Genomic DNA, 120078 nt, shown 5'->3' on the forward strand with positions numbered 1-120078 from the left:
TGTTGTTCCATGTCCAGTTCTAACTGTTGCTTTCTGACCTGCATACAGGTTTCTTAAGAGGCAGGTCAGGTGGTCTGGTATATCCATCTATTTCAGAATTTTCCACAGTTTATTGTGTTCCACACAGTCAAAGGCTTTGGCATAGTCAACAAAGCAGAAATAGATGTTTTTCTGGAACTCTATTGCTTTTTCGATGATCCAGTGGATGTTTGGCAATTTGATCTCTGGTTCCTCTGCCTTTTCTAAAACCAGCTTGAACATCTGGAAGTTCACGGTTCACGTATTGCTGAAGCCTGGCTTGGAGAGTTTTGAGCATTAATTTGCTAGCATGTGAGATGAGTGAAACTGTGTGGTAGTTTGAGCATTCTTTGGGATTTGGGGATTGGAATGAAAACCATGTTAGTTCATCTAATAAAAAGAGAAACTTTGAAGTAAAATTCAGGTTTGCAATTGCTCATTTAAAGGAGGTGTCTTAAGCAGTGAAGAAAGAATTTGAGGAGGAAATTTATCAGATCATACGTGTAGTTTCCAAGGATTCGAAATTATAGGGTAGAAAACAAACAGTATCTGTCCCAAGTAGTCCCAGAAGTGTGGCAGTTTGTTCACGACTCCACTCACACACTTCTGACTAGAGAGAGAATCAGAAGATTTAGAAGGGCTCAATATAGTTACTCAGAAATCCACACAGTTTTTCCTGAAACCTCAATGGAGGAGCCATCAGGTCATGCCATTTGTCCCAGGCCAAGACAAGAATTCTTGTCCTCATTGTGAATGTGAAATAATCACTGGAGAGAAATACATAAATGATAAAAAAGAATCAAGAATGGGTCGAGAGATGACCTTCTATGACAGTGACAGAAATAAACCAAGACTAACCCAAAGTCACTTCCGTTGAAGCAGATCGTCGCAAACCACACGACAAAGTATTGCTTCCTCCATGATTCTCGTCCTTTTCATCTGAGTCATCTGCTCCACCCACTGCCATGTGTCTGGGTGTGCTGCTGGTTTGCCCACTTTGCTTACAGTTCAGGAATCCTTCGCTTGATCCTGAAAGGCGACCAGGTCCAGCTTAGAGAACACAAGACGTGTTCATCAGAAAAAGGAGTATGTGTTGTGGTGGTGATTCATCTGTTTCCAATCCAGTATGTGTTAAGGTAAGAAGAGAAAACAAGGTAGAAAGTTGAAAGAGCAAAAAAAAAAAAAAAAAAAAAAAAGGATTTCCCCAAGACACTATTGAAAGCACCTTTAAAATACAAATGCATAAAAGTAAGATTCTGATATTGTACTCAAGCTCTACTGAGGATAAAACAGGTAGAGGGAATCTGATTTTAAGTGGAGGTTACCATTATTTTATGCCAAAGAATTTATAGAATCACCGCTAGACCAGAATGAAGGATATGCAGGTCATGGAGCAACAGTTAGAACAAAAGACGGCCAAATGGACTGGTTTCAAACAGGGAAGGAGGACCTCAGAGCTGTATATTATCACCCTGCTTATTTAACATCCATGCAGAGTACATTATGCAAATGCCATGCTAGATGAAGTAGAACCTGGAATCAGGATTGCCAGGAGAAATATCAACGATCTCAGATATGCACATGATACCACACTAGTGGCAGAAAGCGAAAAGGAACTATAGAGGCTCTTAATGGGGATGAAACGGAGAGTGAAAGAAGCTGGCAGAAAACTCAACATTCAGAAAACTAAGATCATGGCATTTAGCCCCATCACGTAATTAAAATAGATGTGGAAAACAGAACCAGTGACAGACTTTAGAAGGGCTCCAAAATCACTGCGGATGGTGATTTCAGCCATGAAATTCAAAGACAGTTACTCCTTGGAAGAAAAGCTATGACCAATCTAGACAGCGTATTCAAAAGCAGGATATCACTCTGGACACAAACGTCCATATGGTCAAAGCTATGGTTTTTCTAGTAGTCACATATGGATATGATAGTTGGACGATAAAGGAGGCTGAGCGCCGAAGAATTGAGAGCTCGAATGGTGGTGCAGGAGAAGGCTTCTTTTCTTTTCTTTTCTTTCTTTCTTTTTTTTTTTTTTTTTTTTTTTTTGAGAAGGCTCTTAAAAGTCCTTTGGACTCAAGAAGCTGAAACAAGTCAACTGTGAGGAAATCAATCCTGAATATTCATAGGAAGGACTGATGCTGAGGCTGAAGCTGCAATACTTTGGTCTCTTTGTCTGCTAAACCAACTCATTGGCAAGATTCTGATGCTGAGAAAGATTGAAAGCAAAAGGAGAAGGTAGTGACACAGGGTGAGATGGTTGAATATCTTTGCTGACTCAGTGGAGATGAACTTGAGCAAATTCCAGGCATTGACGAAGGATAGGGAAGCCTGGCTTGCTGCATTCCATGGGATCCAAGAGTTCCATACAACTTAGCCACTGAATAGCAAACAAGAAGAATGAAGGCAAAAGAAGTAGTGGTACATATACACAATGGAATATTACTCAGCCATAAAGAGGACCGTATTTGAGTCAATTCTAACGAGGTGGATGAACCTAGAGCCTGCTATACAGAGTGAAGTAAGTCAGAAAGAGAAATAGAAATATCATATACTAATGCATATATACAGAATTCAGAAAAATGGTACGGAAGAATGTACTTGCAGAACAGCACTGGAGAAACATAGATAATAGACTTATGGAAATGGGGAGGGGAGGAGAGGGTGAGCTGTATGGAGAGAGTAACATGAAAACTCACATTACCATATGTAAAAATAGAAATCCAAAGGGAAATTGCTGTGTGTGTCAGGAAACTCAAACAGCACAAGGAGTGGGGTGGGGGGGGGGGGGTGGGGAAGGGAGGGATATTCAAAAGGGAGGGGATATATGTATACCTATGGCTGTTTCACGTTGAGGTGTGACAGAAAACAAGAAAATTCTGTAAAGCAATTATCCTTCAATTAAGAAGTAAACAAACAAAGAAGAATGAAGGCAACAGATTACATCAAGGAAGAAGTAGTTTAGAATCATAATGACTCATGAAAACTGTCTTTCAAATATGACACATACCCATTTTCCCCTAGAAAGCAAGGACCTGAAATTATTGGAAGAAGATAAAGTCTAGGCATTCACACTCCTCTCGAGTAAAATCTATGGCCACATCCCAGAATGTCAGCTGTCCCTGAAATACAAAGGACAGATGCCGTGTGGCCGTGGGAAGAGTTCCTCATGTGACCCAGGATGAAAACAGCAAGTTCAGAGACCTGGTTGGGATTAGTGGTTTGGCTGATATTACAGAATGATAACATTTTTACATAGTAATATTTTCCACCACATTTATACCCCCAAGAAAAGAGGATGAGATATGATCCACAAAACATTACACAAACTACTGTGATCTGGAAGAGAAATTATAAAATGATCGGATCAACACTGGCATATTAAGTTTTGAGTGTCATAAGCCTGTGATACAGGATAAATTGTCTATCAAGAACACAGGAGACATTTTTAAAAAGCATACTCTGATTCAAGAGTTTTGGAGTGGTACCAGTGCTCCACATTTTAAACAAGCTTATTTTAACTAGTAATGTGAAGAAATCTGCTCCATAAATAGTCATTTTGAGCTACATGAGCTGCAAAGAAATAGAATAGTAAAGATTAATACTTAAACAATGAACTTTCAGTATTTTGCAAATTTGAGAGGTCTGATAGAATAGTACCCAGGGCAGCTACAATTCTTTGAATTATTTAGTATATATTATGTCTTTCTAACAGCTTTTACTGTTGAATGCACCACATTAATAATATAAAATCAACACCATTGGGCGGTTCCACCTTTTTGCAAATATTTTATCAATTAGAGGAACTTTTGTGGTGGTCCATTGTTGGGGTCCTTTAATGGACCGGAACCTGCTGGTCCAGAGTCGACGATAAGAAAGTGAAAGAATGAAAGAGGCTAAAATTCCTGGGTTATGCATCAGGCCTCCGTGCTCAAGAGAATCAGCCAGAAAGAGAGAGAGAGAGAGAGAGAGAGAGAGAGAGAGAGAGAGAGAGAGAGAGAGAAGGACACGGGGACCCAAGTCTCTGGTGGAACAAGGATACTTTATTGAATTCTGTCTGAGTATATATACCATATTACAAGGTAGCTTCTTCAGATGAAGATCAAAAGAGCAGAATTTACAAGTTACCAAGGAAACAAGAAGCAATAGGGGCCACAAGGCCAAAACGCAATCCATATCAAAAGAGGGTGGAAAAAACCCCTTTCACCAAATGGAAAAGCTAATGAAGGAAATCCTACGCAAGCATCCCATCTCTAGGATTTCAGTCCTGGGAGTGGCTTGGAACTGACAGTCCTGACAGGAACTGATCAGGAACGGAGGGCTCAAGAGACACAGGAAGCAGCACACAGGAATCCTCCTGTGAAACATTCCCTGACAGCCCATGACTCAAGACTCTCAGCTCCCAAGGCAGGGGGATGGGTTCAATGCCTGCTTAGAGAAATAGATCCCACACCCCACAGCTAAAGTTTCCCAGTGTCAACAAAATCTCCCACGTGGCTCTGAGATTCTGCCTGCGACAACTAAGACACAACTGAGCCTAACAAATAAATCCACGTATTTTTCAAAAGAACTTTGTATAACTTGGGAGAATACCAAAAGAAGAAAAAAAAATCAATCAAATAATTAACATTTTTCTGCACACAGGGATACATTAAAATGAGATTATACTTACTAAGAATATGTCAATAAAATCAAGATTATTTTTAAAGGGTTAATATATATACATCTACTTGTGGATGATATTCTTTGTACATTTTAGATACATTTAGGGTGGAAACATACACAGCAGTATAAGATAAATTAGGACTCCTGGTTCTGAAGCTTTTCTTTCTTGAAAAACTGTATCATTTGTGTTGAGCTTTATCTTTCAACACAGTGGAAAACAGATTAGCACCATTATGACTGTTGTAAACATTTTGAAAAAATACAAAAATGTGGTAGAAAGACTGTATCTGTGATTTGAGCATGGAGTGTTCTGGAAACATCACACCTGAGTTGGATGATCAATATGCCTACCTGAACACCCAGTATTTATAATCCACACAATGAGTGTTCATTCTCAGAAGCAAAGAGAAACCAGGATGGGGGAGTTTCTCCATTAACTATGAGCATTTCCACACATTCCTTATTCCCTTCTTCCACAATCTTCTTTAAAGACAGAGGAAAGAAGTATGAACTTCATAGCTTCATGATGTCAGAGAGACGTCTCCAGAACCAGTGGGCATCATTACATCATTACACCAGATGTCATGGTGTAAATGGATCACATGAAAGATGCACTATCACTGCCTGGGCATTCTGGAATTAACAAGGAAATTGTAATTTGAATCTAACATTTTAAAATGTTAATTTTACACAAATTTCATTTCACCTATACTTCCCCTGTTTAGTATCCTCATAATGCATTTAACTAGTAAGTCTTAGCAATGCAAAGACAGTATCTCCCAGTTTTCTTCTTATTTCTGAACATTTTCTGAAAAACTCTGGACCACTGAGTCGAGTCACTGGGCTTCCCAGCTGGCTCAGTGGTAAAGAACCTGCCTGCTAATGCAGGAGATGCGGCTTTAGTCTCATGATGGAGAGAAGCCCCGGGACGAGAAAATGGCAACCCACTGCAGAATTCTTGCCTGGAAAATCCCATGGACAGAAGAGAACTGGTTCTATGTATAATGGCATTTTCAAACTCGGTTTTAAATATCTAAACTGCATCCAGGTGCTAAGTCTTCACTGCATTTCCCAACATCCCTAAAATCCCAACATCAAACCTCATCCCAGTGGGAGTGAGGATAGGAGTGACTCCCCATGCTGATCTCTCACAAAAAGAATATTTTGAACATTTCAAAGTCGCTGATTCATGTTGAGAATTCATCATGCTCCATAGAAAGCGAGGATGCAGACAACGGAGAAAAGGCTCTGGTGCATAAGGAAGTAGTCTAAAGGGCAGCTCTTTGCTATTATAAGAGGAAACGGGGAAAAATAAAATGATAACAAATGCCTGGGAAGAAAAATTAGGAGTAGAGAACTAAAGGCTTGCATATTCTCATTAGGGCATTTCAGGAGGAAAAGCAGACACAGCCGGAGACCCAGGATAGGACATTTACCTGAGAAGCTGCCGTTTCCTCTTCTTCCTCATCCTGTTCTGTCTTCTCTGGGGAGGTTACGTGGCAAACGCACTTCTGAGTTTGGAGAAAATACCTTGGAGGGCATCAACAGAGCTCTTTAACCTGCAACCACCACTCCTACTGAAAGGTTGTTGCTGAATCACGCAAAGACGCCGGGGTTCTTGGCCTCTGGAGGAGAATAATGCAACCCGGGGCCAGAGACGAGGCTTGATCGCTCAGAGCTTTTGTGGAATAAAGTTTTATTAAAGTATAAAGGAGATAGAGAAAGCTTCTGACATAGACATCAGAAGGGGGCAGAAAGAGTACCCACTTGCGAGTGTTAGCCATGGAGTTACATACTCCCCAGTGAATCCAAAAAATGTCTGGAGGTTGTAGAGACCTCACCAGATGTACTCCCATAAATTACATTTTAAGATACCAGGATTAGCCAGAAGGTTTAATCCAGAGACTGTCCTCAGTCATGATTCATTATTATTATATAATCCTAAGGAATGTAGAGGGAAAAAAGTAAAAAGTTTGTCCTTTCTCCCTCCTTGAGTATTCCAGACCTCTATCTCCTTGGGGACCCCTGGACTTCTTATCAATCTACCTAGGAATCGACTCTCTCATTCCCCCCTTTTTCTTTTAGGAGAATTGTGTTGCCAAGGGAAAGGGGCATCATTTTCGTTCCATAACTACTTCTGCTGTTGTAGTTGTACGGACCACTGGGGCGTGGTCCCTAAATTGTTGAGGCAACCTATTCTTCTAACCCTCATATTGAGGGTCTCTGATTCAGGGGCCCCAAGTAATAGCTGGAGGAGGCTGTGGCACTCATAGGAGCTTAGACAACCATTTGTAAACTAACAGCTTTTAGACAGAATATCTCATTATACAGTTACAGGCAAAAGAGTCATTAAACCAAGTTAAAATCAAAATGAGAAGTCACATTATGTCTACGGTTATATCAGTTCATTTTAAGGTTGTTAGATGTCATCAGTTTAAGATGAGGCATCACATGTGATTGTTGTTGACGGAACTTGCAGACTTGGAGAGTCTTTTCCTTGAACTGGAGATGTCCACCACAGGAGGCCTTCCACTGATGAAGAGGGGAGCACTCCACAGACCCAGCAGTTGGACTGACTGTGGAATTCAGCGTAGGAATGAGCCCAGGACAGGAGGGCACTGTCTTGAGGATCAAACGGCAGACTCAGGATTTTTAGAGTCAGCAGAAGTAGGCTCACATAGATTATCTGGTCCATCCTTTGGCTCGTCCAGACAGTCCCATTACAGAAGCGGATTGGGAAGATAGTGGGCCAGGGGCTTCAGAACGCAGAGAGTAAGTTGCCCCAGTATCTAAAAGGAAATCGACGGATTGGCCTCCCACAGTTATTAATACCTGGGGTTCGACTCCTGGGCACCTTCAGTCCTGATTGTCTTGAGAGTCCGACCCCTGAGACCTACGCCTCTGGGGGCAGTCTCTCTTCCAGTGTGGTCCTTTGCAGACCGGACATGGAGCCGGGGGCAGCTTAGATGCCTGAGGGCAATCCCGCTTGAGGTGCCCCGCCTTTCCGCAGTAATAGCAACTTCATCCCTTTTCACCTGGGTCCCTCTGGGCATTTTTCTCAGGCTGTTTAAGAACGGTTTTCATTGCCATTGTGAAGGCTTCCACCTGTTCCTTTGTCTTTTTCTGTCTTTCTTTCTTTTCCTCATAATCGCTACCATATAGACTGTCTGAGCCAGTTGGAACAGATTATCTAAAGACTGATTTGGTCCATATGACCGTTTTAATAGCTTATGGCTGATATCTAGACTGAGTGAGAAATCTATCCTTTAAGATCACTTTTCCCTCTTCACTTTTGGGATCAATCTCAGTGAATCTGCTTCTCTCCGGCTATCTAGGAATTTACCAGCAGCTTCCTTCTCCCCCTGTTCTATGTCTGCCAATTTGCCATAGTTTAAAGCCTTAGTTTAAAGGGCTTCCTGGTGGCTCAGATGGTAAAGCATCTGTCTGCAATGCTGAACACCCAGGTTCAATCCCTGGGTCGGGAAGATCCCCTGGAGAAGGAAATGGCAACCCACTCCAGGAGTCTTGCCTGGAAAATCCCATGGACAGAGGAGCCTGGTAGGCTACATTCCATGGGGTCGCAAAGAGTCAGACACGACTAAGCGACTTTACCTTAAAGGTTTAGCGCACCCTTGCCTGAGTCCTTCAGGAATATATCTGACAAAATGACTCTGATCCCATCTTCCTTTAGCTGTGTTGTAGTCCCACTCTGGTTCTATAATTGGGACCACCTGATTCCCAGTGGGGAGGGCGGTTATCTCCCTCTTCCCTACTGATTCATTACCAAGCCATTCATGTCCATAAGCAACCACTTTTCCCAAAACTTTTTTGACTCTGGAGCCAGCATTTGTCCCAAGATATATATCACATCCTTCCAAGTAAGGTCATAAAGCAGATTAACACCTTTAAAAGCTCTAACATATTTTTCAGGGTCCTCTAAATAGTCTCCCAGATCCTCCTTGATTTCTTATATTTCTTGATAAGAAAAAGGCTTATTAATTCTCATAGACTGATTATTTCTCCCAGTAGGTGCTTCATGAAGAGGCAACAGCCTCTTCATGTGTGGCTGTTCCTCAGTCTCTCTGGCTGCTCTGCGTATATGATCCCAGGGACAGATTGGAGAAACCTGCTTTTCTTTACCTCTTTGTCTCCTGTCCTCTATCTCATCTAGCAAAGTAGGAGGACAGGAGGGAGCTGAAGGTTTCACACCCAAATCTATACCCTTAGAACATAAGTCTGGCATGTTTTGCCGAGGGTAAAAGAGCAGCACATATGCTACTTCTACCCACTTCCCTTGTTTTCTACAGAACCAATCTAATTGCAAAACAGTTATTATACTTAAGAGACCCTCCAACCAGCCACCGTTCGCCACCCTCCAGTGGGTACCGTGGCCATGCAGTATCACATAGGAAGACCAGGTGTGTCTTCTTTAAGCCCTGGGGATCAAATCTATCCCAGCTTTTCAGGATACAGTTCAAAGGAGTGAGGCTGCAATTGTTAGCTCCCATCTGTAAGAGAGAAAAGAAGCGAACAGCGCCATCTTTCTACCGGAGGCGTCCCTCCCTGCTCTAGATGGGGGTGTAGACAGAGTTTACACCACAGCGTCCCTTCCCTGGTCGGACTTAGTCTGTCCCTTACCGACCCAGGGGCCGTACTTGTCCCTCCCGGTTCTACCACCAAGACGGGGTGGAGATGCACCGGGGGTAGACTTGATCGCTTCCCTGAGGGACGTCCAGCTCCTCACCATTAAAACCTTGCTTGCCTCTGATGCCACTGGGGGTGCAATCAGAGTAAGCTTCCGGAACACCTCCCAGGCTAAACCGCAGGGAGAAACAGTGATCACCTGAGTGTCTGTGCACGACCCTGAGTATACTCCTGACCACAATAAAACCGATATGAACATAAAACTGAGATGTTACTTCCAAGCATCACCTCACCAGTATAAGAGCCTCCTCTGGTCCACCAAGAGCCCGCGTTATCAAAGGGTAAAAAGAAACCCATTGCAGTTCCAATCTGAGTGACCTTTAACCTCAGAGATGCTCTCGTAGCTAGAGCTCCATCTAACTTCCAATCTTTTGATTCCTATCGCGGCTAAGTGCTTCCTGACTACCAATCCAAGTGTGAGATCTAAGTCACAGTAACAACACAGATCACAAGTCCCTTGAAAATCTATGATGCGACGGATTAGGTTAGTACTTCTAATTTCCAAGGAGTTATGAAATGGCCAACGAGACCAAAAGTTTGACTGAGAAAGGAGAGTTCAGTCCACATGCTTTGCCCATCTCTGGTCAGTCCCTGAAGGAGACGCTGGGTGCCTCTTGGCATTGGCAGGTTGGTATAAATCCCCGACAGGTTTCTGCCATCAGCCCTATGAGGTCACCACAGAGCAGTTCACTTGCTTCATGCAGGGCATTTCATTCATTCATGCAAGCACACCAAAGAGTTAGTCAAGTACAGCAGAAAACGTGTTCGCTAGGAGAACTAGAGCTCCAAGCATCCTTACCTTGTCCTGAAGACTCCCGGATGAGCCCCCAAGATGAAAGGTTGTTGCTGAATCACGCAAAGAGGCTGGGGTTCTTGGTCTCTGAAGAATTCAATCGGGGGCCAGAGACAAGGCTTGATTGCTCAGAGCCTTTGTGTAGTAGTTTTATTAAAGTATAAAGGAGATAGAGAACGTTTCTGACATAGACATCAGAAGGGGGCAGAAAGAGTACCCGCTTGCTAGTGTTAGCCATGGAGTTACATACTCTCCAATGAATCCAAAGAATGTCTGGAGGTTGTAAAGACCTCACCAGATCTACTCCTATAATTTACATTTTAAAATAACAGGTTTAGCCAGAAAGTTTAATCCAGAGACTGTCCTCAAGCAGGATACTTTTTTTTTTTTTTTCAGGATACATTATTGTTATATAATCCTAAGGAATGTAGAAGAAAGAAAAAAAGTTTGTCCTTTCTTCTTTCTTGAGAATTCCAGGCGCCTCTTTCCTTGGGGACCCCCAAGCTTCTTCTCAACCTGCCTAGGAAACGACTCTCTCACTACAGACAGAAGGACCTTGAAAAGCTGAGAAGAACGACCTCTCCTGTCCTCTGTCTCAGGAGAGATTCAGGAACAATTAATTCCTACCTGGAGACCAGCCTGTGAGCTAATTTATTGATTGTTTTCTCCCCAGAGATAGCTGCTAACACTCTGCTCACACAGACGGTGTGAGCTGACTGACTCCCCCGGTCCAAATCCAGCTAGACCAACCCTGCGGCCTCTCCTTGGACTGAAGCTGGGCCTCAGCTCTCACAAGTGGACCAGGAGCCAAGTCCTTATCCCGGGCCTCCCCTTAGAATCCCCTGGAGCACATCCTACACACCACACTGATGCTCCCACAGGACCAAAATAGAACTCAGTTGGGAGGGCATCAGTGAGGTCATTTCCTGACACTGGTCACATGATCCTGATGGGAAACCAGATGGAAACCTCTTGGCTAAAGATTCTTTCTGAACCATTTCAATGAAGACAGATCCCTGGTGCCCAGGTCCCCACTCCAAGAAGTTATAAATCTGCAGGTCTACAGTGGGGCCATGAAAGGAGTCATCAGCAAATCCCATTTTGTTCTGATGTTTCTTCCCCAAAACCAACGTTCAGGAGTCCTGAGCTCAAAGCCTCACACTCACCACACCTAAGACCTCTCTGTAGGGGAGGATTTAGGGCAGGAGTTTCTGAGAGAGGTCAAAGCTGGAATCAGCCAGAGAAAACAGGAGTACTTGCACTTTAGCTTTTATAAGTTACCCTGAGTAAAGTGCCTCGGACTCCCTAGGCTGAGTGTGGATTCATCCATTCAAACCAAGACAAGGATTCTGGTGAGCACTGTACGGATTATTTGAATGCTGAATTACATTCACTTGAAATAATCTCAAATCATGTCATTATTAACAAGCATACATACACTGTTAAGAATTGTAACTTTCTAACCATAAACCTTCATCTCACGATTCATGCTAATATATGCATTTTCTATGTGTTTTAACTATGGAGTACTCCCTACAGTCATTCTCCTTCAGAGAAACTTCTGAAAACAAAACTGATGAAATGCCTTCTAGTATGCAATGTCTGATATTTACTTTGATTTAACTTTTGATTAACAACCTTTCTACATATTTGTTACATCATTTCCACAGGTTTCTTATATAAACTCTTGTGTTTTCAGATGCATGTTCAGGGCAAACCTCTTCCATCACTTGTTCCATTACTAGGGTTTCTTTCCAGTGTGTGTTCTCAGATGTTTAGTGAGATTACTACTATGACTAAAGGCTTTGCCACATTCTATACATTTATAAGGTTTCTCTCCAGTATGAACTCGCAAATGTGTAGTAAGAATTGAGCTCCGATTAAAGGTTTTGCCACATTCTGTACATTTATACGGTCTCTCCCCAGTGTGGATTCGCTGATGTTTAGTAAGATTAGAACCCTTAATGAAGGCCTTGCCACATTCTGTACATTTATAACATCTATCCCCGGTATGAATTCGGAGATGTTGAGAAAGGGCCGAACTCGTAGTAAAGGCTTTGTCACATTCTTTACATCTATAAGGTCTCTCTCCAGTATGAATTTGCTGATGTTGGGTAAGATGTGAGCAACGCATAAAGGCTTTGTTACATTCTTTACATTTATAAGGCTTCTCTCCAGTATGAATTCGCTCATGTTGAGTAAGTTGCGAGCACTGAATAAAGGCTTTGTTACATTCTTTACATTTATAAGGTCTCTCTGCAGTATGAATTTCCTGATGTCTGGTAAGACGTGAGCATTCAATAAAGGCTTTGTTAGATTCTCTACATTTATAAGACTTCTCTCCAGTATGAATTCGCTGATGTCGAGTAAGATGTGAGTATTGAATAAAGGTTTTGTTACATTCTTTACATTTATAAGGTCTCTCCCCAGAATGAATTCTCTGATGTTGAGCAAGATGTGAACACTGAATAAAGGCTTTGCTACATTCTTTACATTTATAAGGTCTCTCCCCAGAATGAATTCGCTGATGTCGTGTAAGAACTGAGCAATGATGAAAGGATTTGTTACATTCTTTACATTTATAAGGCTTCTCTCCAGTATGAATTCGCTGATGCCTAGTAAGATTTGAGCACTGAATAAATGCTTTGTTACATTCTTTACATTTATAAGGTCTCTCCCCAGAATGAATTCGCTCATGTCCAGTAAGAAGTGAGAGACGATGAAAGGCTTTGTTACATTCTTTACATTTATAAGGCTTCTCTCCAGTATGAATTCGCTGATGATAGGTTAGCTGTGAGTAACAGATAAAGGCTTTGCTACATTCTGTACATTTATAAGGTCTCTCTCCAGTATGAATTTGCTGATGATAGGTTAGATGTGAGTAACAGATAAAGGCTTTGCCACATTCTGTACATTTATAAGGTTTCTCTCCAGTGTGAATTCGCCGGTGTTCAATAAGATGTGAGTTGTAAGTAAAGGCTTTGCCACATTCTGCACACTTATAAGGTTTATCTCCAGTGTGAATTCGCTGATGTTTAGTAAGAAGTGAGCGATGCTTAAACACTTTGTTACATTGTATACATTGGAACGGTTTCTTTCTTGTATGAATTTTCTTATGTCTACTTAGATGGCATGATTTACGAAACAGTTTCCCACATATCTTACACTTGTTTTCTTTATGCGAATTCTGAACAGTCTGCGGTTGAATAAGTTCTGAAGACTGATTAGAAACCTTACCATATTCAGTACAACTACCCTCTTCAGTACAAGTACTCTTATCGAGAGAAAAACCTGACATTTGATCAAAGGCATTTCTACATGTATTACTTTTAGAATCCTTGTTTGTAGATTCAGGTCCCTGATGTTTCTTAAGGTTGGAGTCTCCTTCAACCGTATACCCAGGCTCATTACCTGAATACCTTCTCAGTCCACCATTAATACTCTTGTAATTATTGGAGCTGGAGCTCTTACTTAAGGTCTGACTCATTTTATTACACACAGAAAGTTGTTTTGTACTGACCATATCACAATACGTATTGAACAATGATGGTTGGATTCCATCTCTTCCAGTATCAACATTATACATCTTGGAATGGAGAGATAGTATCTGCTGGGGGAAGAAAAAGCCCCTGCTCACGGATCCCTCAAACTGATTAGACTGTGAGTTTTCCCACTCACTGTTAAATTGTAGGTGTTCAGACATGCTTGAATGTATGTTGAGTCGAATCCTATGTTCAGAATTGTTTGAATGAGGATTTGCAGTAGAGACTAGATTACTCCCCAGATTTCCCATGTTTCCATTTAGAGAACATGTATGTTTCAAAAAAGGATGGAAATCTTTTCTTAAACACTTACACATCTTGGCAAATGTTGAAGACTGAAGTGGGTGTTTTTCCCAACGTGACTCAGGTTGCTCAGTTCTTTTTCCAGTAATGTTAGCAATCTGTGTAACTGTCTCCATTTCTTTAAGTCCATATAAACATCCTCTCTGTCTTTCATATACCCATGTATATTCCCAGTCTTTTCTTAAATTTAAGTTTTTGAGGTGAAATATTTGATATGTTCCTAGGTTTGCTTTTGGGAATACATCTTCTAATGCTGGATTTTTCGGCATCAAATCCTGGGTGTCTTGTGGAGACAAGGCTGAAAGATATCAAATAACAAGTAATTTCCTCTGCTATTCTCAGTGAAAATCTTTAAACATTTAGAGAAAATTGATGACTACAGCTAGTTTAAAGCTAAAATAGAGATTAAAAAATAAGATAAAATGGAGATGGAAGCATCAAGATATCAGAGGACTAGGCAGATGTGGAGACCATCTCTCTCTCCACAAACGAATGAGAAATGGAACAATTCTCACAGAGCCCAGCTGAACAATAGCAGAGACCCCTCGAAATCTAAAGAAACAAGAAAGATTCCTGCTGAGCCAGGTAGGACACGAGAAAGAAGAAGGAAAAGGAAGAGGAGAGGAAGTGGGATGGGGCCTGCAAACCTGCAGGGAGATGAAAGTGAGACGTGGTCTCCACATCCAGGGAAGCCCCTCATCGGGGACTCAGTTTGGACAGGAGGAGAGCCTCATTCTCTGCGGGAGAGAACACGGCAACCAGCCTGTGGCAGCAGGACAGAGACCTGCACACGGGGTCCTGACCCCGGCCCTGCCCACCCAGCCTGAGAGGGCTGCAGACACCACTGCAGACAAGGGCTGGGTGCTGAGGTGTGGGGCTCGGAGACCAGACCCAGCTGAGGACTGCAGTTGGCTATGAGGAAACATCCTGAAGGGATGGGACTGTGGGAGGAGCTCTGCAAATGGGATGCTTGTGGTGGAAGCCTGAACCACCAGAGAGCGGAGTGGCACTGGTGAGTGATGCCCAAAGAAGAAGCCCATTGAATCCCTGGTCCCTTGTGCCAGACCCTCCTCACCAAGGACCATGAAGAACTATACCCATGTAGTCTTTGAGCCCCTAGCCACAGCCTCCCCCATCGACCTCCTCCACAATCAGCAGACTCCTGTGCTCTGGGGCAGCTCAGGAGCAGACACCTGTGAGTTGCCCACACGCTCAGATGGAGCTGAAAGCACAGCTGAGCCCCAGGGATGAAGAAGAAAAGCTGACACCTCTCCCTGCAGCAACAGAAGCCACGGTCTTACACCCACGACCAGCTGTGCAACCTCAGCCCCTACAGAGCATCTGAATCACCTACCAGCGCTCTCTCAGTCAAGGCAGGGGCAGCTCTAGCTGCTGTAGACTCTGTGGGCTCCCACACAAGGGGGCTGGGCCAGGACAGAGCCTGAGCTGCCCCAGAGCACCACAGCAGGTCCAGCTCCACGCTGAATGCAACCCCAGGACCTGACTTCACTGAATCTATGCTGGTGACCTTGTGAAAACAACATCTGCGAACATCCAGGGCCATGTGCCATACTGCCCGTGGTTAAGGTGGGGCCAAGAGCAGTGCCTACACTACATCACATGAGAGCCTGCAGAACGCATGAGAGGGGGAACCAGAGCACATCCTGAGTGAACATCCCCAGAGGAGTAATACTCAGCGACTTTTCTCCATGTGCGGGTGCTCCAGTCCCACCTGCCTCGCACCACAGATCAGAATCACAACTAAGATTCAGGTCTGGGGGCTCTATTCCAACATACAGGGAGCAGGCACCACCAGAGAGAGGGCAGTAACAACCACAGAACAATGGGGAAACAGCCCTGAATATCCACAGCAGGCTCTGGTCACGGTTAACAGCAATCAAAGCCCAGATCAAGAGGATGAGGGCACAAACCTCGGGACCAACCTCACCCACCAAGGTGCAGACACCAGAAGGAAGACTAACTAGGTTGCTGTAGTCTTCAAAAGAGAGACTATAAACAGAACGCTAGACAAAATGAGATGGTAAAGACATAGGTTATAGGGGAAGAAACAAGATAAAAACCTCCAAGCACCACTGAATTCAGAGGTGATAGGCAATCTAATGATTACTTCCTGCTTTTAGTCATCTTAAGTTGAGACAGCAAACACTTTCACAAATTCTATGTACCTAATAATTCTTAAGTCCACTTCTTGCCACACAAGTTTCTGAGAATGGTCTATTAGATGTTTCAATCTAAAAATCATAAATGATAGTGATAGAGAACTAATCAGAAACTGAGGACACATAAGACAGTGCCCAAGGAAGCTGAATACAAATAAGATAAACTTAAGAAAGTACTAGTTTTAAGAAATTAAGTAAGAAGAGAGACTTTAAAACTATGACTGAAACAGGGAACTCTACTCATTGCTCTGTGGAGACCTAAATGGGAAGGAAATCAATAGAACGGTAAAGACCAGCGATCTCTTTAAGAAAATTAGAGGCACCAGGAATATTTCAAGCAAAGATGGGGACAGTAAAGGACAGAAACGGGATGGACCTAAAAGCAGCAGAAGATATTAAGACAAGTTTGCAAGAATACATGGAAGAATTATACAAAAAAGATCTTAATGACTGAGATAACCACGATGGTGTGATCACTCACCTAGTAACAGACATCCTGGCGTCCAAAGTCAAGTCAGCCTTAGAAGGCATGACTACCAACAAAGCCAGTGCAGGGGATGGAACTCCAGCTGAGTTATTTCAAATCCTAAAAGAGGATAATGCTAAAGTTCTGCACTAGATAAGCCAGAAAATTTTGAAAACTCAGCAGTGGCCTCAGGATGGGAAAAGGTCAGTTTTCATTCCAATCACAAAGAAAGGCAATGCCAAAGAACACTCAAACTGCTACACAATTTCTCTCATTTTAAACAATTGCAAAGGCTCAAAATTCTCCAAGCGAGCCTTTAACAGTACATGAACCGAGAGCTTCCAGATGTTCAAGCTGGATTTAGAAACGGCAGAGGAACCAGAGAGCAAATTGCCAACATCCCTTGGATCACATAAAAAGCAAGAGAGTTCTGGAAAAACAACCACATCCGCTGTATTGACTACACCACAGGCTTTGATTATGTGGCTCACAAGAAACTGTGGAAAATTCTTCAAGAGATGGGAACACCAGACTACCTTGCCTGCCTCCTGAGAAATCTGTATGCATGTCAAGAAGCAACAGTGAGAACTGGACATGTGACAACGGAAGGACTCCAAATTGGGAAAGGCGCTCGTCAGGGCTGTACACTGTCACCCTGCTCATTTATCTTATATGTACAGCACATCATGCAACATACCGGGTTGGATGAAGCACAAATTGGAATCAGGATTTCAGGGAGAAATATCCATAATCTCAGATGTACAGATGACACCACCCTTAGAGCAGAAAGCGAAGAGGAACTGAGGAGTCTCTTGATGAAACTGAAAGAAGAGGGTGCAAACGCTGGCTTCAAACACAACCTTCAAAAACCAAATATCATGGCACCAGTCATACCCTTTCATGCAAACAGTGGGAGAAACAATGGAAACAGTGACAGACTTTAGTTTTTTGGATTCCAAAATCACTGCAGATGGTGACTACAGTCATGAAAGTAAAAGACGCTTGCTCCTTGGAAGAAAAGCTATGACCAACCTAGGGAGCATATTAAAAAGCAGAAACATTACTTTGCTGAAAAAGGTCCATGTTGTCAAAGCTATGGTTTTTCTAGTAGTCATGTATGGATGTGAGAGTTGGACCATGAAGAAAACTGAGTGCAGAAGAATTGATGCTTTTGAACTGTGTTGTTGGAGAAGACTCGTGAGAGTCCCTTGGACTGCAAGAAGATCACACCACTCCATCCTAAAGGAAATCAGTCCTGGATATTCATTGGAACCACATGGTAAAGCTGAAGCTCCGATACTTTGGCCACCTGATGCGAAGAACTGACCCACTGAGAAAGACCCTGATGCTGGGAAAGATTGACGATGAGAGAAGAAGGGGACAATAGAGGATGATATAGTTGAATGGCATCACTGACTCAATGGCCTGGAGTTGGAGCAGGCTCTGGGACTTGGTGATGGACACGGAACCCTGGCTTGCTGCAGACAATGGATCGCACACTCAGACTCGACTGAGTAAGGGAACTGAACTGACTGATAGGTATAATTGATTCTCTTTGCTGTATAGGACCACACAAATGGAAAACAGCTATATTCCATTTAGAACTTTTAATAAAGATTTCTTTATATAACCTAAAAATTGTCATAGTTTGAATCAACCATTAATAGTATAGTGGAAAATGTGCTAAGAGTTTATGTCAATTTACTTGAAAATTCTAGGAGGTAACAATATAATAAAGTATTTTAGCAAGTTATAATTAGATCAAATACACTAAAGATATTTAATATGAGATCATAAAAGTAAAAGAGAAACTTTGAAGTCAACCTCAGATGTGCATTCTTTCATTTTCACAAGGTTTTGCTTTCTGCAGTGACAAATTACTTGAATTTGAAATTTACTTAGAAGGTCCTATGTGTCGCTCTCAGTGGATAGGAAATTATAAACCAGAGGACAAAAACCCGTTCCCAGTATTCCTACAAGTTTGACAGTTTGTCTACCACTCCACTCACACATTTCTGTCTAGAGGTAGAGGAAAACTTGAAAAGGACTGTCATATAGTTACTCAGAAATGGGCAGAGTTTTCCTAGGGCCCCCAAGAAATTGAAGAGCAATGAATGAATGCAGTTTGTCACAAGCCAAAAGGAGACTTTTAGTTCACACTGTGATGGAGAAAAGTAATCACTGGAGATAAATTCATGAGTGATTTAAGAGACAGAATGGGGCAAGTGATACATTTCTATGACAGTAGCAGACACAAACCCAGGTTTTCAAAAACCATTTCCATTGAAGCAAATCTCCCAAAGTCATGTGACGAAGGATGAGTTCCTCGTTGCTCCTTGGACCAGCCATCTGAGTATTCATCTCCATCCATTCATACCTACCTGGGTAACTGGTTGTTGTCTCCATTCTCCTTATATTCCTGGGATCCTTCAATTGCTCCAGAAAGGTGACCAAGTCCAGCTTAGAGACAAGCCCTGTTGATCAGAGAAAGAAAAATTTGTGTTGTTAGAGATTCATCAGTATTGAATCCAATATGTATTCAGGTGAAATGAGAATGCATTTTGTTCTAGAAAATGATATCCAGAAATACTTTATTCAAAGCTGCTATACAATACTAACAAACACCTAACAATCAGATCCTGAGATTCTGGTCAAGTAGTACTAAGGCAAATGTAAGTAGTATCGTTGTGAAATTAAGAGAGGGTGCAACTATTTAATGCCACAGAACTTACACAATTACCACTAACCTAGAATGAAGGAGGGAGAGTACCTCAAGGAAGAAAATCGTCACCAGCATAACGAATCATCATGAATCATCACTTTTCTTCCTAAACTCACAAATACCCATTTTCCCCTAGAAAGCAGAGATCTGGAACTACTTTGGGAAGCAGAAAATGTCAGAAAACATTCTTGGAATGACAGAACAAAAACCCAGTGGGTGGATAAGGGATTCTGGAAGGCAGTTATCCTCACCCAAGGAGGCCAGGTTCCCGTAATTCTCTAACAACACGTCCCTGTACAATTCCCGCTGACCGAGGTCCAGGCATTCCCACTCCTCTTGAGTGAAGTCTATGGCCACATCCTGGAACGTCAGCCGTTCCTGAAAAACAAAGTACAGATGCCATGTGGCCGTGGGAAGTCTTCCTAATGTGACCCAAGGTGAAAGCAGCAAGTTCAGAGACCTGGTCGTGAAGCAGTGGCTTGGCTGGTATTACAAAATATATTTTTTACAGAGTAATCCTTTCTGCCCAATTTCTAATGTGAAGAAAAGAGGATGAGTTATGATCCACAAGCCATTAGAGAAAGTATTCTCATCTGGAAGAGCAATTATAAAATCATATTGCAACATTAGCATATTTATTTTTCAGTATTCTACTCCTGTGACATAGGATAAATTGTTTACCAAAGAAACAGGAATTTTTTTTTTTTTTTTTAAGTGTATTCTGAGCCAAGAGTTCTGAAGTGGGACCAAAGTGCCACATTTTTAGCAAGTTTATTTGAGTTAGTAATGTTGAAAATTCTGCTCGACGGATGACGATTTTGAACCGCAATGAAACAGAATAGTAAGGTAAGAATTCATACTTAAGTTGGAACTTTAATTGTTTTACAGATTTTAGTAAGTCGAATAGGATCGTATATTAAAAGACGCTTAGTTCTGGAAGGAAAGTTATGACCATCCTAGATAGCATATTAAAAAGCAGAGACATTACTTTGCCAACAAAGGTCCGTCTAGTCAAGGCTATGATTTTTCCATTGGTTATGTATGGATGTGAGAGTTGCACTGTGAAAAAAGCTGAGCACTGAAAAATTGATGCATTTGAACTGTGGTGTTGAAGAAGACTCTTGAGAGTCCGTTGGACTGCAAGGATATCTAACCAGTCTATCCTAAAGCAGATCAGTCCTGGGTGTTCACTGGAAGGACTGATGCTGAAGCTGAAACTGCAATACTTTGGCCACCTCATGCTAAGAGCTGACTAATTGGAAAAGATCCTGATGCTGGGAGGGACTGGGGGCAGGAGGAGAAGGGGACGACAGAGGATGAGATGGCTGGATGGCATCACCGACTCGATGGACATGAGTTTGAGTAAGCTCCGGGAGTTGGTCATGGACAGGGAGGCCTGGGGTGCTGTGATTCATAGGGTCACAGAGAGTCGAACACACCTGAGTGACTGAACTGAACTGAAATGAACTGAAGAGGATAGTAACCTTTCTTGTGGTCTGGGCTAGGTTGGAAAAGAATTTCCAAACATGAGACAAAATGAGAGGGAAATAAAGTTTATTAGAATGGGGGATGCTGTTAGAACAGCAGGCCAGCTCAAATGAGAACGGATGTTGAACAGGGGTCCTCAGTCCACTTTCATAGCCAGGGTACAAGGAGTGGGATAGGGGTCTTGTGGATCATTTGCTGAATGGATGAGGCACATATACTAGGTGGGGGGCAGAATAAGAAAAATACATTCTCCTTATGGGGTAGGAGGGGAGACAGTTTATGCTGCTCAGGAGGACCTGAAATCCATCAATAGCTACAACATGGGGGAGGGAAAATGCTAAGGGGTCTTGTTTTTCCATTCCTGCATTCCAAGACCCTCCTTGGTTTTACCTACTCTTTTGTCCCTGGGTCGCCACATACCTCCCGCTCTTTATTTTTAGGGCCAATTCTTTGGCCCTTGTTGATACCCTGTTCATGTCTAACTATCTACCCATTTCCCTTCTCACACATTTGGGATTCCAGTTTCAAGGAGAAAGGGGCAATGACCGCTCGGGCTTTCTCAGGCTGAGCAGGGGTGTCATGGGAATCTGAGTTCCCTTTGCCTACTCTGTCAGGGTGCATTCATGGAGGGCGATGAGAGTCCATGGAATGATAAAGTGACTTGTTTCTGCATTGTCTAGGTGTTGGTCTGGGAATATTCTTGCACGACCACTTGGACACTTGTGGTATTTTAGAAGAAACAAACTTTACAAGCAAGTTAAAGGTACATGACCCAAAGATGAAAAGAAGTAGAAAAGCTGTTCATGGGTTAGCCAGGAGAACCAGGAGTGGACATTGGTTCATGACGTTAGTGTTTCTCTAGGTACAAGAAGAAGCAAGAATTTGGGCTCATAAAGTTGTTACCTGAAAGTATCTGACTATTAGAAGGCCAGTTCTTCTGGGTTTTTCCCAGACCACAAAGTGCCTTATTTCTGATCTCTACTCTGAACTCCTTTTGGGGGGTGTTGAAAGTCAGGAGCTTGCAGTGGTCATGATGTCCTCTTTGTAGAGACAGTGGCAGAGTCCAGTCAGCAGGGTCCCTTTGTAGCCACATATTTGACCATGCTCTGGGGGCATTTCTTGGTCATTGTGTCCCGCAGCACTGGGAAGGCTCATTCCCAGGTCTAGGGAAGGTTCCATTGATAGGCCACTCAATGTGCTGTTTCTAGAGCAGGCCTTGTGAGTAGCAAAAGTCTTTGGATCATACCTGTCTTACTAGCCTCTTGGTCCCAGAAAATACTCCCTCTTATTGCTTCTTCCCATATCTAGAGTTACATTATTACAACAACTAATAGCATATGGAACTGCATATCAACATTTTATCGCAGGCTCAGTCACAGATTTAGTAACCTAAGAAACAATCTTCTGAAACAAGCAACATAGAAAATAATATAGCTATAGCTAGCAGTTAGTAGTCAGGTCATAAGTAAGAATGGTAAGTCAAGAACTTTCATTAGGTAGAGCAGTATACCCCAGGTCATCTGACTTCATTTCTTAAATGACTATAGCCAGGTGTTAATCTCCTGGTTGTATATCATGGAGCGTCTAATCTTTATCTGAAGACTGCTTACTGAGATTAGCTTTAGAAACAAACTTATAGTGTCCTTTTTAATCACTTAATTAAATCTTTTAGAAATATAACATAACAAGGAACTATCTCAGAAGTGAGTCTTAGTAAACACTAGACTTTAATTAACAAAACTAGAAATTTAGTTTAACAATGAACAAAACTTAATATTCAGTGAAACAAGTTTTTTCCTTATGAGGGCATTAACCCTGTAGCCAGGGAAGGCTTTAACCCATCAAATAAAAATGAGTTTTGTCAGGGAGCTGGGAAAAGCCAGGCAGCCATCTTGGATTTCCCATAGCACTGACTCTTTCATTTACATCTATTATTCACCCATTTTTAATTCCCCAATTCAGGAGCAGACTATGGCCATGTTTTTCGGACATCAGGATGACAAAAGTCTAACCATGAGGGGTTATTTTTTTACAAGAAGAATGAGCTTTGTCTACATGTACCATAATCTTAAGTAATGCTTATTTACTTTACCAAAGTAACAAAAGATTTTAAAAATGAATATAAATCACTTAAAGGCAAAGAAATTCATAATGTCTTCTTGAAAGCTGCATTCTAAGAAAACTCTGTTCTATTAGCATAGAGAGTAGACTAAATTCCAGTCTGGTACCAGCTTACCAGATAGCAAACAAAACTTGTTCATTGGTTAACCTTAGAAAAATCTTTTCCATAAATCATGAAGTAGCAGTATTCTTACAAAGGCATCAGAGTCAAACCATAGAAGGCATGTTTAAATCTGATTAAACTGCAATTGACAAGGTAGCTTGGTCATTGCTATGACTTGTAACACCTGTAACACAGGATAACTAGAATTATAGTTGACCACATTTTATTAGGGCATATCAGATCTATATGAACTCCACATAATTTTAGGATATCTATATTAGTAACATCCACCATATCATATAATCTGAGAAGATTTATCACCCCTTCAACAGTACTTCCCATGTAATTTAACATGTCCAATGAACCCAGGTAGTTTAATAGCTCCCTGGGATGTCTCAGGGGCCCTCTGAAGCATTCCAAAGTCAGCAAGGAGTCAAATTATTTAGGAAGTTTTGTTGACAAATATCAAAAGGGGTTATAACACTCAGTCAGATAAAATCATATAGATCACTCGGAAACATTATATTCACTTAGCCAAAGTAACAAAGAAGATTTCAAAAGTAAACATAGAACAGATCACTTCAGAGGTAAAGAAACTTAAAATCCATCTTCAAAGGCAGCCCAACATCTCAAGAAAACTTGTATTTATGAACAAAACTCTTCCCTTGGGGTCCACTTTCCATGAAACCTTCTTATCATTTTCTGTACCCATTACTTTGTTCTCCCACCCTGAAACAGCCACCTGTAAGTCAGACCTACTTCCTTTTCCCTTCATAAAATGTAATTTCATTCCTCATACCTTCTTTACTGAAAATATACATCCTACTTTCCCTATGCAACCAAGAACTTAAGCATTCTATACATTGGTGAACATAAATACCAGTGATAATTTCTAAAAAAAAAAATTCTAGAGAACATCTCAGGATGACTCAAGCATTATTCATGAATAGTTCAAAATCTCTAGTTTCTCTGTAAGAGGAAGTTAGTCCTTAGTAATGAATGTTTCAGAATCTTCTTTTATTTGGAAATGACTTAGCTATTCAATAAATTTCCATCACTTAGTTTAGCACAGCATTAGAAATTCAGGTTACCACAATCTAGAGAATGTTTTAGACAGACATTTCTAAAGTATAATTATTCTTAAGAGTTTCTCTGAAAGCTCATATTTCTTTTACATTTTCTTTGAAGTTTTTTTTTTTTTTTTCCTCTCCTAGAGGTACTTTCCTGGTTGACAAACTTGTAACAGATAAAAAAAATATAACAACATTTAACTTATAATAAACCTAGGGACAATGAAAATACTGTGCTTAATGAGTCTTAGACATATCTACATTAGATTAGCAAACAAACATTAATACTCCATATTTAATATTGAATATTTCCCAGTTCACATGAATCTGAAATTCGTTTAGGTTAATTTCTCTTGTAGTTAGAACTGTGTGATTTGTAAGAGCTTACTTAACTTTAGGCCAGTTAAATTAGAAGTCATTTACAACTAGGCAATATTATGGGGAAAAAAAAAAGAGCGCACACTGAGACATACATAAATCCAGACAGACAGACGGACAGAGACCTCAGTTTCCTGCCTGAGAGTTAAAGCATCTCTTTGACCCTTTTTTGTTTGTTTGTTTGTTTGGCCTGATGTTCTGATTTGTCTAAGGCTGAGTGAGGTCTCAGGCAAAGTGGGCAGTGTATTTCAAGGACTAGGAAAGGGTTAACCTCAAGCTTTTCCCTAGGCAGGCCTTTTAACAAGCTAGTTGGTTTTAAATACATATGCAAAAAGAAAGGGATTTGCAGTTTCCGAGGGAAAGAAAATTTCATTTTAACCCGTTTTCTCCAGAGTCTAAAGAATATCAGGGTCATCCTGTGTCAAAAAGCCATTATTCGTTTCTGTAGTCTTAGTTTTATAGCTAAAATATAGACCAAATAATGCTGAAATTGACTCTGATATCAGGGGCATTTCAGCTGATAAAAATTTTGGACTGTCCCTCTGGTGGGAACTGAGGTCTTTGTCCCATGTGGAGAATCTGAAGGGTTAAGGGAATTTGCAGGAGTGGGGGAAGCTTGGTCCTTCCCAGCCCTGAGAAACAGGAGTAGTCAGAAGGGAATTCTTTAGGATGTTCAGTAGTGGGGGAAGCTTGCTTCCCTCTCCACCTGAGAGATAAGCGTCCTTAGAAGGGGATTCTTTAGAATGATAGGACAGTTTTTGATCCTTCAGGCTTCTGAATATAGGAGAAAGACCTGGACCAAAGGGAACCTCAGAATCCTTTCCCAGAGATCATGTGGATATGAAGGATCGAGTAGGGGTCATCTAGGAAATCTGAGGGAGAGAGACAGAGGGGACAGGAGACAGGGAGGCAACAGAACGCAAGGAAATTCTGAGTCCTTTCCCTTCCTTTGGTAAAACCTGGTGTGCCACTCAGAGGCCATTTCTGGGGGGTCCCCCGTTTGTGTAGGAGCCAGGCCTTTTGGAGGGTCAACACTTCCCAGTTTCTGAGAATGGAGCCAAGGGTTGAGTATGAGAGAGCCTCCTGGGATGAGAGAGAACCCACTCTTAGCCCACCTGCCACAGAATGGGCGAGCTGAGTCACTGGCTGACAGAAAGGCGGCCCTTTTCCCCCAGTCGTCTCTCCATGCGACTGACGCACAAAATGGCCGAGCGGCCCAACAGTCGCATCCAACAGTGAGACGAGACCTGTGAGAGCCCTGCAGCGAAGCCACCAGGTGACACGGGCAGAGAAAGACAGAGATGCCCGGGAGCAACCAGGTGACTCACCGTTTGGTGATTCCCTGAAACGTGGAAGGCAGTCTTGGGATGGCTCAGAGACAACACCCAGGCTCCTGTAAATCAATCCAGACCAGAAGGGAAAGAAGTGAAAGTGACAGGGAAGAAGGCTGAGGAATCCGCCTTGCAATATATCTAGGACGCGGTGGCCCAGGGACAATGGTCTCTGTTTTGCTTCAACCACTATGTGCCTGACATGGTGGACGGAAGTTGTCTTCCTGGGGGCGGATGCCCTCGTGACCTGATCCTTTCTCTGTCCCCGCTATCCTCACATGGGAGTCTTTCTGGGGCAGGCGCCCTAATGGCTTTTATGTGTCTGACCTGTGCCCACACAATATTGGTTGGCATAGTCCTCACTTGCAAAAAAGACAAAGGAGAGACCCTCACCCATTCAAGCGGCAGCCACTTTGGGTGCAGTGGGCAGTGAGGCCTTTACAACACACCAGAGGGTAACCCTGGCCAGAGTTCCTCAGTTGCTGCCACAGCACTTGCTACTGGCAGAGGGTCCCTATGAGGAAGGAGAAGCGAGGAGGCGGGGAAGAGACTCTAAGTCCCCAAACAAGCCACCAAAAATGTCATGGTCTGGGTGCGAGTTGGAAAAGAATTTCCGGACATGAGACAATAAGGGTCTGGTTTTTTAGTTTCTGCATTCTAAGACCCTCCTTGGTTGTATCTGCTCTTCACTCGTTGGGTAACCACAACCTTGGCAGAAAGAATCATTTTAACTATTTAGTATATACTCTATATCTTTCTGATGGTTTTTATCAGTCTTGAAAGGACAAGAGAAATAACTAAAAATCAGTAAAGTTGCTCTTGTACCTTTTGGTACATATTTTAACAAACAGCCACTAAGACCTTAAACTTTATTTCAGTTTATGAACTTTAGACTTTAGCTAATAAAACACAGACAGATTCACAGAGACAATGCTAAGAAAAGTTGATAGAAGTTTCTGTAACTATAAGAATACTGAAGACAGAAAAGGTTTAGTCACTCAGTCATGTCTCATTCTTTGTGACCCGATGAACTCTAACTGGCCAGATTCCTCTGTCCAAGAAATCCCTAAGCAGGAATACTGGAATGGGTAGTCATTCCCTTCCCCAGGAGTTCTTCAAAAAACAAAGCAAAAAGAAAAGAAGAAGAAGAAAAAATTGATCAAGTCATGTTAATATTTTCATACATACAGTCCAGTTCAGCTGCTCAGTAGTATCTGACTCTTCGCGATCCCGTGGCCCACAGCACGCCAGGCCTCCCTGTCCATCACCCACTCTAGGAGCCTACTCAAACTCATCTCCACTGAGTACAGACATACACTCAAATGGGGCTATATGCTCATTAGGAGGAAGAGAGAAAATTTTTCATGTCACTAAACTCAGGTAATTTTGAATGGATTAAAATGTACAGAATATGAGAGGATGATATTCTTTATTTGCACTAAACTGTATTTTAATTTTAATACAGTGGAGCATAGATTAGGACTAATTAGATTCTTGTAAACATTTTGGAAAATACAAAACTGTGATGACACTCTGTGATGTGAGCATGGAGTGTACTGGAAAAGATCAGACCTGGGCTTCGGATGAAAACCCCCACTCCCCAAACCCAGCATCTCTGCTCAACACACCTGAGTGTTCATCTTCCAAAGCAGGAAGAAAGTAAGAAGACATGGAGTTACTCCATTAATTGTGAGAGTTTAGGCACATCCCTCACTTATTCTTTCCAAGACATTTGTTCAAGTCAAATGGAAAAAAAAAATTCATAGCATGGGAATCTCACATAAACACCTAAAGCAGTGAACATGAGTCATGGGGTATGAAGTACATGGAGGAATGCATTATCACTGCATGGGTATTTTGGCACTATATAGAAACTATGACCTGAATCTATCATTAAAAAATGTTAGTTCAGGAACTCTGTGATGATCCAGTGACTAAGACCCTGAGCTCCCAATGCACAGAGCTCTGGTTCTTTCCCTGATCAGCAAACTAGATCCCACATGCTGTAGCTAAGAGTTTACATATCACAACCAAAGAACCTGAAAATTACAAGGATGACTGAAGATCCTACCTGCCACAAGAAGACCCAGTGTAGCCAAATAAATATTTTAAAAATGTGTTGTAAGCAAATTTCACTTCATATATGACTTCCCTGATCTGTAGCCTAACATTGCAATCCTACCCAGAACCTGCTGGTCCGGAGTCGACAATAAGAAAGCAAAAGACAGAAAGAGGCTGATATTCCCTGGTTTACGCAGAGAACCTATAAAGCCCTTGACACAGGGCTTGTACCACTCTGAAGGCACAGGGCATCCTCTCGAGGAAGTCTTGAAAGCCCGGGTGAGAAAGTGAGCTCGGCAGGTTTCCACGCTCCAGAGAATTAGCCTGAGAAGGAGAGAGAGAGAGAGAGAGAGCGAGAGAAAGAAAGAAAGACACAGGGACCCAAGCTCTGATGGAACAAGGGTGCTTTAATGATCTTTGTGTGAGCATATATAGGCTGTTAAGGAATTTCTTTGACAATAATAAAGATCAGAAAACCAAACATATAGTAACCATTACCAAGGAAACAAGGAATTAACATTGGTCACAAGGTCAGAAGAAAACCCATATCTCAAGAGGGATGGTCCTGACTAGGCAGATTTACTGAAGGGAAAGAGTTTACTGAAAGAAATCCATGCATGCGATTCATCTCATTATCTCAGTCCTGGGAACAGGACTGAACTGGTGTTAGAGTAGAATATGACTTTTACACAGCAATATTTTCTACCATAATCCTAAGCAAAAAAACATGAGAAATGACCCACAAACCATTTCAGAAACTACTGATCTGGAAAAGAAATGATAAAATAATAAGAACAACATTGGCATATTTATTTTTGAGTGTTGTATTTGTATGACACAGGATGAACTGTCTGTCAAGGAAACAGGGAATATTTTTAAAAAGCATACTCTGACCCAAGAGTTCTTGAGTGGGACAACTGTGCCATTTCTTTTAGCAAGCTTAACATTTTTCTTAGTATTGTTAACAAGCTTCTTTTTACTAGTGGTGTTCAAAATTCTGCTCCATGAATGACCATTTTGAATAGTAACCAAATACAATAGTCAGGTAAGCATTCGTGCTTACTTTTGAACTTCAAGTGCTTTACAGTTCAAATATGACAGCATCCTCAGTAGCAACAATCATTTTAACTATTTAGGATATACTATATATCTTTCTGAGAGTTTTGACAGAGTCTTCCAATTATGTTGCTGTTCCACCTTTTTGCAAATATGTAGCAAACATTCCTTAAACAGCTTAAATTTACTTCACTTTATGTACTCTAAACTTTAATAATACACACACAAATACATAGGGACAGCTCTAAAGAAAGTTCATAGAAGTTTCTCTAACTGTAAAGAATACAAGAAAAATAACTGATCAAATCATATGAACATTTCCATGCATACATATATAAAAATGGAACTATATATTCATTTCACGAAAATGAAACAATCAAAGGCCATGGAAAATATGTAAGAACAGTTTTCAAAGGTTAGAATCAATAAAAATATTCATGAACTGATGATGGCTTTTTTTTTTTTAGGTAATAAGTGGATTTATTCAGATTTATAGAGATGCATACTCTATAGAGTGTGGGTCATTGGAGAGGACAAGTGCCAATGATGGCTTTTAAATAAGCCCTAGCTTTCTGCCTGCACACACAGATGCACACATAAACACACTTAAGGTAAAAGCAGCCTTCCATAAGTAACAGATCTTTTGGAAGAAACATTTTTAATCCACCTTTCTTAAAAAAAGAAAAAAAAAAAAAACATGTATTTTAGAATTTATGGTAAAACAAGCATTTACAAATTGTGCATGAATGCATGCTAAGTGACAAGAATCACATCTAACACTTTGCAACCCCATGGACTGTAGCCATCCAGACTCCTCTGTTCATGGGATTTCCCAGGCAAGAATACTGGAGGGGGTTGCCATTTCCTCCTCCAGGGGACCTTCCTAACCCGGGGATCAAACCCAGTTCTCCTGCATTGGCAGGCGGATTCTTTACCACTGAGTCACTTGGGTTCACTGAAAACAACTTTTTCTCTTTAGTAAGAATGATCAAAAACATAATATGAGAAATAGTCTACATTTTATTAGCAAATATACCATGACACCTATGTAGAACACATTTCCAGACCTATGTGAAGAAACTGTAAACCTTTACTGAAGCACATAAAGTCTGAATATCACAAGTTTTACTTGGAAGATGTGGTGACATAAAGACTTCAGTGACTCCAAATTCAGAACAATTCAAACTCAAAACAAACATGGATATTTCAAGTATAAGTCTCAGGTGTATCTAGGAGAGCCAACATAGTTTTGAATTTAAAAATGAAAAAAACTTAAATAGAGGGAAATTACAGATTTCTGTAATTACAATCTGTAAATCTGTAATTCTGCCAAATTACAGATGAAGTTATAACTGTATAGACTAGTAAAACTTCAAAATAAATGAAGCAAAATAGTTACAAGGTAGCCAAAGAAGCTCACCTAAAGAGAGACTTAGACATTATTTTGAACAATAAAATAGAAGGTAAACACAACAGAATATTTTTTAATATTACAACAGGTGAGGTATGCCAAAGCAACAACAAAAATCAGAGAGGGAAAAAAAAGTCAAAGGGCATAAAGGAAAGATTTAGCTTTCAGCGTTGTGTAACAAAGAATTTAGGGGCTTGCTTGATGGTCCACTGGTGAGAACTCTCCCTGTCAATGCAGAGGACACGGGTTCCATCCCTGGTCAGGGAAGATCCCACAAGCCTCAGAGCAACTAAGCTAGTGTGCCACAACTGCTGAAGCCCACACCCTCCAGAGCCTGCCAGGGAATAATACAACGACTGAACCCGTGCCTTAGAGCCAGAGCTCCACAACAAGATCATAGCCCCTCCTAATCACAAGAGAGAAAGCCCAAGACCATCAGAAAAATCCCAGTATAGCCAAAACTAAATAAATACCAAAACAAAACAACAACAAAAAAAGAATTTGGCAGGCTTTGGTTCCCAGGTTCTGGAAGTTTGTTAACTACTCTTGGAATTTAAGTTTTTTGTTTTTGTTTTTTTTTCTCTCGGAATTTCCTAAGTGACTTAAGTAGCTTTATTACTCTCCGTGGGCCCTGATAATTTATGCTAACAACATGACCTACAGTCGGCCCCTAGTTTAATAATGAGATGACTCAGGTTGTGAGGCTGGGCATTTAACAAAGACCAACGAAGTGACTAGAGATTTGGGGCTTTGAGCCAAGTGGGCTGATTAGCCCAACCTCTGAGGAGGGGAGAATGCTGGAGATGTTATCAATCCCACCTGTGTAGCTAAACCCGAATAAAAACTCGGGACTTAAAAGCTTGAGTGAGCTTCTCTGCCTGGCAATACTCTGTCTTCTGTCACACCGATATGCCAGGAGGGCAATGGGTCCCTTGGGATGATGACTATGGGTAGATTCAAACAAACCCGTTCAGAAGTCAAGGAGCTTATCAAGTCCAAAGAAACAGCATTTCAGGAAAGAGAGACAGAACAAACACGGACTATGCCTCTTACCTGGGAACGAGTCATTTCTGACTCCTTGCTTTCCTCTTTCTCTGGGCTTCCTTCTCAGGTAAGATCAGTCTTGGGAAGTGACCCGAGTGTTGAAAATAGGCTGTTCAATACTTAGAAAACCACAGCGAGCTCCCTCTAACACAGCCCCACACAGAGGGAGGATCTCAACAGGTACAAATCACAATCCTCCACGGCCACTGACACAGCAGGGATTCTGGAACACAGAATCAAACGAGGTGTTTTTAGTTTTATTCTTTTCTTCAGATCTCGAGGCCCTTCCTGTGAAAACCACACGTTCTAGGCTGACCCTCCCCTTCAAACCACAGGCGAAACCCTGACCAAACTCCATACAGAATAGAGCCTCCTTCACCTCTTCGTGGATCAGGGACCTCGGGGTTGGGCAATGCAGGACTTTTAAGCAGCGGTCTCTACACGTTAGAAGGCAGAACTGCCAGAGAAGGACATGGACTCTAGAACGATGTTAACAGGAAGCGGACGTGGGCCCCAGGGACCCGGCAGCTAAGCTAACGGACCTCAGACCTTCTCACGGCGATGCGAGGACACGCTGGGGACGGGAAAATGGGGGCGGTACCTTGAACGCCCACAGAGACCCCCGAAACCCACGTGTGAAGGACAACAGGCCGTGGGACGACGACATCCGGGTTTTAAACACACAAACTCACCAGAACTCTCTGTCGCTCATTTAAACGCAACTCCGAGTCTGCAGGCTACTGCGCACGCGCGGGCGGAAAATCCGGTACAGAGGAGGGTGAGTGCGCTACGCCGCAGCCAACCAGAGGGGACGTAAGTGGGGAGGGTGGGACGAGGCCGGAAGCGCAGGTACGTAGGGGCGGGGCGAGTGGGGGCGGAGCCTTACCTCCCTTCACCCCTCCCCAGTCCGTTTTGGGTCTGTTGGTCCTTCTGTCCAGCTGTGCTTCTTTTCTCTGCCTTTTGATACCTTTAAATATCGGAAAATATCGGAAAATTCATACTGCGGAGAAACTATATAAATGTGATGTGTGTGGCAAGGCCTTTAATCAGACTATACAAAACTTGGACTTCATCAGAGAATTCATACTGGAGAGAAACCATATAAATATGATGTATGTGTCAAGGCATTTGTTTGTAGTGGTAAGCTTGCTATTCATCAGAGAGTTCATAGTGGAGAGAAACCATATAAATGAGGTATATGTGGCAGGGCTTTCAGTGTGAATGCAAACTTTGCAGTTCATCAGATAATTCATAGAGGAGAGAACCTTAGAAATATAAAAATTGTGACAAACCATTTAGGGACAGTCATCCATAACTCATTATCAGGCAGGTCAGACAGGACAGAAACCATATAAATATGATGTATATGGCTGGTGCTTTACTTGAAATGACGAACTTAGAAACCATCGGCGAATTCATACTAGAGAGAAACATTAGAAATGTGACAGTTGTGAGAAACATTATAGTGCAAAAGTCGTGAGTGTGACAAAGCCTTTAGTCAGTGTTCAGGCCTTATAATTCAGAGAATTCATACTGTATAGAAAACATACAAGTGAAATGAATGTGGCAGAGTTTCTAGTGCATGTTCATCATTAACCTCCCATTAGGCAATTCATACAGGAGAGAAAGCACATGCATGTTATTTATGTGGCAAACCCTTCAGTCACAAGGAATGACGTTGCAGATCATCTGAGAGTCCATACTGCAGTGAAAACTTACCAATGTAAAGACTGCAGTAAAATATATCAACTTTTTGACCCTCAGAAAATTCAAACTTAGGAAAACTACACAGATGTGCTAGGTTTGGGAAAGCTGTGATTGTGTGTTCAGGCCTAACTCAACAGCAGTTAATCTGTTTTTGTTTTTGTTTTTTCTTTTCTTACAATACTGTGATGGTCTTTGCTGTACATCAACATGAATAAGCATACATATGTCCCTTCCCTCCTGAACCCACCTCTCTCGACACTGTATCCCTCCAGATTGTCCCAGAGCACTCGCTCATATATCAAAATCACACTGGATTTTTTACATATGGTAATATATATGTTTCAGTGCCAATGTCTTAAATCCTGCCTTCCTATTTCTTTTGTGTTTTTTTCAATAGTTTTTCCTTAGCGTTACTTCTTCTATCCACATGTTATGACCCATATCTAAGGTTTAATTTACATTTCTTTCCTGCCTTACACTAATACATACGTCTGTGGGTTATTTTGAGACTTGTAATATTAAAATGCACATAGACAATGACAGGGAACATAGTAGGTGCCCTGTAAGTGTAAAGAAAGACATTTTCTTTAGGACTTGAGTTCAGTAGATAATAAACATAGAAATATTTATAAATAGTGCCAAGTTGATAATTTTGATGAAAATAAATTCTAGTGTCTTCTTAAGACTATATTTTACAATGTGCTTTGTTGTCGACAACTGACAGATCTTTCAGAAAGAGACAACAAAGACATAAGAGAAAATATATTACAATTTTTCAACAAGAAGTAAATTGCCTAAACACTGTCAAGTGATCATATAGCAATTTGACATTCCATTGCATTGAAGTATTGGCTTAAGTATTACATAAAGAAGAATGCATTTCTTTTTTTTTTTTTAGAAGAATGCATTTCTTATTAAAATTTAATCTTTAAAATTTAACAAAAAAAAAAAAAAGATACCTTTAAATCTCTTTGACTTCCTCTGGAGCAGAGCTGCTTCCTGCCTGTTCTAAGTTAGTGTTTGACACAACTTAAGGGAAAGAGAAGAATTTTGAGAGCTGCCTCTATGGGAAGCCGAGATGTTTTCAGCAAGTTGAAAAACGGGGAAAATTCAAGAGCCCTTTGTGTGAGTGTGTGAACATGAGTTTCTCCTCCGTGACGAAAAGTAGAATGTCATCACTCTGATGATCCTTTGGGAGAAAGCCTCACTAATTGTAACCAGAGACCTGCTTAAAACAGGGCAGCTGGCTTTTCTCTTAGGAAGTGATTCCGGAAAGAAAGAGGGAGACCGGAATCCACGTTGTCCTTTATGAGGTAACCACCGAAATGACATACGGTTACTCCTGCCAGAATCTGTTGATACTCAGATTGGCTCTGTTAATTGTTGCTGCTGCTGCTGCTGAACCAACCAATTGCCCTGCTTCTTCCAGGACTGAACCAGTTTCCAAGAAGCAGGACTTTTTGTGCTAAAACCGGGCATGAAACTAGGCAAATGGGGTCTGTGGATCACATCCACTGCTCTGCACTTAGCTTCCCAAACACCCTCCCCCACTGTTGGCTTTCTTTCCTAACCTCCTCCTCTTCACCCAGTCCTTGAAAGGATAATCTGGAGAAGAGCTGACACAAGACAGGAAAAACAGTAAGAGGCCCACAGACAATTGTATCCCAAGAGACCTCACCTTTTTCTTTAAATGTGAGTTTAGCAACTTCCCTGGTAGTCCAGTGGTTAAGACGCTGTGCTTCCACTGCAGGTTATGTGGCTTCAATCTCTGGTGCGGGAGTTAAGATTTCAGAGTTGAAGATTTAATCATTTCTTACACAGAAAGCATTAATCATTACAATATAAAGGAAAATGTATGTCACATTAATAAATTATTTATTTTAAAAAATGTGTTTAGGAGCTTCCCTGGCAGTCCAATGGTTAAGACCCCACCTTCCGATGCAGAACTGCTGTTCCTTCCCTAACCGGGGAACTAAGGTCCCACATGCTTTGGGTGTGAACAAAAATGAAAAGAAAATATGTTTCTTAAGTATCTGTGAATGGGGACAAATTCTAAGTAGAGGATATTGATACTGATTTTCATGATGAAAGTATCAGTAGGTCAAATTTCACAGTTCCCTGCTGGAACCTCTGGTTCTGACTATGGCTTTGGTCACTAAGAGCTAGGAGAATATTCCCTAGGCAGTTGGCTCTAAGGTGTACCTACTATTGCAGACTACAGTGGAAATTATGTGGGAATTTCTATAAGACATTGAACCCTAACTGTATAAACAGGGGGTATTTGCTCAAGATACTTTGTGAGAAGTTCTATGATATTTCAGACAATGAAGTATGAAAATTTCACCTTTGTAAAATGACAGATGGAGAAATTCTTGAAAATCCTTCTCAGGTAAGTTGGCTCCATTTCTCTACTCATAATCTAAATGGAGGCACAGTTCAGTGGCCTCAAGAATAGGAAATAACTCAGTTTTGGTAGAAACACTTCTCATGGATACAAACTATACGAGCAGACACATGAAATTCCCTTCCTTTGTTAGACCTCAGTATTTCCTACTGCTTCCATGTGAGTCCCTGTCTGTCTCCAGGGACCAAAGGCAATAGAGCCTTCTTCAAACGTTTCAATAGTCCCTTTGGAGGTGATTGGTACAAACTTCTAATTGTTGTTTTATCATTAGCAACTGAGCAATAAAGTTTTTCACAAACAATTTGAGTTCCCCAAGCCTGTCTCACATGGCAGCTACTGCTGTAAAGATAATTGCAGTTCTGAGGGGATGTGAGGTACAGAATCACAAACCCATATCCAGGGGTCTGGCTGCCTCCCTCCCTGTCACAGGAGCAGCTTGCTGTGACCAGCACCCTGAACCCAGTATCCGGGCAATTCAAGGACATCAAGTGAGTATTTTCTGTTTCAGCCTGAGGGCAAGAATTTGCAAGAAACAGGTGCTTCGGAGAGTCTGGGTTGGTGACAATACAGGAAAATGGAAGTCTTCTGGGTCAAAGTAATCCAGTGCCAAAGCAACACTGGGAAGATGAATAATTCAAAAATTAGATGGAGCTATTAAAGAGATTAGGTGCTACAAAATGTCAGTTCCCAATGCCTCCTACTGTATCTTAGTGTAATTCTTTTTGAAAAATATTTATTTGGCTGTCCTGGATCTTACTTGTGGCATATGGAATCTAGTTCCCTGACCAGGGATCAAACCTAGGCACCTCCCACCAATCCCCCCCGCTCCCCCCCCCCCACCGCCACCCTCACCCCCACCAAAGCTAGCATTGAGAGCGAGGTGTCTTAGTCACTGGACCACCAAGGAAATCACAGTGTAATTTTTGTGGCAGTGATTGTTATTGTAGAATCAAAATGATATGAAACCTGATGTTTGATGTAACTAATGACTGGAATTGCAGAGATATATGTGAAATCATGGAATACCTTACAGAAATCATACATTTTTAGGGTTACTATATGTGTGCCTACAGCACCTCCATGATTAATAAAAATAAATCTATAGGAATGATGTTTTATAGAAACAGTGTATACAGTTGACAATTGTATGCTTAGTCCATCAGTCATGCCTGACTCTTTGCAACGCCATGGACCGTAGGCAGCCAGGCTCATCTATCCATGGAAATCTCCAGGGAAGAATAGTGGAGTGGGTAGCCATTTCCTTCTCCAGGGGATCTTTCTGACCAAGGGATCGAACCCTGGTCTCCTGCATTGTAGGCAGCTTCTCTACCATCTGAGCTACCAGGAAGCCGTAGAAATACCTTCTCTAACTCTGGAATTTGTAAAGTGCCTAACAAAGACATTGTTTTCTACATCCATAGTTGGCTGATTTGGGTCAGACCATTTTCCAAAAGTAACTTCAGAAATGGGTTTCAGATGGCAGCTATCGGGCATAAAAGCATAGTGTGTCATAGTCTCTGATTTGAAAATATTCTCAAAATTTATAGCTGTATAACTTCATTTTACCAAATAAAAATCACTTTTTAAATGTCATTTTCTTTAAATGTGATATATTAATGTTTCAGAAATCTTGACTTCCACTAAATACTTTTAATGTCACATTAATTAACAGATCAGTTTTTTATTTGGAATTAGTCATGTTTATTTTGTATGTCACACCAGTTTATCACACATTATTGTCTCTAAGTATCATAGTTTAGGTTATAGTCTTCCATGACTGGTAGATGTTTTTTCAGTTCCTGTCAAAAAAACAATTAGTATCTCTGTCACCAAGCAAGTAAAGAGCTTAGAGTGCATTTGAAAAACAATATTTGTCAATTTCTTTTTAATATTTTAAAATTTTATTTTTTAATTGAATGATAATTGATTTACAGAATTTTATTCTGTCAAACCTCAACATGAATCAGCCATAGGTATACATATATCCCCTCCCTCTTGAACATTCCTCCCATCTCCCTCCCATTGCACCCCTGTAAGTTGATACAGAGCCCCTGTTTGAGTTTCCTGAGACATTCAGCAAATTCCTGCTGGCTACCTATTTTACCTGTGGTAATGTAAGTTTCCATGTTACTCTCTCCATACATCTCACCCTCTCCGCCCCCTCCCCATGTCCATAAGTCTATTCTCTATGTCTGTTTCTCCATTGCTGCCCTGCAAATAAATTCTTTCATACCATCTTCCTAGATTCCGTATATATGTGTTAATACATGGTATTTATATTTCTCTTTCTGACATACTTGACTCTGTATAATTTATATAGTTCTTAATTTGTGTACAAATTATATATACTTATACATATGAATTTATATGTTTATATAATTATATAGCTTTTAAGAAAAAATGAAATTTGTCATAGAAATGTGAAAGTGGGGGGGGTCTAGGTCCGGGCAGCTGAAGAGTGTGGTTAGCAAGATGAACAAAGATGCGCAGATGAGAGCAGCGATTAACCAAAAGTTGATAGAAACTGGAGAAAGAGAACGCCTCAAAGAGTTGCTGAGAGCTAAATTAATTGAATGTGGCTGGAAGGATCAGTTGAAGGCACACTGTAAAGAGGTAATTAAAGAAAAGGGACTAGAACACGTTACTGTTGATGACTTGGTGGCTGAAATCACACCAAAAGGCAGAGCCCTGGTACCTGACAGTGTAAAGAAGGAACTCTTACAAAAAATAAGAACATTCCTTGCTCAGTATGCCAGCCTTTAAGATTGAATTAGATTGTGTTGTTTTGTGGTTTTATTTCTAAAGTAAAAGCTGCCATAAATTAGGAATCGACTTCCCAAAATAAAATCCTTTTTTGTATGATGGTATACAGTTTTCAGTAATGATGTATACATTGTATTGATTTTTTTGCCTAAATGTGTTATTTTAATAAATATCTCATGAATGAAAAAAAAAAAAAGAAATGTGAAAGTGGCTCAGTCAAGTCTGACACTTTGCAACCCCATGGACGATACAGTCAATGGAATTCTCCAGGCCAGAATACTGGAGGCGGTACCCTTTCCCTCTCCAACGGATCTTCCCAAGCCAGGAATCTAACTGGGGTCTCCTGCATTGCAGGCAGATTCTCTATCAACTGAGCTATCACAGAAGCCCTGCCCTAGAGCAGGCCTCTAAATTAGACTACAACCAGGGCGTCCCTGGTGGTTCAGACAGTAAAGAATCTACCTGAGATGCAGGAGACCCATATTCAATCCCTGGCTCGGGAAGATCCCCTGGAGTAGGAAGTGGCAACCCACTCCTGTATTCTTGCCTGGAGAATTCCATGGACAGACGAACCTGGTGGGCTACAGTCCATGGAGTCACAAAGAGTTGGACATGACTGGACATGACTGAATATAACTGAATGGGCAATACTTTCTACTTCTTTCAGTTTATCTACATTTTATTAGATATGTAAAATTTATCCGTACTCCCTATTGACATAATAGTAACTATTTGAAGATAAACAGAAACTTATTACCCAGATAATATGTTTAGAAATGCTATAAAACTTAAAATTAAATAAGAAGGCATGGAAACATATATGTATACACATATCTTTTATTTTAAAACATAACTACTTTTGTAAAATACATTAATATCATTGTGATTAAATACAATTATTTTATAAATCAAGTAAAGTTCACAATAAAGGACAGAAACGGTATGGACCTAACAGAAGCAGAAGATATTAAAAAGAGGTGGCAAGAATACACAGAGGAACTATACAAAAAGGATCTTAATGACCCAGATATCCATGATGGTGTGATCACTCACCTACAGCCAGACATCCTGGAGTGCAATGTCAAGTGAGTCTTACAAAGCATCACTTACAAAGCTAGAGGGAGGTGATGGAATTCTAGCTGAGCTATTTCAAATCCTAAAAGATAATGCTGCACTCAATGTGCCAGCCAGTTTGGAAAACTCAGCCCTGGCCACAGGACTGGAAAAATATCAGTTTGTATTCCAATCTCAAAGAAAGGCAATGCCAAAGAATGCTCAAACTGAAGCACAGTTGTTGCACTCATCTCACAAGCTAGCAAAGTAGTGCTCATAATTCCCCAAGCCAGGCTTCAATAGTATGTGAACCAAGAACTTCCATGTGTTCAAGCTGGATTTAGAAAAGGCAAAGGAACCAAAGATCACATTGCCAACATCCCTTGGATCATAGAAAGAGAAAGTTCCAGAAAAACATCTACTTTTGCTTCATTGACTATGTTAAAGCATTTGTGTGGATCACAAGAAACTGTGGAAAATTCTTCAAGAGATGGGAAAGCCAGACCACCTTATCTGTCTCCTGAAAAATCAGTATGCAGGTCAAGAAGCAACAGTTAGAGCTGGAGATGGAACAACAGACTGGTTCCACATTTCAAAAGGAGCACGTCAAAGCTGTATGTTCTCACATTGCTTATTTAACTTAAATGTAGAGTACATCATGCAAAATGCTCGGCTGGATGAAGCAGAAACCGCAATCAAGTTTGCTAGGAGAAATATCAGTAACCTCAAATATGCAAATGACACAACCCTAGGGCAGAAAGTGAAGAGGAATTAAAGAGTCTCTTGATGAAAATGAAAAAGGAGAGTGAAAAAGGTGGCTTCAAACTCAACATTCAATAAATGAACATCATGACTTCATGGTAAATAGATGGAGAAACAATGGAAACAGTGACAGACTTTACTTTCTTGGGCTCTAAAATCACTATAGTTATTGACTGCAGTCATGAAATTAAAAGGCGCTTGTTCCTTGGAAGAAAAGCAATAACCAACCTAGAGAGCATATTAAAAATAGGAGTCATTACTTTACTAACAAAGGTGTGTACAGTCAGAGCTATGGTCTTTCCAGTAGTCATGTATGGATGTGAGTTAGATCATAAAGAAAACTGAGCACTGAAGAATTGATGCTTTTCAACTGTGGTGTTGGAGAAGACTCTCAAGAGTCTCTTGGACTGCAAGGAGGTCATAACAGTCAATCCTAAAGGAGATCAGTCCTGAATATTCATTGAAAAGACTGATACTGAAGCTGAAGCTCCAATACTTTTGGCCACCTGATGCAAAGAACTGACTTATTGGAAAAGACCCTGATGCTGGGAAAGATTGAAGGAAGGAGGAGAAGGGGACAAGAGAGGATGAGATAGTTGGATGGCATCACTGACTCAATGGACCTCGAGTTTGAGCAAACTCTGGGAGTTGGTGATGGACAGGGAAGCCTGGTGTGCTGCAGTCCATGGGGTTGCAAAGAGTTGGTCACAACTGAGCAAGTGAGCTGAACTGAACTAAGTTCTAATTTCCACCTTTTTTTTTTTTTTTTTTTTTATAAAAAGGCTTTGATTTTTTACAAATAAGTAACCTGTATTAGCCTCATTGCTACTTATGGTTCAATGAAAATACTTATCCTGGCGAGAATTTTGATGTATATAAAGGTATATTATAGGCATGACTTTTACTTTCATAATTTCATGTTATGTACGTTTTACCAAGATTTTTTAAAACTTTGATTCACTTGGTATATACAAGACTTGGTATGGGAAGACAGTCGTTATTATTCTAACTCATTTGTTGAAAAAAAAAATCATCTTTTCATTGCTGCTGGTAAGTCACTTCAGTCGTGTCAGACTCTGTGCAACCCCACAGACAGCAGCCCACCAGGCTCTGCCGTCGCTGGGATTCTCCAGGCAAGAACACTGGAGTGGGTTGCCATTTCCTTCTCCAATGCATGAAAGTGAAAAGTGAAAGTGAAGTCGCTCAGTCGTGTCCGACTCCTAGCAACCCCACGGACTGTAGCCTACCAGGTTCCTCTGTCCATGGGATTTTCCAGGCAAGAGTACTGGAGTGGGTTGCCATTGCCTTCTCCGCTGCTTTGTAATGCAGTATTTACCCTCCTTCCCACCATTATTCCGAAATTATCAATTCACATCCACCTATTTCTACTTTATTATCAAACTTTCATTTATTGTAACTAAAGGATATGCTTTAATATTGTTTCCAGAATTTTTCTACTCTTACCTTATCTTTACCCTGTGTGAACTTAAAAATCATCTTGTGCAGTTTAAAATATAATCATGGTATCTTTACTGATATTACACTCATTTGTTCCTTACCCAGGGATCGAACACTGATCTCCTGCTTGGCAGGTGGAATCTTTACCACTGAACCACCAGGGCATGCCTTTTAAATCCTCACTGATATTCCTTTAAGTTTCTTCACTGTTACACATTCAAATATCGGACACTTGTTTTACAGGAAGAAATATAAATAATTCTTTTTCAGTGGGATCTAAGGTAAATGAAGAATACTTAAGAGTATCAATTCCAGTTGATATGGTACAGAATTCTGCCTCATCTTCTCATGCAGGATTCTCTGGCTCAGAGGAAGATGATCAGTTCCTGGGATTTGACAGAATAGCCCCTGAGAATTTGGCAATAGGAGTGATCTTTTTATTGCACACTATGGCAGGGATTATGGGGAGTTTCTGTCTTGTTTACCATTTTCTCTCCCTTTATTTCTCAGGAGGCAAATGTCGGTCCACAGATTGGATTCTCAAGCACGTGACTCTAGTCAACCTCTTAGTTGTTCATTTGAAAGGAATTTCTGAAACACTGGCAGCTTTGGGGTTGAAACATTGCATCCATGAAATTTGGATGCACACTTGCTTTTTGTGTTCAAAGAGTCAGCAGAGATGTGTCCATTGGCACCATCTTCCTCTTGAGTGTCTTTCAGATGATCATCATTCCCAGTGATTCCAGGTGGGCAGAGCTTAAGAGAAAAGCTCCCAGATACGTGGGCACCTTCAGTGTCCTCTGCTGGTTCTTCAGCATGATTCTCAGTATGTTGGTTCCACTTTATATGACTGCCAAGTGGAACAACACAATTAACACAAAGAATACAGATCATGGCTACTGTTATTTGTGGCATGCTACCCCAAGGTCCAACTCTCACATGGAGATCCAACCAGTCCATCCTAAAGGAGATCCAATCCTGGGTGTTCATTGGAAGGACTGATGCTGAAGCTGAAACTCCAGTACTTTGGCCACCTCATGCGAAGAGTTGACTCATTGGAAAAGACCCTGATGCTGGGAGGGATTGGGGGCAGGAGGAGAAGGGGACGACAGAGGATGAGATGGCTGGATGGCATCACCGACTCAATGGGCATGAGTTTGAGTAAACTCTGGGAGTTGGTGATGGACAGGGAGGCCTGGCGTGCTGCGGTACATGGGGTCGCAAAGAGTTGGACACGACTGAGCGACTGAACTGACTGAACTGACCCCAAGGTCATAGATGCGAAGCCTTGCACCAAGAACACAGAAGCAGAGCTCAGAATCATGGACACTCTCAAAGCTGACTGAGCCCCTTTGTAACTTTTTCAAAAGCCCACTGATAGTCTCTACCAAGCTTCCTGACTCCCAGTTGGGCAAAGATGCCCACTCCACTAAGCACCCTATAGTGCCCCAACCAATCACCTTACATCAACCATCCAGCAGGAATTTTGCTTTGAGGCTGTAAAAATTGGGTATTAACCCATGGAAACTGTCGACATCTCCTGGGCTGTCCAGATGTGGGCCCACTGCACTCACAGTGCCTGCTTTACCTCTTCTCTTTGTTTTTAATAAACTCACTCCTTTCTGAAATGCCATGTCTGGAAATTTTTTTCCAACCTGCACTCAGACTGCCTCAACACTTATGGCTTATTGACAATGTTGTACAGCAGAAACTAACACAGCACTCTAACAATCTAGAATGGTGGGATGGGGAGGGACATGGGAGGGAGGCTCAGAAAGGAGGGGACACAGGTGTACCTATGGCTGACTCTTGTTGGTGTCTGACAGAAAACAACAAAATTCTATAAAGCAATTATCCTTCAATTGAAAAATTTTTAAAAGATTAAAAACTCAAAAACAAAAAATATATACATTTCAAAAGAAAAAAAAATTCTATTTTACAAAAAACTGTAAAACAATTGCCCAGTGGATATGAATCTGCCAGCAAGTGCAGGGGACATGGGTTTGAACCCTGGTCCAGGAATATTCCACATGCTGCAGGGCAACTTAGCCTGTGAGCCACAACTACTGAGCCTGTGTGCTGCAACTACTGACACCTAGAGCCATGCCTCACAAAAAAAGCCACTGCAGTGAGAAGCCCATGCACCACAACTAGAGGAAGCCTGCACGCAGCAACAGACAAAAAATTTAAAATTTTTAAAAATATCAGAGACAAAAATAACTCAGTCAAAAATTGGGCCAAGACCTCATATCTCCAAAGAAAACATTTAGATGGGCAAGAGGCAAATGAAAGACACTCAGCATCACTAATTATCAAGAAATGGAAAACAAAACTACAATGAGGTATCACCTCATTCCAGTCAGAATAACCATTATCAAAATGCCCACTAATGATATAATAAAGGCTGAAGAAGTATGGAAATCGGGGAACCTCCTACTTGACTGAAGGGGAAGGAAGCTGATGCAGCCACTAGGGAGGACAGTGTGGAAGTTCCTTAACAAACGTAACCTCCTGACATGTAAGGAAATAAATTCCATGAAAAGTAGACAAAAACAGATTAGTTGACAAATCTGTAAGTTCTTGGTAAATCATCTGCAATGCTGAAATTATCACTTTTGATCTATCATTCACAAATTCTTTAAATAAATATGCACTAATACACCTATACTCGCACATTCTACGTTAGTTTTCTCACTGCTAATGTATGTACCTTCAGATACTTATATATTGCATTCAATGTATGTCAAAGGCCTGAGAAAACAGTTCCTTTAAGCCTAGACAAGAGACATGTGCTGAGAATTTTACATGGGTAAAATTTTATGAATCTTAGTTTAGAATTTTGCAATCATGTTTTTTAATTATTCTTCCTGTGACTTTGTTAAATTTACATTTGCTAAAATGATCCCATGGAAAGTCTTAGTTCAACAGAAGAAGAAAGGAAAATTGAAGCCAGTGAGTTTATGAGCGATTTCACAGCAAGCCTTGAGGGACCCTGTGGGAGGTCAAGGCTAGAACCAGGCCAGACAGTGCCAGTACATGGGGCTCAGGCTTATAAGTGACCTTGGCTGAAGTGCTCTGGGCTCCGCAGACTGCGGCTGAATTGGTCCCTTCAGACCAAGAGAAGTAGGATTGTGGTGAGCTCTGTGAGGGGGTCATTGAAGGAGGGCCTCTGAAGTAGAGCCTGGGGTTGAGCAAGACTGCTGATCACAGTCTTAACACTTCATTCATTACAATCAATTGAAACACTAGAAACCATTCACTTTTATGAATAACCATGTATTAATTTCACACAAGGTTGAAATTAAACATTTTACAATCCACAGCATGATCCATGATTAAATCAGATTAAAAGTACAGAGAAAGATACTCATTTTTCTGATAAAAGGATGTGAGGATCATTATTTTCATGACTTACAAAACAAAGCCTAGGAAACACTTAGTAAACAAGAAATACACTAATTACATGCCTTTTCTGGAAAGGGTTTCTAATACATTTCTAGGTTATCACAGAAGCTGTCTTTATTTCAACATTGTCAAGTAATATACATCACTTATGTTTATATTATAAATATACATCAATATTGTAGTGAACTGTGATTGTGTTTTTACAATTCAAATGATGTAACTATTGAAAATTTAGAACCAGCTTTTGAAGAAGTTCCCTGGTGGTCCAGCGACTAAGACTCTGCATTCCCAATGCAGGGGGTCTGGATTCAATCCCTGGTCAGGGAACTAGAACCCACATGTTGCAACTAAGATCTGATGTAGCCAAATAAATAAATAAATATTAAAAAAAAAAGAAAAAAAAGAACCAACTTCTGTCTTACTTTAATAAATGGAAAGATTTCATCATCACTTACATTATGACAACCTCCCAGGATATTTCATATCAATGACAAACACCTCCATGTATATGTTCATTGTACATTTTACATTATGGTATTGATGAAAGAGGAGAGTAAAAAAGTTGTCTTAAAGCTCAACATTCAGAAAACTAAGATCATGGCATCTGGTCCCATCACTTCATGGGAAATAGATGGAGAAACAGTGGAAACAGTGTCAGACTTTATTTTGGGGGGCTCCCAAATCACTGCAGATAGTGATTGCAGCCATGAAATTAAAAGATGCTTACTCCTTGGAAGGAAAGTTATGACCAACCTAGATGGCATATGAAAAAGCAGAGACATTATTTTGCCAACAAAGGTCCATCTAGTCAAGGCTATAGGTTTTTTCAGTGGTCATGTATGGATGTGAGAGTTGGACTGTAAAGAAAGCTGAATGCAGAAAAATTGATGCTTTGGAACTGTGGTGTTGGAGAAGACTCTTGAGAGTCCCTTGGACTGCAAGGAGATCCAACCAGTCCATCCTAAAGGAGATCCAATCCTGGATGTTCATTGGAAGGACTGATGCTGAAGCTGAAACTGCAATACTTTGGCCACCTCATGTGAAGTGTTGACTCATTGGAAAAGACCCTGATGCTGGGAGGGATTGGGGGCAGGAGGAGAAGGGGACAACAGAGGATGAGATGGCTGGATGGCATCACCGACTCGATGGACATGAGTTTGGGTAAACTCCGGGAGTTGGTGATGGACAGGGAAGCATGGCGTGCTGCGATTCATGGGGTCGCAAAGAGTTGGACACAACTGAGCGACTGAACTGGACTGAACTGATCCTTCATGTTCTAATGGAGAACAGATAGAAATGGTTGCAACACAACATAAAAAGGCTAACCTTTGAAGCATAAACCGTCAAAAACTTGTTTTCATTCACACTAGAAACAAAACATAGTATGGATTATCTGAGCATTTAATTACGTTCATTTTGCTTTTCAACTAATCTCAAATCAAGTCATTGTAAACAAAGATACATTGCTAATAAGTGTGGCCTTCTAACCTTCAACCTTCATCTCACGATCCTGGCTAATATATCCATTTTCTATGTTTTTTAACTATGGATTGCTCTCTACAGTATTTCTCCTTCTAGAGAAAATTTAGAAAAGAGGATTGATGAAATACTTTCTAGTATGCAGTCTCTGATATTTATTTCAATTTGATTTTTGATTAAATACTTTTCTATGTATTTGTTACAACATTTCCATAGGTTTCTTGTATAAACTCTTGTTTTCTGATGTATGTTCAGGGCAAAAGTCTTCCACCACTTGTTCCATTACTCTCCAGCGTGTGTTCTGAGATGCCTTTAGTGAGATGACCACTAAGACTAAAGGCTCTGCCACATTCTATACATTTATAAGGTTTCTCTCCAGTATGAACTCGCAAATGTGTAGTAAGAACTGAGTTCCGATTAAAGGCTTTGCCACATTCAGTGCATTTATACAGTCTCTCGCCAGTATGGATTTGCTGATGTTTAGTAAGACAAGAACTGTTAATGAAGGCCTTGCTGCATTCTGTACATTTATAACGTCTGCCCCCCATAGGAATTCGGTGATGTTGAGTAAGATTTGAACTTTTAATAAAGGTTTTGCCACATTCTTTACATTTGTATGGTTTCTCCCTAGTATGGATTCGATGATGTGCAGCTAAAGTTGAACTCCAAATAAAGGTTTGGCCACATTCTGTACAATGATAAGGTCTCTCCCCAGTGTGAATTCACTGATATCGAGTAAGATGTAAGCAACGGATAAAGGCTTTGTCACATTCTTTACATTTATAAGGTTTCTCTCCAGTATGCATTTGCTGATGTTGAGTAAGAGTTGAGTTCTGATGAAAGGCTTTGCCACATTCTGTACACTTAAAGGTCTCTCCCCAGTATGAATTTGCTCCTGTTGGGTAAGATGTGAGCAACAGATAAAGGCTTTGCCACATTCTGTACATTTATAAGGTTTCTCTGAAGTATGCATTCGCTGATGTTGAGAAAGTGTTGAGTTGTGATTAAAGGCTTTGCCACATTCTGTACATGTATAAGGTTTCTCTCCAGTATGAATTCGCTGATGTTGAGTAAGATGTGAGCGACAGATAAATGCTTTGCTACATTCTGTACATTTGAAAGGTGTCCGTCCTGTATGAATTTTCCTATGTCTACTTAGATCAGATGAGTTACTAAAGACTTTCCCACATATCTTAGAGTTGTTTTCTTTCTGTGAATTCTGAATAGTCTGCTGTTGAACAAATTCTGAAGACTGATTAGAAATTTTACCATCTTCACTACAATTGTAAGTCTTCTCTCCAGTATGAGTACTCTTATATAGAGAAAGAGCTGACAGCTGATAAAAGATATTTCTACATTTATTACTTTTTGAATCCTTGTTTGAAGATTCAAGTCCCTGATGTTTCATAAGGTTTGAGTCTCCTTCAACCTTATACCCTCTCACTCCATCATAAATACTCTTGCAATGATTGGGGCTGAAGCTCTTACTGAAGGGTTGACTCATTTTATTACATATGGAAAGTTCTTCCACATTAACTATATCATGGGATGTATTGAACAATGATGGTTGGATTACATCTCTTCCATTATCATCATTATACATTTTGGCATGGGGAGAAAATATCTGTTGGTGGAAGAATTATGACCCCCTGCTCACAGATCCCTCAAATTGATTATATTGTGAGTTTTCCCCCTCATTTTTAAATTTCCCATGTTCAGAGACGCTTGAATGTTTGTTTAATCTATGGCTATATTGAGTATTGCTTGAATGAGTGTTTGTAGTAGAGACTAGATTACCTTCTGGGCTTTCCACGTTTCCTTTCAGAGAACACGTATGTTTCAAAAAAATGCTGGAAATATTTTTTTAAAAACTTACAGTTGTCATCAGATGTTGAAGACTGAAGTAGGTGTTTTCCCCAATTTGACTTGCACTGCTCATTTCTTTTTGCAGAAATGTTTGCCTTAAGTGTAACTGTCTCAGTTTCTTTATGTCCATATAAACATCCTCTCTGTCTTTCATATGCCCTTGTATGTTCCCAGTCATTCATTAAACATAAATTTCTGAGGTGAAATCTTTCATATTTTCCTAGGTTTGCTTTTGGGAATACATCTTCTAAGCCTGGATTCTTTAGCATCAAATCCTGGGTATCTTGAGGAGACAAAGCTGAAAGATACCAAATAACAAGTTATTTTACCTAGTATTCTCAGTGAATATCCTTAAAGATTTAAAGAAAAGTGATGAATTCTTCGCTTATTTAAAAATTCAATAGAGACAGAAGGATCAAGATGCCAGAAGATCAGGCAGAGATAGTTCATCTCTCTCCACAAACACAATAAGAATACATCAGAAATGAAAGAATTTTCACAGAGCCCCAGGTGAACACAAGCAGAGGGCCTTGGACAATGAAAAGGTCAAGAAAGATTCCTGCTTTGACAGATAGGGCAAGAGAAAGAAGAAGGAAAAGGAACAGGACAGGAAGTGGAGCAGGGCCTGCAACCATGGGGGGATCTGAAGAGAGGAGAGGTCTCCACCTCCGGGGAAGGCCCTCACTGGGGGAGCCCAGCTGGGACAGAAGGGGAGCCTCATCATCTGTGGGAGGAGAACACGGCAGCAGCCTGTGGCAGCAGGACAGAGGAGACCTGCACACAGGGTCCTGACCCCTGCCCTGCCCACCCAGCCTGAGAGGGTGTCCACCACTGTGGACAAGGGCTGGGTGCTGGAATGGGGGGTCTGGAGAGCAGACCCAGGCAGAGGACTGCTCTGGGCTGTGAGGAGACATCCTGCAGGGAAGGCAGGGAGGGAGGAGCTCTATAAACGGGGATGTTGTGGCGGAGGCCTGAACCACCATACAGCATAGCGCCATTGCTGAGTGATGACCAAAGAAGAACCCCACCGCAGCCTCTCTCCCCCTGTGCTGGCCCCTCATCCCTGGCAGTAGGGAGGACCACCACCCAGGTGGGCTCTATTGAGGCCCAGCCACGGCCTCCCCCATGCCCCTCCTCCCCCGTCAGCAGAACCCTGTGCCCTGGGGCAGCCTCTGGAGCAGACACCCGTGGGTGGGTAACATGCTCAGATGGAGCTGAAAGCACAGCTGAGCCCCAGGGTTAAGGAAGCAAAGCTGAAGTCTCTCCTCACAGCTGCACAAACAATGCTTTTACACCTACACCCGGCTTTGTCAGCTCAGCCCCTGAAGAGTATCTGAATGGAAAAGGAGGACCCCCCCCCCCCACCACCACCCAGTCACAGCAGGTGTAGCTTTAGCAGCTGTAGAATTTGTGGGCTCGGACACGAGAAGAGAGGGCCAGGCCAGAGTCTGAGCTGCCCCCACAGCACCACAGCGGGTCCAGCTCCATGATAAATGTGATCCTGGGCCCTGATTTCAGTAGGTCTATGCTGGTGACCTGGTAAAAACAACATCTGAGAGACCCCAGGGCCGTGTGCCGGCAAACCCATGGTTGAGGGGGGGTCAAGATCAGGGCCAACCAGGGTCACACGAGACTCACACAATGTACAAAAGGTGAGGCACAGAGCACTCCCCAAGGGGAACATCCCCAGAGCAGCAATCCTCAGGGGCTTCTCTCCCAGGGGGTGTGCTCCAATCCCACCTGCCTCCATCACAGATTAGAATCACAGCAAACAACCAGATCTGGGGGCTCTGTTCCACCAACCAGGGATCAGACCCCACCACAGACAGGGCAGTGATAGCCACAGAGCAAGGGCAAACTCCCCTCAGTATCCAGGGCAGGCTCAGGTCACAATAACAGCAATCACAGCACCTATCAAGGGGATAAGAACACAAGCCTGTGGATCAACCTCACATTACAGGGGACAGACACCAGAAGGAAAAACTAGGATTCTGCAGCTTTCATAAGACAGAACACAAACATAGAAAACTGCACAAAATGATCATACAAAGAAATATGCTGCAGAGGAAGGAACAAGATAAAAGCCTACAGGAACCAATAAATGAAGAGGAGATATTAGTCAGTATAATGATTAACTTTCCCCTTCAATTCAGTTTAGTTTCTCAGTCATGTCCAACTCTTTGTGACCCCGTGGACTGCGGCACCCCAGACTTCCCTGTCCATCACCAACTCCCAGACCTTGCTCAAACTCATGTTCATTGAGTCGGTGATGCCATCCAGCCATCTCATCCTCTGTCGTCCCCTTCTCCTCCTGCCTTCAGTCTCTCCCAGCATTAGGGATTTTTCCAATGAGTAACTTCTTTGCATCAGGTGACCAAAGTATTGGAGCTTCAGCTTAAGCGTCAGTCCTTCCAATGAATATTCAGGACTGATGTCCTTTGGCATTGACTGGTTGGATCTCCTTGCAGTCCAAGGGACTCTCAAGAGTCTGCTCCAACAACACAATTTAAAAGCATCAATTCTTCGGTGCTCAGCTTTTTTATGGCCCAACTCTTACATCCATACAGGACTACTGAAAAATAGTGTAGCTTAACTATAAGGACATTTGTCAGTAATGTCTCTGCTTTTTAATACACTGTCTAGGTTTGTCAAAGTGTTCCTTCCAAGGAGCTAGCCTCTTTTAATTTCATGACTGCAGTCACCACTTGCAGTGATTCTGGAGCCCAGGGAAAGAAACTCTCTCACTGATTCCATTGTTTTGTCATCTGTTTGCCATGAAAAGATGGGATCAGAGGCCACGATCTTACTTTTTTGAATGGTGCATTTTAAGCCAGCTTTTTTTTTTTTTTTTTAATAATTTCCATTTTATTGTCTTTTCAGAGAAACCAATATTTCTTCAGTCTTTAAGGACTTGGATCCTTACATGGGCTTTGGTGGAGGACTTGGGGCAGCACCCGCAGGTCTAAATCGGGATGGAGGTGTTCGGTCCTTCCGGGCTTCCCGAGAGCGATTCCTGACTACCTTGCTGTGAATGGCACAACTCACACAGTAATGTAGTTTCACATACAGCTTGGGAAGCACATAGGCTTCGAAAACACTAGCTTCAGAAATGTCCCTAATGGCTGCGGCTTCAACGATGTTCCGAATGACGAACTTCTTAATGGCCTTATCCTTGGGCACGCATCGGGCACAGTTGGTGCAGCAAATAGGCTGCACGTGGCCGCGGCCCTTTTTTGGCACGACCGTTATTCCTTCTTTTCTTGGTCCTCTTCCCATTCTTCCACCGCGGTCCAGGCTTTCAACCCTCCCCGCAATCTCAGAATCGGCTCCTCTCCGTCCCCACCCGGCCCCGTAGTATTCCCCACGCGTTAGCACTCACCATCTTGGAAGCGTGGAGGCCTTAAGCCAGCTTTTTCACTCTCCTCTTTCACCTTCATTAACAGGCTCTTTAGTTCCTCTTCACTTTCTGCCATAATGGCGGTGTCATCTGCATATCTAAGTTTATTGATATTTTTCCTGGCAATCTTGATTTCAGCTTGTGCTGGCAACAAACATTTTGACAAACAGTAAGTGTCTAATATTCCTTTAATCCCCTTCTTCCCACCTCTGTTCTTATTTAAGCATATTCTATTGGATATTTGAATGTAAAAATCATAAATGATATTGACAATGAATCAAAAGGTGAGGACATATAGGATAAATTCAGGGAGGGTGATAACACACAAGATAACCTTAGTAATGCAGTAGTGCTTAAGAAATGGGACTTTAAAAATATGATGAGAAAAAAAAATATGGTGAAAACCTAGGGAAGTCTATCAATGCTGTGTGGAGTCCTAACTGCAAGGAAATCTAAAAGAGAGTCACTATATATACATACGACTGATTCTCTTTGATGTACAGCAGGACAACATTGTAAAACAGTTATAGTCCAATAAGAACTTTTTAAAAAGATGTCTTCATATAATCTAAAAATCTTCAGAGTGAGAAACAACAATTAAAAATATGGTGGAGAATCTTCTAGGATCTCATGAGAATTTATTTAAAAACTCTTTGAGTTAACTGAATATATTAAAGTATTTTAGCATTGAAGAATTAGGGCAAATGCACTTAAGATATTTAACATGAGTTCATATAAAGAAAAATGAAACTTGGAAGCAACCCGGAGATTTGCATTGTCCCATTTTAGGGAAAAGAAAGTGAAAGTGCTAGTCCCTCAGCCACATCCAAATTTTTGTGACCTCATGGACTGCAGACTTCCAGACTCGTCTCTCCATGAAATTTCCCACGGAAGAATACTGGAGTGGGTTGCCATTCCCTTCTCCAGGGGATCTTCCCAGTGCAGGGGTTAAAGCCAGGTCTCCTGCAATTCAGGCAGATTCTTTATCTCTGAGCCACCAGGGAAGCCCATTTTAGAGAGGCTTTGCTTTATACACCAAAGAAGTGACCTCAGTCTAAAATTTGTCAAGTTATATCTGTAGCTTCCAGTGTTATAGGAATTATAAATCAGAAAAACAAAAATCTGTCCCCAGTACTCCTAGAACCTTTGCAGTTTGTGTATAACCACACACTTCTGTCTAGAGGTAGAAACAAACTTTAAAAGCAGCATTAAAAAAATAAATAAAAGGAGCATCATAGTTACTCAGAAATGTGCACAGTTTTATTAGTGCTCCCAAGAAATGAAACAGCAGCCAATTCATGCAAGTTGTCACAATCCAAGAACAACATTTTAGCTCTCACTGTGAAAGAGAAAGGTAATCAACACAGAAAAATTCATGATGGTTTAACAGAGAGAATGGGGCAGGTGACAGCTGTCTATGACATCAACAGAAATAAATCCAGACTTCTCCAAAATGACTTCCAATGAAGCAGACCTTCCCAAACCACACGACAAAGAATGACCTCCTCACTGATACTTGGACCTCTCACCTGAGTCACCGGCTCCATCCATTCACACATACCTGGGTATACGGCCACTGTCTTCATTCTCCTTATACTCCTGGGCTCCTTCATTTGCTCCAGAAAAGCGACAAGGTCTGGCTTAGAGCCCACAAGACCTGTTCATCACAGAAAGGAATATTTGTTTTGCCAGAGATTCGTCACTTTCCAATCTAGTATGTATCTAGGTGAGGAGAGAATGCATGATAGAATGTTAAGATAGCCTAGAAAATGATTTCCTCAAATACTTTATTGAAAGCACCTATAGAACACTAGGGAGGAGGAAATGGCAACCCACTCCAGTATTCTTGTCAGGAGAATCCCATGGATAGAGGAACCTGGTAGGCTAAAGTCCATGGGGTCGCAGAGGGTCGGACACGACTGAGCGACTTCACTTTCAATTTTCACTTTCATGCATTGGAGAAGGAAATGGCAACCCACTCCAGTGTTCTTTCCTGGAGAATCCCAGGGACGGGGGAGCCTGGTGGGCTGCTATCTACGGGGTCGCACAAAGTCAGTCACGCCTGAAATGACTTAGCAGCAGCAGCAGCATACAACACTCACTACATAAAAATCAAATTCTGAGATTCTGGTCATGTGCTGCAAGACAAAAGTAAGTAGTGGAAATTTGATTTGAAGAGGAAGGTAGCACCATTTTATACCACGGAACGTACAGAATTAGCACTAACTTAGAGGAAGCAGGCAGATGACATCAAGGAAGAAATAAATTAGAATCATAATAAATCATCATGAAGTCTTCCTTCTAAACTCACAAATTCCCATTTTCCCATTGAAATCAGGGATCTGAAATGCTATTATAAGAAGTAGAAGTTTCCAAGAGACATTCTAGAAATGCAGGAAGCAAAACCCTGACAGTAGATAAGGGATTCTGGAAAGACGTGATCCTCACCCAAAGTGGCCAAGTTCCTATAGTTCTCTAACATCACATCCCTATACAATGCCCCTTGACGGAGGTCCAGTCACTCCTCTTCAGTAAAATCTATGGTCACATCCTGGAACATCAGCTGTCCCTGAAATACAAAGCACATATGCCATGTGACTGTGAGAAGACTTCCTAATGTGCCCAAAGATGACAACAGCAAGTTCACACAGAACTGGTTTCGATACAGGAGAGGGTCTGGTGTTATACTATACTATGACTTTTACACAGTAATACTTTCACCATATTTCTAACCCAATAAGAAATGAGCTATGGCCCACAAATTCAGAAACTATTCTGATCTGGAAGAAAAATCTTAAAATAATCAGATCAGCAAAGGCATATTTATTTTTGAGTGTTGTATTTGTATAACACAGAATGAATTAAGAAATGAGCGATGGCCCACAAATTCAGAAACTATTCTGATCTGAAAGAAAAATCTTAAAATAATCAGATCAGCAAAGGCATATTTATGTTTGAGTGTTGTATTTGTATAACACAGAATGAATTGCCTATCACGGAAACAGGTAATATTTTTAAAAAGCATACTCTGATCCAAGAGTTCTTGAGTGGGACAAATGTGCCATTTATTTTAACAACCTTATTCTTTTTTCCTAGTATTTTTAACAAGCTTCTTTTAACTAGTAATCTTGAAAATTCTGCTTCATGAATGACTGTTTTGAACAGTAAGGAAGTACAATACTAAGGTAAGCATTCATACTTACTTTTGAACTTCAAGTGTTTTACAAATTTTACAGATCTAATAGGAAAACATCCTCAGCAGCAACGATCATTTTAACTATTTAGGATATATTATATATCTTTCTGAGAGTTTTTACAGAGTCTTGGATGTGCAACCGAAATAATTTAAAATCAATAATGTTGCCCCAACTTTCTGCAAATATTTAGCAAACATTCCTTAAATAGCTTAAATTTACTTCACTTTATGTACTCTAGACTTTAATGAATAAAACACAAACAAATACACAGGGACAACTCTAATGAAAGTTCATAGAAGTTTCTCTAATTGTGAAGAATACAAAAAACAAGAAAAATAATCAAATCATATGAACATTTTCATGCATATATATATTAAAATGGAGCTATATATTCATTTCATAAAATGAAACAATCTAAGGCCATGGAAAATATGTAAGTACAATTTTCAAAGGTTAGAATAAACAAGGATATTCATGAAATGATGATGTCTTTAATATATACCCTAGGTTTTGCTTGTATACACTCATGCACATAAACACACATAAGTTAAAAACAATCTTCTGTAAATAACACATCTTTTGGAAGAAACATTTTTAATCTACCTTTTTTTAAAATCATGTGTATTTTAGAATGTATGGTAAAACAGCTATTTCTAATTGTGCGTGAATGTGTTTTAAGTCACATCAATCATGTCCAACTCTTTTTGACCCCATGGGCTGTAGCCCTCCAGGTTTCTCCATCCATGGGAGTTCCCAGGCAAGAATACTGGAGTGGGTTGCCATTTCCTTCTCCAGGGGACCTTCCCAAACCAGTGATCAAACTCAGGACTCTTGCATTGGCAGACAGATTCTTTACTGCTGAGCCAACTGGGTACACTGAAAAGATTTTTTCCTCTTTAGTAACAGGAATTAAAAACACAATATGAGAAACAGTCTACATTTTATTAGCAAATACACCATGACACCTATTTAGAACACATTTCCAGACCTATGTGAAGAAACTGTAAATCTTTACTGAGGCACATAAAGTCTGAAAATCACATGTTTTACTTGGAAAATGTAGTGACATAAAGACTTCACTGACTGCAAATTCAAAACAATTGAAACTCAAAACAAACATGGATATTTCAAATGTAAGTCTCAGCTGTATCTAGCAGAGTTTACATAATTTTGAATATAAAAACCAAAAAAGCCTAAATAGAAGGAGCCTGCCAAATTACAGATGAAGCTATCTCTGTATCGACTAGTTGAAATTTTAAGCTAAATGAAGCAAACTAGCTACAAGGTAGCCAAAGAAGCTCACCTAAAGAGAGACTTGGACATGATTTTGAACAATAAAAGAGTAGAATGAAAGGCAACATAATATTTTGTAGTCATGCAACAGGTGAGGTATTCCAAAGGAACATCAAAAATCAGAGGGGGAGAAAATATCACAGGGCATAAAGGAAAGATTATGGTTTCAGCGTTGTGTAATAAAGAATTTAGGGGCTTGCTTGATGGTCCAGTGGTGAGAAATCTGCCTGTCAATGCAGGGGACACGGGTTCCATCCCTGGTCAGAGAAGATCCCACAAGCCTCAGAGCAACTAAGCTAGTGTGTCACAACTGCTGAAGCCCACACCCTCCAGAGCCTGCCAGGGATTAATACAATGACTGAACCCGTGCCTTAGAGCCAAAGCTCCACAACAAGATAGTGGTCCCTCCTAATCACAACAGAGAAAGCCCAAGACCATCAGCAACATCCCAGCATAGCCAAAACTAAATATTAAAATTTAAAAAGAAAAACAGAATTTAGCAGGCTTTGGTTCACAGGTTCTGGAAGTTTGCTTTTACTCTTGGAATCTAAGTTTTTTCACTCTTGGAATTTCCTTAGTGACTGCAGTGACTTTATTACTCTGTAGGCCCTGATAATTTACGCTAACAAGATGACTTATGTGGGCCCCTAGTTTAATAATGGGATGACTCAGGTTGTGAGGCTGGGCATTTCACAAAGACCAACAAAGTGACTAGAGGTCTGGGGATTTGAGCCAAGTGGGCTGATTAGCCCAAACTCTAACCACGGCCAACGAGAGGTGTCCTAAGGTGGAGGGTCGGATGAGGCCAGAAGCGCAGGTACATAACGGTGGGGCCAGAATGGCTGCTATCCAAGAGTCTACAAGCAATAAATGCTGGAGAGGGTGTGGAGAAAAGGTAACCCTCTTACACTGTTGGTGGGAATGCAAACTAGTACAGCCGCTATGGAGAACAGTGTGGAGATTCCTTAAAAAAAACTGGAAATAGAACTGCCATATGACCCAGCAATCCCATGGTTGGGCATACACACTGAGTAAACCAGATTGGAAAGAGACATGTGTACCCCCATGTTCATCACAGCACTGTTTATAATAGCCAGGACACGGGAGCAACCTAGATGTCTATCAGCAGACGAATGGATAAGAAAGCTGTGGTACATATACACAATGAAATATTACTCAGCCATTAAAAAGAATTCATTTGAATCAACTCTAATGAGGTGGATGAAACTGGAACCTATTATACAGAGCGAAGTAAGCCAGAAGGAAAAACACCAATAGAGTATACTAATGCATATATATGGAATTTACAAAGATGGTAATGATAACCCTGTATGTGAGACACATATGTATAGAGACACATATGTATAGAACAAAAGAGACACAGATGTATAGAACAGTCTTTTGGACTCTGTGGGAGAGGGCGAGGGTGGGATGATTTGGGAGAATGACATTGAAACTTGTATATTATCATATGTGAAATGAATCGCCAGTCCAGGTTCGATGCAAGATACAGGGTGCTTGGGGCTGGTGCACTGGGATGACCCAGAGGGATGGGATGGGAAGGGAGGTAGGAGTGGGGTTCAGGATGGGGAAGACATATACACCCATGGCTGATTCATATCAATGTATGGCAAAACCAATACAATATTGTAAAGTAATTAGCTTCCAATTAAAATAAATAAATTAAAAAAAATAGAGCTTTTGTGAGCAGAGTTTTATTAAAGTGAAAAAGGGACAGAGAAGTTTCTGACATAGACATCAGAAGGGGGGCAGAGAGTGTCCCTCTTGCTAGTCTAAGCAAGGGAGCTATATACTTTTTTAATCAGTCATTACAATAAATCAAAAGAATATCTCAAGGTTGTAAAAATTTTACCAGACCCACTCCCACAATTTACATTTGAGGATAACAGGATTAGAACTTAACAATAGAAAGATCCTACCAGACCCAGACCCCTTTATTGACTATGCCAAAGCCTTTGACCATGTGGATCACAACAAACTGTTGAAAATTATTCAGGTGATGGGAACACCAGACCACCTGACTTGCCTCCTGAGAAATCTGTATGCAGGTCAAGAAGCAACAGTTAGAACTAGACATGGGTCAACAGACTGGTTCCCAATCGGGAAAGGAGTACTCAAGGCTGTATATGTCACCCTGCTTATTTAACTTATATGCACAGCACATCATGAAAAACGCTGGGCTGGCTGAAGCACAAGCTGGAGTCAAGATTGCCAGGAGAAATATCCATAACCTCAGATATGCAGATGACACCTCCCTTATGGCAGAAAGTAAAGAAGAACTAAAGACCCTCTTGATGAAACTGAAAGAGGAAACCACTACAATATTGTAAAGTAATTAGATTTCAATTAAAATAAATAAATGTTAAAAAAACTACTATGTATAAAATAGATAAGTAACAAGGATATATTGTATAGTGAAGGGAATTATACCCATTATCTTGTGATAATTTTAATGGAGTATAATCTGTAAAAATACTGAATCACTATGGTATATACCTGAAACTAAAGTAATATTGTACATCAACTATACTTCAATTAAGAAAAGAATGCAGAACAAAATAAATATAAGAGATGCTTTTTTTTTTTTTTTTTCTTGGAAGAGCTCAACTCAATGTAAATAAAGGTTCTTCTTTCTAGAAAAAAGAAAAGAAAGAAAGAAACTGAAAGAGTAGAGTGAAAAAGTTGGCTTAAAACTCAACATTCAGAAAACTAAGATCATGTCATCTGGTCCCATCACTTCTTGACAAACAGAAGGGGAAACAATCTAAACAGTTATAGGCTTTATTTTTGGGGGGCTCCAAAATCACTGCAGATGGCAATTGCCGCCATGAAATTAAAAGACGCTTACTCCTTGGAAGGAAAGTTATGACCAACCTAGATAGCATATTAAAAAGCAGAGACATTACATTGCAAACAAAGGTCCATCTAGTCAAGGCTATGGTTTTTCCAGTGGTCATGTATGGATGTGAGAGTTGGGCTATGAAGAAAGCTGAGCGCTGAAAAATTGATGTTTCTGAACTGTGGTGTTGGAGAAGACTCTTGAGAGTCCCTTGGACTGCAAGATCCAACCAGTCCATCCTAAAGGAGATCAGTCCTGGGTGTTCATTGGAAGGACTGATGCTGAAGCTGAAACTCGAATATTTTGGCCACCTCATGTGAAGAGTTGACTCATTGGAAAAGACCCTGATGCTGGGAGGGATTGGGGGCAGGAGGAGAAGGGGACGACAGAGGATGAGATGATTGGATGGCATCACCGACTCAATGGACATGAGTTTGAGTAAACTCTGGGAGTTGGTGATGGACAGGAGGCCTGGTGTCCTGCGGTCCATGGGGTCACAAGTAGTCAGACAGGACTGAGTGACTGAACTGAACAGAACCAGACCCACTCCCATAATATAAATTCAAAGATATAAGGATTAGTCAGAACGTTTCCAGGAAGGAGAAACTGTCCTCAAGCAAGATATATTGTTGTTATATAATTCCTATTACAAAGTTTAAACCTGGTTGTTTGTTGTTTAATCATCAGTTCTGGGCTTAAAGAAAAAGTCATGTGTCTAAGAAAGACATATAAGACCAAGGAATGTAGAGGAAAAAAAAGTTGTTTATTCTTTCCTCCTCCTTGAGAATTCCAGACCCCTATCTCCTCTTCAAGGGTCCGAGACCCTCCCCTCCTCCTCGGGGACCCTAGAGGGGTCCTGTCTCGGAATTGACTCTCACAGAGGGAGGCAGAGTACATCAAAGAAGGAAATGGTTACTAGCATCATCAACAATCCTGGAGCCTTTCTTTCTAAACTCATACATACCCATTTCCCCTAGAAAGGAAAGATTTCAAACTATTGTAGGAAGCAGAAAACTCCAAAAACATTCTAGAAATGATGGAACCAAAAGCCAGTGGGTAGATAAGGGATTCTGGAATGAAGTTGTCCTCATCCAAGTAGGCCAGGTTCCTACAGTTCTCTAACATCACGTCCCTGTACAATGTCCGTTGAAAATTTTCTGAAAAACTCTGGACGACTGAGTTGAGCCACTGGGCTTCCCAGCTGGCACAGTGGTAAAGAATCTGCCTGCCAATGCTGGAGATGCGGCTTCAGTCTCGGGGTGGAGAGAATCCCCGGGACAAGGAAATGGCAACCCACTGCAGAATTCTTACCTGGAAAATTCCATGGACAGAAGAGAATTGGTTCTATGTATAATGGCATTTTTAAACTCATTTTTAAATATCTAAATTGCATCCAGGTGCTAAGTCATCACTGCATTTCCCGACGTTGCTAAAATCCCAACACCAAACCACATCCCAGTGGGAGTGAGGAGAGGAGTGACTCCCCATGCTGATCTCTCACATAAAGAATAGTTTCAACAGTTGAAAAGTCGCTGATTCATGTTGAGAATTCATCATGCTCCATAGAAAGCGAAGATGCAGACAATGGAGAAAAGGCTCTGGGACACAAGGAAGTAGTCTAAAGGGCAGGTCTTCGCTATTATAAGAGGAAATGGGGAAAATAAGATGATAACAAATGCCTGGGAAGACAAATTAGGAGCAGAGAGCTAAAGACTTGCATATTCTCATTCCGGGCATTTCAGGAAGAACATCAGAAACAGCCCAAGACCCAGGACAGGATATTTACCTGAGAAGCTGCCATTTCCTCCTCTTCTTCCTCCTGTTCTGTCTTCTCTGAGGATGTTACACGGCAAACACATTTCTGAGTTTTGAGAAACTACCTTGGAGGGCATCAGCACAGCTCTTTAACCTGCAACCACCGCTCCTACAGACAGAAGGGCCTTGGAAAGCTGAGAAGACCGACCTCTCCTGTCTGTCTCAGGAGAGGTTCAGGAACAATCATTTCCTACCTGGAGACCAGCCTGTGAACTAATTTCTTGATTGTTATCTCCCCATAGAGAGCTCCTAACACTCTGCTCACACAGACGATGTAAGCTGACTGACTTCCCTGGTCCAAGTCCAACTAGACCAACCCTGCGGCCTCTCCTCAGACTGACGCCGGGGCTCAGCTCTCACAGATGGACCAGGAGCCACGTCCTTAACCCGGCCTCTTCTTAGAATCCCCTGGAGCACGTCCTACACATCACACTTATGCTCCCACAGGACCAACACAGAACTCTGTTGGGAGGGCATCAGTGAGGTCATTTCCTGACACTGGTCACATGATCCTGATGGGAAACCAGATGGAAACCACTTGGCTAAAGATTCTTTCTGAATCATTTCAATGAATACAAATCCCTGGTGGCCAGGTCCCCACTCCAAGAAGTTATGAATCTGCAGGTCTACAGTGGGGCCATGAAAGGAGTCATCAGCAAATCACATTTTTTCTGATGTTTCTTCCCCCAAACCAACATTCAGGAGTCCTGAGCTCACACTCACCTCACCTAAGACCTCTCTGTAAGGGAGGATTTAGGGCAGGAATTTCTGAGAGAGATCATAGCTAGAATCAGGCAGAGAAAACAGGAGTATTTGCAGTTCAGCTTTTATAATTTACCCTGAGTGAAATGCCTCGGGCTCCCTAGGCTGAGTGTGGATTAATCTATTCAAACCAAGACAAGGATTCTGGTGAGCACTGGTGTTGAATTGTTGCTGCTCAACCACAAGACGCCTGGATTCTTGGCCTTCTGAGAATTGAATCCGGGGCCAGAGATGAGGCTTCATCACTCAGAGCTTTTGTGTAATAAAGTTTTATTAAAGTATAAAAGAGATAGAGAAAGCTTCTGACATAGACATCAGAAGAGGCAGAAAGAGTGCCCCCTCACTAGTGTTAGCAAAGGAGTTATATACTTTTAATTAGTTATTACAGTGAGTCAAAACAATGTCTGGAGGTAAAGACATTGTTTAGACCTCACTAGACCCACACCCATAATTTACATTTTAAGACAACAGGATTAGCCAGAAAATCTTTTTCCAGAGTCTTTCCTCAAGCAGGATAATTTGTTACATAATCCTAAGTAATGTAGAGGGGAAAAAAAAAAAAAAAGTTTGTTCTTTCTTCCTCCTTGAGAATTCCAGACCCCTTCTCCTTGGGGAACCCTGGACTTTTGAACCTGCCTAGAAATTGATTTCCTCAGTGTGATTCAAGGGGGACCTGTGCAGTACCCTGGGGTTCAGCAAGACTGCTGGTCTCAAGGAAGGGGGTCATCTAGTGCAGGCGCTCACAGGACTGGCTGGTGTGAGTTCAAGGACCTGCAGGCTGCCTGCTCCCCAGACAGATGCTTAGGAAGCAACAGCATGGAGCAGTTTAGGGAAACTGTCAACAATACTTTGCATCATCTTTATATTAGAACCATCACAGTGTCCAAGTAGTTACAAAATGGGAGAGGAGATACAACATAGAAATGATGGAATATGTCTGAAGTTATGAGAAATTTAAAGCCAGTGAGTAAACTAACTTCCACATATACCATCTCTCTCTGCTACCAAATAGTTCACTGTGGTCTCTTCACTACAACCTTAAATAAGGTGGACAAGGTTCCTGTTGGTGGTGGGTTAACAATTCATTCATTATAATCAACCAAAACACTAAAAGCCACTCACTTTTATTAATAACCATGTATTAATTTCACATAGTTGAAATAAAACCTTTTACAATCCACGATATGATCCATAAGTAAATATAGATCCAAAGTACAGAAAAAGATATTCATTTTTGGATATAATGATGTGAGATTTGTGATTTTTACAGCTTACCAAACAAAGCCTAGGAAGCACTTAGCAAGAATGGGATACACTAATTCCATGCCTTTTCCAGGAAGGGTTTCTAATACATTTCTAGGTTATCACTGTCTTCATATCAAAATTGTCAATAATCACGACTAGTGTTGATTTTATAAAGATACATCAATATTGCAGTGAACTGTCATTGTGTTCTTACAAATCAAGGATGTTACTATTGAAAACTTACAACCAACTTCTGTCTTACTTTACAACATGGAAAGGTCATTGTCCATTTTACATTATGGTATCCTTCATCAATGAAGGATAGATAGAAATGGTTGCAACACAATATAAAAAGGCTAATCTTTAATAAACTGGCAAAAACCTCAGTTTGCAAACACACCAGAAACAAAGCATAGTATGCATTGCTTGAGTGCTGAGTCACATTCACTTCAAATACTCTCAGTTCACGTCATTATTAACAAGCATACATACATTGCTAAGAACTGTAACTTTCTAACCATCAACGTTCATCTCACGATTCATGCTAATATATTCATTTTCTAGGTGTTTTAAATATGGAGTACTCCCTACAGTCATTCTCCTTCAGAGAAACTTCAGAAAAACGGATTGATGAAATGCCTTCCAGTATGCAATCCCTGATATTTATTTCAATTTAACTTTTGATTAAATACCTTTCTACATATTTGGTACATCATCTCCATAGGTTTCTTATATAAACTCTTGTGTTTTCTGATGCATGTTTAGGGTAAACCTCTTCCATCACTTGTTCCATTAGTAGGGTTTCTCTCCAGTGTGTTCTCAGATGTTTAGTGAGATGGCCACTCTGACTAAACGCTTTGCCACATTCTGTACATTTATAAGGTCTCTCTCCAGTATGAATTCGCTGATGTTTAGTAAGCGCTGATGTTTAGTAAGCGTTGCAACCAAAGGTTTTGCCACATTCAGTACATTTATAAGGTCTCTCGCCAGTATGCACTCGCTGATGTTGAGTAAGAAGTGAGAGACGATGAAAGGCTTTGTTACAGTCTTTACATTTATGAGGTCTCTCTTCAGTATGGATTCACCGATGTTGAGTAAGCATTGAGTTGTAAGCAAAGGCTTTGCCACATTCAGTACATGAATATGGTCTCTCTCCAGCATGCATTCGCTGATGTTCAGTAAGACTAGAACGCTTAATAAAAGCCTTGCCACATTCTGTACATTGATAGCATCTATCCCCAGGATGAATTCGGTGATGCTGAGAAAGGTCCGAACTCGTAATAAAGGCTTTGCCACATTCTTTATATTTGTATGGTTTCTCCCCAGTATGGATTTGATGATGTACAACTTTGAATGACAAATAAAGGTTTGGCTACACTCTGCACAATGATAATTTTTCTCTCCAGTATGAATTTGCTGATGTTGTGTAAAAAGTGAGCAACGCCTAAAGGCTTTGCCACATTCTTTACATTTATAAGGCTTATCTCCAGTATGAATTTGCTGATGTTGGGTAGGATGTGAGCAGTGGATAAAGGCTTTGTAACATTCTTTACATTTATAAGGTCTCTCCCCAGAATGAATCCGCTGATGTCCAGTAAGAAGTGAGCGATGATGAAAGGCTTTGTTACATTCTTTACATTTATAAGGCCGCTCTCCAGTATAAATTCGCTGATGTTCTGTTTGTTGTGAGTAACAGATAAAGGCTTTGCTACATTCTGTACATTTATAATGTTTCTCTCCAGTATGAATTCGCTGATGTTGAATAAGACTTGAATTGTAAGTAAAGGCTTTGCCACATTCTGTACACTTATAAGGTTTCTCTCCAGTGTGACTTTGCTGATGTTGAGTAAGAACTGAGTGACAGTTAAATGCTTTGCTACATTCTGTACATTTGAAAGGTTTCCCTCCTATATGAATTTTCCTATGTTTACTTAGATTGGATGGCTTACTAAAGACTTTCCCACATATCTGATACTTGTTTTCTTTCTGTGGATTCTGAACAGTTTGCTGTTGAAAAATTTCTGAAGACTGATTAGAAACCTTACCATATTCAGTACAAGTCCTCTCTTCAGTACAAGTACTCTTATCAAGAGAAAAATCTGACATTTGATAAAAGGTATTTCCAAATTTATTACTTTTAGATTCCTTTTTTGAAGATTCGGGTCTCTGATGTTTCATAAGGTTTGAGTCTCCTTCAACCGTATACCCAGGTTCATTGTCTGAATAACTTCTCAGTCCACCAGAAATACTTTTGTAATTATTGGAGCTGGAGCTCTTACTTAAGGTCTGACTCATTTTATTAGACATACAACGTTGTTGTGTATCAACCACATCACAATATGTATTGAACAATGACGGTTGCATTACATCTCTTCCATTATCATCAACATTATACATCTTGGAATGCAGAGAAAATATTTGTTGGGGGAAGAATAATGACCTCCTGGTCATGGATCCCTCAAATTGATTAGATTGTGAGTTTTCCCACTCATTGTTAAATTGTAGGTGTTCAGACATGATTGAATGTATGTTTAGTTGAAGCCTATGTTCAGAACTGTCTGAATGAGTATTTGCGGTAGAGACTAGATTACCTTTCAGATTTTCCACGTTTCCTTTCAGAGAACATGTATGTTTCAAAAAAGGATGGAAATCTTTTCTTAAACACTTATACGTCTCGGCAGATGTTGAAGACTGAAGTTGGTCTTTTTCCCAATTTGATTCACGTTGTTCATTTCTTTTTGCAGTAATGTTAGCATTATGTGTAACTGTCTCCATTTCTTTATAGCCATATAAACATCCTCTCTGTCTTTCATATACACCCGTATATTCCCAGTCTTTCATTACATTTAAGTTTCTGAGGTGAAATGTTTGATATATTCCTAGGTTTCCTTTTGGGAATACATCTTCTAAAGCTGGATTCTTCGGTATTAAATCCTGGGTATCTTGTGGAGACATAGCTGAAAGATATCAAATAACAAGTAATTTTCTGTGCTATTCTCAGTAAATATCTTTAAAGTTTTAGAGAAAATTGATGACCATAGCTAGTTTAAAAATAAAATAGAGACAGAAGCATCAAGATGCCAGAGGATTAGGCAGATGTGGAGACCATCTCTCTCTCCACAAATGAATGAGAAATGGAACAATTCTCACAGAGCCCAGCTGAACACTAGCAGAGGCCCTTGGAAGTCTAAAAGGACAAGAAAGATTACTTCTGAGGCAGGTAGGACAAAAGAAAGAAGAAGGAAAAGGAAGAGGAGAGGAAGTGGGATGGGGCCTGCAATCCTGCAGGGAGATGAAAGTGAGAAGAGGTCTCCACATCTGGGGAAGCCCCTCGTTGGGCACTCAGTTTGGACAGGAGAGCCTCATTCTCTGTGGAAGAGAACATGGCAACCAGTGTGTGGCAGCAGGACAGGGTGAACCTGCACACAGGGGCCTGACCCCTGCCCTGCCCACCCAGCCTGAGAGGCACGACCACCACTGCAGACAAGGGCTGGGTGCGGAAATGTGGGGTTCGGACAGCAGACCCAGGCAGAGGATTGAGGTTGGCCGTGAGGAAACATCCTGAAGGGCTGGGACTGTGGGAGGAGCTCTGCAAATGGGATGCTTGTGGTGGAAGCCTGAACCACTATAGAGACAGTGTCATTGTTGAGTGATGCCCAGAGAAGAAGCCCATTGCATCCCTTGTCCCTTGTGCCGGCCCCTCCTCACCAAGGACTACGAAGAACTCCACCCATGTAGTCTTTGAGCCCCCAGCCACAGCCTCCCCCATCAGCCTCCTCCACAATCAGCAGACTCCTGTGCTCTGGGACAGCTCAGAAGAAGACACCTGTGAGTTGCCCACATGCTCAGATAGGGCTGAAAGCACAGCTGAGCCCCAGGGATGAACAAGAAAAGCTGACACCTCTCCCTGCAGCAACAGAAGCCACGGTCTTACACCCACGACCAGCTGTGTAACCTCAGCCCCTACAGAGCATCTGAATCACCTACCAGCGCTCTCTCAGTCAAGGCAGGGGCAGCTCTAGCTGCTGTAGACTCTGTGGGCTCCCACAAAAGGGGGCTGGGCCAGGACAGAGCCTGAGATGCCCCAGAGCACCACAGCAGGTCCAGCTCCACGTTGAATGCAACCCCAGGACCTGACTTCACTGAATCTATGCCGGTGACCTTCTGAAAACAACATCTGCGAGACACCAGGCCCATGTGCCATCATGCCCGTGGTTAAGGTGGGGTCAAGAGCAGTGCCTAAACTACATCACATGAGAGCCTGCAGAACGCATGAGAGGGGGAACCAGAGCACACCCTGAGTGAACATCCCCAGAGGAGTAATACTCAGTGACTTTTCTCCATGTGCGGGTGCTCCAGTCCCACCTGCCTCGCAACACAGATCAGAATCACAGCTAGAACTCAGATCCGGGGGCTCTATTCCACCACGCAGGGAGCAGGCACCACCAGAGAGAGGGCAGTAACAACCACGGAACAATGGGGAATACAGCAGGCTCTGGTCACGGTTAACAGCAATCAAAGCCCAGATCAAGAGGATGAGGGCACAAACCTCTGGACCAACCTTACCCACCAAGGTGCAGACACGAGAAGGAAGACTGACTAGGTTCCTGTAGCCTTCAAAAAAGAGACCACAGACAGAAAGCTAGGCAAAATGAGATGACAAACAAATAGGTTATAGAGGAACAAGCAAGAAAAAAATCTCCAAGGACCACTAAATGAAGAAAAGTTAGGCAATCTAATGTTTCTTGTTGCTTTTAGTCATCTTAAGTAGAGACACCAAATATTTTCATAAATCCTAGGTGCCTAATCCACTTCTTGCCACACACACTTCTGAGAATGTTCTATTAGATCTTTCAATCTAAAAATCATAAATGATAGTGACAGAGAACTAATCAGAAACTGAGGACACATAAGACAATGTCCAAGGAAGCTGAAACAAATAAGATAAACTTAATAAAGTACTAGTTTTAAGAAATTACGGGATGGACCTAAATGAAGCAGAAGATATTAAGAGAAGTTGGCAAGAATACATGGAAGAACTATACAAAAAAGATATTCATGACTGAGATAACCACAATGGTCTGATCACTCACCTAGTAACAGATATCCTGGTTGCCAAAGTTAAGTCGGCCTTAGAAGGCATGACTACCAACAAAGCTAGTGGAGGTGCAAGCTAGTGGAGGTGCAAGCTAGTGGAGGTGATGGAACTCCAGCTGAACTATTCCATGTCCTACCACACACCTCTGTCTAGACGTAGAAACAAACTTTAAAAGGAGCATCATAGTTACTCTGAAATGTGCAGATTTATTAGGGCTCCCAAGAAATGAAATAGCAACCAATTCATGCAAGTTGTCACAATCCAAGAAGAGCATTTTAGTTCTCACTGTGAATGAGAAAGGTAATCAACACAGAAAAATTCATGATGGTTTAACAGAGAGAATGGGGCAGGTGACAGCTGTCTATGACACCAACAGAAATAAATCCAGACTTCTCCAAAATGATTTCCAATGAAGCAGACCTTCCCAAACCACACGACAAAGAATGACTTCCTCACTGATACTTGGACCTCTCACCTGAGCCGTTGGCTCCATCCATTCACACATACCTGGGTATACGGCCACTGTCTTCATTCTCCTTATACTCCTGGGCTCCTTCATTTGCTCCAGAAAAGTGACAAGGTCTGGCTTAGACACCACAAGACCTGTTCATCAGAGAAAGGAATATTTGTTTTGCCAGAACTTCATTACTTTCCAATCTAGTATGTGTCCAGGTGAGGAGAGAATGAATGATAGAAAGTTAAGACAGCCTAGAAAATGATTTCCTCAAATACTTTTTGAAAGCACCTATAGAACACTAGGGGGAAGGAAATGGCAACCCACTCCAGTGTTCTTTCCTGGAGAATCCCAGGGACGGGGGAGCCTGGTGGGCTGCCATCTATGGGGTTGCACAGAGTCAGTCACGACTGAAGTGACTTAGCGGCAGCAGTACCATACAACACTCACTACATAAAAATCAAATTCTGAGATTCTGGTCATGTGCTACAAGACAAAAGTAAGTAGTGGAAATTTGATTTGAAGAGGAAGGTAGCACCATTTTATACCACGGAACGTACAGAATTAGCACTAACTTAGAGGAAGCAGGCAGATGACATCAAGGAAGAAATAAATTAGAATCATAATAAATCATCATGAAGTCTTCCTTCTAAACTCACAAATTCCCATTTTCCCATTGAAATCAGGGATCTGAAATGCTATTATAAGAAGTAGAAGATTCCAAGAGACATTCTAGAAATGCAGGAAGCAAAACCCTGACAGTAGATAAGGGATTCTGGAAAGACGTGATCCTCACCCAAAGTGGCCAAGTTCCTATAGTTCTCTAACATCACATCCCTATACAATGCCCCTTGACGGAGGTCCAGTCACTCCTCTTCAGTAAAATCTATGGTCACATCCTGGAACATCAGCTTTCCCTGAAATACAAAGCACATATGCCATGTGACTGTGAGAAGACTTCCTAATGTGCCCAAAAACGACAACAGCATGTTCACACAGGACTGGTTTCGATACAGGAGCGGGTCTGGTGTTATACTATACTATGACTTTTTTCTTTTTTTAAATAGTTTTATTTTTCAAAATGTACAGCTGGTGGGACCTGTTCATGCATCTTCACCAGCAGTTGGGGCATCTCCACCCTTGGTGTTTCTGGTGTAAATCACTTGAGCTCTGTGCTTTGAAACCAGTTTAATAAGTCCTTTACTAAGGAGTTTCTGAAGGGCTGTTCTGGCCAGGGAACCACGAATCTTCAGTCTCTCAGAGATGACAGCTGGAGTTATAAGCTTATAGTTGGGAACTTCTCTACAGAGTTTGTCATATGTTGTTTTGTCAAACAAGACTAGGTTATTGAGCTTGTCCCGAACTTTGCCTTTGGACCACTTCTTCCTTTTGGCCTTGCCCCCTGATTTGTTCACTGGATCTTTGTCTTTCTTGGCCGACTTTCCGGCATCTTTCTTCTTCTTGTCGTCCTTGGGTGGCATAGCGATGGCCGGAGAGCAACTTTGATCACTGCCGCCTCGCTAAGATGTCGGACAAAAAAGTATACTATACTATGACTTTTACACAGTAATATTTTCACCATATTTCTAACCCAAGAAGAAATGACCTATGTCCCACAAATCATTTCAGAAACTATTCTGATCTGGAAGAGAAATCTTAAAATAATCAGATCAACAATGGCATATTTATTTCTGAGTGTTGTATTCGTATAACACAGGATGAATTGCCTATCAAGGAAACAAGTAATTTTTTTTTTTTTTAAAGGGTCATTTATTTATTTATTTTTGGTGGTTCTGGGTCTCTGTTGCTGTGAGCGGGCTTTCTCTAGTTGTGGCTGGGGGTGGGAGGGGTGCGACTCTCCAGCTGCGATGCTTGGCCTTCTCACTGCCGTGGTCTCTCCTGTCACAAAGCCTGGGCCCTCGGGCACATGGCCTTAGTAGTCGCGGCTCCCGGCTCCAGAGCACAGGCTCTGTAGTTATGGCACGTGGGCTTAGTTACTCTGCAGCATGTGGGATCTTCCTGGACCAGAGATTGAACCCATGTCCCCAGCATCGGCACACAATTCTTCATCACTGAGCCACCAGGGAAGCCCAATTTTTAAAAAGTATACACTGATTCAAGAGTTCTTGAGTGGGACAAATGTGCCATTTACTTTAACAACCTCATTTTTTTTCTTAGTATTTTTAACAAGCTTCTTTAACTAGCAATCTTGAAAATTTTGCTTCATGAATGACCATTTTGAACAGTAAGGAAGTACAATACTAAGGTAAGCATTCATACGTACTTTTGAACTTCAGGTGTTTTACAAATTTTATAGATCTAATAGGATAGCATCCTCAGCAGCAACAATCATTCTAACTATTTAGGATATACTACATATCTTTAGAGTTTTTACAAAGTCTTGGATGTGCAACAGAAATAATTTAAAATCAATAATGTTGTTGCCCCACCTTTTTGCAAAAATATTTAGCAAACATTCCTTAAATAGCTTAAATTTACTTCATTTTATGTATTCTAGACTTTGATGAATAAAACAGACCAATACACAGGGACAAATCTAATGAAAGTTCATAGAAGTTTCTCTAATTGTGAAGAATACAAAAAACAAGAAAAATAATCGATCAAATCATATGAACATTTTCATGCATATATGTATGAAAATGGAACTATATATTCATTTCATAAGATGAAACAATCTAAGGCCATGGAAAATATGTAAGTACAATTCTCATAGGTTAGAATAAATAAAAATATTCATGAAAAAAAATATTCATGAAATGATGATGTCTTTAATATATACCCTAGGTTTCTGCTTGCACACACACATGCACATAAACACACATAAGGTAAAAGCAATCTTCTGTGAATAGCCCATCTTTTAGAAGAAAAATTTTTAATCTACCTTCTTTTTAAACTCATGTGTATTTTAGCATTTATGGTAAAACAACTATTTCTAATTGTGCATGAATGTGTTCTAAGTCACATAAATCATGTCCAACTTTTTGTGACCCCATGGACTGTAGCCATCCAGACTTCTCTGTCCATGGGATTTCCCAGGCAAGAATACTGGAGTGGGTTATCACTTCCTTCTCCAAGGGACCTTCCCAACCCAGGGATCAAATCCAGGTCTCCTGCATTGGCAGGCAGATTCTTTACTGCTGAGCCAACTGGGTACACTGAAAACAATTTTTTCTCTTTAGTAACAGGAATTAAAAACACAATATGAGAAACAGTCTACATTTTATTAGCAAATACACCATGACACCTATTTAGAACACATTTACAGACCTATGAGAAGAAACTGTAAAACTTTACTGAAGTACATAAAGTCTGAAAATCACAAGTTTTACTTGGAAGATGTAGTGACATAAAGACTTCACTGACTGCAAATTCAAAACAATTGAAACTCAAAACAAACATGGATATTTCAAACGTAAGTCTGAGCTGTATCTAGGAGAGCTAACATAATTTTGAATATAAAAAACAAAAAAGCCTAAATAGAGGGAACCTGCCAAATTACAGATGAAGCTATCACTGTATAGACTAGTTGAAATTTTAAATGAAGCAAAATAGTTACAAGGTAGCCAAAGAAGATCACCTAAAGAGAGACTTGGACATGATTTTGAACAATAAAAGAGTAGGATGAAACGCAGCATAATATTTTGTAATCATGCAACAGGTGAGGTATTCCAAAGGAACATCAAAAAATCAGAGGGGGGAAAAATCAAAGGGAATAAAGGGAACATTAAGGTTTCAATGTTGTGTAATAAAGAATTTAGGGACTTGCCTGATGCTCCTGTGGTGAGAAATCTGCCTGTCAATGCAGGGTACACCAGGGTTCCATCCCTGGTCAGGGAAGAGCCCACAAGCCTCAGAGTAACTAAGCTAGTGGGCCACAACTACTGAAGCCCACATCCTCCAGAGCCTGCCAGTTATTAATACAACGACTGAACCCGTGCCTTAGAGCCAGAGCTCCACAACAAGATACTAGCCACTCCTAATCACAACAGAGAAAGCCGAAGACCATCAGTAAAATCCCAGTATAGCCAAAACTAAATAGATACTAAAATTAAAAAAAAAAAAAGAGAGAGAGAGAGAGAGAATCTGGCAGGCTTTGGTCCCCAGGTTCTGGAAGTTTGTTAACTACTCTTGGAATTTAAGTTTTTTCTCTCTTGAAATTTCCTTAGTGACTGCAGTGGCCTTATTACTCTCCAGGGGCCCTGATAATTTATACTAACAACATGACCTACGGTCGGCCCCTAGTTTAATAATGAGATGACTCAGGTTGTGAGGCTGGGCATTTCACAAAGGCCAAGGAAGTGACTACAGGTTTGGGGCTTTGAGCCAGGTGGCCTTATTAGCCCAACCTCTAAGAAGGGGAGAAAACTGGAGATGTTATCAACCACGTCTATGTGGCTAGACCCCAATAAAAACTCGGGACTTAAAAGCTTGAGTGAGCTTCTTTGGCTGACGGTAGTATTTTCTGTCACAATCATGTGCCAGGAGGGCAATGGGTCCCTTGGGATGATGACTATGGGTCAGTTCAAACAAATCGTTAAGAAGCTTATCAAGTCTAAAGAAACAGCATTTCAGGAAAGAGAGACAGAACAAACACGGACTATGCCTCTTACCTGGGAACGAGTCATTTCTGACTCTTTGCTTTCCTTCTCCTCTGGTCTTCCTTCTCAGGTAGATCAGTCTTGGGAAGTGACCCCTGAATGTTGAAAATAGGCTGTTCAATACTTAGAAAACCACAGTGAGCTCCCTGTAACACAGCCCCACACAGAGGGAGGATCTCAACAGGTACAAATCACAATCCTCTACGGCCACTGGCACAGCAGGGATTCTGGAACACAGAATCAAACGAGGTGTTTTTAATTTTATTCTTTTCTTCAGAACTCGCGGCCCTTCCTGTGAAAACCACGCGTTCTAGGCTGACCCTCCCCTTCAAACCATAGGCGAGACCCTGACCAAACTCCATACAGAATAGAGCCTCCTTCATCTCTTCGTGGATCAGGGACCTAGGGGTTGGGCAATGCAGGACTTTAAGCAGCGGTCTCTGCAAGTTAGAAGGCAGAACTGCCAGAGAAGGACATGGGCTCTAGAACGATGCTAACAGGAAGCGGACGTGGGCCCCAGGGACCCGGCAGCTAAGCTAACGGACCTCAGACCTTCTCACGGCGATGCGAGGACACACTGGGGACGGGAAAATGGGGGCGGTACCTTGAACGTCCACAGAGACCCCCGAAACCCACGTGTGAAGGACGTGGGACTGTGACATCCGGGTTTTAAACAAACAAACTCACAAAATATCTCTGTCGCTCATTTAAATCAACGCTGGGTCTGCAGGCTACTGCGCACGCGCGGGCGGAAAATCCGGTACAGAGGAAGGTGAGTGCGCTACGCCGCGGCCAACCAGAGGAGACGTAAGGAGGGAGGGTGGGAAGAGGCCGGAAGCGCAGGTACGTAGGGGCGGGGCCAGTGGGGGCGGAGCCTTGCCTCCCACCCCCGCCCCTGTCGGTTTTGGGTCTGTTGGTCCTTCTGTCCAGCTGTGCTTCCTTTCTCTGCCTTTTGATGCCTTTAAATCTCTTTGATTTCCTCTGGAGCAGAGCTGCTTCCTGCCTGTTCTAAGTTAGTGTTTCACACAACTTAAGGCAAAAGAGAAGAATTTTGAGAGCTGCCTCTATGGGAAGCCGAGATATTTTCAGCAAGTTGAAAAACGGGGAAAATTCAAAAGCCCTTTGTGTGAGTGTGTGAAGATGGGTGTCTCCTCAGTGACGAAAAGTAGACTGTAATCACTCATATGATCCGTTGGGAGGGAGCCTCACTAATTGTAACCAGAGACCTGCTTACAACAGGGCAGCTGGCTTTTCTCTTAGGAAGTGAGTCCAGAAAGAAATAGGGAGACCGGAATCCACGTTGCTGTTTATAACGTAACCACAGAAATGGCATACGGTTACTCCTGCCAGAATCTGTTGATACTCAGATTGCCTCTGTTAATTGTTGCTGCTGCTGCTGCTGAAGCAACCAATTGCCCTGCTTCTTCCAGGACTGAACCAGTTTCCAAGAAGCAGGACTTTTTGTGCTAAAACTGGGCACGAAACTAGGCAAATGGGGTGTGTGGATCACATCCACTGCTTGCACTTAGCTTCCCAGACACCCTCCCCCACTGTTGGCTTTCTTTCCTAACCTCCTCTTCATCCAGTCCTTGAAAGGATAATCTGGAGAAGAGGTAAAACAAGGCAAGAAAAACAGTGAGAGGCCCACTGACAATTGTATCCCAAGAGAGTGTACCTTTCTCTTTAAATGTGAGATTAGCAACTTCCCTGGTAGTCCAGTAGTTAAGACGCTGTGCTTCTACTGCAGGTTATGTGGGTTCAATCCCTGGTGGCGGAGCTAAATCTCAGAGTTGAAGATTTAATCATTTCTTACACAGAAAGCATTAATCATTACAATATAAAGGAAAATGTATGTCAAGTTAATAAATTACTTATTAAAGAAAATGTGTTTAGGAGCTTCCCTGGCAGTCCAATGGTTAAGACCCCACCTTCTGATGCAGAATTGCCATTCCTTCCCTAACTGGGGAACTAAGGTCCCACATGCTTTGTGGTGTGAACAAAAATGAAAAGAAAATATGTTTTTTTTTTTTTTCCATTTATTTTTATTAGTTGGAGGCTAATTACTTTACAATATTGTAGTGGTTTTTGCCATACATTGACATGAATCAGCAAGGGACTTACATGTGTTCCCCATCCCTATCCCCCCTCCCACCTCCCTCTCCATCCCATCCCTCTGGGTCTTCCCAGTGCACCAGCCCTGAGCACTTGTTTCATGCATCCAACCTGGGCTGGTGATCTATTTCACCCTTGATAGTATACTTGTTTCAATGCTGTTCTCTCAGAACATCCCACCCTCGCCTTCTCCCACAGAGTCCAAAAGACTGTTCTATACATCTGTGTCTCTTTTTCTGTTCTGCATATAGGGTTATTGTTACCATCTTTTTAAATTTCATATATATGCTTTAGTATACTGTATTGGTCTTTATCTTTCTGGCTGACTTCAAAAAATATGGAACGCTTCATGAATTTGCGAGTCATCCTTGCGCATGGGCCATGCTATCTTCTCTGTTTTGTTCCAATTTTAGTATATGTGGTGCCAAAGCAAGCACAAAAATATGTTTCTCAAGTATCTATGAGTGGGGACTGCTGGGAGCCAGGACACAAGATCCCACCCATGACAAGGTCATGAGGAGAAAACCTGACAAGCAAGGCAGACCAGGATTCCAGGGATTTTGAAAAGCTGCCCCTGGCGCTCAACTTATAGATGATAGCTGTCTTTCTGATGCTTGCTTTAATAGACTACTCTCTAATTTCTGTGACACAGGCAGAAGGCCTTTCCCGATCTCTTTCCAAATAAGAATCAACTTAGAACTTTAATCAGTATGTCTCCTGGGTGGTGGTAACTTAAGAGATTATCCAGGATGAAAGGAGTGTTTCAATTTAAACTCCTTTGCTAGCATTCTAGTTTGTTTAGCAAATGCATCCATTCCCTTGGTACTAATATGCATGACTGCTCATAATACCCTAATCATAAATAGCATAAAGAACCTGATCATATAAAGGCCCTAATAGACATAGAGTCCTTCAGGGAGTGAGGAAGCCCTATTAGAAAACACAAGAAAAATTATTCTAAAAGTGGCTATTGGGTTAACATTTGCTTGCTGTGTTTTTGCTCTTAATGTGCTAAGGCTGTGCAGTGGAAACCATTGTTAATATAGTTAAAGGAGTAGAAAAATAAGAGCTTAGCGCTAGTGTGGTAACAATGAGACGGTTGTTAACTGTTAGCCAGGAGTGCTAGGCAGAGGCTACCTCACCGAAGCTGCAGAGTCTGTATGGGGTAAACCTCTTAGATAAATTCAACTGACAACTTCTGCAAAAGAATTGACCTTTGTGTTAACAAGGTTATATTTCTACTATGTTGTGACATACTGTACTGTAGCCCTATGAGACTACAACATTTCTGTTGAGGTCACCACAGAAACGGAAAATAGGTTTACATTCACCTGACTCGCAAAAAATGACAATAGGCCCCAAGGCCAGAAGATAAACCCCCAAGACCCTCATAAACAAAGAAATATGCAGAAAACACCCTGGTTTCATGAAGGACAAGTTGATGTAATGTTAAACTATCTTCCCCTTAGAAATGTACTACCTTAGGGTATAAAAGCTATGGTAAAAAATAAAGCATTGCCAGACTCTGCCGCACATCCCAGTCTGGTCTCTCTCTCTCTTTTTCTCTCTTTCTCTCTCTCTCTCGCCGACGCTGTTCATCCTGAGGGTACCCGTGGATCCTGCCAGGGCTGGACCCCGGCACTTCTCCAGGGGGTCTTTCCGACCAAGGGATCGAACCCTGGTCTCCTGCATTGTAGGCAGGTTCTCTACCATCAGAGCTACCAGGAAGCGGTAGAAATACCTTCTCTAACTCTGGAATTTATCAAGTGCTTAACAAAGACATTGTTTCCTGCCAAGGTCCAGCCTATAACACAACCTTAGCACATTAAAAGCAAAATCACAGCAAACAAAACACAGCAAGCAAATCTCAACCCAATAACCACCTATAGAATAATTTTTCTTATGTTTTCTAATAGGACTCCTTTACCCCTTAAAAAGGCTCTATGTCTATTAGGGCTTTTATATAATCAGGTTCTTTATGCTATTTTATGATTAGGATATTATAAGCAATCATGCATATTAGTACCAAGGGCATAAATGCGTTTGGCTAACAAACTTCCAGCAAAGGAGTTTAAATTAAAACACTCCTTTCACCCTGAATAATCTTATAAAATACCACCATCTGGGAAACTTATTGATTAAAGTTCTAAATTGATTCTTATTTGGGAAGAGATCGGGAAAGGCCTTCTGCCTGTGTCACAGAAATTAGGGAGTAGTCCATTGAGGCAGGCATCAGAAAGACAGATATCATCTTTAAGGTGAGTGCTGGGGGCAGCTTTTTGAAACCCCTGAAAACCTGATCCGCCTTGCCCGTCAGGTTTTCTCCCTTATGGCCTTGTCATGGGTAGGGTCTCGTGTGTTGGCTCCCGGCAGTTTCCTACTGAAAACATCCATAGTTGGCTGATTTGGATCAGACCATTTTCCAAAAAGTAACTTCAGAAATGGGTTTCAGATGGCAGCTATCAGGCATAAAAGCATAGTGTGTCATATTCTCTAATTTGAAAATACTCTCAAAATTTATAGTTGTATAATTTCATTTTACAAAATAAAAATCATTGTATAAATATGTCATTTTCTTTAAATGTGATGTTTCAGAAATCTTGACTTCCACTTAATACTTTTAATGTCACATTAAATAACAGGTCAGTTTATGATTTGAGATTAGTCATGCTTATTTTGTATGTCACACCAGTTTATCACACATTATTGTCTCTAAGTATCATAGTTTAGGTTATAGTCTTCCATGACTGGTAGATGTTTGTTCAATTCCTGTTAAAAAAACAATTAGTATTTCTGTCACCAAGCAAGTAAAGAGCTTAGAGTGCATTTGGAAAACAAAATTTGTCAAAAAATTTTTTAATATTTTAAAATTTTATTTTTTAATTGAATGATAATTGATTTACAGAATTTTATTCTGTCAAACCTCAACATGAATCAGCCATAGGTATACATATATCCCCTCCCTCTTGAACATTCCTCCCATCTCCCTCCCATTGCACCCCTGTAAGTTGATACAGAGCCCCTGTTTGAGTTTCCTGAGACATTCAGCAAATTCCCGCTGGCTACCTATTTTACCTGTGGTAATGTAAGTTTCCATGTTACTCTCTCCATACATCTCACCCTCTCCTCCCCCTCCCCATGTCCATAAGTATATTCTCTATGTCTGTTTCTCCATTGCTGCCCTGCAAATAAATTCTTTCATACCATCTTCCTAGATTCATCAAGCGGGGTCAGGTATACTGTAAGCGATTTAGATACTAGGGAGAATCGATCATAAGAAACATCTAATTAGAATGAGGCTTCCCACTAAGGTGAGATAACAGACAGCTAAGCGCAGCTTCTGACCCAAATCCCAGTTCTGGGGTGTGACTGAAGCTGGTCCTATAGTGAGGAGCACAGCAATAATACCAATCAGGGATGGGGCCAGGGTTGACAATAAGCATCCACTGGTATCTTGATAGCCAGATCATCAAGCTTCCACCGTGCTTTGAGCAGCCAGCTGCCAGAATGTGGCTGGAGCAAAGCTGAAGAATTCTGAAGCTTCTGCCATGCGTGGTCTAGTCAGCTTTCAGAGTGACTAGAGCAGGGTGCAGCGTCTTTTGTGGGTGAGAGCCGTTGTTTTTGGAACCAGACCTTGACAGAGTTTCTGGGGTCCATAACTGTTTTCCACGCATCCTCATCACAGGAAGCTGCTGCCTTCTTGACCCTGGTGTGGTGGATCCAAGGGATGATGCCTGTAACTTTAACAACAGTAGAGGTTGCCAAGACAATCTTGTGAGGGCCTGTCCCAACTGGCTAACATGGTTCTTTTTTCCAATCTTTAACCCATACCTCATCTCCTGGCTGATAGGCATGAACTCAGTTGCCCAAAAGAATGGGTGTGCTTTCTAAGGTTTCTCAGGCGATATGGTGGAAGACTTTTCCCAGGTCTCCAGGTCAGCTAGTTATTGGGGGTTCCCCTTGAGTTTTCCTATCACTGGGGGTTTTCTCCCATATAAGGTCTCAAAGGGAGAATAGCCTGAGGACTCAGGGTGCATCGGGCTTGGAGTAAGGCTGGGGGGTAACATGTTGACCCAAGATAACTGGTCTGACAGTTTAGCTAATGTAGTCCTGAGGGTAAAATTCATGCGTTCAACTTTCCCTGAGCTTTGAGGCCTATAAGCAGTGTGAAGCTTCCATTTGATTCCCAGTGTCCAGGATGAAGTTTGGATTATCTGAGACACAAATGCTGGCCTGTTGTCAGACCCTATGGAGAGAGGCAGCTCATATTTCAGGATCATGTCTCTTCACAGAACCTTGGCCACTTCTCGTGCCCGTTCAGTGCATGTGGGGTAGGTTTCAGCCCATCCCGAGTAGGTGTAGACTACCACAAGGAAATACTTATAGCCCCTATAGGGCTTGACTTCAGTAAAGTCCACGTCTAGACCTTCAAAGGGCCGTGTTCCAATGGTCAGCACCCCTGGGTTGGGTCTTGGTCCTTGGCTGGCGTTGTTCTGAGCACACGTCACAGAACTAGCACTGATCTGCACACACAGGGCTGGGAGCTTAGGAACGAAATAGAAGTGGCTCAGGTAGCTCGCCAGCACAGGTTTTCCTTAAGGAGTTTTCTCAGGATGTTGTTTTACCAGCTGGATTTCTATATTGCTGGACACAAAAAGTCTTTGATCTGGGAGCTTCCACCAGCCCTCTTCTTTTATTCCTCCCTCATTTAGAGCCCATTGATCTTCTTTCTTGGTATACCTTGGGGACGGAGGCAATTCTGCTGCCAAGAGGACCTTAAAGATTGACCCGAGGTCCACTGTGGTGCTCGGTGTGGCAACAGTGACAGACTTAACTTTTGGAGCTCCAAAATCACAGCAGATGGTGACTGCAGCCATGAAATTAAAAGAGGCTTGCTTCTTGGAAGAAAAGTTATGACCAACCTAGACAGCTTGTTGAAAAGCACAGATACTACTTTGCTAACAAAGGTCCGTCTAGTCAAAGCTATGTTTTTCCAGTACTCATGTATGGATGTGAGAGCTGGACTATAAAGAAAGATGAGTGCTGAAGAATTGATGCTTTTGAACTTTTGTGTTAGAGAAAACTCTTGACAGTCCGTTGGACAGCAAGGAGATCCAACCAGTCCATCCTAAAGGAAATCAGTCCCGAATATTCATTGAAAGTAATCATGCTGAAGGTCCAATACTTTGGCCACCTGATGTGAAGAACTAACTCATCAGAAAAGACCCTAATGCTGGGAAAGATTGAAGGCAGGAGAAGAAGGGGACAATAGAGGGTGAGATGGCTGGATGGCATCACCCACTCAATGGACATGAGTGTGAGTAAACTCTGGGAGTTGGTCATGGACAGGAAGGCCTGGCGTGCTGCAGTCCGTGGGGTCGCAAAGAGTCATACAAGACTGAGTGACTGAACTGAACTCTGTTCTAAAGAATTGAATTACATCAAAATGTTAAGTCATCACTGCATTTCCCAACTTCCCTAAAATCCCAACATGAAACTACATGCCAATGGGAGTTAGGACAGGAATGACTCCCCTTGTTGGCTCTCACACAGAGAATATTCTCAACAGTTCAAAGTCACTAATTCATGTTGAAAATTCATCATGCTCCATAGAAAGTTAGGATGCAGACAATGGAGAAAAGGCTCTGGGACACAAGAAGTAGTCTAAAGGGCAGGTCTTCACTATTATAAGAAGAAAAGGAAGAAAATAAGATAACAAACACCCCAGATATAAAAATTAGGAGCAGAGAGCTAAAGGCTTGCAGTTTCTCATTCTAGGCATTTCAGGAGGAAAAGCAGACACAGTCCCAGACACAGGACAGGACGTTTACCTGAGAAGCTACCATTTCCTCCTCTTCTTCCTCCTGCTCTGTCTTCTCTGGGGATGTTATGCTGCAAATGAACATCTGAGTTTTGAGAAAATACCTTTGAGGGCATCAACACAGCTCTTTAACCTGCAACCACTGCACTTATAGACAGAAGGACTTTGAAAAGCTGAAAAGGAAAGCTGTCCTCTCTCTCAGGAGAGATTCAGAAACAATGACGTCCTACTTGGAGACCAGCCTGTGAACTTATTTCTTGATTGTTCTCTTCTCAGAGAGAACTCCTAACCTTCTGCTCAAACAGATGACATGAGCTGACTGACTTCCCCTGTCCAAATCCAGCTAGATCAAACCCACGGACTGAAGCCGGGCCTCAGCTCTTACAAATGAGACAGCCACATCCAGGAGCCACATCCTTAACCCGGGCCTCCCCTTACAATCCCCTGAAGCACTTCCTACACACCACACTGATGCTCCCACAGGACCAAGAGAACTCTGCGGGGAGGGCACTGAGGAGGTCATTGCTGAACATTGGTCACGTGATCCTGATGGACACCACTTGGCTAAAGATTCTTTCTGAACCATTTTAGTGAATAGAAATCCCTGGAATTCAGGTCCCCACTCTAAGAAGATATGAATCTGCAGGTCTACAGTGGGGCCATGAAATGAGTCTTTACCAAGTTCCCTGTTTTTTCTGATGTTTCTTCCCCCAAACCCACGTTCAGGAGTCCTGAGGTCGAGTCCTCACACTTACCACACCTGAGACCTCTCTGTAGGGGAGGATTTAAGGGGGGATTTTTGAGAGATGTCAAAGCTAGAATCAGGCAGAGAAAGTACTTGGGGTCCAGCCTTTATACACGACCCTGGGTGAAGTGCTCTGGGCTCCCCAGGCTGAGTGTGGATTTCTCCATTCAAACCAAGATAAGCAGGATTCTGGTGAGCTTTGTGAAGGTGTCATTGAAGGGGGCCTGTGGAGTAGAACCTGGAGTTCAGTAAGACTGCTGATCTCGAGGAAGGTGGCCTTCTAGTGCAGGTGCTCACAGGACTGGCTGGTGTGAGTTCAAGGACCTGTAGGCTGCCTCCTTCCCAGACAGATGCTAAGGCAGCAAAATCAAGGAGCAGCTCAGGGAAACTGTCAACAAAACTCTGTATTGTATACAACAATACTCTGTATAATTCTTCCTTTTAGAATCATCACAGTGTCTGAGTAGCTACAAAATGGGAGAGGAGATACAACATAGAAATAGTGGAAAATATATGAAGGTATGAAACGTTTAAAGCCAGCAAGTGAACTAATTTCCACATGTGCCATCTCTCTGTGCTACCAAATACTTTTTTTATGGTCTCTTCACGACACCCTTAAATAAGGTGGGAGAGGTTAATGGTGGTGATAGGTTAAACACTTCATTCATTACAGTCAACTGAAACACTAAAAACCATTCACTTTTATTAATAACCATGTATTAATTTCACACATAGTTGAAATAAAACCTTTTACAAATTACATACAGATGAGAAGTACAAAGAAAGATATTCATTTTTCTCATATAATGATGTAAAGATTGTGATTTTTATTGCTTATAAAACAAAGCCTAGGAAACACTTAGTAAACGTGATATACACTAATCACATGCCTTTTCCAGGAAGGGTTTCTAATACATTTCTAGGTTATCACAGAAGCTGTCTTTATTTCAACATTGTCAAGTACTGTTCATGACTTGTGTTGATATTATAAAGATACATCAATATTGCAGTGAACTGTCACTGTGTTCTTCTTACAAATCAAGTGATATAACTATTGAAAATTTAGAATCAACTTCTGTCTTACCTTAATACATGGAAAGATTCCATGATCACTTACATCATGGCAACTCCAGGGATATTTCACATCAATGACAAACACCCCTATTTAGATGGTCATTGTCCATTTTACATTATGGTATCCATCTTCTAATGGAGAATAGATAGAAATGGTTTCAACACAATATAAAAAGGCTAATCTTTGAAGTATAAACTCAAAAACCTATGTTTTCATTCACACTAGAAATGAAAAACATTATGCATTATTTGAGCATTGAATTACATTCATTTTGGTTTTCAAATAATCTCAAAATCATGTGATTATAAGCAAGGATACATTGGTAATAATTGTAACTTTTGAATCATCAACCTTCATCTCATGATCCATGCTAATATATCCATTTTCTATGTGTTTTAACTATGGATTGCTCTCTACAGTAATTCTCCTTCATAGAAACTTCAGAAAAGAGGATTGATGAAATGCTTTCTAGTATGCAGTCTCTGATATTTATTTAGATTTGATTTTTTTATTAGATACCTTTCTACATATTTGTGACATCCTTTCCATAGGTTTCTCGTATAAACTTGTGTTTTCTGATGCATGTTTAGGGCAAACCTCTCCCATCACTTGTTCCATTACTAGGGTTTCTTTCCAGTGTGTGTTGTTTAGTAAGCCAACCACTATGATTAAAGGCTTTGCAACATTCTGTACATTTATAAGGCTTCTTTCCAGTATGAACTCATAAATGTGTAGTAAGAATTGAGTTTTGATTAAAGGCTTTGCCACATTCTGTACATTTATACAGTCTCTCCCCAGTATGGATTCGCTGATGTTTAATAAGAGTAGAACTGTTAATAAAGGCCTTGCCACACCCTGTACATTTATAGCGTTTGTACCCCATATGAATTCAGTGATGTTTAGTAAGATCTGAACTCGTAAAAAAGGCTTTGCCTCATTCTGTACATTTGTATGGTTTCTCCCCAGTATGGAATCGGCGATGTTCAGTTAAAATTGAACTCCGAATAAAGGTTTGGCCACATTCTGTACAACAATAAGGTCTCTCCCCAGTATGAATTCGCTGATGTTGAGTAAGATTTGAACATCGGATAAAGGCTTTGCCACAATCTTTACATTTATAAGGCTTCTCTCCAGTATGAATTCACTGATGTCGAGTAAGACTTGAGTTCCGATTAAAGGCTTTGCCACATTCTGTACATTTATATGGTCTCTCCCCAGTATGGATTTGCTGATGTTTAGTAAGATATGAACTTGTAATAAAGGTTTTGCCACATTCTTTACATTTGTGTGGTTCCTCCCCAGTATGGATTCAATGATGTTCAGTTAAAGTTGAACTCCGAATAAAGGTTTGGCCACGTTCTGTAAAATGATTAGGTTTCTCTCCAGTATGAATTTGCTGATGTCGAGAAAGATGTGAGTATCGGATAAAGGCTTTGTCACAGTCTTTACATTTATAAGGTTTCTCTCCAGTATGAGTTCGCTGATGTTGAGAAAGATGTGAGCATCGGATAAAGGCTTTGTCACAGTCTTTACATTTATAAGGTTTCTCTCCAGTATGAATTCGCTGATGTCGAGAAAGATGTGAGCATAGGATAAAGGCTTTGTCACAGTCTTTACATTTATAAGGTTTCTCTCCACTATGAATTCGCTGATGTTGAGTAAGACTTGAACATCGGATAAAGGCTTTGCCACAATCTTTACATTTATAAGGCTTCTCTCCAGTATGAATTCGCTGATGTTGAGTAAGACTTGAGTTCCGATTAAAGGCTTTGCCACATTCTGTACATTTATATGGTCTCTCCCCAGTATGGATTTGCTGATGTTTAGTAAGATATGAACTTGTAATAAAGGTTTTGCCACATTCTTTACATTTGTGTGGTTCCTCCCCAGCATGGATTCGATGATGTTCCGTTAAAGTTGAACTCCAAATAAAGATTTGGCCACGTTCTGTAAAATGATTAGGTCTCTCCCTAGTGTGAATTTGCTGATGTCGAGTAAGTTGTGAGCATTGGATAAAGGCTTTGTCACAGTCTTTACATTTATAAGGTTTCTCTCCAGTATGAATTTGCTGATGTCGAGAAAGATGTGAGTATCGGATAAAGGCTTTGTCACAGTCTTTACATTTATAAGGTTTCTCTCCAGTATGAATTCGCTGATGTTGAGAAAGATGTGAGCATCGGATAAAGGCTTTGTCACAGTCTTTACATTTATAAGGTTTCTCTCCAGTATGAATTCGCTGATGTCGAGAAAGATGTGAGCATAGGATAAAGGCTTTGTCACAGTCTTTACATTTATAAGGTTTCTCTCCACTATGAATTCGCTGATGTTGAGTAAGACTTGAACATCGGATAAAGGCTTTGCCACAATCTTTACATTTATAAGGCTTCTCTCCAGTATGAATTCGCTGATGTTGAGTAAGACTTGAGTTCCGATTAAAGGCTTTGCCACATTCTGTACATTTATATGGTCTCTCCCCAGTATGGATTTGCTGATGTTTAGTAAGATATGAACTTGTAATAAAGGTTTTGCCACATTCTTTACATTTGTGTGGTTCCTCCCCAGCATGGATTCGATGATGTTCAGTTAAAGTTGAACTCCAAATAAAGATTTGGCCACGTTCTGTAAAATGATTAGGTCTCTCCCTAGTGTGAATTTGCTGATGTTGAGTAAGTTGTGAGCATCGGATAAAGGCTTTGTCACAGTCTTTACATTTATAAGGTTTCTCTCCAGTATGAGTTCGCTGATGTTGAGAAAGATGTGAGTATCGGATAAAGGCTTTGTCACAGTCTTTACATTTATAAGGCTTCTCTCCAGTATGAATTTGCTGATGTCGAGAAAGATGTGAGCGTCGGAGAAAGGCTTTGTCACAGTCTTTACATTTATAAGGTTTCTCTCCACTATGAATTCGCTGATGTTGAATAAGATATGAACATCGGATAAAGGCTTTGCCACAATCTTTACATTTATAAGGTTTCTCTCCACTATGAATTTGCTGATGTCGAGTAAGTTGTGAGCATAGGATAAAGGCTTTGTCACAGTCTTTACATTTATAAGGTTTCTCTCCACTATGAATTCGCTGATGTCGAGTAAGTTGTGAGCATCGGATAAAGGCTTTGCCACAATCTTTACATTTATAAGCCTTCTCTCCAGTATGAATTCGTTGATGTTGAGTAAGAAGTGGGTGATGGATAAACGCTTCGCTACGTTCTGTACATTTGGAAGATTTCCTTTCTGTATGGATTTTCCTATGTTTATTTAGATTGGATGACTTACTAAAGACTTCCCCACATTTATTATACTTTTTTTCTTTCTGTGGATTCTGAATAGTCTGCTCTTGAATAAGTTCTGAAGACTGATTAAAATGTTTACCATATTCACTACAGTTATAAGTCTTCATTCCAGTATGAGTACTCTTACATAGAGGGAGACCTGGTATCTGATAAAAGGTATTTCTACATTTATTACTTTTAGAATCCTTCTCTGAAGATTCAGGTCCCTGATGTTTCATAAGGTCTGAGTCTTGTTCAACTTTATACCCAGTTTCATTGCCTGAATACCCTCTCACTCCATCATAAATACTCTTGTAATTATTGGGGCTGGAGCACTCACTTAAGGCCTGACTCATTTCATTACACATGGAAAGTTGTTCTGTATTAACCATATCATGATATGTATTGAACATTGATGGTTGGATTATATCTCTTCCATTATTATCAACATTATACATCTTGGAATGGAGAAAAAATATCTGTTGGGGGAAGAATAATGACCCCCTGCTCACGGATCCCTCAAATTGATTATATTGTGAGTCTTCCCCCTCATTGTTAAAGTTCTGGTGCTCAGACATGCTTGAATGTTTGTTTAATCTAAGTCTATATTGAGAATTTTTTGAACAAGTATTTGCAATAGAGACTAGATTACCTTCCAAATTTTCCATGTTTCCTTTCAGAGAACATGCATGTTTCAAAAAATGATGTAAATCTTTTCTTAAAATCTTATACTTCTTGGCAGATGTTGAAGACTGAAATTGGTATTTTTCCCAGTTTGACTCATGTTGCTCATATGTTTCTGCAGTAATGTTCATATTATGTGTAGCTGTCTCAATTTCTTTATGTGCATATAAACATCCTCTCTGTCTTTCACATGCCCTTGTATATTCCCAGTTTTTCATTAAATGTAAGTTTCTGAGGTGAAATCTTTCATATATTTGTAGGTTTGCTTTTGGGAAGAAATCTTCTAACCCTGGATTTTTTGGCATCAAATTCTGGGTATCTTGTGGAGACATAGCTGAAAGACACAAAATAATAAGTAATTTTACCTACTATTCTCAGTGAACATCCTTAAAGATTTAGAGAAAATTGATGAACCCTTCACTTGTTTAGAAATTAAAAGCATATATGTAATAGAGCAATATCAATGGCAAAGGATATAATAAAAATAAAATAGAGATGGAAGGATCAAGATGCCAGAAGACTAGGCAGACATGGAGTTCATCTCTCTCCACAATCACATCAAGGATGCCTCAGAAATGGAACAATATGCACAAAGTCCAGCTGAACAGTAGCAGAGGCCCTTGGAAATCGAAAACAACAAGAATGGGAACAAGAACAATTTCTGCTTTGTCAAGTAGGACAAGAGAAAGCAAGGGAAAGAAACAGGAAAGAAGTGGGATGGGACCTCCAACTCGGGCGGGGACCAGGAGAGGAGAGGTCTCCATATCTGGGGAAGCTCCTCACTGGGGGGGAGCCCAGTTGGGACAGACAGAAGAGGAGCCTCATTTTCTGTGGGAAGAGAACACTGCAAGAGTCAGAGGCAGCAGGACAGAGTGAGACCTCTACACAGGGTCCTGCCCCCTGCCCTGCCCACCCAGCCTGAGAGGGTGTCCACCACTGCAGACAAGGGCTGGGTGCTGGAATGCGGGGTTTGGAGAGCAGACCCAGGCAGAGGACTGCTGTGGGCTGTGAGGAGACATCCTGGGGGGACGGGAGGGAGAGAGGAAGTCTACACATGGGGATGCATGTGGAGGAAGCCTGAACCACCATAGAACAGAGCGCCATTACTGGGTGATGCCCAAAGAAGAAGCCCATTGCAGCCTCTCTTCCCCTGTGCTGGCCCCTGCTCACCAGGCACTAGGAAGGGCTCCCACTGAGGTGGGCTCTATTGAGCCCCCAGCCACTATCTTCTACCATGTATTTCCTCCACATATCAGACTCCTGTGCTCTGGGACAGCCGTAGGAACAGCCATGTGTAGTGGGCCAACTGTACACATGGAGGGAAAGCACAGCTGAACCCCAGGGTAAGGAAAAAAAGCTGAAATCTCTTGTATCAGCTACACAAACCATTTGCTTTTATACCCACAAATGGCTTTGTAACTTCAGCCCGTACAGAGCATCTGAATGGACAACCAGGGCTCCCCCAGTCACGGCAGGTGTAGCTTTAGCAGCCGTAGCCTTTATACAGGTACACTAGGAGGCAGGGCCAGGCCAGAGTCTGAGCTGCCCCCATTGCACCACAGCGGGTCCAGTTCCATGATGAATGCAATTCTGGGGTCTGAGTTCAGGGGATCTATGCTGGTGACCTTGTGAAAATAATATCTGAGAGGCACCAGGGCCATGTGCCATCACGCCCATGGTTAAGGTGGGGCCAAGCACAGTGCCAACCAGGGTCACATGAGAGCTCGCACAAGGCATGAAGGTGACGCACAGAACACTCCCTGAGGGGAAATTCCCCAGAGGAGCAATCCTCAGGGGCTTCTCTCCCGGGGGTGTGCTCCAATCCCACCTGCCTCCACAGAGATCAGAATCACCGAAACAGATCCAGGGGCTCTGTTCCACCAACCAGGGAGCAGACCCCACCACAGACAGGGCAGTGACAACCACAGAGCAAAGGGGAAGTTCCCCTCAATATCCAGCGCAGGCTCTGGTCACAATAACAGCAAACAAAATGCCCTTCAAGGGGATAGGGCACAAGTCTCTTGACCAACCTCACCCCCAGGGGATACACACCAGATCAAGAGCAACAATGATCCTGCAGCCTGCAGAAAGGAAACCACAAACATAGAAAATGTGACAAAATGAGAGGACAAAGAAGTATGGTGTAGAGGAAGGAGCAAGATAAAAAGCTACAAGAACCACTAAATGAAGAGGAGAGAGGCAATCTAATGATTAGTTTTTGCTTTAAGTCATATTAAATGGAGACACCAAACATTTTCAGACATACTAGATTCCTTCAATTCTTTAGGCCGCTTCTTACCACATGTGTTTTTATTTGAGTATGTTTTATTAGATGTTTCTATCTAAAAATAAATGATATTGATGTAGATCTAATCAGAAAGTGATGACATGAAGGACATGGCAACCTATTCCAGTATCTTGCCTGGAGAATCCCATGGACAGCGGAGCCTGTCAACCTGCAGTCCATGGGGTTGCAAAGAGTTGCACATGACTGAGTGACTAACACTTTCCTTTCTGGTTCTTGGTCCTGGATCTCTGGCATTCTGGACTAATTATGTTCTCAGTTGTCACCAAATGTAATACACGTACAGTAAATAGTCTCTTTTGCTGTCTTAGTTGAAGAAAAAAAAAGTGATGACATACAGGACAAAGTTTGGGGAAGCTGATAAGAAACAGGGTAAACTTAATAAAGTAGTAGTTCTTAAGAAATTAAATAAGAAATGAATCTTTAAAAATATGGTTGGAACTCTATTCAGTGGTCTGTGGAGATCTAACTGGGAAAGAAATCTAAAAAAGAGTGTGGAGATATAAATATATATAATTATATATATATATATATATATATATATGTAATTATCTTTGCTGTATAGCAGCACAACATTGTAGAACAGCTATACCCCAATAAGATTATTTTAAAAAGATTTCTTTATATGATCTACAAATTATAATAGTTTGCAACAACCATTAAAAATATGGTAGAAAATGTCCTTATGCCAAGTTATTTGAAAATTCTTTCAGTTAATTGAACATATTAAATTATTTCAGCATTGAGGAATTGTGGCAAATACACTTAATATATTTAACATGAGTTCATATAAAGAAAAGAGACTTTGAAGTAAGCCTGAGATTTGTATTCTTTCATTTTAGGGAGGTTTTGCTTCATGCAGTGAAATTATTTGAGTTTAAATTTTATAAGGTCATATTTGTAGCTTTCAGTGTTTTAGAAATTATAAGTCAGAAACAAAATCTGTACCCAATATTCCTAGAATTTTGGCAGTGTGTCTACAACTCCATTCACACAATTTTGTCTCAAAGTGGAGAAACAAACTTTCAAAGGAGTGTCATAGAGTTATTCAGAAATGTGCAGAGATTTCCTATGACCCCTAAGAAATCAAACAGCTGTCAATTCATGCAGGTTGTCACAGACCAAGAAGAGAAGTTTAGTTCTCACTGTGAATGAGAAAACTAATCACTGGAGATGAATTCAGGAATGATTCAACAGACAGAATGGGGCAGGTGATATCCGTCTATCACAGCAACATAAATAAACCCATAATTCTCCAAATCATTTCCACTGAAGCAGATCTTCCCAAACCTCAGGACAAAGGATGATTTCCTCACTGATCCTTGGACCTCTCACCTGAGTCATCGGCCCCATGTATTCACACATACCTGTGTATATGGCTGTTCTCTCGACTCTCCTTATATTCCTGGGATCCTTCATTTGCTCCAGAAAGGTGACCAGGTCTGGCTTAGAGACCACAAAACCTGCTTATCAGAAAAAGAAATATTTGTTTTGCTAGAAGATTCATCAGTTTCCAATATAATACATATTGGTGAGAAGAGAAGGTGTGCTTAATACAGCCTAGAGAATGATTTCCCCAAATACTTTACTGAAAGCAGCTTTACAACACTAACAAATACATAAAGAACAGATCTTGAGATTCTGGTCAAGTACTACTAAGGCAAAAGTAAGTAGTGGACATGTGATTTGAAGAGGAGGGTACCACTATTTAATACTATGAAACTTATACAATTATCACTAAGCTAGAATGAAGGAGGCAGACTACATCAAGGAAGCAAAAGGTTACAATCATATTGAATCATCATAAAGCCTTTTTTCTAAACTCCATTTTCCCCTAGAAAGCAGGGATCTGAAACTATTGTGGAAAGAAGATTTCAGAAGACATTTTAGAAATGACGGAACCAAAACCCAGATAAGGGATTCTGGAAGGCAGTTGTCCTCACCCAAGGAGGCCAGGTTCCTGTAGGTCTCTAACATCACATCCCTGTACAAGTCCCGCTGACCGAGGTCCAGGCATTCCCACTCCTCTTGGGTGAAGTCTATGGCCACATCCTGGAATGTCAGCCGTCCCTGAAATACAAAGTACAGAAGCCATGGGGCCACGGGAAGACTTCCTTATGTGGCCCAAGATGAAAACACCAGGTTTGGAGCACTGGTTTCTAGGAGAGTGGCTGGTATAACACAATAATGCAATTTTTACACAGGAATATTTTCTACCATATTTCCAAACCCAAGAAAAGAGAATGAGATATGATCCACAAAACGTTTCAGAAACTATTCTGATCTGGAAGAGAAATCATAAAATAATTAGATCAACATTGGAAGATTTATTTTTGAGTGTTGCACTCGTGTGACCCAGGATAAATTGTTTATCAAAGAAACAAGAAAGCAGATTTTTTAAAAAGCAGGTTCTGATCCAAGAGTTCGGGGGGTGGGGGGGGGTGGGGGTGGGGGGGAAACAATGTGCCAAATTTTAACGAGCTTATTTTCACTAGTTATGTTGAAAATTTTACTCCATGAATGAACATTTTGAACAGCAATGAAGTAGAATAGTAAGGGAAGAATCCATACTTAACTTTGAACTTTAAGTGTTTTACAGATTTTTACAGGTTTAATAGGATGGTAGCCTGAACAGCAACAATTTAGTATATACCATATATCTCATATATCTTTCTAGCATCTTTTACAGAGTCTTGAAGGTACAACAAAAGTCATTTAAAGTCAGTAATATTGCGGTTCCACCTTTTTGCAATATTTAACAGACATCTGTTAAATGGCAGAGCTTAAATCATGTATGTACTCTAGACTTTAACTAATAAAACACAGTCAAAAACACAAGGACAACTCTAATGAAAACTTATAGAAGTTTCTCTAATTGTGAAGAATGTAAAAAACAAGAAAAATAATTGATCAAATTATATTAACATGTCCATGCATACAGACATATTCTAAAATGTGACTATATACTTATTAAGAGTAAGAGAGAAAACTTTTCATGTCAATAAAATCAGGATAATTTTTAACTTATTAACAGTATACCTATCTATGAGGATGATATTCTTTTTATTTTTGTAAATACATGAGAGTACAGATATACACAATGATATAAAATAAAACAGAGCTCTGGTTCTGAATTTAATTTACTGAAAATCTGTATCATTTGCACAGTTTTATTTGAACATGGATTAGCACTAATATGATTCTTGTAAACATTTTGGAAAGTACAAAAATATGATGAGACTATGTTTGTGATGTGAACGTTGGCGTGTACTGGAAATGATCAGACCTGGACTTGAGTGACAAAAACCCCCGCTCCCAAAACCCAGCATCTCAAACACAAGAGTGTTCATTTTCCAAAGCAAAGAGAAACTAAGAGCATATGGATTTTCTTCATTAACTGTGGTAGTTTAGGCACATTCCTCAATTCTTTGTTCTAAGACCCTTGTTAAAGCCTGTCAAGTACAAATTGGCACTTATCAAGAGCATTTACCAGCAACTGAACAACAACAACAAGGGTATTTGCCATCTGTCTGTGTGGATTCCCTGGTGGCTCAGAGGGTAAAGAGTCTGCATACAATGTGGGAGACCTGAGTTTGATCCCTGGGTTGGGCAGATCCCCTGGAGAAGAAAGTGGCAACCCACTCCAGTATTCTTGCCTGGAAAATCCCATGGACGGAGGGGGAGCCTGGTAGGCCACAGTCCATAGGATCTCAAAGAGTTAACACAACTGAGCACTTCACTTTTACTTTCTTTTTGTGCTGCTGCAGCTGACAGTCCCAATACTCTGTGCTCCAGAAAACTAGTGCAACAAGTCTTTAGAGAGTTAGATATTTTCAGGAACTGATCCCTTGCTTCTCCTCTTATCTAGAAAAGCAGTAAAAGCGTTAAATCCCTTCATGCAGACAGCAGCTCCTGGTGACTAGCAGAAAATCTTTTGTAAAATGCGTGCTTCATTGAACTGAACTCCTCCTTCAGCACAATCTTCTATATTGACCTTTCCCCACTGCCTCTTTGGAGTGGTCTCTCAGAGCTATTTCTGAGAGATAGCGGCACTTCTCATTTTGTCCCAAATAAAACTTAACTCGCAACTCTCACATTGTGCGTCTTTGGTGGACAAGACAGGAAACGATATGAACTTCATAGCGTGGGAATCTCACAGCAGCACCTGAACCAGTGAACCTCTGAGGTCACGGGGTAAGAAGTACATGGAAGAATGCATTATAATTGCCCGGTATTTTGACAAAATTATGGAAACCATGATCTGAATCTATCATGAAAAAATGTCAGTTTTAAGCAAATTTCACTTCATATATAACTTCCCTGATCTGTAACCTAACAGTACATTTAATTAGTATGTCTTTCTTATCAATATACAGGATGGTCTTTGAAGGAGTCTTTTGGGCCTAGAAAAGAAAACAACAGTCTCAAAGGCCCCTTGCTGAATCATCTAAACTTCGGAGAAAACAAAGCATAACTTTAGTTCCATCCTGATGCTCCAGGCCAGCTGCATCTATCTGGGACTTATCACCCCCTGTCCGGAAACCTACCACCCCCTACACCCGCCCAGAAGACTTATCACCCCCTGCCCAACTACAAGTGTCATCTCAACAAAAGAATACTCAAAATATCCCGCCTGATTGACGTTTCCCTTATCGCTTCCACAAACCTCCCTGTAAGTATGAAGCCTCCCTGATCCCTTTCGGCGCTCAGCCTGGTCATTAGGCCGACTGTCGCCCCTCCTTGCCTGAATAAAGGTAACCTACTTCTGTTGAGGTCGTCTTTCCTTTTCTGCCTCGCCAGAACTGTACCTTACATTTTTGGTGCCGAAACCCGGGAGGGGGCGAGGCACTCGTCTCACTCTCTCTCATTCTCCCTCCCTCTCACTGTTTTCCCCTTTTCCCGGAGTCTGGGAGCGCAAACATCCTCCGAGCTCACTTCTCTGCCAGGGCTCTTAAGTTCCCCTCGGGGAGCAAGTCTTGTGCTAAGACTTTATTGATGATTTGCGTACCCCCAGGCCTCGGCTTTACCCCCTTTTCTCTTTCTCTCTGACGACCTCCAGAATAGGGACCTTTTGCCATTCGACCACTCTACATGCAACACCCCACTCAAGCCGGCCCCTAGATGAAGGTAAGATCCGATCCGGACGGAGTTCTAGAGGCGCCCTAGAATTCAGTCCTCCCAGGGTCCCAGGGACCCCCGGCCCAGGGCCACTCTGTGGGCGACGGTGGGGGACGCTCCACCTCGACACAGAGCTCTCTTCTCATAACTCCTATTGCGACTGCGGGTGACGACTCGAGTTCCCAATAGGAGCCTCTGCTTGCCTTTCAATTATGGGGCCTGGCCAATCTGTCCCAAAAGATTCCCCTCTGGCCTGTGTTCTCAAAAATCTCAAACCACTCTCACTCACTGAACTCAAAGCTAACCTCTTAAAGCAACTCTGTACACAGATTTGGCCTCAATATCAATTAGACAATCAAGACCGCTGGCCTGAGGTCGGCACATTTGACTTTAACATTCTCCAAAATCTCACTGACTTCCTTAAACAGAAAGGCAAGTGGTCGGAGATCCCCTATGCCCAAGCCTTTTGGGCCCTTCGGAGTAGGCCCTCCCTATGCCAGGCCTGCTCCGCCCACGAGGTCCTTCTATGCACCTTGCCTCCCAAGCAAAAGGGCTCTTCTTCCTCAACTAACCACAGACCGCAACCTTCTGCACCCCCAGAGTTCGACCCCGCGGACGAGCCCCCTCCCTACCCGCCACCCCGCCGCCCCTCTCCTTCCCCTTCATCCAACTCACCTACTGGCACTGAAACCTCTCCTGACTCCCCCTCCCCGCTTCCTTCCCCACCTGCCTCACGGTCACGTACCCAGCACATGTTTCCCCTGAGAGAGGTCGCAGGACCAGAGGGCCCCACCCGAGTCCATGTGCCATTTTCATTGTCAGATATGAGCCAGATAGAAGAAAAGTTAGGATCATTTTCTGAAAATCCTACCAGATACAGAAAAGAATTCCTGAGACTCTCCCAGGCATATAACCTCACATGGAGTGAGGTATATTATATCCTAAATGCCACTCTCACCCCAGATGAAAAAGACCGTATCTGGCAAGCGGCAAAAGCCCATGCTGATCATTTACATATAACCAAGACCGGGACAGCCCAGTTGTTGATGAGGCGGTGCCTCAGTTAGATCCCCACTGGACTTACCAGCCCGGTGACCCAGGTATCAGGAGACTCAATCATATGATCACCTGCATTCTAAAAGGAATGCAGAAAAATACTCATATCCATGTCAATTATGATAGAGTCAGGGAAGTCACCCAAGGGGCAGACGAAAATCCAGCCTTATTCTTGGCACGCCTCACAGAGGCAGTCCAAAAGTATGCCAACCTAGATATCACTACCCCTGCTGGGTTACTGTACCTTCATGTTCAGTTCATCAGCCAATCTGCCCCTGACATCAGACGCAAGCTTCGCCAACTAGAAAAGGGCCCTGAGACCCCCCAGAGAGACCTTCTAGAAGTAGCCTTCAAGGTGTTCAATAATAGAGAGGAGGAGGCTAAGAGAGAAAAAGAACGTGAGAGAAAAGCTAAATATGCTTTTGGCAGCAGCAATTAAAGAAAGAGATCAGCCTGGCCCAAGTCATCCCAGGTCTTAAGACTCCCCCAGGACCCTGCTTCCGATGCAACCAGTCAGGACACTGGGCAAAGGCATGCCCAAACCCGCGGCCCCCCACAAAAGCATGCCCAACCTGTGGCCAATGGGGACACTGGAAGATGGACTGTCCCCGGAAGTGCCCTGGCACCCCTGGGGAGGTCCCCACCTCCCAGACCTGGAGAGTGGAATGTCCACAGGGACGCCCTGGCGCATCTGAGATCCCCACTTCTCCCCGGAGCCCCAGCCCAACTCTACAAGAATTGTTCCAATGATGGGGCCCGGGTTCCAGCTCCCCAGCCCGTGTCCTGAACACGAGCTCGGAACTTAGGGTAGACGGGGTAGTGGCCGGAAAAAAGACCTCTTTTATAATAGACACTGGAGCCACTTTCTCTCTCTTAACTTCCTACTCTGGCCCAACTCAAGACTCAGAAATCACAATCAAGGGGGTCTCTGGAGTTCCCCTAAGGCCAAAAATCAGTCCTCCATTACTCTGTCAATTTGGAAAATCAACCCTTATACACTCATTCCTCATAATGCCTCAGTGCCCAATGGCACTTCTAGGGAGAGATTTGTTATCCAAATTGGGGGTCTTTATTACCATACCCCCCCTCGATACAGTCTCTATATTCTGCATGCAAATGGCACCTGGACAGCCCCTATCCCTCACCCCTGACCTTCCCTTGGATCTACCTGCCTTAGACCCCCAAGTCTGGGACACTGATCACCCATCCATAGCCAAACATCATCTCCCAGTCCACACTATCCTAAAAGACCCCTCGACTATAATCACCCAACAACAGTATTCTCTCACCCCAGAGGCCCACAAGGGACTTAAGCCTATCATAGACCGTCTTCTTCAAGCCTCTATCCTAATTCCTACCCATTCACCACACAACACCCCTATTCTGGCAGTAAGAAAGGGACAAAACTCTTGGAGACTGGTCCAGGACCTAAGAAAAATCAATGAGGCTATTATGCTGACATTCCCAGTAGTCCCTAACCCTTACATCCTTCTGTCTACCATACCCCCGACTGCAACCCACTTCACAGTATTAGATCTCAAAGACGCTTTTTTCACCATCCCCTTCCACCCCCTTTCCCATCCTCTTTTCGCCTTCACCTGGCAAGACCCCGAGACTCACATTTCCCAACAGCTAACATGGACAGTTCTCCCCCAGGGGTTTAGAGACAGTCCCCACTTTTTTGGACAGGCTTTACAAAAGGACCTACAGACTCTCAACCTAGCCCCGAGTCATCTCCTCCAATATGTAGATGACCTCCTCCTTTGTAGCTCAACCAGAAAACTCTGCCTCCAACATACTGCCAAACTCCTTGGGGCCCTGGGATCCTGGGGTTATCGGGTATCCCAATCTAAGGCCCAAATAGTCCAGACAAAAGTCACCTACCTGGGACTTTCCATATCCCATCAACAAAGAACTATTCCCCCAGATCGAATCCAGGCCTTAATTAACTGTCCACTCCTGTCTATCCTCGGCCTCCTAAATTTTTTCCGTATCTGGATCCCCAACTTCTCCCTCATTGCAAAGCCGCTCTATGAGGCAACTAAAGGATGTCTAGATGAGCCCCTCTTTAATCGTTCCTCGCTGGCCAATCCTCTTCGCCTACTCACCCAGAGCCTCCTCCGAGTGCCAACTCTCCACCTGCCAGATCACACCAGACCATTCTTTCTCTTTGCACATTCCAACCAAGGACAGACCCTGGGGCTTCTATGTCAGTGGGCTGGAGACACCTGGGCTCCCATAGCCTATCTATCAGAACAGCTGGACATGGTGACCAAGGGATGGCCTCCCTGCATACAGCCCATGGCTGCTATCGCAGCCCTCGTACCCGAAGCAAATAAACTCTCTAGACATGCCCCTTTAACAGTCTGTTCTCCACACACCTTCCGAGACTTTTCTCTCCCTTCCCCCTTCCAGGGTACATGCCTTTCTCCTCGACCCTCAGCTCTCATTCTCCCCCTGCTCTCCCCTTAACCCTGCCAGCTTATTACCCAAGTCCTCTACAACAGACTCCCTCTTACATAGCTGCAGCCTAACAGTAGATCTTACCCAAAACCCCTTCCAACATGTAACAGATCAGCCCATCCTAGACCCAGACACCCCACACTGGTTCGTTGATGGCAGCTCTCAAAAATCCCCACCGTTTGCAGCAGGATATGCCATCATCCAGGGGGACCTTCGTCACAATCATAAAACCCAGACAATTGAAGCTTCACCGCTGCCACCTCACTCCACCTCCCAACAGGCAGAACTGATAGCTCTCAGAGCTTTAACTCTGGCTAAAAATCTAAGGGTTAACATCCACACAGACTCCAAATATGCCTATAACATACTTCACTGAAACATCCTAATATGGAGAGAAAGAGGTTTCCTAACCCAAAAGGGATCCCCTATTATTAATTCAGACCTGATTCACAAACTTCTAGAGGCAGCACTCTTACCAAACAAAGTCGCAGTCCTCCACTGTAGGGGACATCAAAAGGGAAGTCTCATATCAGCCTACAACAATGCTGCAGACCAGAAGGCAAAAGAGATAGCCCTGTCCCATCCTTCCCTCCAGTCCCCTGTCATCTTATCTTTGACTCCACCCGACCCTCCCACCACCAGAGAAATCCTCTCTTATCTACACTCACTTTTTCATCCCTCATCCAAGACACTCCAACAGTTCCTCGTAACCACTTCCCCATATCCAATGCTGACCAACAATATTTAGATAACCTTACCCGCTCCTGTCAAACATGTCAACGTACTAACCCCAATTCCAACCTTAAACCGACATCCTTTCCAACCCATCAAATGCGAGGCAGCCTCCCAGCACAGGATTGGCAGATAGACTTTACTCATATGCACCGGGTCCGGAGAGTCAGATACCTACTAGTCCTTGTGGACACATTTTTGGGATGGGTAGAAGCATTTCCCACTACAAACAAAAGAGCCCACACAGTGGCCCAAATCCTCCTCACAGAAATTATCCCCAGGTTTGGGCTGCCTCCATCCCTACAGTCTGATAATGGCCCAGAATTTACATCCAAGGGCACCCAACAACTTGTCCAGTTCTTACAGATACCCTGGAAATTTCACATTCCATACAGTCCCCAGTCCTCAGGAAAGGTAGAAAGGATGAATAGAATAATCAAAGAAACCCTTACCAAATTAACCCTCGAGGTACATCTGGATTGGACTAAACTTTTACCAATTGTTCTCCTCAGAATACGGGCTTTGCCCAGAAAGCCCCTGGGGCTGAGCCCCTTTGAGGTGATGTGTGGAAGGCCCATGCTCCCTCCTGGACTCCCCCCGAACCTCCTCCCATACCAAGCTTCCTACACTCCCCTCTGCTGGCGCAACTCCGCAATGCCCTCTGGAGATACGTCAACCACAATCTGCCTGCCCCTGAGCCCCAAGTCTCCCTGCCCCCTTTACAAATTGGGGACATGGTCTATCGGTCTGATAATCCCCAGGGTGACCTAACCCCAAAGTGGCAGGGACCATTCAAAGTCATCCTCCTTACCCCAACTGCAGCTGAACTCGAAAAGGTCACCTCCTGGGTACACCTCTCTCGTCTAAAACCGGTCACCTCCAATCCTGCGCTGCCCTCCTTAAATGACACCTATCAGGTCTCCCTCACAGGACCCACCTCCTTAAAATTCACCCGGCGACAACCCCTGTCAACCATCGGAGAGGACACTGAATGACCTGGACTCTCTTCAACCTACAACTGTTCCTGACCCAACTACTACAAGACCTCTGGACCAGTGCCCCGACAGGAACCTCCTTCAAAGACCTGACTACACTGCTGTCTCAACTGTGGCTCCAGGGAACCTTCTACAACCTGACTCCAGACGAAATCGATTTCTTTACTCTCATTCTCTACATCATTCTACATCCTAATGAGCACGGTTCCTCCTCAGATTCAAACAACCACCAACTCGGGGCCTTCTGCCCCTCACCCTGACTGGCCTCTCCCTGTCTCTCTCACCATAACTGCACTCCTAATCTTAGTCCTTGCTATAGGCCTAGTAACTGTCTCCCCGCAGGACTGGCCGCCTATCCTTCGTCTTTCCGTGGGCATCGCCTACGTTGCTGGCTGTGTTCTGCTCCTAGGGCGCTATTTCCCCTGCACTGCCTAACCAACAGCCCATGGCTCCTCTGCTCCTTATCCTTGCTTATCCCCAGCCTTCTGGCCACGCCCTGCCCCTGCTCAGACATTTATTCCTACCTACATTCCTCATGTTATAATACAGCTCCAAAACCATGCACCATGGACCTCGGGGGCGGGAAGTCCAAATCCCTACTCACTGTCAAAGTACAAAAGAGAGGGAGTTTCGTGAGTACCTGCCATAAGCCAAATGGAAGAAACATATGTTTTTATCCCATTACCCACTGGGGGTACTCAGACGGGGATGGGGTATAGATCAAAATCGGGAAAAGAAACAAGAACAAGTTATAAAGAACATAATTTCCCGGTTACAGGCGACCCCTGAGTCTTACAAACGCCTAGACCTCCTTTCCCAATTACGGCCTCTCCTAAAACCTCCCTCTGGCAACCAACACCTTACCCGCCTTCTCAACTCTTCCTTCCAATTCTTCCAGTACACACAACACACATCCCAGCATTGAATATGCATGTCACTGTCTCCCTCACCACACATAGCAATTCCCTTACCCTCAACCTGGCTGTCACAGGGCAACTATACCTCCCCTTCCCAACAGAAAACTACACCACTCATTGGGCCAGCCTCTGACAAGGTCCTACTCTCAGCCTCTTCAAACCTAACCTGTATTAACTACTCTAGTCCCAACTACACTGGTCTTACAAACTCGGCTCCCTCCTTCTGTTCCACTTGGGTTCTCTGGAACAGCACAAATAATTGCACCAATCCAGGAATCTTCATTCTCTGTGGGACCTATGCATATTCATGCCTCCCCTTAGACCCCCCTGGACCCTGCATCTTGGTCTTCCTGACCCCAGGCCTAACATTCCTCAAAGAGGAAGAGATAGAACAAATAGTTTACCCCCAAGGGGAACTGTCCCACAGAAAAAGACGAGCTGTCATAGACCCCCTCCTGATTGGGACTGGCATAGCAGCAGCCCTAGGCACCGGGATTGGAGGCATCTCGACCTCTGCCCATTTCTATTACAAGCTGTCCCAAGAACTTAATGAGGATGGAGAGGTAGTAGAGTCCTCCGTTTCAATCCAAAAACAAATTAACTCATTAGCTTCTGTGGCCCTACAAAATAGGCGAGCCCTGGACCTTCTCACCGCAGAAAAGGGAGGGACCTGCCTTTTCCTAGGAGAGGACTGCTGCTATTTTGTTAATGAAATGGGCATAGTCCAGGGCCGAGTCAAAGAACTTAGAGACAGAATTGAACGCTGCAGAAGAGTTACAAAACCTTTACATTCCCCAAAACCTGTTCCAACAGATACTCCCTTGGTTGCTCCCTTTCCTGGGGCCATTGGTACTTATCATTCTATTCCTCTTATTTGGACCCTGTCTCTTTAATCTCTTTCAAAGGTTTCTCCAAGAACGGATTCGGGCCATCTCCCGAGATCAGGTCAAGACCATTCTTCTTCTCGAGAGCCTCACCTCAAGCTCAGAAAAAGGAGACTGTGGGCCCTAGGACGATCCTCCATTCCAGACCCAAAACCGTCGCCCCTATCCAGCAGGAAGTAGCCAGAGAGATTCAGCGCCCTTTTTCCCTTTTTTTTTTTTTATGATTTCAGGGTCTGGAATGAAGGAGTCTTTTGGGCCTAGAAAAGAGAAAAACAGTCTCAAAGGCCCCTTGCTGAATCATCTAACTTCGGAGAAAACAAAGCATAACTTTAGTTCCATCCTGATGCTCCAGGCCAGCTGCATCTATCTGGGACTTATCACCCCCTGTCTGGAAACCTACCACCCCCTACACCCGCCCAAAAAGACTTATCACCCCCTGCCCAACTACAAGTGTCATCTCAACAAAAGAATACTCAAAATATCCCGCCTGATTGACGTTTCCCTTATCGCCTCCACAAACCTCCCTTTAAGTATGAAGCCTCCCTGATCCCTTTCGGCGCTCAGCCTGGTCGTTAGGCCGACTGTCGCCCCTCCTTGCCTAAATAAAGGTAACCTACTTCTGTTGAGGTCGTCTTTCCTTTTCTGCTTCACCAGAACTGTACCTTACAGTCTCCTCCTGTTTTTGTTTCTGAAAATTTTCTGAAAAATTCTGGACCACTGAGTTCCAAGGGCATTTTCTTACTCCTGCTCTAAAGAGCTGAATTGCATCCACATGTAGACTCATCACAGCATTTTCCCTACCTCCCTAGGGTCCCAACACCAAATCACATCCTAGTGGGAATCTCGGATACCAGTGCCTCCCCATGTTGATCTCTCATAAAGGGAATATATTCAACATTGACCATCACTAATTCATGTTGAGAATTCATCATGCTCTATAGAAAGCCAAGATAGAAACAATGGAGAGCAAATTCTGGGCCATAGGGAAAAGCAGTCTAAACAGCCCGTCTTCACTATTATAAGAAAAGGAAAAAATAAGAAGATGATAACAACCCGCTCAAGCAGAAAAATTAGAAGCAGAGAATAAAGGTTTGCAGGTTCTCAGTCCAGGCATTGCTGGAGGAAAAGCAGACACAGCCCCAGACCCAGGATGGGACATTTACCTGTGAAGCTGCCATTTCGTCTTCTTCCTCCTGCTCTGCCTCTTCTTTGGGGATGTTTTTGCCAAAATCTTGACTCTCTGTGCACCAATGCCAAACAGAAATACAGAGACAGAGTTATGGAGGAGAAATAAAGTGGCTGCGTTACTTTACCAGGCAAAGGGGGAACACAGTAGGCTAGTGGTTTAAGAACTGAACCCCCTCCCTGGTGAGTAGGAGAGTCATAAAGTCAGGCAGGAGTAGGTGATGAGGATCAAGGCAGTAACAGTCTTGTATTTATTCTCGGCAAAGTTTCAAAAGGGTGGAGTTGCTGACTAGATTAGGGCGTGTGAAGGGTCTTCGGTGTTCTGGTCTTCAAATCCTGTCAAGCCTCTGCTCCTTTGATCTTGCCTCAGGTGGTTTCATTACCTCCTCTGATTAGCAACTCTTTCAAACTAAGAGAAGGTCCTGGGGGCTGGAGTTTTGCCTATAAGAAACTGGGAACAAAAAGGCCTCCAGGACCAGAAGTCTTACAGGCCCCCATTAGGCATCAGTTTTATGTTGCAAACTCCCCATCCACATGTTGAGAAAATACCTTCAAAGGCAGCAACTCAGCTCTGCAACCTGCAACTGATGCAGTAAAAAAAAAAGAAGGAAACGTTTCCTTGCTTCTCTCACCCTTTTCTGGGCTCTTCACTTTTTCTGTTCCTGACCCATAGTTGATAATCAAGACTAACCGGATATGCTAATCACATCCTGTATTTGATGCTCACCTTTCAGGCATTCTCTTTGTAGAACACCCCCGCTAGTTCTCCTTTCTTTTTGCATTACAGAGAGCAGTTTTTTCGTTCAGACTCTCAGTCAAATCTGACTCTTTGTAACTCCATGGACTGCAACATTCCAGGCTTCCCTGTCCTTCACTGTCTCCGGGAGTTTGTTCAAACTCACCGTCCATCTGTTAGGGGAAGCACACTGATTGAAACCGCCCACCCTGGCCAGGCACCATAGTAACCATTTGCATGAGTTGTTTTATGGCAGGAGATCCTGATAAGGAATACGGAACTAATAGGCCACCACCAGCCGGAAGAGTTCGGGAAAGATCGGAAGAGTTCGGGAAAGATTGAGAGGAGACACTACCTGTCTGTCCACTTCCCAGAATCTCTCTTGCTAGCATCCATCTTGGCTGAGCGATGCGTGCACGACCAGGAAAGACTCTGAATTAGAATGATTGGCCAAAGACCACCCGGAAACTAATCCCATCACCATAAAACCCAAGACTGCGAGCCACGCGGCAGAGCAGTTCTCCTGGGTTCCCTCACCCTCCTGCTCTCCACCCGGGTGCCCTTTCCCAATAAAATCTCTTGCTTTGTCAGCATGTGTCTCCTCGGACAATTCATTTCCGAGTGTTAGACAAGAGCCCAGTTTCGGGCCCTGGAAGGGGTCCCCCTTCCTGCAACATATCGAGTCGGTGATGCCATCCAACCATGTCATCCTCTGTTATCCCTTCTCCTCCCACCTTCAGTCTTCCAGCGTCAGGGTGTTTTCCAATGAGTCAGCTCTTCCAATAAATACACAGGGTTGATTTCCTTTAGGATTGACTGGTTCGATCTCCTTGCAGTCCAAGTGACTCTCAAGAGTCTTCTCCAGCACCACAGTTTGAAAGCATCAGTTCTTCAGTGCCCAGCCTTCTTTACGCTTCAACTCTCAACATGAATACTGGAAAAACCATAGCTTTGACTAGACGGACCTTTGTTAGGAAAGGGATGTCTGCCCACTTAACTGAGAAAAAGATTTTTGCTGGTGACATTAAAGAAGACACTGGAGGACATCACCTAAGAAATGATTTTGAACAGCATGAGAAAGCTGAAGTGAGTGAAATCATGACTGACTGAGTCAGTGGCAAAACAAGAGGCTTTGCTTTCGTAACCTTTGATGACCATGACTCCATAGACAAGACAAGACTCCATAGACAAGGTTCAGAAATAACACACTGTGAATGGCCACAACTGTGTGGTAAGGAGAGCCCTATCTAAGCAAGCGTGCTAGTATGTGATCCAGCCAAAGAGGTTGAAGTGGTTCTGGTAATGTGGAGGTGGCTTTGGTGGGAATTACAACTTCGGTCGTGGAGGAAATTTGGGCGGTCGAGGTGGCTTTGGTGGCAGCTGTGGTGGTGGGTACGATGATGGATTTGGTAATGATGGAAGCAGTTTTGGAGGCAGCGGAAGCTACAGTGATTTTGGTAATGATAACAATCGATCTTCAAATTTGGGACCCATGGACGGAGGAAATCTTGGAGGCCCTTATGGTGGTGGAGGCCAATACTTTGCCAAATCCCAAAGCCAAGGTAGTTAAGGTACTTCCAGCAGCTGCAGCAGATATAGCAGTGGCAAGAGGTTTTAATTACTGTCAGGACACAAAGCTTAGCAGGAAAGGAGATTCAGAGTAGTGACAGGGAAGCTACAGATAACAACAGATTTGTGAATTCAGCCAAACACAATGGTGGTGAAGAAGGAATTCATAGGGCCTGGACTCCATCTCAGGCCTGTTCATGCTGACCATGCTCGGCCGCCTCTCCAATGGACTCTGAACTCTGTGTTTAGTGCCTATGGAAACGACAACAGAAGGATAAGACCCCCTCCAGACAGGGGAACCTTGAAGATTGTGTCCAGGTTACTCATCACCTAAGAGAACACATACACTAATCACCCCTGCCTCCAGACAGGCCACAAATTTTCTGTACCTGTCTGAGTGTAATCTTGGGCTTATTGATTATTGGCTAATTGTTTAACTGTCTGAGCACATGGCACATGAATGATGGGGTTATTGGGATTGTATTTGCCCTTTTTTAGTTTATGTAAGTCTCAAGGAACTTGGGGTGGTGGGTTCAGACACGTACACATGGGATATAAAAGATTTTCACAAATGCTGGTCGGGGTCCTTGGCTAAGAGGAAACTCTGCCTTGGGCCCGCCGGTGTAATAAACTACACTCCAGTATCTGCATTGTCCTTCTGAGTGAGTTTGTTACATGGAAGGTGTGGCTACATTTGGTACATTGGCCAGGAAACTCCTCACTTTGAAGAGATAAGTCCCATTTGGGACTATTCCGAGGCCTTGCGGCTTGAATCTTCTAGAGGGGGGAAGGCGCCTCACCTTTTTGGAAGGATTCTGCTTCTCAATGCCCGGACCTTTCACGTTAGCAGGTAGTGAACGACAGCAGGGGAACTGAGCGCTCAGGTGAGGAGGAACCCACCCGGCAGGGTGGAAGAGGGGCCTGATCACCCCCGTGGGAGGGACTAGAAGGGTCACAGACCCACCGGAGCCTGGAATAGGCGGGCAGCAGTGATTGCTTGGTACACAGGTCGACGAGCGTGCTAGGGCTTAGGAAGGGAATTTGCGAAGGTCATTTAGGAGGTGTGTCCACGCCGTCTCAAGGAAAATTATTACCAGCGATCACCAAGGGATTTTTAGGATAGGAAGCTGGTCTTTGTATGCCCGTATTCTGCCCTCACCCAGGAGGTGTCCCATCTGCTGTGAAATTCTTGACCCACTCGGAAATGTCAAGCTAGAAGTAAGGGGGATACATAAGTGAGTATGAATTGGCTTTTCTGGAGATGGCCTGGGATATGTGATATTTAACCCATCTGTGTTTTCATCCGCACCTGATCAAACCCACCAAGGCAGAATGGACTTTAAGGGAGAAACAGTCTTGGACCACGTGGTGTTCTGGTTCGGCTATGCTGACCGGCAGGTGAAGACACACCAATCCCCCTTCTCCCTCTGGGGTCTGGCAGGTAAGGCTCTTCTCACTCCAATTAGGAAGGAGGCAGAATGGCAATTTAAGTGTCACTGAGTGGAAATATCAGAAGTACATAGGGTACTGAGAACTTTGTAGACAGAAAGAAAAGGAAAAGTAGAAGAAGGTCCAAGAAGGTAAGCAAGATGGGGGGAAGTGAATCTAAGGCAACTGTACTGAGTGCATGATTAAAAATTTAAAGAAGGGATTAGGAGGAGACTATGGGGTGAAGATGAAGCCTAACCGCCTCCACATACTCTGTGGTCGAATGGCCCCCTATGGGAGTAGGATGGCCACCAGAGAACACCATGAACTCAAAAATAGTGGAAGCAATCTACACAGTAGTCACAGGAGAGCCAGGACACCTGGATCAATCTCCATCTATTGACTCATGGCTAGGGTTAGCTAAAGACCCTTCTACTTGGACACGGTTCTATATGCAGAAGGGAAAGGGAAAAATATTAATGGCACAAAAACTGACTGATGATAAAAAGGGAAATTCTACAGGATTTGGACGGGGATGACCTGACCCCTCCCCCGTGCTGGATAATGACGCGCCTGCTTCACCAGGACCGGAGGCCGCCTTAATGCCCGATCCAGGGCCGGGTGAAGTTCCTGCAGCAGCCGCTGCTCTGCCGCCAGCTCTCCCGGAGGTCCTAGAGCCGCCGTTTTGGCAGGCTCTGATCCCGGTGACAGAAGCCTCTGGCCAACACTTCCAGGATCCGGCTCCACCCTAACCGCCCAAGCTATACCCGTCTCTCCCGGTGAGGACTGACCAGAAGGGGAGGGAGACGTTGGAATTAAGCAGAGACAGCGCTCTGCCAGAGAGCCGGAGGGGACGAAAGAGAACAGACAAGAGACTTACAGTGCAAGCTGCTGGTCTGGGAAAGTCTATCTCGGGCCCTCCAGAAAACCTCATCTGCCCCAGGGACAGGACAGTCCTTCAACCAGTCCAAACGGAGGCCCCGGGCCTCGTTAGAGCCAAACCAGTGTGCCCGGTGCAAGCTTTTGGCCACTGGAAGAATGAATGCCCTAAGGCAAGGAAGGAAGAGGAAGCTCCCACAGTTGTGGGGCTTGCTGACTTGGAAACTAAATAGGGCTGCCAGGGCTCAGAGATATCAGGTCCCCGAGAGCCCATGGTAACCTTAAAAGTGGGGGACCAAAACATTGACTTCATGGTGGATACAGGAGCAGAACTGTCGGTAGTAAGAATACCTGTGGCACCTCTGTCCAAAAAGACTACCGCTGTAATTGGGGTATCGGGAGAAGAGATGATTAAATCGTTTTGCCAGCCCAGAAAATGTCAGATGGTGGGGGGGAGGACCAAATGATTCATGAATTCCTCTACATTCCTGAGTGCCCAGTACCCCTGTTGGGAAGAGACTTGCTCTCCAAACTAGGAGCACAAGTGACTTTCTCCCCTGAGGAGAGGCCCACCTTCCGGATGGACTCTATGACTTTTTGTTCTCTCTCTCATCTCCAAGATGAGTGGAGGTTGCATGAGCTGAAGGAAGAACTGGGTGGGCTGGAAGAGCATGAAAGAGCTAACTCAATTATTCCCTGAGGTCTGGGTGGAAGACAACCGCCCCTCTCCCCAGGCTGGCTAAACATCACGCCCCAGTGATAATAGAACTCAAACCAGGCACCATCCCGCTTAGAAAGTGCCAGTACCCGCTATGGATAGAGGCCTGAGCTGGCATACTGCCCTACATCAATAGATTGAAAGAAGCAGGTATTCTAGTAGAGTGCCAGTCGGCTTGGAATACGCCGATCCTGCCAGTCAAAAAGGAAGGAGGACAGGACTCTAGGCCTGGACAAGATCTCAAGCTAGTCAACCAGGCTACTGTGACTTTACACCCCACTGTTCCAAACCGCTACACCTTACTTAGCCTCCTCCCGCCGAGGACTAAAGTTTATACTCGCCTAGATCTCAAGGATGCCTTCTTCTGCATATGCCTCGCCTCGTTCCAGCATCACAGCCCATCTTTGCCTTTGAATGGGAAGATCCAGTCGGGGGCACCAAACAACAGCTCATCTGGACTCCCCCGCAAGGGTTTAAGAGCTCCCCAGCCATCTTTGGGGAATCCTTGGCTTCTGACCTGAACTCATTCCATCCAGAAGAGTATGGATGTTGGCTCCTACAATCCATGGATGACCTGCTGCTGGCTGCCGAGAAAAATGCTGGAAAGGGACAAATGCACTGCTCCAGCTGCTGATGGAAGCAGGTTACCGGGTGTCGAAGAGGAAGGCACAGATCTACAAAGAGGAGGTAAGGTATCTGGGGGTTGTTTTAAAGAAGGGCTCAAGGTTCCAGACCCTAATTGGGTCCTATATGCTGATGGCACTAGCCTGATACAAAAAGGGCAACGGCTGTCAGGTTAGACAAAGTGGAAGGAGCCATCAAGACTGAAAAGGAAAAAAAAAAAGACTGAAAAGGGATGGTGGGAATTGCCAAGTGGCAAATTATTGGTACCGGAAGAGCTGGCACACACTCTGCTAAGCGAAACACACCAAGCGACCCACCTAGGCCATGCTGCCTGCTCACAGGTTAATGCTGCCTCTCGGGGATTCAGACTAAATCCTCCAGGTATTCAGCTGAAAGGCACGCTGCCCTTTGAACACCTGGGAGTGGACTTCACTGAAATGAAACCTCACCGACCCTACCGTTACCTGCTGGTCATGGTATGTACATTCTCGGGATGGGTAAAAGCTTTTCCTACCTGGACTGAAAGAGCACCAGAGGTAGCCCGGTGCCTGCTTAGGGAAATAGTTCCCAAATTTGGACTTCCTACCAGCATTGGTTCAGGCAGTGGCCCAGCTTCTGTAGCTGATTTAGCACAACAGGTAAACAAAACTTTAAACATCAAATGGAAACTGCACACTCTATATAGGCCCAGAGTTCTGAGATGGTGGAATGAACCAACCAGACACTTAAAGAGACTCTCCAAGTGGATCAGAGAGACTGACTGCTCCTGGGTGGACTTTCTTCCGACGGCTCTGCTCGGACTCAGGATGACCCCACAGTCCCAAGGCTATTCTCCACATGAAATTGTGTATGGGAAGCCCCCTCCCATAATAAAACAGGTTTCAACAAATTTGCCTCCGGTAAGGGGGGATAGGATTTCACAGCAGATGGAACTGGGTAAGGTAATAAATTGGGTAACTAAGTTTGTACAAGAAAGGGTGTCGTTCCCCTTTGGGGAACAGATTCATTGGTTTACCCTTGGTGACCAAGTATGGGTCAAAGATTGGAAACATGATTTGCTTTGGTGAACGGGCCCTTATGTTATTCTAACTACCCCTACTGCAGTTAAAGTTGCAGGTATTGTCCCTTGATCCATCATACGAGGGTGAAGAGAACATACCACGCAGACCCAGAAAACGCTGAGTGGACTGCACAGAGGGACCCCGCTGACCCTCGAGAGACTAAGACCATCCTTAAGAAGAAGGAAAAGAAGATCCCGGACGAGCCCCCTCAGGATGAAGCTGCACAATCAACTCCTACTGCTTGGCGTCATCAACGTGATTTTGAATTTAACTTCTGTTTCAACTCAGGACAATGTTTTCATCTCATGGGCACATTCCTACGCAGACTTCCACAACACTTCCAACTGCTGGGTATGTGGGGCTATCCTCTGTCAGTGATGAATGGACGTCCTTGGCGGGTGTCACCACTCTGCCAAGGAGATTTTAAACCACTCTGCTCTTTTCTGGGATGACAAAAAGAGACTTTCCTCTCTCTTGTCAATCATAACCTCTCCTTGCTCTCTTGGTGTAAGACCTGCAGTCAATAGACTCAGGTCACGGGGTTACATTTGATATAAATGCCAGTGTAACAAACGCCTAACCTACAACAAGCCCCGGTAAATCTACCTTATTTACAGGCTAGGTGGACAAGACCTGTGTTTCGATGGTATGAGTATATTGCTGCCTTATTCGTACCCTCTATAGGGACAACAGATATTATGATTAAAGTAGAGGCCTTGACTAATTTCACAAAACAGGCCCTCCTAGATAGAACAAAAGCCATCCAAACCTTAAATGAAGAGCAAATGCAAATGAGAAAAGTGGTAATTCATAATAGAATGGCTTTGGACATACTCAGAGCTGCTCAAGGAGGGAACTGTTCTATAATTAAGGTTGAATGTTGTGTATACACTCCTGACTTATCTGGCAATGTATTGACTGCTTTAGATGGCATGAAAAACCAGGTAAAAGCAATGTCAAATGAAAACATTCCTTTCTGGACTTCGGTCCTATCTTGGGTGAAGGGCGATTGGTGGAAAACTGTATTTAAAACTGTTATAGTTGCCTTGATAGTTGTGCTTTGTGGACCCTGAATTTTATAATGCATTATGAATTTTGTAACCCAGAGGTTGATAGCGTTCTCTCATGTGGGTGGCCGGAGGGCTAGGGTACAATATATCACAATAAATGATGGTTGTTATAGAAACTAGGAGCATCAGGAGCGGGGAATGAAGAAAGAATTCATAGGGCCTGGACTCCATCTTAGGCCTGTTCATGCTGACCATGCTCAGCCACCTCTCCAATGGACTCTGCACTCTGTGTTTAGTGTCTATGGAAACGACAACAGAAGCATAAGACCCGTTCCGGACAGGGGAACCTTGAAGATCGTATCCAGGTTACTCATCAGCTAAGAGAGCACATACACTAATCACCCCTTCCTCCAGAAAGGCCATAAAATTTCTGTACCTGTCGGAGTGTAACCTCGGGCTTATTGATTATTGGCTAATTGTTTAACTGTCTGAGCACATGGCATATGAATAATGGGGTTATTGGGATTGTATTTACCCTTCCTTAGTTGATGTAAGTTTCAAGGAATTTGGGGTGGTGGGTTCAGACACGTACACATGGGGTATAAAAGATTTTCACAAATGCTGGTCGGGGTCCTTGGCTAAGAGGAGACTCTGCTTTGGGCCACTGGTGTAATAAACTGCACTCCACTATCTGCATTGTCCTTCTGAGTGAGTTTGTTTCCCGGAACGCGCGGCTACAACAGTGGCAGGGCCCACAAAGAAGCCATGCTTTAGACAGTACTCATGAGTATGGGCAAAAAACTCGAGGACCATGTTTGTGATTAGTTGTATAACTGATTATTTTAGCTTCTGTTCTGTGGAGGTTGTAAGGCAATTCCAATAAAGGACTGCAAACTGATGTTTTCTCATCTGTTCAGTGAGGTGAGGTGCACAGGTGAGCTTAGACCTGATGTAGCCTCAGGAGCGGCAGAGATTTGAGAGTAGAAATTAGGCCCTAACCTTTTTTTTTTTTTTTTTTTTTCCCTTTTTTTACACTATCATTTTAGAAAAAATATCCTTATTTACTTATTTGGCTGCACTGAGTTTTAGTTGAAGCACATGGGATCCTTAGCTGTAGCGTGTAGGACCTATTTGCCTGACCAGGGATCGAACTCAGGTATCCTGCATTTGCAGTGCGGACTCAGCCACTGCACCGGCACAGAGGTCCCTGGTGGTCTTATTTCCTTGCCTCTGAAATACCTCCACATTGGCTTCCATAAGCCTGCCCAGAAAAACTTAACTGGCAGGGTTTTATGATCCTGTTCTATTGAAACAATATCCCTTCTTCAGAGCATAAACTAAAAAGACAGCAAACGTCAATTTTTTAAAATTTTCTGGGCCAATTACATTAGAAATTACTTTTAACAAGTTCAAAGACATTCAAATCGTCTTCATCATTGAGGACCCCCTCGTGGAGGGCAAGGCCAGAGGCAGGCAGAGAGTGGTGGTACTTAGGGCACAAGCATTTATTAGCAAACATAGGTGAAGTGCTGTGGGTGATCTGGACTAAATGTGAATTTTTCAATTCGAACAAAAACGAGTGAGATCTGGGTGAACCCTGTGAAGTCTCGTTGAAAGGGTGCTTGAGAATAAGAACAACCTGGGATGCAGAAAGACAGCTGATCACAAGTATTGCAGGGGAAGAGCATCAGGAATTTCTATTTTCTTGCTATTTTGCAAGCTGTGCTCACAGGAACAGTTGGTATCCATTCAAAATACCTGGAGGCTGCCTGGCTCCACAAAACTGATGCCAGTGTGGCAATATCATGGAACAGTTTAAATAAACTCTCAGTTCAGTTCAGTCAGTCACTCAGTCGCGTCCGACTCTTTGCGACCCCATGAATCGCAGCACGCCAGGCCTCCCTGTCCATCACAAACTCCCAGAGTTTACTCAAACACATGTCCATCGAGTCAGTGATGCTATCCAGCCATCTTATCCTCTGTCGTCCCCTTCTCCTCCTGCCCCCAATCCCTCCCAGCATCAGGGTCTTTTCCAATGAGTCAACTCTTCGCATGAGGTGGCCAAAGTATTGCAGTTTCAGCTTCAGCATCAGTCCTTCCAATGAACACCCAGGACTGATCTGCTTTAGGATGGACTGGTTGGATCTCCTTGCAGTCCAAGGGACTCTCAAGAGTCTTCTCCAACACCACAGTTCAAAAGCATCAATTCTTCGGCGCTCAGCTTTCTTCACAGTCCAACTTTCACATCCATACATGACCACTGGAAAAACCATAGCCTTGACCAGGCGGACCTTTGTTGGCAAAGTAATGTCTCTGCTTTTTAATATGCTGTCTAGGTTGGTCATAACTTTCCTTCCAAGGAGTAAGCGTCTTTTCATTTCATGGCTGCAATCACCATCTGCAGTGATTTTGGAGCCCCCCAAAAATAAAGTCTAACACTGTTTCCCCACCTATTTCCCATGAAGTGATGGGACCAGATGTCATGATCTTAGTTTTCTGAATGTTGAGCTTTAAGCCAACTTTTTCACTTTCCTCTTTCACTTTCATCAAGAGGTTTTTCAGTTCCTCTTCACTTTCTGCCATAAGGGTGGTATCATCTGCATATCTGAGGTTATTGATATTTCTCCCAGCAATCTTGATTCCAGCTTGTGCTTCATCTAGCCCAGCATTTCTCATGATGTACTCTGCATATAAGTTAAATAAGCAGGGTGACAATACACAGCCTTGACGTACTCCTTAAACTCTCAACTATACTATATATAATCCTTATTATGACCACCACAGTGTCCCAGTGGTTAGAAAAAGGAGGAAATGACACAATATACAAATGATGGGGAACACGATCTCAAATTATTTGAGATTTAAAGCCAGTCGGAAAAGGGATTACTAGAGATGTCATCTCCCCGTGTCCCCAAATGCTTTAAGGTGGCTGTCTTTTACCTACAACTTTAAATAAGGTGGGAGAGGTTAATGTTGGTTGCACAGTAACGCTTGACTAATTACACAAGCCGAAGACATTAAAAACTGCTCAGTTCTATTAATTAACATATTAAGAACACACATACTCTAAATCAAGCCTTTCAAAATCTACAGTATGATCCTAAATCAAAAGATTTTGAACTTTCAAAAACACTCTTGTTCTTCTAATATAAGGAGCTAAGAATTAGGATCTCCATAGTTTACAAAATTCTTGTAATCATTCAGTAAACAAGAATGCAAATTAATTTTATGTGCTTTAGTGAAAAGTTGCCTGTACTTTTCTTGGATATCCATGAAGATGTCTTAATTTCAATCATATCGAGTAATATTCATGACTTCTGGCTACTGTTATTATTAAATACTTGACATTTTTAATGAACTACAATCTTTTTATCATTTTAAAAGACTAGCACAGCTGTTAAAAATTTAGAATGGCCCTGTCCTACTTTAAGAACAAGACTGTTTCCCTGAACACTTACCTATGGTGACATAGAAGAATGTTTTACTTTAACGACAAACAGCATCTCCATTTAGATTTTCATTGTATATTTTACATTTCAGGGTTCTTAGTCTTCAATGGAAAAGTAGATATAAATAATTCCCACCTAATATGAGGGCTTCTCTTATCTTTGAGGCAGCAATAATAATTCACACTAGAAATTGTCATAGTGAGAGAGTCATTTCCTAGGCAAGTTGATAAGAAGTCTAGGGGTCCCCAAGGAGAGAGAGGTCTGGGATATTCAAGGAGGAAGAAAGGACAAACGTTTTACTTTTTTTCCTCTACATTCCTTAGGATTATATAACAATAATGTATCCTGCCTGAGGACAGTCTAAACCCTCTGGCTAATTCTGTTATCTTAAAACATAAATTATGGGAGTAGGTCTGGTCTTTACAAGGATGTATCCTGCCTGAGGACAATCTTTGGATTAAACCTCTGGCCAACTCTGTTATCTTAAAATGTAAATTATGGGAGTGGGTCTGGTGAGGTCTTTACAACCTCCAGACATTCTTTGGATTCATTGGAGAGTAACTCCATTGCTAACACTAGCAAAGGGGGTACTCTTTTGCCCCCTTCTGATGCCTATGTCAGAAGCTTTCTCTATCTCCTTTGTACTTTAATAAAACTTTATTACACAAAAGCTCTGAGCGATCCAGCCTCGTCTCTGGCCCCGGATTGAATTCGTCTCCTCCGGAGGCCAAGAATCCCGCGTCTTATCTTATCGTTCAGCAACAATCTTTCATCCTGGGGGCTCGTCCGGGATCCTTCAGGACAAGGTAAGGATGCTTGGAGCTCTAGTTCTTTGTTCTCCTAGCGAACACGTTTTCCGCTGTACTTTACTAACCTCACGGTGTGCTTGTGTGAATGAATGAAACGCCCTGCGAGAAGCAAGTGAAGAGCCCTGCTCTGCGTTCCCGCGGTGATCTCATAAGGCTTATGGCAGAAACCTATCGGGGGTTTATAGCGATCTGCCAATGCCAAGAGGCAACCAATGTCTCCTTTGGGAACCAACCAGAAAGGGGCAAAGCGTGTGGACCGAACCCTCCTTTCTCGATCAAACTTTTCGGTCTCTTTGACCATTTCATAACTCCTTGGGAATTAGAAGTACTAACCTTATCTATCGGATCATAGACTTTCCAGGGACTTATAATCTATGTTGCTACTCTACTGTGGTCTAGGTCTCAAACTTGGATTGGTAGTCAGGAAGCGCCTAGCCTCGCTAGGCATGGAAAGTTCGGAAGCTAGATGGAGTTCTAACTCTCAGAGCATCTCTGAGGTTAAAGGTTACTCGGATTGGAACTGCAATGGTTTTTTTCCTTTGGTAACACTGGCTCTTAGTGGACCAGAGGAGGCTCTTATACCGGTGTGGTGACGCTTAGAAGGAACATCTCGGTCTTACTGTGGTCAGGAATGTGCTCCGGGTCGTGCACAGGCACTCAGGTGATGAATGTGTCCCCCAGAGGTCTTGGCTTGGGGGGCATTCCGGAAGGTTACTCTGATTGCACCCCAGGTGGCATCAGAGGCAAGCGAGATGAAGAGCTGGATGTCAGTCAGGGATGCTATCAGGTTTACCCCTGGTGCATCCCCACCCCGTCTCGGTGGTAGAACCGGGAGGGACGAGTGTGATGCCTGCGTCGGTAAGGGACAGACTAAGTCCGACCAGGAAGGAAAAGCTTTTGGTGTAAAGTCTGTCTACACCCCCATCTAGAGCAGGGAGGGACGCCTCCGGTAGAAAAAATGGCGCTGGTCGCTTTTTTCTCTCTTACAGATGGGAGCTAACAATTCCAGCCTCACTCCTTTGAACTGTATCCTGAAAAACTGGGATAGAGTTGATTCCCAGGGCTTAAAGAAGACACACCTAGTCTTCCTATGTGATACTGCATGGCCGCGGTACCCACTGGAGGACGGCGAACGGTGGCCAGTTGGAGGGTCTCTTAAGTATAATACTGTTTTATAATTAGACCGGTTCTGTAAAAAGCAAGGGAAATGGGTAGAAGTAGCGTATGTGTTGCCCTTTTTCTCTCTGCGAAATATGCCAGACTTATGTCCAAAGGGTGTAGATTTGGGTGTGAAACCTTCCGCTCCCCCCTGTCCTCCTACTTTGCCCCCGTATCCGGGGCTCCAAGTTGAGGTTCAAACTACTCTGGTTTCAGTAGAAACTCAGACCATCGAAGTAAGAGATGAGAGGGAGGACAGGAGGCAAAGAGATAAAGAAAAGCAGGTTTCTCCAATCTATCCCTGGGATATGCGCAGAGCAGACAGAGAGACTGAGGGACAGCCACTCATGCTGTTGCCTCTTCATGAAGTACCCACCGGGAGAAATTATCAGTCTATGAGAGTTAATAAGCCTTTTTCTTATCAAGAGATACAAAGAATTAAGGAGGATCTGGGAGACTATTTAGAGGACCCAGAAAAAATATATTAGAGCTTTTAAAGGTGTTACTCTGCATTATGACCTTACTTGGAAGGATGTGATGTATATCTTGGGACAAACGTTGACTCCGGACTCAAAAGTTTTGGGAAAAGCGGTTGCTTACGGAGATGAGTGGCTTGGTAATGAATCAGTGGGAAAGAGGGAGGACGAGATAACTGCCCTCCCCACTGGGAGTCAGGCGGTCCCAGCTACAGAACCAGACTGGGACTATAACACTGCTAAAGGAAGATGGGATCAGTCATTTTGTCAGATGTATTCTTGAAGGACTCAGACAGGCGCGTTCTAAGCCTTTAAACTATGGCAAACTGGCAGACATAGAACAAAAAGAGAAGGCAGCTCCTGGTAAATTCCTAGACAGACTGAGAGAAGCCCTTTGCAGATTCACTGAGATTGATCCCGAAAGCGAAGAGGGAAAAGTGATCTTAAAAGATAGATTTCTCACTCAGTCGGCTCCAGATATTCGCCGTAAGTTATCAAAACGGGCGTATGGACCAAATCAGTCTTTAGATAATCTGTTACAACTGGCTCAGACAGTCTATTATGGAAGGGAATATGAGGAAAAGAAAGAAAGACAGAGAAAGACGAAGGAAAAGGCGGAAGCCCTCGCAATGGCTATGAAAACCGTTCTTAAACAGCCTGAGAAAAATGCCCAGAGGGACCCAGGTGAAAAGGGATGGGCTTGCTATTGCTGTGGAAAGGAGGGGCATCTCAAGCGGGATTGCCCTCAGGCATCTATGCCACCCCCGGCTCCACGTCCGGTCTGCAAGGGACCACACTGGAGGAGAGACTGCCCCCAGAGGCGTAGGTCTCAGGGGTCTGACTCTCAAGACCATCAGGACTGAAGGTGCCCGGGGGTCCCCACACAAGCTTCCGTCCTAATTACACCTGAGGCGCCCCGGGTATTGATAACGGTGGGAGGCCAAGCCGTCAATTTCCTTTTAGATACTGGGGCAACTTATTCCGTGCTTACTGAAGCCCCTGGCCCACTTTCTTCCCGATCCGCTTCCGTAATGGGACTGTTTGGACGAGCCAAAAGGTATTACTTCAGTTATTCTCTATCGTGCAACTGGGATTCTGTGCTATTTTCACACGAGTTTCTTATCGTGCCAGAATCACCCTCACCCCTTTTGGGGAGGGATATACTGAGCAAGGTCCATGCCTCTGTTTTCATGAATATGGAGCCCTCCCTTTCTCTCCCTTTAGTCGAACAAAATGTGAATCCTAGAGTATGGGCTGATGGAAAAATCTGTGGGTCGAGCACAAAATGCTATTCCTGTAGCTGTCAAGCTCAAAGACCCGCACTTATTCCCACATAAGAAGCAGTATCCACTGAAACCTGAGGTTAAGGAAGGGTTAAAACCCATCACTGAGAATTTAAAGGAGCAGGGACTGTTAGTTCCCTGTAACAGTCCATGTAACACTCCTATTTTGGGTATAAAGAAATCAAATGATAAATGGAGATTAGTTCAAGATTTACGAATAATAAATGAGGCTGTGGTTCCTCTACACCCCGTGGTGCCTAATCCTTATACTCTATTGTCTGAAATTCCTGAACGAGCCAAATATTTTGATTTGAAAGATGCCTTCTATTCAGTGCCTTTGGTGGAGGAAAGTCAACTTCTATTTGCCTTTGAAGACCCTACTCAGCCAGCTTCCCAGTTAACCTGGACAGTTTTGCCCCAGGGATTTCGTGACAGTCCCCACTTATTTGGACAAAGTTTGTCACGGGATCTACAAAACTTAGCTCTGAAGCGGTAGTGTTACAATATGTAGATGATATTTTGCTCTGTGCTGAGACAGAGGAAGCTTGTTCATGAGCCTCAGAAGATTTCTTAAACTTTCTGGCAGGCTGCGGTTACAAGACATCAAGAGAAAAGGCTCAGCTTTGTCAACAATCTGTTAGATATCTGGGCCTAATCATATCAGAAGGGACTAGGGCCATAGGCCCCGAGAGAATTAAACCTATACTAAACCATCCCCTACCTATGACTTTAAGACAATTGAGGGGATTTTGGGGAATCACAGGCTACTGTCGTATTTGGATTCCGGGCTATGGGGAACTTGCCCGGCCTTTACATAAACTTATAGCTGAAACTCAGCAGGCCCGCCGACAAACTGGTTTGGTCTCCAGATACTCAAAAGGCTTTTAAGGTTCTTCAGACTGCTCTCCTGCAAGCTCCGGCTTTGAGTTTGCCCACAGGGTCAGAATTTAACTTGTTTGTCACTGAAAGAAAAGGTATGGCCTTGGGAGTTTTGACACAACCCCGAGGGCCTCACCAGCAACCTATTGCTTATCTAAGCAAAGAATTAGATGTAATTGCACGTGGGTGGCCCCACTGCCTAAGGGTAATTGGAGCAACGGCTTTATTAGCACCTGAAGCTTTAAAAATAATTAATGGACGAAACCTTACTGTACTGACTTCTCATGATGTGAGTGGAATCTTGAATTCTAAGGTTAATATTTGGATGACAGACAGTAGGCTTCTTAAGTATCAGTCACTGTTGTTAGAAGGACCAGTAATTAAGCTTAAAGTTTGTGGAAATTTAAATCCTGCTACTTTCCTTCCTGAGAAGGAAAATGAAACACCTGATCACGATTGTTCCCAATTCCTAACTTTAAACTATGCAGCTCGGGAGGATCTAATGGATACCCCATTAAACAATCCTGACATGAAAATATTTACAGATGCAGTTCTTTTGTTCGGGATGGAAAGCATAAGGCAGGTTATGCTGTGGTGACTGCTGAACAGGTTTTAGAAGCAAAATCTCTCCCCCAGGGAACCAGTGCCCAGTTAGCGGAGCTTGTGGCTCTGACCCGAGCTCTAGAGTTAAGCAAAGGGCAGTGGGTGAATATCTACACTGATTCTAAGTACGCTTATTTGACTTTACATGCTCATGCTGCAATATGGAAAGAAAGACAGCCTAAAACAGCGACAGGAGAACCTATTAAGCATTTCAGAGAGATTGAGAGACTTTTAACTGCTATCTATTGTCCTAAAGAAGCGGTTATGCATTGCAAAGGGCACAGCAGGGATGGGAGTAAAGTAGCTGCTGGTAACGTGTTAGCTGACTCTCAAGCCAAAAAAGCGGCACTTTACGAAACGCCCTCCCTACAGACGCCTTTGATATGGACAGGTCCTGTAGAACAAGAAAAACCACAATATACTGAGGAAGAATTAGAAAGAGCAAAGATTACTGATAAAGGATGGTTACAGTCCGAGGATGGACGATTAATAATTCCTGAAAATGCTCAGTGGAAAATTCTTAAGGGTTTACACCAGAGTTTTCATTTGGGTGTAGAAAGTACTTACCAGATGGCTTCTCGTTTGTTTGAAGGTAAAAATGTAATGAAAACTTTAAATATTATCAAACGGTGTGAGGTATGTCAGAAAAATAACCCAAAGACTGAAAAGCTAGCAAAATCTGGATTACAACGAAAGGGAAAGTATCTTGGAGAGGACTGGGAAATTGATTTTACTCATATGCCAAAAGCTAATGGATATTCTTGCTTACAAGTTTGGGTGGATACTTTTACTGGATGGATTGAGGCTTTCCCCTGTCGTAGTGAACAAGCTAAAGAGGTTATAAAGATTTTAATCCATGAAATTATCCCCAGGTTTGGGCTGCCACGGAGCCTTCAGAGTGACAATGGCTCCGCCTTTAAAGCTGCTGTAACTCAG

The 120078-nt window shown here is 42.6% G+C and overlaps 5 protein-coding genes, 1 non-coding gene and 1 pseudogene across 12 annotated transcripts; 1 reads left to right on the top strand and 6 right to left on the bottom strand.

Moving 5' to 3' along the window:
- Positions 1-6368: 6368 nt before the first annotated feature.
- Positions 6369-32236, bottom strand: LOC133054837 (zinc finger protein 420-like). The gene is made up of 5 exons (XM_061140158.1): positions 32155-32236; positions 31472-31685; positions 19651-19777; positions 19059-19151; positions 6369-14329 (listed from the first exon to the last, which is right to left on the bottom strand). The coding sequence occupies exons 2-5, from the start codon at positions 31484-31486 to the stop codon at positions 11928-11930; spliced, it is 2637 nt and encodes an 878-aa protein (XP_060996141.1). The 5' UTR covers positions 31487-31685; positions 32155-32236; the 3' UTR covers positions 6369-11927.
- Positions 32237-38012: 5776 nt separating this feature from the next.
- LOC133054842 (transcription and mRNA export factor ENY2-like) lies at positions 38013-38422 on the top strand. The gene has a single exon (XM_061140171.1). It carries the CDS (start codon positions 38046-38048, stop codon positions 38334-38336), a length of 291 nt encoding a protein of 96 aa, XP_060996154.1. The 5' UTR covers positions 38013-38045; the 3' UTR covers positions 38337-38422.
- Positions 38423-42325: 3903 nt separating this feature from the next.
- LOC133054838 (zinc finger protein 429-like) lies at positions 42326-73842 on the bottom strand. Of its 7 annotated transcripts, none has more exons than XM_061140166.1 (6): positions 73704-73833; positions 73112-73194; positions 54205-54325; positions 53318-53413; positions 51739-51900; positions 42326-42459 (listed from the first exon to the last, which is right to left on the bottom strand). In XM_061140166.1, exons 3-6 carry the CDS (start codon positions 54236-54238, stop codon positions 42452-42454), a joined length of 300 nt encoding a protein of 99 aa, XP_060996149.1. In that variant the 5' UTR covers positions 54239-54325; positions 73112-73194; positions 73704-73833; the 3' UTR covers positions 42326-42451. The 7 variants fall into 7 exon arrangements, with proteins under 7 accessions (XP_060996149.1, XP_060996148.1, XP_060996143.1 ...); XM_061140165.1 differs by lacking the exon at positions 42326-42459 and adding an exon at positions 44873-48657 and having other exon boundaries at positions 53318-53478; XM_061140160.1 differs by lacking the exons at positions 42326-42459; positions 51739-51900; positions 53318-53413; positions 54205-54325 and adding exons at positions 62729-65885; positions 68534-68629; positions 69277-69397.
- Positions 51201-51642, bottom strand: LOC133052439 (small ribosomal subunit protein eS26-like; annotated as a pseudogene).
- On the bottom strand, positions 69546-70142 carry LOC133051812 (small ribosomal subunit protein eS25-like). Its single transcript, XM_061136453.1, has one exon. The coding sequence runs from the start codon at positions 69959-69961 to the stop codon at positions 69584-69586; it is 378 nt and encodes a 125-aa protein (XP_060992436.1). The 5' UTR covers positions 69962-70142; the 3' UTR covers positions 69546-69583.
- Positions 73843-75542: 1700 nt separating the features above from the next.
- On the bottom strand, positions 75543-75648 carry LOC133055289 (U6 spliceosomal RNA). Its single transcript, XR_009692588.1, has one exon. It is a non-coding gene; the product is annotated as a U6 spliceosomal RNA (small nuclear RNA).
- A 7564-nt stretch (positions 75649-83212) lies between these two features.
- Positions 83213-103300, bottom strand: LOC133054836 (zinc finger protein 420-like). The gene is given in 5 exon segments (XM_061140157.1): positions 83213-86079; positions 90474-90573; positions 91054-91180; positions 102439-102515; positions 103188-103300. Coding segments are annotated over 5 exon segments (3000 nt in total). The 5' UTR covers positions 103243-103300; the 3' UTR covers positions 83213-83438.
- Positions 103301-120078: the final 16778 nt, after the last annotated feature.

The sequence above is a fragment of the Dama dama genome, chromosome 4, assembly GCF_033118175.1.
Source record: "Dama dama isolate Ldn47 chromosome 4, ASM3311817v1, whole genome shotgun sequence".
Classification (NCBI taxonomy): Eukaryota; Metazoa; Chordata; class Mammalia; order Artiodactyla; family Cervidae; genus Dama; species Dama dama.

Bases quoted from the DNA above. Each gene is read 5' to 3' on its own strand.
- LOC133054837 (XM_061140158.1), bottom strand. The intron at 19,152-19,650 runs GTGAGGATAACT...TCTGATCAACAG, and splicing joins CGGGAACCTGGCCTCCTTGG to GGCTTGTCTCTAAGCTGGAC. The intron at 14,330-19,058 runs GTAGGTATGAAT...GATATCTTTCAG, and splicing joins GACAACAACCAGTTACCCAG to CCTTGTCTCCACAAGACACC.
- LOC133054842 (XM_061140171.1), top strand. From the start codon at position 38,046: ATGAACAAAGATGCGCAGATGAGAGCAGCGATTAACCAAAAGTTGATA.
- LOC133051812 (XM_061136453.1), bottom strand. From the start codon at position 69,961: ATGCCACCCAAGGACGACAAGAAGAAGAAAGATGCCGGAAAGTCGGCC.
- LOC133054838 (XM_061140159.1), bottom strand. From the start codon at position 73,806: ATGAGCGACAGAGATATTTT. The intron at 73,195-73,786 runs GTGAGTTTGTTT...TTCAACATTCAG, and splicing joins ATGAGCGACAGAGATATTTT to GGGTCACTTCCCAAGACTGA. The intron at 68,630-73,111 runs GTAAGAGGCATA...TCTGATGAACAG, and splicing joins CAGAAATGACTCGTTCCCAG to GTCTTGTGGTGTCTAAGCCA.